The 134,439-nt window shown below is 62.0% G+C and overlaps 7 protein-coding genes across 11 annotated transcripts in view; 2 read left to right on the top strand and 5 right to left on the bottom strand.

The window, feature by feature from the left end:
- Positions 1–3,184, bottom strand: part of DPH1 (diphthamide biosynthesis 1) — a 23,146-nt gene extending 19,962 nt beyond the window's left edge. The window contains exons 1-2 of one of the 2 annotated variants that reach the window (XM_053275605.1): positions 3,001–3,184; positions 859–1,011 (exon numbers count right to left, since the gene is read on the bottom strand). In XM_053275605.1, the coding sequence (XP_053131580.1) occupies positions 859–1,011; positions 3,001–3,073 (226 nt within the window). In that variant the 5' untranslated portion in view covers positions 3,074–3,184. The remainder of the gene's footprint in view (positions 1–858; positions 1,012–3,000) is intronic. The other variant, XM_053275606.1, reaches the window with a different exon arrangement.
- An 8,947-nt stretch (positions 3,185–12,131) lies between these two features.
- RTN4RL1 (reticulon 4 receptor like 1) lies at positions 12,132–38,997 on the top strand. The gene is made up of 2 exons (XM_053274506.1): positions 12,132–12,544; positions 37,110–38,997. The coding sequence occupies exons 1-2, from the start codon at positions 12,532–12,534 to the stop codon at positions 38,405–38,407; spliced, it is 1,311 nt and encodes a 436-aa protein (XP_053130481.1). The 5' UTR covers positions 12,132–12,531; the 3' UTR covers positions 38,408–38,997.
- Positions 38,998–56,807: 17,810 nt separating this feature from the next.
- Positions 56,808–86,492, bottom strand: RPA1 (replication protein A1). The gene is made up of 17 exons (XM_053274564.1): positions 86,340–86,492; positions 83,611–83,658; positions 83,407–83,485; positions 81,819–81,927; positions 81,329–81,417; positions 78,215–78,319; positions 76,530–76,659; positions 75,817–75,919; positions 73,371–73,439; positions 72,415–72,607; positions 70,830–70,969; positions 69,242–69,390; positions 65,564–65,696; positions 63,664–63,840; positions 61,315–61,422; positions 58,460–58,546; positions 56,808–57,860 (listed from the first exon to the last, which is right to left on the bottom strand). Exons 1-17 carry the CDS (start codon positions 86,370–86,372, stop codon positions 57,750–57,752), a joined length of 1,863 nt encoding a protein of 620 aa, XP_053130539.1. The 5' UTR covers positions 86,373–86,492; the 3' UTR covers positions 56,808–57,749.
- On the top strand, positions 86,414–96,870 carry SMYD4 (SET and MYND domain containing 4). 2 transcript variants are annotated; one of them, XM_053274561.1, is made up of 11 exons: positions 86,414–86,552; positions 89,573–89,712; positions 89,796–89,940; positions 90,290–90,379; positions 90,691–91,810; positions 92,477–92,659; positions 93,136–93,308; positions 94,327–94,459; positions 94,879–94,995; positions 95,364–95,487; positions 96,560–96,870. In XM_053274561.1, the coding sequence occupies exons 2-11, from the start codon at positions 89,579–89,581 to the stop codon at positions 96,741–96,743; spliced, it is 2,403 nt and encodes an 800-aa protein (XP_053130536.1). In that variant the 5' UTR covers positions 86,414–86,552; positions 89,573–89,578; the 3' UTR covers positions 96,744–96,870. The 2 variants fall into 2 exon arrangements, with proteins under 2 accessions (XP_053130536.1, XP_053130535.1); XM_053274560.1 differs by lacking the exon at positions 86,414–86,552 and adding an exon at positions 86,597–86,960.
- Positions 96,871–97,394: 524 nt separating this feature from the next.
- On the bottom strand, positions 97,395–106,983 carry SERPINF1 (serpin family F member 1). The gene is made up of 8 exons (XM_053274566.1): positions 106,838–106,983; positions 103,188–103,284; positions 101,576–101,774; positions 101,331–101,486; positions 99,918–100,118; positions 99,470–99,612; positions 98,681–98,891; positions 97,395–97,790 (listed from the first exon to the last, which is right to left on the bottom strand). Exons 2-8 carry the CDS (start codon positions 103,272–103,274, stop codon positions 97,534–97,536), a joined length of 1,254 nt encoding a protein of 417 aa, XP_053130541.1. The 5' UTR covers positions 103,275–103,284; positions 106,838–106,983; the 3' UTR covers positions 97,395–97,533.
- A 1,204-nt stretch (positions 106,984–108,187) lies between these two features.
- Positions 108,188–119,228, bottom strand: SERPINF2 (serpin family F member 2). 2 transcript variants are annotated; one of them, XM_053274562.1, is made up of 9 exons: positions 118,136–119,199; positions 117,093–117,183; positions 116,042–116,113; positions 115,012–115,453; positions 113,963–114,106; positions 112,677–112,880; positions 111,825–111,967; positions 110,885–111,089; positions 108,188–109,657 (listed from the first exon to the last, which is right to left on the bottom strand). In XM_053274562.1, the coding sequence occupies exons 1-9, from the start codon at positions 118,618–118,620 to the stop codon at positions 109,332–109,334; spliced, it is 2,112 nt and encodes a 703-aa protein (XP_053130537.1). In that variant the 5' UTR covers positions 118,621–119,199; the 3' UTR covers positions 108,188–109,331. The 2 variants fall into 2 exon arrangements, with proteins under 2 accessions (XP_053130537.1, XP_053130538.1); XM_053274563.1 differs by lacking the exon at positions 110,885–111,089 and having other exon boundaries at positions 109,380–109,657; positions 118,136–119,228.
- Positions 119,229–119,258: 30 nt separating this feature from the next.
- Positions 119,259–134,096, bottom strand: WDR81 (WD repeat domain 81). 2 transcript variants are annotated; one of them, XM_053274558.1, is made up of 11 exons: positions 133,983–134,090; positions 129,291–132,849; positions 128,371–128,478; positions 126,219–126,409; positions 124,822–125,012; positions 124,086–124,248; positions 123,634–123,748; positions 122,546–123,244; positions 122,194–122,339; positions 121,912–122,091; positions 119,259–120,212 (listed from the first exon to the last, which is right to left on the bottom strand). In XM_053274558.1, exons 1-11 carry the CDS (start codon positions 134,043–134,045, stop codon positions 119,892–119,894), a joined length of 5,736 nt encoding a protein of 1,911 aa, XP_053130533.1. In that variant the 5' UTR covers positions 134,046–134,090; the 3' UTR covers positions 119,259–119,891. The 2 variants fall into 2 exon arrangements, with proteins under 2 accessions (XP_053130533.1, XP_053130534.1); XM_053274559.1 differs by having other exon boundaries at positions 119,261–120,212; positions 129,291–132,108; positions 133,983–134,096.
- Positions 134,097–134,439: the final 343 nt, after the last annotated feature.

The following is a 134,439-nucleotide window of genomic DNA, read 5'->3' as shown; positions in this document are numbered from 1 at the left end:
GCTAGACAGACCAAGGGCCTGACTCAGTATATGGCAGCTTCCTAGGTTCCAGATGTGGAAACCAAGCTGGGCCCTGCCACAACTGCCAGCATCCCCAGCGGCCATGGCCTTGGGTTGGGGGGTGATGGGAGTTGTAGTCCGCAACACCTGGGGATCCCCCTGGCAGGGGACCTCCCCCTCCAGCGTTCTGAGGAGGCTCTCTGAGCCCCACACCCCGATTCCCACACGGGGGTTCAACTTGAGGCTGGGGACGTTCCGGGTGCCCATAAGCATGTGAAGAGTGCCTACTGACTCACCCAGCACTTCTGCCAAGTGGAGCCCCCCCCCCCGATTCTGTCTCCATAGGAACCAAGGAAGCTGCGTCCTACTCTGACTGGCAGCAGTGCTTCCAAGGCTTCAGCGGGGAGTCTCTCCCAGCCCTTCCTGGAGATGCTGCCGCCAAGGAGCGTGGCCACGCAGGGGCAGAGCGACAGCCCACCCCCTTCTTCCCCGGCTCCCAGGTCCAACCCCTGGCCTGGGAGAGACGCCTGCCTGGAACCTCGGAGGAGACGCTGCCAGTCAGTGCAGGGAACCCTGAGCTGGGCGGGCCCAGGGCCGGACTCCGTCAACGGCAGCTTCCTGGGCTCAGCTAAGGAGCGGGGAGGCGTCTCAACGCCTCTGTATGCCCCATGCAGTCAGTGCCCAACGCCCTCTTCTTGCTCCCTAGAAAGCGGGGGGGGGGACGGACAAGGGGCATCCTGCCACTTTGCAACAGCCCCCCCCCCCCCACAAATCCACCACCTTGTCCACTGCCACGCCTCGCCCCACGGAAGACCCCCACCCCTACACACACACACACAATGGGGCCAAGGGACTCACCTCGCTTCGCCTGGGCCTGCCGTAGCCGCCAGACCGTCTTGTGGATCTCAAAGTTGTAGTTGGGCGGGAGGGACCCCACGGCCGCCTGGAGCTCCGGGTCCGACAGGATCTCGTGGGGGATCTGGTGAGCCACTCGGCGGTGGGGCCGGCCCCCTACGCGAGAAGGAGGCGCGAGCGAGTCAAGGCGGGGCTGGGGTCTCTCTCTCTCCCTTCCCCGCTCATTCCAAGGCCGGCCGCAGTTGCTGGGGCGGGAGGCACTCTGCATACGGCCAGAGGCGCCCTTTTCATCACTGTTCCACAATGGAAATGGAAACAGAGCCCAGCACCCAAGAAGAAACGGTCTGTGAAGCAGGCCACCATTTTGAGGAGGGGGGCGGAGGCTCCGCCTGGCAGGCAGAAGGGCCCCCGGTTCAGTCCCTGGCAGCAGGTGGGGCTTCCGGGAAAAAGCCCTGCCTGCAGCCCTGGAGAGCTGCTGCCAGCCAGTGCTGGGCAATGCTGGGCCAGACAGAGCAAGGGCCTCGCTCAGCCCAAAGCAGCTTCAAAGCAGCCTTGTGGCTCCTCTTGAGGTTGCTTTGGGATACGGACACAGCTGGCTGAGAGAGCCTCTGCTTAGCGTGCAGAAGGGCCCCGGTTCACGCCCTGGCGGCAGAAGCCACTCCAGGTAGGAGAGCTGCTGCCAGCCAGTGCAGACAATGGTCGGACCAGTTTCCCATGTTCCTATTCCAGCGTCAGAGGCAACGCGCCCCTTGGGGGGGGGGAGCACCCCCTTCCAACTCCAATTCTGAAAGCAGCACGGGGCAGTGGGGCAGGGGGCAGTGGGGCGGGGGGCAGGAGGGGAGGTCGCCGGCAGCCCCCCTCATGTTTCAGGCAAAGGCTGCAAAGGACTCCTTGCCACAGTCCGCGAGGGTCAGAGCGGCCCTCCCGGGGTGCCAGAGATCTGCCCACCAACCATGGCAGCCTGCCCCACAGAAGGAGCCTTCAACCCCCCCCCCGCCCGCAACAAGAAGGGGGCTTCCCCCAGACTCCACCCACCCTTGGGGCTGGCAGTCCCACAGACAAACACCCGCGGCCGGGAAGCCTCCATCTCACTGCTCTGGAAAGACAGCCCCAGGAGCTGCCATCTACTGAGTCAGACCACTGGTCTATCTAGCTCAGTGTTGTCTTCACAGACTGGCAGCGGCTTCTCCCAGGTTGCAGGCAGGAGTCTCTCTCTCCCAGCCCCCTGTCTTGGAGATGCTGCTGCCAGGGAGGGGACTGGGAACCTTCTGCAGGCAAGCAGGCAGGTGGGGGCTCTTCCCAGAGGTGGTGGACTACAACTCCCAGAATCCCCAGCTGTGACAGCCTTTGCTTGGGGGGTGATGGGGGTTGTAGTCAACAGCATCCGGGCATCCCTGTGCCAGGGAACACACCGGCCCCCTCCCCCAAGGGGAACATCTGGCCGTGCTCACACACGCCGCCTCCCATCCAAATGCAAACCAGGGCAGGCCCTGCTTAGCAAAGGGGGCCGTTCATGCTCGCTGCCACAAGACCAGCTCTCCTTCCACGATCAACAACAGCAGCAGCAACAACAAATATTGATATGCCGCTTTCCAACAGAAGTTTTCAAAACAGCAGTTGACCCAGAGCAATAGCAAATAAACAAACACAAGCGGGGCTCCCTGTCCCCCCCGAAGGGCTCACCCTCTAAAAGGAAGCATAAGGCAGACCCCAGCCACAGCCTCGGGGGGGGGGGTGCTGTGCTGGGGACAGAGAGGGCCAGCTGCTCTCCGCCTGCTCCACACAAGAGAATCAACCACCCACCACGGCCAGTCTGGCCCGCAACGAGGCAGCTTGCGGTGACCGGCAAGACCCAAAGGGCCTGGCTGGTGGGTGGGCTTGTTTATTTGGGGAGGGGGCCGCATCTGCTTGGCCGGCAGAGGGTCCTCCCCGGTCCAGCCCAGATCTCTCCTCTACAGGCCTGCGGCAGCCCCAGCACGGAGGCGACGGGCCAGAAAGTGGAACCACCTGGGTCGAGCCCCCCTAGCCAGTAGCAGCCTAGCCGGAAATCTCTTCCTCCGAAGAAGATACCCGAAGGGAGCTCAGCTGCCCCGAGTACCAGCGCGGAGGGGTGGGGTAGGCCGCCCCGCAGCCCCGCCAATTCACCTGCAACCGGGGCGGGAGCGGAGGAAGAGCCGGAGCTGGAGGAACCACCGCCCGCGTCTGCGGGAGCCGCCATTGCTGCCGAACCCACGTGGAGGCCAGAAAGGCAGAGCCAATGGAGCGCCGATCGCGAGAGCCAGGCAGGAGCAAGCCCTCGACCGAGCGCACCGAGCGAGGGCGGCGCGCATGCGTGCAAGGCTTTAGGCGCTCAGCTGCTGCTGCTGCCTGCCTTATATCGAGTCAGGCCCGCCTAGCCCAGGGCGGCCTCTACTCTGGCTGGCAGCAGCTCCCCAAGGCTTCAAGCAGGCGTTTCTCCCAGGCCTACCTGCAGTAGATGCCGCCAGGGATTGACGCTGGGACCCCCTGCAGGCCAAGCAAAGGCTCTACCCCTGAGCTAGGGATATAGGGAGCTGCCTCATACCGAGTCAGACCCTTGGTCTGCCTAGCTTAGTGTTGCCAGCACGGACTGGCAGCAGCTCTCCAAGGCTTCGAGCAGGCGTCTCTCCCAGCCCTACCTGCAGCAGATGCTGCCAGGGATTGAAGCCCGGACCTCCTGCAGGCAAAGCTCTGCCCCTGGAGGCTGCCGTAGACTGAGTCAGACCCTTGGCCTATCTCGCTCAGTATTGTCTGCACAGACTGGCAGCAGCGGCTTCTCCAAGGCGGCAGGCAGGAGTCTCTCTCCCAGCCCTGTCCCCACACCTGTTCTGGGAATCCACCAGTGTCCCCTCTTAAGGGAAAGGCCACCACGGAAGGAAAAGTCAGCCCCCCGCCGTGATCTGCTTCCTTTGCCCGAAAGATGCCCTGGCCTCTTCTACCGCCTGGCTGGACAAAGAGCTTCTGAAGTTGCCTGGATTTAATCTGTATTTTTAAAGGGGGGTCCTCTTAAATTCAGAGCCCTCTTCGGTCTGGGTCAACACGGGGTGCTCAGGAACCAAATATATACAACGAGGGGGGAAAGGAAGGATGGATCCCAGCCCCTAAACCAACCATTACAAAAAGGTGACAGGGTCAGTCCCAGGATCCAGACCTGTCCCCGCCAAATGCAGGCATACCTGGGATCTGTGAGCTCCCTGCAGTAGCCAGCGGCTTCGAAGAGACGGGGGGGGGAGCCGGGGGGCAGCATAACGCCCTCCCCACTAGCACCCTCCGAGAACAGCCGCTCTCTGCACTGCAAAGGGGCTTCAGCCTGCACGGAGGAGCCCACGGTGGTCCACGCAGCAAATCCCAGCAGCTGCTTCGCTGGTTTTCAGCCGCTCCCACTTTGCTCTAGATATTCCTGGAACTGTGCGCACTCATTTCCCCCTCTCCTCCTCCTTGTGCTGCTAATTTGGTCAACTTGGCTGCTGTCTACCCTTCGGCCCTGTTGTTTAAGAGGACGCCTTCTCCCCTTCTTCGCTATGAACCCCACCGCCCCTTGAGATCGTCCGGAGAGGTCCGTCTGCAGTTGCCACCGGCTCGTCTGGTGGCTACTCAGGGACGGGCCTTCTCCGTCGCTGCCCCGAGGCTGAAATCAGAGCCTCCCCATCTCTGACAACTTTTGAAAGGGCAGTCAAGACACCTTTGTCCACTCCGGCTTTTCATTAGATACTGTTTTAATTGTGTTTGTCATAGTTTTCAAGTTTTGAATTGTTGTCATGTCGCCAGCTTTGTATGTGTTGTCCTTATTTGGTTGGGAACCGCCCAGAGACCTGCGTTCGGGGCGGTATCCACGTGTGCTCAATCCCAGAGACGAAACCGCTTTGTCCCCCTCCTGGCTGCACACGCACAGGCTGGGGATGATGCCCTCTGGGAATTCACGTGGCCTTTCCTTTCCGGAGGAGGAGGAGAAGGGGCAAAGAGAAGGGGGGTGGTGGTGGTGGGGCAGGGTGTGAAGTGGGGTGTGGAGCATTGCAAGAAGAACGGGAACGGCCGCCCACTCGCAGGCCTTCCTGCCGGCCTCTGACCCCAGGAGGGAGGCAGGGATTACTCAGGCGCTGCGTCAGCTGTTCGGAGAAGGGGGCCGAGCAGCTGCCTCTCCGCCTGTGTGGAGGAGGGTCTAATTTAATTAGCGTGTAATCAAATGTCAGGGAAGAGGCATCCAAGTGTGGGGAGCGACCGATCCCTGGCTGCCGTGCCAAAGCCGCTGGGGGCAGGGAGCTTGGCCTGAAGAAGACGAGGGAGACCCTCTCTGCCCTCCGAGGTTGGGGGGGTGGGGGGGTGGGGGGAGACCAGCCGGAGTGCCTGAGACGGGGACCGAGGAAGCCGCCCGGTTCGAATGAGTCAGGCTCTTGGCCCGCGTGGCCCGGAATGTCCGCACTGACTGGTGGGAACACAGTGGACAGAAAGTGGGCCGGCTGCCCAGACCAACACAGGGCAGATCTCTCTCGGGCTGGCTCTGGGGGTGGGGTGGAGCCTCCGCTCGGCACGCATGCTGCCGGCCAGAGCGGACCATCCTGAGCTAGACGGACCAAGGGTCAGACTCAGTGGACAGCCGCTTCCTAAACCCAAAACCAAAACCCTTTATTACGGTCGCAGGCCACTACGCAGGAAGACAGACGGACAGACAGAAGAGGCAGCTCCCGAGGTAACCTAAAGGGAAAGTGTGCTGCCGAGTCAGTGTCGACGCCTGGCGCCCCCAGGAAAGCCCTGTGGTTGTCTTGGGTAGGATACAGGAGGGGTTGGCCATGGCCTCCTCCGGCACAGTATGAGATGACGATGCCTTTCAGCCTCTCCCTCGATCGCTGCTGCCCGATAGAGGAGTTTCCCCTCGTCTGGGAAACAGAGCAGCGGGGATTCGAACCGGCAGCCTCTTGCTCCCTAAGCAAGCCATTTCCCCTACGGCTCCGCAACGTGGGAGAGCCCGAGCTGGTTATTATCAAGGCCCCCCATCTCCAGGTAGGCCTGGGAGAGACTCGTGTCTGAGAGCTGCTGCCTGTCAGAGCAGACAGCCCTGAGCTAGGTGGAGGACCAAGGCTCGGACTCCGGAGAAAGCGGCAGCTCCCTGGACACTCTTTGAAGCAGTGGCCACAACAGGCAGATGACTTGGGCCTGGGCCTCACCCATCGGGCCGGGGGTGGGTGGGCTACCCGTTGCTTGGCGGGTGGGCTGTGCTGCCGGCGGGGCTGGCCAGAGAAGGGGGGGCCTGGGGCGCTCTGTCTGTGCGGAGGGCGGGAGCGAGCGGCACACAGCCCAGCTCTGCAGCAGCAGCAGCAGGCATATGTCGGCAGCCGGGTACCATGGCAAAGGGCTCCCCGGGGTAAGGCGGGCTGAACAACACACCGAGCCGGTTTCTGGGCCAACCCGCCATCCCAGGCGGAGGGCCCCCCCCCCGGGGGGGACTGATCCAGCCGCGCGTGCATCCGGGGCCTCCCGGGCGACGAGAGAGGTGCTGCCGGCCAGGGATGCTTGCTGGGTTCGTGGGCCTCTCTGCGCCCGGAGGGGGCCTCACAAAGGCGCTTGGCCGCCCAAGACCCTCCCCGCCGCTGCTGCTGCAGTGACCCCCCCTGCGGAGTAAATACAGGGCGGTTGTGGGGTGGGGGGGTGGAGAGCCGGTCTGGCGGCAGCAAGCAGCAATGGCCTCCTTTTGCTAAGCAGGGCCTGCCTTGGTTTGCGTTTGGATGGGGGAGCCCTCCATGGGAGGGCCGTGAGGTGGGAGACCCCTTCCAGCCGGGGACGGGACGGCCACCTGGGCTCTCCAGCTGTGGTGGGAACGACAGCTCCCAGGCTCCTCCCCAGCCACAAGGCATTGTGGGAGTGGTCATCCGGCGGCGGCAGCTGCGGGGCCAGGTTTGCCCGGAGCCCTGCAGAGCCGCTGCCCGTCCGGGCGGACACGACTCCGCGAGAGGGACCCGAGGGTCAGACTCTGCGTAAGGCCGCAGCTTCCTAGGTCCCTGGATGTTTAGGGAGGTCTGCTTGGCGTGCCGAAGGCCTCAGGTCCGGTCCCTGGCGGCAGCATCTGGCTGGGGAAGACGCCTGCCTGGGACCCCGGGAGAGCCAGGGATGTCACCAGGCAGCGGGGAGGAGCCAGTCTGTGGGGGAAACAGCCTGTGCTCGTCAGCGCAATCTGCTTGGCCCAAACCCCACCAGCGAACAGAAGGCCCGATTCGTCATGTCCCCGCAGGAAGAGGGAGGGGTCGTCGGGCCATCGGGGGCCCCTCCTTCCTCAGAAGCCGCCGTTGTTGTCACGCCGCGCTTGCCGTGCCCGCGAGGCTGCTGCCCAGTGGCACAGGGCGGTCCCTGCCCCAAAGAGCATACAGTCGGCCCTGGGACTCGGGAGGGACGGCAACCGAGGAAAGAGGCCGTAGTGCGGGGTGGGGAGCCGCAGGCAGGTGGCTGTCTGCGGGGAAAGGACGGTCCGACCCCTTCCCCGCCACATCTCTGCAGGCGGCGGTGCTCAGCACCCTCCGGTCTGGATGACAGGCCAGTGGGGAAAGGGAGAGTCTGGATGACAGGCCAGTGGGGAAAGGGAGAGTCCAGGCAGGAACCTCTGTGCGGCTAGGGGCCCCCATCTCCTCCCTGCCACGGGGCTTCTCAGCAGGGCCCCCCCACCCTCCTCGAGATGCCCCTGCCTGCCAGAGCCCAGTGTCAGAACTCGAAGTGCTGTTGCCAAAGTTTCCTCCCAGGGCCGGCAAAGCAGACACTCCAAAGAGCAGCTCATCAACCAACAGGGAGAGAGATCTCCCCCCCCCCCCCTGCCCACCGCCGCTTTTCAGGCTAAAATGGCAAACATTCCGTCCGGCGCAAAGCTCCGAAGGATCAGCACCTAAATCCAAGTGTAAACACCATCCACTCCAATCTATCATCCCTCCAGAAGCTCTGCCTCTCTCCAACCACCTGTCAAGAGCAACCCAGTGGCATCCGGGCATGAATCACGGGGGAGAGAGAGGCCAAGGGACACACAACGGCCCGCTGAGCACCCAGCCTGCTGAGAGGGGCAAGCCGAGGCCGGTCAGAGACATGCCCAGAGTGGCAAACGTTTTTCTCTGAAGCCAAACCTCTTTCTGACCTGGAAACTGTATAGGAGGAGCTGTGCGGGGAGGCACTCTGCACACGCTCAGAGCCGCTCTTGAGGCGCAGGCCTAGTTCACACAATGGTTCATATCAAGGAGCGGCGGCAGCTGCCATATACTGAGTCAGACCATGGGTCTATCTAGCTCAATATTGTCTTCACAGACGGGCAGCGGCTTCTCCGAGGTGGCAGGCAGGAGTCTCTCTCTCAGCCCGATCTTGGAGATGCTGCCAGGGAGGGAACCTGGAGCCTTCTGCAGGCAAGCAGGTAAGGGCCCTTCCCAGGGCAGCTCCACCTCCTCTGGGGAATACCGGACAGTGTGCACACGTGTAGTCTCCCATCCAAATGCAAACCAGGGCGAACCCTGCTTAGCCACGGAGACGATTCATGCTTGCCACCCCCAGGCCACCTCTCTGCTCCTTCAGGCTTCACTTCCTCCCAGGCTCCATGTGGGTCACCGACACGGCCGTGAGCGAGCGTGGCCGCCCCAAGCCGAGGCAGACATCGCCGATTCATCCGTGGCCGCCAACCCCCCTGCTGTGGCTTCGCGGCCATCCTTTGGTCGCGGTGGACGGCTGGTTGAAAGGGTCGACTCGGTGCGCGGCGGCAGCTGTGAAAAAGGCCAATGCCGTGCTAGGGATCACCGGGAAGGGGGTTGGAAAGGACACGCCGGTCTCCTGCTGCCCTGATGCAACCCCAGGGGGCAGCCCACATCTGGAGCACTGCCTGCAGTTCTGGGAAAGGTGGAGAAGAGGGCCCGGCCAAGCGGGCAGAGGCCGGGAGCGCCTCTCTGGGGCCTGTTGGTTTGGAAAAGAGGGGCCTGAGGGGGAGACAGGATGGCGGTGATGACGACAACAACACGGCGTGGCGTGGCGCGGCGTGGCCTTCCCTCCCTCCCTCTCCCACAACACCAGGACCGGGGACCAGGCCCCGAAGCAGACGGCCAGGAAAGGTCGGGCCGGCAACAGGCAGGACTTGTTCACGCAGGCAGCGCGGAGTTCGGCGCGGGGATTCTCTGCCACAGGAGGCTGTGGGGATGGCCACCAGCTTGGAGGGCTTTCCAAGGAGCTTGGAAACACTCGGCAGGACCATCATCCGCGGCTACTAGTCTGGGGGCTAGAGGTGGCCACCAGCCTCAGAGGCCCGGTGCCTCTACCTCCCCTCCTGCCTGTGGGCTCCTCAGAGGCATGGTGGGGGGGGGGGGCACTGTGGGGAACAGGGCCCTCTGGGGCCTGACCCAGCAGGGCTCTTCTTGAGGCTGAGGTGGGCACTGGGGCAACAGGGGACATATATGGGGTGGGGACGCCCCGCCTGTGATTCAATTCCACGCCTAGCGCAACCCGGCGTGGGGCAGCGGGCCGGCCCCTTCCAGACGCGCAGGCTTCTGTGGAGCGCGACGTGTCCTCCTCGGGGAAGCTTCGAGGGAGACGGCCCTGAGAGGCGGGCAGAGAAGAAGAGGACACCAGATGGCAAGAAAACTCCAAGGCAGGAGAGTGACCGGCTGGGGGGCTCTACCCAGAGAACCTTCCGCCTGACTTTGGGGCTTAGAATCCCAATAAATGGACCGGCTGCCCATGAAAACCCAGAGGGCGGTGTCAACCGAACCTCTGGTTTGTTCCAAAGCAAACAAGATCGTTGGACCTGACACTCCAAGCCGTTGAAATAACCCAAGAACAATGGCGAAAGCTGGGAGTTGGGGAGCAGAGCCGGTCTTGCGGGAGTGAGTGTGGATCGTCCCCTCTGCTAAGCAGGGTCTGCCCTGATTTGCACTTGGATGGGACACTATAGGAAACTAGAAGTGTGAGGCGTTCCCCTGAGGGGACGGGGCTGTGGGTCAGCGGAAGAGCGCCGGCCTGCTTGCAAGCAGAAGGTCCCCGGTTCAGTTCCCGGCAGCATCTCTAGGTAGGGCTGGGAGACGCGACCGTGGAGAGCTGCTGCCAGTCAGTGTTGACAAGACTGAGCTAGATGGACCCAGGGCCTGGCTCTGTAGAGGGCAGCGTCCTATGTGTCTAGAAAGCCAAGAGGACGAGAGAGTTTCCCACTAGGCGAAAAGCTTCCTGAAAGGACAGGGTGTCTTCCGTCTGCCTTGGAAGATGGCGGAGGAGGGACTCAGCCAACCTCCCTAGAGAGGGATGCTGTCCCCCCAGAGTGGGGCCACCACAAAGAAGGCCCTTTCTTTGGGAGGCACCAACTGGACATCCCGCAGCGGGAGCGCCTGGCAAGCGTTTGGTGTGGACGTGACCTGTCCGTGGGCCGCTGAAGCCAGAGTCTCTCTCTCCCCCTCTCTCTCCCCACGGCAGCAGGGGCAAGACGGTGGCCTCCCGCAAGCTGCCGCTGCTCCCGGGCTCGATGGAACAAGCCAGATACGCATTCGCTCCCTGTCGAGGCCGAGGAGAGGCGAGCGGGTCTTGCGGCAGCCGGCGTGAATGCCCCCCTTTGCTAAGCAGGGTCTGCCCTGGTTTGCATTGGGGTGGGTGACTCCGTGCGAGCGCCACAAGGGGATGAGGCCGGAGCTCAGAGGAGCCTGGCACCAGCTGCTGCACTGAACCAGATGGGCCCAGCATCCGGATTAGCAGGCAGCCGCTTCCTCGGGAATGGGGCCATCTTCTCTGCATGGAGGAGGCCCCCCAGGTGACGCCTGCCTGCAACTTTGGCGGGCCGCTGCTGCCCGTCAGTGCAGACAACACCCTGCTAGGGGGACCAAGGCTCGGACTCAGTATGTGGCAGCCTCCTGTGTTCCTGGAGGGGCCCTTTGGACCAGCCACGCTGCAGGGCCCCACACTGAGGATCTGCCGCCCCCGCCCCCTAAGGAGTGGGGGGCAGCTGGCTTGCCCCCTGGCCTGCCTCCTGGCCTGGCCTCTGCAAACATCTGCACAGCAGTCAGGGGGGAGGGTGTGGCCCGTTCTCCCTGTCCTCGGTGGGGAGGGGGAGAGGGGAGGAGGGAGGGAGGGAGGGAGGGGAGGAAGGAGGGTCCAGCCACTCCAGGGTTGGTTTCCATGGCAATAAGAGGGAGAGGGGCTGCTGTCGTGTTGCCATGGCTACCGCAACTGTCTATCAAGGCGGGCCCTTCCCATCCTTTCTCCGGCCTGCCCAGACCCCAGGTGGTGGTGGGGAGACGGGGCCTCCAGCAGGGGCGTGGCAAAGGGGGGGGGCGCGGCAGGGACAAACACTTAAGGTGGGCCCCTGACCTGCTCCTTGGGAGGGGGGGGAAGTGAAGAGCAAGCTCTTGCCCAGCCCGGAGACCCCCACCCCCAATCCGGGACCTCCCAGGGTGGGACACTTCATCTCCCGCCCCATCAGTGATAGCTGAGAGCTAAGCCCCCTGGTGGTGGCCAGTCTAAAGGTTCTGCCCCCCCACCACAAAAAAAAGTGGGGGTGGGCAGATGGGCTTGAGCAATTGCGAAGTAGAGAGGGGAGCGGCCCAGCCCGGGACCCCCCCCCCTCACAGAGGAAGCTGCCTGCTACTGAGTCACACCCTTGGCCCACCTCGTGGTGGATGGACACTGGCCGGCGGCAGCAGCAGCAGCTCTCCGGGGGTCTGAGGCGGGGCCGGGGTCTCTCCATCATGGAGATGCGGTTGCCAGGAGGATCCCACCCACCTGGGACCTTCTGCCCACAGGCTAAGCCCCTGGCTCGTCCCAGTCCAGCCTCTCCGAGGTCCCGCCGGGCTCCTGGCCCTCCGCGGGCGGGGGGGTGGTTGGGGGGTGGGCCTGCAGTGCACCCCGCGGCGTCCCGTCCCCCCAAGTCCCAGAGAAGACAAGCAGCCCAGCGCCAGGCGGCCCGCCGCCCCGTCCGGGGCTGCGGCACTCTTGCTTGGGGTCCCAGGTGGGCGGGATGGGCGGGGGGGGGGAATCTGCCTCCCCCTCCTCCCCTCCTCTGCCGGCCCCGAGGGGGGGTCCAGCGGATCACGCAGGCAGGCTCCTTCCGAGGAGCCCCCGCAGCCGCCTGCCTCGCCCGCCCCACCGGGAGCCGTCGGGAGGGGCGCTCCGAGTCGCTCCAGAAACACTTTCATAAATGTTCGATGGGAAGCGGGCGGGGGGGGGTAGCAGGGAGGGAGGAGGGAGCAGGGAGGGAGGAGGCGCGCCCGTGTGTGTGGCGGAGGGAGGGAGGAGGGAGGGAGGGAGGGGGGACCTGGCCCAGCCCCGCCCCGCCCGGCCCCGCCCTGCCGTCGCCGCTGCCGCTGCGGGGAGAAGAAGAAGAAGAGGAGGAGGAGGAGGAGGAGACGAGAGCCGGGGCGCAGCGAGAGACGCCCTTTCCAGGCAGCGCAGCAGCCCGAGGGGGTGGAGGGGGCGAGCCGGCAGCGCGGCCGGCCGGGAGGGGGCGGCTCCCCCCCCTAAAAGCGCCGCCGAGCCCGGCCGGGAGCCGACGGAGCAGCCCAGCGAGCGCCAGGCAGGAGCCAGCCCGGGCAGGCAAGCCTCCGCGATGCGGCTGCCCGCAGCTCTGGCCAGCCCGTCTCGGATTAGCCGCCGCCGCCGCCGCCGCCGCTGCCGGCTCTGAGTGCCGCTGCCGCCGCCGCCGGGCGCCCCCCCCGACGAGGCTCCGCCAAGATGCCCCGCCAAGGTGAGTCCGCAGCGCGTGGCGCGCCGAGCAGGGAGTCGTCGCCAAAGTTTGCGCGCTGCTGTCCAGGGGGGCCCTCGGAGTGGCTGCGGCGGCTGGCGGGCCGGGGGAGCGGGCGGGGGGGGGGGCGTCGTCGGAGCCCGGCGAACTTCCCTGGCCCCCCTTGCAGCCCGTGCGCGGCGGGCGGGGGGCAGGCTCCGTGGTGGGGCGGCCCCCGGGGGTCCCAGAGCGGCTCCCTCGTGGCTGGAGAGACGGAGAGCGCGCGCGCGCGGGTGGCTCTCCAAACTGCCCAGCGGGGGACCTGGGCGAGGGAGGGAGGGGGCGCCTCTGGGGGGCGAGCAGGGGGAGCCGGGGCATCGCGCTCCGGAGGAGCCCGAGGCGCGGCGCTGTCATTCACGCTGGCGGAGCGGGGGGGGGGCGCGCGCTCGGAGCCGAGCGGCAGTTTCTCCCCAGAGGTCGGGGATGCTCCTGCTGGGCTCTGGCCGGCAGGCGGCACTCGGGGCTGGGAGGGAGGGAAGCGCTCTGGGGAAGTGGGGCGCGCGGGGGGCGGCGGCGCTGGAGTGTCTGCGGTGCTGCGCGTCCCCACCTGGGCTTGGGGGGCGCTGCAGGGACACCGCCCGGAGGAGCGCGCAGCCCGGGAAGAAGGAGGAGGAGGAGTCCTGTGAGTCGCCGCCGCCGCCGGTCCTCCTCCTCCTCCCTTCGGGGTGCGGGCACTTGCGGGGTGGCGGGGAGGGAGGGAGGGAGCGCGCGCCGGGGGGGGGGGGCAACACGCAGCCCCCCCCGCCGCCGCCGCCGCCGCCGCCCCGCGATTCTCCCTCTCTGTCGCTCCGTGGAAGAGCATCTCCTTCCTCGGCATGGAGGGAGAAGGTTCAGGGTTCAGCCGGGCGGTCTCTGAGCTCAACGGAGGGACGGAGCCAGGATCTGACACGGGACCCAGCCGCTTCCTCTCTGTCTGTGTTGACTCCCAGGAAAGGGCTGCCGCTCCGGGCCGGACCCCTGCCGCTGCTGCCGGCCAGAGCAGGCAGTCCTCCTGAGCTATGACTGACCGATGGTCTGACTCCGTAGAAGGCAGCATCTTTGGTCCCTGCGGGGCTGAATGTGCCCCTGCCCCTCTGGGTGGCCAGGGGCAAAGCTGCTGCCCGCCCGCCCCAGGCCTTCCCCGATGTGTCCAGCATTCTGCAGGTTGGCACCCGCTGCCCAGCTGTGCCAGGCATCTCCCTGAGCCGGGTGGGGCGTGCGCTCACCCTCACCCATCAGGAAAGCCGCACTGAAGGCTGGTGACAGGGGAGGGGTCTCTCCCTTGGGCTTGCTGGATGTGTGGTGGGTGCCTGGGGGGTTCTGCTGCAGCCTCAGCCGGGGTGTGTGTGTGTTTCCTTTTCTATAGGGTCAGTGGGGCTGAGCAGGTCCACAGCTAACTTTGGAGGGGCAGCAACAAGGTGGCGGGGGGGCAGCTTATCTGGTCCCCTCATTCATTTGGGTTTTTTAAAAAAATGGAGGGGGGGGCAGAGAAAAAAGGGGAGGGGGCAGGCCTGCCCTAGGCCCCCTGGTTTATGGGTCTGTGTGGGGGCTTGTTCCATGGGACAGTCTGGACGTTGGCATCTTTGGGACTTGGGGGCATGGGGGTTTCCTGTGGAGGGGTCTCGGAACTGATGGGGCACAGATATTTGGGACGCAGAAGGGCCCCCCGGTTCAGTCCCTGGCGGCAGCCTCTCCAGGGAGGGCTGGGGAAAACGCCTGCCTGCAACCTGCCAGTCAGAGTAGACAACGCTGAGCAAAGGTCAGACCCTGGCCCAATAGAAGGCGGCTTCCTGTGTTCATCTGAGAGCCAGCGTGGCGTAGTGGTTAGAGTGTTGGACTAGGGCGGGGGAGACCCGAGTTCAAATCCCTGCTCAGCCATGAAACTCACTGGGTGACTCCAGGCCGGGCCCTTCTCTCTCAGCCTAGCCTGCCTCGCAGGGCTGTTGTGAGGATCAGCGTAACCATGTGCCCTGTTCTGGGCTCCTTGGAAGAAGAGCAGGATAGAAACCCAAGTATAAAATACTTCGAAGAAGTGGATAAATTGGCCTGCTGGCCCCTCTGTCAGCCTCACCACCTCTTTCTGGGACTGGGGCATGTGCAGAGTGATTCTGCTTTCCTGCTAGCCGCAGGCACCCCATCCTATCTGGGTCCGGCTTTCCCTATGAGGAGGAGGCGGCCTCTAGGTCACACTGGCTACAGCAGCCTTTCCGGGAAGGCTCCGAGCCCAACAATGAGATGCAAATCACGAGGGCCTGAAAGTTTTCTGGTCTCGTTAAGCAAGGCAAGTGCGCGCGCCAAACCGGCTTTGTTAAGTGGCACCTTGATTAATTATTGAAACTCTTGTAGCTGTCTTTCATTAGAATTTATCTGTACATCAACCGCAAAAAAAATCAGCCCTGCACACTCCCTCCGAAGTTAATGCCAGGCCTGAATAATTCAGCAGCGGCTCTCTTAAGGCCTGCCTGCCTGCCAGACGCACCCCCCACCTTCTACCGGAGACCCTCTACCGGAGCCAGGCCAGGGCGGCGGGAAGGGGGTGGTCGAGGGACCATCCCCAGGGTTGCTTCAGCCCTGGATTGCGCTGGCAGCCGCTGCTTGGGGAAGGAAGCCTCCATCCGTAGCCAAGGAAGGCACGGAAGAGGCCAGATCTAGAAGCACTTCTGGGCATCACCGCTCCGTGGTAGAGCGCTTGCGTGGAAAGGAAGGAAGGCCCCAGCGCCTTAGACCGAGAGCGAGACCGTTGGTCCGCCTAGCTCAGTATTGTCTGCTCTGACCGGCAGCCACTTTTCAGGGCTCCAGGCAGGGGTCTGTCCCAGGCCGAGCTAGAGATGCTGCCCGGGGTTGGACCTGGGACCTTCTGCCCGCCACGCAGAGGCTGGGCCAGCGAACTGCTAGTTCAAAGGGGGGAAAATTCCATCTTTTGCCAAGTGTGGGACATGTCTCCGGTTCAATCCCAGGCGGCAGCATCTCCAGGTAGGGCTGGGAAAGACCCCTTCCTGAAACCTCGGAGTGCTGCTGCCAGTCAGTGTGGACAACCCTGAACCCATTATGGGCCAAGGTGTGGTAGAAGGCAGCTCCCTATGTCCCTCTGCTCCTACGGCTGCGGGTTCAATCCCGGGCAGCATCTCCAGGTAGGGCTGGGAAGCCGGTAGGGCTGGCAGCCTCTCCAGGTAGGCCTGGAGAGCCGCTGCCAGTCCGTGCCGGCAAGACTGAGCAAGGAGGACCCCCGCTCTGACTCCGGAGCAGGCCGCTGCCTCTGTCCCTGGAGGGCCGGTGTGCCAAATAATCGCCCGCCTCCCAAGCCAAGGACAGCTAGTTAACCGCTGCCTTTAATGCAGATTAACGGGTTCACAAATCAAGAGCAAGTTTCGAGTCAGGAGATGTCTGCCGGATGTGTAATCCTGTTCACATGCGCGCTAATCCAGATTAACTCCTCGGTGCGGAGATGGGCCACTTATCTCCGCCTGGCTGATGGCAGCCTAGTTGGCGAAACTTGGCGGGGGGGGGGACGGCGGCGGCGTCAGCGGCGTGAGAGGGGGGCCCTTCTCCCCCTTCGCTGCCGTGGGAGGAGGGGGAGCACTGCCCCCCAGCCCCTCCCCACGGAGAGTGCCGTTGAGGAAGCTGGATGAGCTCCAGCGGGAAGAAGCAAGCTGGAGGCTGCAGGAAGGTGGCTTCAAGGTCAAGGAGGCTGGAGCCGCGCGGAGGATGATGGCCGGGCGTCTGGGGGCCGCCGGGGCGAGCGGGGAGGCCATGGGGTGGGGGGGGTGTATGGGGGGCTGCTCCTCTGGGCAGCAACCGAAAGGAAGTTGGTTTCACTGAGCTGCTCAGTGGATGCAGAGGGGGCCGGAGGGGGGAGGCTGGGGAGGGGTCTGCCTGGGCTGCTGGCAACCCCCCCCCACAAGGCCTTCCCCCCCCCAGGCTGCCAAGGGCTTGCCGTGGGGCAGGCGGAAGCCGCTGTGACCTGGACCACCCAGCAGAAAGGAGCGTGGCCCGAAGGGGAGACTTCCCTCCTGAGCAGGGGAGGTGTTATTGTTATTGTTATTTTGACATTGACATTATTTTGACATTGACATTTGACCCGCTCTCCCTCCAAGGAGCCCAGAGCGGTGTACTACAGACTTGGGTTTCTCTTTCACAACAACCCTGCGAAGTAGGCTAGGCGGAGAGAGAAGTGACTGGCCCAGGGTCACCCAGCTAGTTTCATGGCTGAAGGGGGATTTGAACTCGGGTCTCCCCGGTCCTAGTCTAGCACGCTGGCTCTCTGGTGTGTGTGTGTGGGGGGGGGAGGGCTGCGAAAGGACTCCCGCCTGGAACCTTTGGAGAAGCCGCTGCCAGTCAGAGCAGGTAATGCTGAGCTAGAGGGACCGAAGGCCTGTCTTGGTAGAAAGCAGCTTCCTATGCAAGCCTTGCTTTAAGGCATTTTCAGGTGGCCTCTGGGAAGGCCCAACCCCCCCCCCCCACAGGCCAGAGGGGAGGGCAGGCCCCCTCTCCTGCCGCTGCCCCCCTGCAACTGGGATTTGGAGGCATCTTGCCCCTGAGGCTGGAGGTGGCCCGTAGCCATCAAGGCCAGTAGCCACTGACAGACCCGTCCTCCGTGAACTGGTCTTGAGCCCCCTTTAAAGCCATCCAAGCGAGTGGCCGTCCTGTGGCAGAGAATTCCACAGACTAATGGTATGGTGCGGCGTGAAAAGGGACTTTCTTGGGTTGGTTCTGAATTTCCCAGCCTTCCGTTTCATGGTTCCGGTGTGGGGAGAGAGAGTGGGGCGGGGGAGATTTCTCTGGGTCCGCTCTCTCTGTCGTGTCTGCCTGTAGGATGCCAGACCAGATGGGCCTTTGACCTCGCCCGGCAGCCCTGGCAGGGAGGGGAGAGACTCCTGCCTGGAATCGCGAAGTGCTGCTGCCGGTCAGTGTAGGCAACGCTGAGCCAGATGGAGCAGCGGTCGGACTCTGTCAGGCAGCTTCCTCCGATGCGGCGGGAAATGAGAGGCAGAGAAGCCCCCCTCTGTGAGCATGATTTCCGCCTGCCTCCTGGCCGTGGGGCTGTGTGTGTGTGGGGGGGGTGCAGCTTCCCCTCCACCCCGCCTGGCAGGCCTCCCCCCTGCGCTCTGCTGGGTTGCTGAGCAGGCTTTGATGCCTATTAATGAGACGGCGTCTTAACTGGGCTTCACTCTGGTGTGAATTTAATGCGGATCCAATTTGCTGACAGCAGCGGAAACCGAGGGGGCCGGAAACACGCAGCGGGGGGGGAGGGACCGAGTCCAATCGGGGGGCAGAGCAGAAAGGCCCCCCCCTGGGGGGCAAGGCCCAGAGAGGAGGAGGAGGGCACCGGCAGGCCCAAGCAAGGAGGGGCCGTCTGCTCCCTCGGAGGGCCGGTGGATCCGGGGATTGGCCCGAAGCCCCTCCGTGGGAGACACTTCTTCTGCTCTGCACCGCAGGGGCTCCCCGGTTCAACCCCTGGCGGCAGCATCTCCAGGGAGGGCTGCGGAAGACTCCTGCCTGGGACCGGGGAAAGCTGCTGCCGGTCAGTGCTGGCAATACCAAGCCAGGTGGGCCAAAGGGTCTGACTCGGTCTAAGGCGGCTTTTTGGGGTTGCTGGCGCGGGGGAGGAGCCTGTCTGGCGGCTGCCTTGCATTGTTGTCCCTGTTGCTAAGCAGGGCTTGCCTGGGTTGGCATGGAGATGGGTGCCGTTTAAGACGTTCCGTCCCTTCGAGGGTGGAGCCGTCACTCTACGTGGCGGAGCATCCGCTTGGCACGCGGAAGGTCTCGGGGTTCAATCCCGGGAAGCATCTCCAGACGCGGAGGGGAGAGACCCTTGCCGGAAACCCCCGGAGCGCCGCTGCCGGTCAGAGCAGGCAGTGCTGCGCTAGACCGGCCAGTGGTGGCGAACGGACGGCCTTTTCATCTGGTCCCTGGGCCGAGGAGCTGCTCCTTGCTCTTGCTCAGAGGTCTGGCTGTGTTTTGCATCCTCTTCCCGAGTCTCCCGAGTGGTTCCTGTCTTGCTGTGAACCGCCCGGGGGCGGGGGGGGGGGGGTCGTGGCGGTAGCAGGCAGGCGCTGCCAGTTGGGGTTGTCTCTCAGCTCCGTGAGCGGGGCCTGCTTGTATACCTCGGCAAGGTCCTCCCTCCCTTCCTCCCTCCCTCTCTGTCAGGGGCTGTTTGCCTGTTTATTATGGTTTCCTCGGGCGACGTTTCAGTTCGTAATAAACAGCAAACTCTCCTTTAAAGTGGGCTTTCCTGTCCAATTACTTCTCGAGCACGAGCGATTTCTCTGCAACGGGGGTGCCCCCGCCCATTGCTAAGCAGGGCCTGCCCTGGTTTGCAATTGAATGGGCGACTCCGTGTGAGCACTGTCCAGTATTTCCCCCCCCCCTTAGGCTCTGGGATGGACCCCTGCCTGCTTGCCTGCAGGAGGCTCCAAGTCCCCTCCCTGCCTGGCAGCAGCATCTCCAAGAGAGGCTTGAGAGAGACTCCTGCCTGCAACCTGGGAGAAGCCGCTGCCCGTCTGGGTAGACAGCCCTGAGCTGGATGGACCCAGGGTCTGACTCAGTATATGGCAGCTTCCTATGTTCCTATCAGGAGAGCTGGTCTTGTGGTAGCAAGCATGACTCGTCCTCTTTGCTAAGCAGGGTCTGCCCTGGTATGTATTTGAATGGGAGACCACCTGTGTCAGCACGGGAAGAGATTCCCCTTAGGGGATGGAGCCCCTCTGGAAAGAGCATCTAGGTTCCTGCTTTCCCTCCCTGGCAGCATCTCCAACGAGATAGGGCTGAGAGAGACTCCTGCCTGCAGCCTTGGAGAAGCCGCTGCCCGTCTGGGTAGACAGCCCTGAGCTGGATGGACCAAGGGTCTGACTCAGTATACGGCAGTTTCCTCGGTTCCTATGGGCTTCCTTGGGCCTGGTCCGGCGGGGCTCTCCTGATGTTCTTAGCCCCCTGCTAACTGAGCCAAGAGGCACCATTTCAAGGTGGTGATTCTATATTTCACAGGGGGAGAGCACCTGGCCCTCTCCATCCCCAGCACAGCACCCCCTCCGGTGGCTGTGGCCGATCTTAGGTTTCTTTTTCCGGTTGTGGGGCCCTTTGGGGACGGGGAGGGGGGCCAGCTCTTCGCATGATTTAATTTCCCATGTAAACCGCTTTGGGGGCTTGGGTCGAAACGCGGGATAGAGGTCTCCGTCAGATAGAAGTATCGCCCCCAGGGGCTGCCACCCGGTGTCTGTGCCAGGGCCTAGGCAGGGCTGTGCGCTCGCTCGCTCCCTCCAACAATTGAGGGTAATAAATATGTATTCCCTTCCTGCCTCCTTCCACCCTCTGCAGCTTGTCAGCTCCACACGCCTCTCCTCTGATCAGGCCGCATCTTCCTTGAGCGAAAGGACGGGGCGGGGGGGGGAATCCTTTAAGCAAAAAGGATTAAAGCTGGAAAGTAGGTCTTTGGCTGAGAGTTGATTCTCTCCTCCTGCAAAGAGCCACCCTCTTCAGTGGACGGGGCCGGAGGGTGGGGGGCCCAAGGCCAGAGAGGGAGGGAGGGGGCAGAGAGGACACCGGGGGGGGGGCACGGATCCTGGCTCTCTCTTTCCCCCACCGGACTAGCGGGTTGGGAGGGGGGAGCAACGATGGTGTCACTCTCATTGTGTGCAAAAAAAAAACCCCCGTTTCTCCCCCCCCCATGGCTGCTTTTTCTGAGGATGGGAAAGAGGGAGAGCCCCTGCTTGGCAGGCAGAACCCCGGGAGGGGGCCGCCTCTGCAGGTAGGGCTGGGAGAGAGCCGCTGCCAGTCAGTGCAGAGCATCCCCAGGGAGCTCCTCGAGGTACCGGACTCAGCAGGCAGCCGCCCCCTGCTCCTCCTCACCAGTCCCCTGCCCCTCTGGGTAGGTAGATGGGGGCGGGCGGGCGGGCGGGCGGGGGGGAGAGCTGGCTATTTTTGGCTCCTTCCCCTCTCCCCAGTCAAGCTCCACTGGAAATAGAAGCAGGGAGTCTGGTTTGGGGGAGCAAAAGGGCAGCAAAAGCTCTTCTTAGGGGAGCGAGGGTTTTGCTGTAGATTAAATATGGCTTGATGTCCGGCGATTCATGCTGTCGGTTTGTTTGCCCTGTCTGGACATAAGAAGCTGCCAGGTACTGAGTCAGACCCTTGGTCCATCCAGCTCAGTATTGCACACCCAGGCTGGCAGCAACTTCTCCCAGGTTGCAGGCAGGAGTCTTTCTCCCAGCCCTATCTCGTTGGAGATGCTGCCGCCAGGGAGGGGACTGGGAGCCTTCGGCATGCAAGCGGGCAGGGGCTCCTCCCAGAGTGGATTCCCCACCCCCTAAGGGGGAATATCTTAAAATGCTCACACTTTGTCTCCCATTCAAATACATGCCAGGGCAGACCCTGCTTAGCAAAGAGGACAAGTCATGCTTGCTACCACAAGACCAGCTCTTCTGATAGGAACATAGGAAGCTGCCATATACTGAGTCAGACCCTGGGTCCATCCAGCTCAGGGCTGTCTACCCAGACTGGCAGCAGAGGCTTCTCCAAGGTCGCAGGCAGGAGTCTCTCTCCCAGCTCTATCTTGGAGATGCTGCCGCCAGGGAGGGGACTGGGAGCCTTCGGCATGCAAGCGGGCAGGGGCTCCTCCCAGAGCGGATTCCCCACCCCCTAAGGGGGAATATCTTAAAATGCTCACACTGCGTCTCCCATTCAAATGCAAACCAGGGCGGACCCTGCTTAGCAAAGGTGACGATCCATGCTTGCTCCCACAAGACCCGCCCTCCTCCCAGTTAATGAAGCTGGCTGGATATTTTTAGACTTCCTCAGGAAATGGGCCAGATTCTTTGTAAAACACACTCAGGTCCTCCACACCATCGAAAACTGTGTTCTACCCAGGTTGGGGAACTCTGTGCGTGCTCCCAGTTCTCAGTCGCGTGGAAGCAAGGGAGGAGGAGGAAAAGCCGCCCGGGTTGTCTTCCTCCCTCCCTCCCTCCCACACCGTCACTTGCACCCAGGGATCCCCCCTACTTTGCTCCCACACCACTGAAAACCAGAAGCACACGCCAACCCGGGTAGAACACGGTTTAGGGTTGTGTGGATGACTTCATAGTCCTCTGGATCGAGGTTTAATGTGGGCTACCCACACTGAAGGGGCGGTGTGAAGCCACAGCAAGGTGGCTGATGGCCCGAGCGTCCCACCTTGCCATGGGGTTCACACAGCCACCCGGATGCTGGTAACCCACACGCAGCCTCGATTCAAAACGATTGTGGGGACAGGTCTCCTGTCGGGTTGAACGGGGCTTTCCAGGCCAATGAGCGTGGGTGGGGTGGGGTGGGGGGGCTGTGTGAAGGTGCCCCCACCCCCGGAGAGCCCTGCTTCCTCCGGCAGGCTGTGCCCCAAACTTGCCCCCCCCCCGCCGCCGCCAGCTGCCTTGCTTCTCTGCTCCCCGCCCTGCTCCCAGCCAGCCCTCTCGGCTCTGATCGATGGAGCAGGGAAGCCACATTGCACAACAAGGTGAATATTTCATGGGCTCCAGGGCGTGCTGCTCTCCCGCCCGCCCCACCCGCCCGCCCGCCCCGGTCTCCTGCACCAGCTGCCGCACAGAGACGGGATGCAGCTCTCCCCGGGGGGGGGGGCCTGGGGGGAAGAAGGCACTCCTGCCGCCTCTGCAGAGGGCTGCCTCGGCCCTCCCCGGATGGAGACCAGGGCTGGGGCCCCGGGTGGGCATGCAGAAGGGCCCCGGGCAGCCCTCCCGGGGAAGCCGGGCGGGCAGAGACCCCCGCCTGCTGGGAGCAGCTCTCTGGGGGACTCCGGTGCGAGGCCCGGCCCTTGAGATGGGGCTGCTCGGGGGGGGGAGGACTCACGCCCAGTCCCTGGCAGTGGGGAGGGCCGGGGGGGGGGATTCCTGGCTGAGGCTGGAGAGCTGGGCTTGCAGCCGAGAGCGCGGAGGGCCCCCTTGGCGAAGCAGGCTTCGCCTCGGTTGACGTCTGGATGGGTGGGTGCAGCCAGCGCCGCCGGCTCCGGGATATCTGACCTCTGGACATAGGACTGGGAGAGAGACTCCTGCCTGCCACCTGGGAGAAGCCGCTGCCAGTCTGGGAAGACATTCCCCTGAGGCGGTGGGGCCTCCAATCCATCACCCTTCTGCCCCCCCCCCAAATCCTCTGTCCTGGGTCTGGGTGTGGCCGCCCAGCGGAGCACAAGGGTGCCTCACTGGCAGGGGAGGGGGGCCTCGGAGAGCCGCTGCCCGTCCGTGTCGTCGGTACAGAGAGAGAGAGAGAGGCGGAGGAAAGGGCGGGCTCAGAAGGAGGCAGCTTCCGACGACGTACGCTCAGGAAAGCAGGCCACCCTTTCGGCTCCTCCGTGGCGGGACTTCGGCAAGCCGGGAGGTCCTGGGTCCACTCTCCCAAGTCGGGCAGGGAAGGACCCTTGAGCCTGGAAGCTTGGAGAGCGGCTGCCAGTCAGAGCGGGCACCTCGGCGCGAGACGGAGGGAGGGTCTGACTCGGGAGGAGGCCGCTTCCGGTGTTCCTGGCCGCTCTGTCCTTGGTGTGAGGGGGCGGCTGGGCCGTGGGACCTCTCGCTGCTGGAGAGTTGGATCTCCGTGGGGCCGGCAGAGAAGGGGGTCTCTTGCTCCCCCACCCCCCATTTCTTGAGAGATCAGTGGGGCGGGGGGCGTCGTCGGGGGCGTCTGGGGCCCAGGAATCCGCCTGGCAGCTGCAGCCTGCCGTGGTGGAAGTTTTTGCATCTGCAGTAGGGTGGTGGTTGGGGGGGGGGAGAGAAAACTGTTGACATGTTTTTTGAAACAATTTCAGATCTGATATCTTCGCCAGATTGAGTTTGTAACCAGCTTTATTGTTTAAGCCTGCTGGGATTTCATCAAAGGCGTCTGCTGTTTACCCAGAGCCGTTTCAGGGGAGAAAACAGCAAACAGACCTGCCTTCGATCTGATTTCACGTTTTCCTCCTTTCCTCGGGAATTTAAGTGCCTGCGAAATGTGGGGCTGATAAGGCCCGAGCAGCCTGGCCGGGGGTCTCCGTGGGGACCTCCAGCTCCATTAATGGGCTGCTTCCGAGGGGGGCTTCGGGGAGGGGAGGGGAGGGGAGGGGAGGGGTGAAGAGCCTCTGGCCATGCTTGCGATTCGGGACCGAGGAGGCTGCCTTGCGCGCGGAGTCAGGCCCTGGGTCCACCCGGCTCAGGCTGGTCTACTCTGACCGGCAGCAGCGCTCCGGGGTTTCAGGTGGGAGCCTTTCCCCGCCTGCTTCACAGCCGCTTTCCCCTCACGCACACACGGACGTCTTCAGCAGAGGTGGAGGGGAAAGTGTGCCGTCCTGTCGGGTCCGACCCCTGGCGCCCCCCCAGGAAAGCCCCGGGGTTGTCTTGGGTCGAATCCAGGAGGGGCTGGCCGCGGCCCTCTCCTCCCGCGCAGCCTGAGAGGAGGAGGAGGAGGAGGATGCCTTTCGGCACCTTCCTCCATCGCTGCTGCCCGATAGAGGAGCTTCCCGTCGTCTGGGGAACAGAGCAGCGGGGATTCGAACCCGCAGCCTGTGGCTCGTTCGCCAGGGCATTTCCCCACCGCGCCGCTTAAGGGGGCCGAAGCAGACGTCACTCCAGCGACAGACGGCTTCATGTCCCCCTCCCCTGACTCTCTAAAGGGTCCCCTAACCCGCCCCCTGCCCCCCAGACAGATGATGCCTGGGCAGAGGAGCACACCAGCCCGACCGGGAGAGGCTGCCGCCAAGGAGGGGCCCCGGCATGAGTCGGGCCATGGGTCGGTCTAGCTCAGGACGGTCTACCCAGACTGGCAGCGGCGGCTGCTCCAAGGTGGCAGGCTCAGGGGTCTCTCCCGGCCCTACCTTCTGACCTTAGGGTCACAAGCATGACGTGCCCCCTTAGCTAAGCAGGGTCCGCCCTGGTTGCCTATGGAAGGGAGGCTTGATGCGTGAGCCCTGGAAGGTCTTCCGCTCTTAGGGGGTGATGGGGCCACTCTGGGAAGAGTAGCTAGGCTCCAAGTCTCCTCTCTGGCAGCATCTCCAACGAGATAGGGCTGAGAGAGACTCCTGCCTGCGACCTTGGAGAAGCCGCTGCCAGTCTGGGTAGACAGCCCTGAGCTGGATGGACCCAGGGTCTGACTCAGTATATGGCAGCTTCCTCTGTTCCTATCAGGAGAGCTGGTCTTGTGGTAGCAAGCGTGACTTGTCCTCTTTGCTAAGCAGGGTCTGCCCTGGTATGTATTTGAATGGGAGATTACCTGAATGAGCACGGGAAGAGATTCCCCTTAGGGGATGGAGCCCGTCTGGAAAGAGCATCTAGGTTCCTGCTTTCCCTCCCTGGCAGCATCTCCAGCGAGATAGGGCTGGGAGAGAGACTCCTGCCTGCCACCTGGGAGAAGCCGCTGCCAGTCTGGGTAGACAATACTGAGCTAGATAGACCAAGGGTCTGACTCAGTATATGGCAGCTTCCTGTGTTCCCAACAGCCTGGCAGAGCTCTGTGGCACCTTCAAGGCTCGCACGTCCATTCCGGCAGCAGCAGCAGCAGCAGCAGCAGCAGCTTTCGTGGGCTATTCAGCCTCTGCTGAATGCCGCTCAGGGTGAAATAAATGTGTCCGTCTTTCAGCTCCAACAAGTTGTTTGGGTTGCCGGAGCCGAGGGCGCCCGCGCGAGCGAGGAAGGCCCGGGGCGGGATTGCTCCCTGCAGAAGGGTGCAGTGTGAGCGCCCGGGCTGGCATCTCGCTCGCTCCCCCAAGGCGAGCAGGGAAAGCGGCGCAGGGGTCCGATGCCCTCCGAGGGGCTGGCAGAGGTCCTCCGGACAGCCCCGGAAGGTAGCCGGGCGGCCTGCAGCTGCCAGGGAGAGAGGTCTTCCCCGGAGAGGAGGGGGCCCCAGCTCAACCCCTGGCGGCGTCTCCAGCAGGGAGCGACCCCCGAACCTGGGACTGTGCCAGTGAGGGGCCGGCAGGAGCCACGGGGGGGGGCCCTCACCCCCCCGCCCCCCTGTTGCTGTGCCTTGGGCCCTCTCGGTCTGCCGGGGCACCTGGGCCCTCCAGATCTGGCTTCCGGGAGCCCCCTCCGCCTGCCCCTCTTTCGGGGCTCGAACCCGGGGCCCCCCAACCCCTGCTCCAAGGAGCCCCCCCCCTTCGCGGCTGCGCAGCGCCCGGCCTGGCTTGTCTCGTCCATCTATCACACCTGCGCGGTGACAATGTAATTTTTATCTCTGGTTGTTTATTTCTCAGATGGAACTACTTGTAAATTCCAAGAAGAATATATCTCTCGGCATGTGACAGAAGCGGCACAAGGCGATTAATCTGCCCTTTTAAGAGGGGGGCGCAGGCAGGCGGTGATCGGGGGGGAGGGAGCCGAGGGGAGGGCCCGGGGGGGGGAGAGCAGTCCTAAGTGCCAGTGTGAGGCACAGTGGGGCTAGCCCCAGAGGCCCCTGTCCCTGAGGGCGGGACAGGCCTCCGCCCGAGTCCCCGGTTTGCATTTGCGCGGCGAGATCTCCCGGGGAAACGGGGCTGCTCGGGGAAGGAGAGCTGGGCAGCGGTGCTTCTGTCCTCACGACGGCCCTGCGAGGTAGCGCAGGCGGAGAGCCTGGCTAGCCCCAGGTCACGGAGGGCGGGTCTATCCCAGGCCGGCCGGCCTGCTGGCATCTCTAGGCGGAGCCTCCAGGTGGAGGGGCAGGCTACCCCGGAATCCAAGCCGCCAGAGAGGGGGGCCTGCCTTGCTCTCCTGGAAGCTCCTTGGGAATGTCAGGGTGGAGAAGGCTCCTGTGCCGCTCGGAGGCCCGGCACCTCCAGCACGGGGGACTCCTCTCCGTCCGGGCCCACCCCAGCCCTCCGGCGTGTGCATGCAGAGCTGGTGCGGCCGCCTCCGGCCCCCCACAGAGATCTGCCTGGCTGTGGCTGCCGCAGCAGCATCCTCACATGCGCTTGCTGGGGAGGGTTATGCAAATGAGGGCCGGGGGGGGGGAGAGTGTCTTTTTTGCCGCGGCGGCTCCTGGCCTGCCTTGGCCCAGATACGGCGGCGAGAAAATGCTGAGGAGACACTTGTGTGGGGCCGGTGCCTTGGTCACGCCAGCCATCTGGGCCGCGGAGGGGCAGGAATCAGAGCGGAAAGAAGAAGCCAGGAGGAGGCGCCGGGAGGAGGAGGAGGAGGCCCGGCCTGCCCCCCCCCGCCCGCTTGGGGTTGCATATGGAATTCTCTGCCACAGGCTGCAGGGCTTTGCAAGGGGCCGGGCTGCCCCCGCCCTCCCCTCCAGCGTGCACGGGCCGGGTCCGGCCACATCCTGCCCTTTTCCTCACTGAATTTCACCCTGTCACTTCCCCCCCCCCTCCATCATGCTCTCCGGCGCACGGCATCTGAGTCATCTTTGCCGGCCCCGGGTGTCAAAGTTCAGTGAGTTCCACTGGCTAGCTCCACCCCGCGGCCAGCAGCGCCACTGCTGCCGGCCCGGGATTGCTGGGCGCACCCCTCCCCTCCCGGGCACCCGCAAAAGGCCGGGGTGGTGGCGGCGGGAGCGGATCTCGGCTGGCACAAGCCTGCTACTCCGGGAACAGCCTGTTTCTGGGGAAAAACAAGCCCAGGGAAAACAGCCCCAGCCCTCCTGCTGCTCTCCTGTCTGTGCCCAATTCAGGAAGAGGGGAAGGAGAGCCCCATTCAGTCGGCAGTCCAGGCAGCCTGCAAGAAGCAGGCGGCTGTGGCACCCCTCATGCCCGCCCGCCGCCCCCCCCCCCCCCGGCCATCCAGCTCGGCCTGCAATCCTCCGATGCAGCCGCCTGTGTCTGCCTTGATTGTCTCTCCCGCTGGAAGCGCAGTCTATCATCGAGGACCAAATGAGAGGCCGTCTCCTCCGTACCTGGGAGAAAGAGCGGGCGGGCGGGAGGGGAAATCATCTGTTGTTTTTAAGAAAGGCATTCGGGGCCGGCGCGCTGAATAGCGCGGGGAAATTGCCTTCCAGGCCGGTGGGGACGGGGCCTGGGAACCGAATGGCGCATTTGCACGGCCCCTCTTTTGATTTCTCCCCAGCCTCGGAGGTGGGCTTTGCAGGCTGCCCCTGCTCCGTAATGGGCCGCTTTACCCTTGAGAGGGGCCAGGTCCCCGATTGGTGCCTGGCTTAAGAAGCCAGAGACGAAGCAGCGTGGGAGGGGGCCGGCGGCGTGCCTGCACCTGGCCAGAACGGGGCGGGGAGGAGCCCCAAAGAAGGGGGCAAGTGAGCTGGCACCACCCATCCAGAGGGCAAGCAAAATCCAGGCCTTGGGAAATGATCTGTTTGGAAAAGGGGCAGAGGAACGTGGCCGGCGGGGGGCGGGGGTAAGCTGGCCCACACTAGCCGCCCCCCACCCCTGCTGAACTTCTCCCCGCAGAAAGGGGAGGGAAGGAGCCACTTCGGGGCAACCTGGATTCTCAAGAACCTGGCCAGGATGAATGGATTGCCTGATCTGTGGGCAAAGCAGCCCTCTAGGCGGGGGCAGTGTCCTTTCCTGAGGCCCGGTGAGGCGGTGACTTCAGGCGGCTGGTCCCTAGGGTGGCAATCGACCCCGGCTGCTTCTGCCCCTGGAACCACACTGGGGAGCCACGTTTGGAGAAGCCCCCGGGGAGGAGAGGAGGCTCTGCTGGCCGCCTGACCGAGGAGCAGAGGGAGCTGTCTTCCCTCGAGAGAGATCTTGGTCCATCTGGGTCACTCTCGCCTGCACTGACTGGTAGCGGCTCTCCCAGGCAAGCGTCTTCCACATCCCTACCTGGAGATGCTGCCAGGGAGTGAACTCGAGACCCCGATGCTCCACCAAGGAGCTACGGCCCCGTCCTCTAAAGGGCAATCGCTTACAGCGCTGGCTCACACGTGTCGTCTCCCGTCCAAATGCAAACCAAGGCAGGCCCCGCTTAGCAAAGGGGGCCATTCGCACTTGCTTCCACAAGGGCAGACCTCCTCCCTCAGACTTAATTGGCGTAATTGACACGGAGTCGATGATCGTGCTTCTCTTCTTGTTTTTAGTTGTGTTTTATGGTTGGTTTTGAATGTTTTTCTGAATGTGTTTTTAATTGTCTGTTTTGTTCTGTCACTGTTTTGTTGTTTTGCTTTGCGAATCGCCCAGAGAACAACTGTTAGGAAATGGCTCTATAAACAAAGTTATCTTACCTTTATCTTATGTTTATGTTATCTTATGTCTGTGTTGCTGTTAATGCCACCCTGCTCATTTTTTGCAAGTGCTTCCAAGGAGGAACACGCTAGTCTGGATGGGTATATGGAACCTCCAGGCTTAGGGGAAATCTACCTCTGAATCACAGTTTCAGGGGAACAGCAGCAGCAGCAGCAGAGGGGGCCTGCCTTCCTCTCCTGCCTGAGGGCTTCCCAGAGGCATCTGGTGGGGGGGCCGTCATGGGAAACAGGGTGCTGGACCAGATAGCCCTTGGGCCTGATCCAGCAAAGCTCTTCTTGGGTTCCAGTCCAGTGCCTGTCTGTCATTCGTACTTGCCAGCACTGAGAGACAATGCCGAGTGTGAGAAGGTAGACCCTCCATCTGTTTTAGCGCGGAGCCTTCGGTATTCCTGGCTTGCTCAGACTTCTCTGGCTCTTTCTTCGCACTGTCATGTGGCGGTGAGTTCCGCAAGACGGGAGCTGGGTCCCCTTGCAAACAGCCGTTGGGAAGCGGAGCGGGTGCCCCAGCCGAGCAGACGCAGGCCTTTCTTTCTTGCCGCCAACGCTTTGATGTGAGATGCCTGTGCGCCTCTTGTTTCAGAGGGGAATGGTTTGTAACCTCCGCCCCATTGGGGAAAGGGCTCTGGGCCTCTCTGGGCCTCTGAGGTTTTGCTTTCCGCGGCAGCCTGGACTCTGCCTTCAAGGGAACTTGCCAGGGTAGGTTGAGGAGCAAACAGTCTTTGCTTTCGACTTAGAGGGACGTCAAAAGGCAGGACAGCCGGTGGGGGGGGGGGCTCTCTTTGCACCTCCGGGCTGAGTCACAGGTGGGGCCCAGCCCCACGCTTGCTTGCTTGCTTGCTTGCTTGCTTGCTTGCCACCACCCCCTTCCCGGCACCTCGCCGTCACGCCACGTGGGCGTGAAACGCCACCATCTGCGCGCACCAGTGGCAACGCCAGCGTGGTGAGTGTGCCTGGCACAGATCGCCCGATTCCCACGGGAGAGGGGGGGGCGCGGCGTGATGAGCAGGGACAGAAGGGCGGGTTTTGCCAGCACGGGCGGGAAGGGGCTGCCCGGAGTCTGGCCGGACGGAGTGGAAGCGGGACGCAAACTGGGCAGACCAAGCGGCGGTGGCGGCGGCGGCGGCGGCGGCGGGGTTGGGGACCCTTGGCATGGCTCTCTTTCTCTCCCCCGTAGGTCGATGGAGCTGAAGGGCCCTCGGAGGCCCGGGAAGGAACAGGGGCCGAGGAAGCTGCTGCCCGCCGAGCCAGACCGCTGGCCCATCCCGGCTCGGGGTTGGCCGCACTGACTGGCAGCGGCTTCTCCAAGGCGGCAGGCAGGGGTCTCTCCCCGCCCTGCCCAGAGAGGCCGCCGGCCAGGGACGGAACCCCGGGGCCCGTCTGCCTGCCAGGCAGATGTGCGCCGTCACGCGGCCGCCCGTCCAAACCCAAACCAGGGCCAACCCTGCTTAGCAAAAAGGGGGCCGCTGGTGCTGGCTGGGGCAGCTTCTCCTCCCGCTCGCTTCCTGCCCGAGGCTGGGCCCGCGACACCCCCCGCGGGCCTGATCCTGGGGCTAGCCAGCCTCCCTCCTCTTGCTCCCTTGCAGGGGTGGCGCGGGGCCCCGCCGGGTGCCACCCCCCTCCTCCCCAGCTGGCCACGGCTCTTCGCGTTGGGCTTTGATCTCGTGCAATTAGTAAAGTGATCACAGGGCTGAAGCTGCTCAGTGGGAAGAGAGAAGCGCTAAATGGGGACTGAAAGGTGGGGCCAATAAGCAGCAGCAGGAATCAGGGCCCCCCCCCCTGCCTTCCCGGGAGGAGAAACTTGCTGGCTGAGACGTGATGTGGGGAGGAGCGGGGGGGGGCAGGCAGGCAGGCAGGCTGGAAGGCAAGACCCACCGCGTTTCTGCCAGAAGGGGGAAGGAAGCTGCCGCCGACTGAGTCAGGCCCGGGGTCCATCTAGCGGAGGATTGCCTGCACTGACCGGCAGCAGGCTCTCTCTCAGCCCTCCCTGGAGATGCTGCCGCCAGGGACTGAACCTGAGGCTCCCCCTACTCTAAGCCACTAATGGCTGCCCTGGAGTTGTGGGCAGGTCGGGGTGGAGGGAGACCCCCCCCCGCCGTGGCCCCCTTCCCCACAGCCCCTCTTCCTCCCCGGGAGACCTTGCTCCTCCATGGCACGTCCCAATGGGCTGGAGACACTCATGGCTGCCCAACCGGAGTCCTGGGGGAGATTCATCGCGAGGGTCTTCGCCCAATCTTGTAAGTGGCGGTGAGTGCATCGGAACAGCCCGGCTGCTGGGTCAGGCCCAAGAGGGGCCATCTAGACCAGCCCCCCATCTCCCACGGGGGCCCCCCACCAGATGCCCCCTCTGGGGAGCAGCCCACCAGCTGGAGAGGAAGGCTGGGCCCCCCTCCTGCTGTTGCTCCCCTGTCGCCACGGAGAGCCATGGGTCCCAGCCCCTTTTAAAGCCATCCAAGCTGGTGGCCCTCACCCCATCCCGTGGCAGGGCGTTCCACAGATTCTGCGTGGTGTGGAGGGAGGGGGGCTTCCTTTTGTGCCGGCCCTCAATGCCTTGGCAGTCAGTGTCCTGGGATGACCTCTGGCCCTTGCAGTCCATTTCACGTATACACAACCGTGTCGGAAGCTGCCGTATCCCGAGTTGGATCGGTTCCCTCCGGCTCAGCGTGGGCTGCACTGACTGGCAGCGTCTCTCCAGGGTTCCAGGCAGCCCTGCCTGGAGATGCTGCCGCCACGGCCAGGGATTGTACCGGTGGGGGGGGGGCCTCCGGCAGGCAGAGCAGAGACTTCGAACTGGGTCTGGGCTGGTTCCCCCGCCTCGGGGCCAGACGCCTCGTCCAGATGTTGCTGGACTACAACTCCCATCACCCCCCAGCTACCCCTGACCATGGCGGGGGAGCGGCAGCTCTACAACAGCTGGGGGGTCCGCCTCCGCCTCCCCTTCGACTGCTCGCCACTCATAGGGACTAGGCACTTGAGCGGCCAGGGGCTTTCTTTGCGAAGAGAGCCGGAGACTCCCCGGCCGCCTCCTGGGCCCCCTCAGCGCCCTGCTTGCGCCCCGCCCTCCCGCGGCCTGTCTACGCCGCGCTCGGCAGCAGAACCGTCTGCGCTGGTCAAAGGAGGCCCTTGAAAGGCGGCGGCACAATGCCCGCCAGGAGGACCAATATGCGGTCAGCCGCCATCAGGTGGAGAGATGGGGAGCTGGCCGGCCCCTCTTCGAAGCCGCGCCGTCTGGCGGGGTGAAAGGCTGGCTTGACCGGGGGCCTTCCAAAGGCTCGCGCGCACCTCTGGCGCGCCGCCTGGACGGCAGGGCGTAGCGGCCGCCCCCTCGGCCCGGAACGGGCGCCCCCGCCTGCCCGCCTCGCCCTCTCCGCCTCGCTTTCTTCCCCACCCTTTGAAATCTCCTCTCGCTTCTTCGGCCAACGGTGTCCTGGCGCCCTGGGAGTCGGGAAGTGGTCACGGGCGGAGAGGAATTCCTCCCCACACTGGCAGGACCCAGCGCCGGGGATTCGGAGCGTGAGGAGGGATTGGCCCATGACTGGGCCGTGGCGCCTCCGCGGTGGTCAAGGTGGGTCACCTCAATGACAGGTGTGAGGGTGCCACGGAGTTCTCCGTGGGGCTCCGTGGGAAGCCACATCGCCGTTGTCCTTCTGGGGAATCGGGCATGGGGCCGGTTTTTCAGCGACGATGAAAGCAAAGTTGTGCCGCCGAGTGGGTGCCGACTCCTGGCGCCCCCGGAAAAGCCCCGTGGTTGTCTTGGGTAGGATCCAGGAGGGGTTGGCCATGGCCTCTTCCCGCACAGGATGAGATGATGATGCTGCCTTTCCGCCTCTTCCTCCATCGCTGCTGCCCAATAGAGGAGTTTCCTGTAGTCTGGGGAACAGACCAGCGGGGGATTCGAACCGGCAACCCCTTGCTTGCCAGGCAAGGCATTTCCCCGCTGCGCCATTAGGTGGCCACAACCAAGTTTTCAAGCGGGGATTATATCTACCCACTTGCCGGGTCTGAAACGTGCCGAGGTTTGTACAAGGGCATGGCCCCGTTGGCAGCGGGATTTCCGGTCCCTCCCACCAGGACCCCTAGCCGGCCGCCAACGGGGCCGACGTTCTCCGTGGACTGCCCCCCCCCACGGTCCTTGCCCTGGCCGGCCACGGTGCTTAGGACCACGTTGCACGGACTGGCGCTCAACTGCCGTGGCCCTTTTCAAGGCTCAGGGCCGGGGAAGGATCATCCTGGCGTTCTTTGCAGGCCGTTTTTTGGGGGGCTCTGCCACCCTGAATCGTTCGGTCCTCTGCTGTTGCTCAAGGTTCCCAATCTGCATCGCTAGACCGGAGTCCGGCGGGCCCCACACGTGCCCCGTTCCGGGGAAATCAAGCTTGGGGGGGGGGGACGACCGCTGGGCTGCTGCCTGACCCACACCCAGCCCTCCCCCTCGCGCCCCGTCTCCCCTCCTAAGGCCTGGCTCTTTTTGGCTCCTGCAAGACCCGGGACTAAATCTCCCCCCCCAGATGCTCGTGAAAGCGGCTGCGTTTCCGTGTCCATCTCGTTCTGGAGGTTTATTGCAGGGAGCGATGAGCAGAGCCCACCCCTTAGCCGCCCCACACACACAACACACAACACAACACACACACACACACACACACACACACACACACAGACGCTGGCCAAGGGCCTGGCCGCCTACCTGGCTTGCTCCGTCTGTCTGCTCCAGGAGAAAGAGCCCCGCGGGGAGGTCCAAGGCCCGGCTGCAAGGGAAGATAAAACTCGGGCTGCTGTCTGCGCTATTGATTTTCCCTATTATTACAGTACACAATTTATAGCCGGCTTTAAGGCCACAATAAGTGGCAAGTGGGAAGGGAGGGGGGGGCGGGGGCAAGCCTTCCAGATGACCTTGGAAACGCTGCTCCCCCCACCTCACCCCCTTCATGATGGAGCAGCAGCAGTGGGGCGGGGGGGCCCACAGAAGGGGGGTCGTGGCCCCCCGCCCCGGTTTGCCTTTGGATGGGGGGCGGCCGTGTGTGAGGGCGGCCAGTGCGGGGCTTGTAGCTGGGGGTGGGGGCAGCGTGTGGGCTGGGCTTCCGTGGCCTCCTCTGGCCGGCTTCTCGGCCCGGGTCTCACTGGGGGAGCCGCCGTGTGGGACCCGGGGGGCCCCCTCTCCCGAACCGTCCACGCTCAGGCGGGGCTGGTCACCTGGGCCGAAGGGGCTACTATTTTCCGCGCCGCGGTGAGCCTTGGTGTGGGGAGGGCAAAGCTCGAGAGCAGAAGGTGTGGGTGGGCTGCCGAAAGCGGACCCTTGGATGGCCAGCCCAGGCCGGCAGCCGCCCTCCCGTCCCGGGCTCCAGGCTCCGGAGTCTCTCCCAGCCCTACCTGGAGACGCTGCCGCCAGGGAGGGAATCTGGGGTCTCCCGCGGGCAGAGCGTGGCCCTTGGGTGACTTCCGGCAACTGGCTCCCGGTTGCCACCTCATAAGGACGCAAGAACAGCCCTGCCGCCGGATCAGGCCCAAGGAAGCCCCGTCTAGGCCAGCACCCTGCTTCCCACAGTGCCCCCCCCCGATGCCGCTGGGACACCCACAGAGAAGAAGGTGTCTCCCCCCACCACCACCACTGGTATTCGGAGGCCTCCTTCCTCTGAGCCTGCAGTCCTCAAGGCTAGTAGCCACTGAGAGCCCCTGCCCTCCACGAACCGGCCTAAAGCCACCCAAGCCGGTGGCCACGACCCCCATCCAGTGGCAGGGAGTTCCACAGATGTGGTCGTGGGCTTCCCTCGGCCAGTCCTCAAGGTCTGGGGGGGGGGTTAGGGTGCTCAGGGCCCAGCGGCAGGAAGGCGTCTCAGCAGGGCTGACATGGCCACCCCCCCCCTTCCGCCAGCAAGAGGCTGGTGGCCCCCCACGGCCCGCCCCTCCGCCTTCCAGGGTGTCATTAAGCCCCAGCCGGCCTCGCCAAATTATGCAAAGATGGAATGATCTCTCGTGGTTTTTATGTGCCAGAACCGCCGGGGCGATGGCTGCGGGATTGCAAGCAGCTGCCACGCCATCAGAAACAATCATTCTAAACAGCTGGGAGCTGCCAGTTATTTATGACGCAGCGCCCGAGCGAGGGGAGGCAGGGTGGCGCCTCTGTCACGGCAGCAGAGCCCAGCCCTGGGCGGAGACCGGCACCGGGAGCGGCGGCTGCTGCTGCTGCCGACGGAGTCGGGCACTGGTCCCAGGCCTAGCTCAGCGTTCGCTACACTGGCTGCCGCTGCCAGTCAGAGTAGGCAATCCTGAGCGGGATGGACCCAGGCTCTGGCCTGGCAGCCTCCTTGGTTCCTGGCCAACAGTTTCGAGGAGGGGGACGAGCATCCGCTGTGCGTGCAGAAGGACCCCGGCTCCCTCACACTGACAGCTTCTTCTAGGGCGGGGAACAAACCACCCCTGCCTCAGACCTTGGAGAGCTGCTGCCAGTCAGTGCAGACAGTCCTGAGCTGGATGGACCAAGGGCCTGACTCAGTCGAGGGCAGCCTCTGATCTTAAGCAGAGAGCCCCCTGCTTCCCAGGTCGAAGGTTCCCGGTTCCATGCCTGGCAGCATTTTCAGACCGGACCAGGAGAGACATCCCCACCCGCAGCCTTGGAGAGCTGCTGCCAGTCAGTGTAGGCGACCCTGAGCCAGGCAGACCACGGGTCTGACTCAGTAGGCAGCAGCTCCTTATGTCTCTGTGCTGGCGGCGGGGGGGGGGGGCGGGGGGGAACGCTGCAGTTGGCAGAGGCCGCTCCCCGAGCTTTCTCAGCCTTCTCTCAGCCTGCTTGTTGTGCTCCTTCTCCGACAAGCCTCGCGCGGTCCTGCGGGACTCCCCGCCGCCGGAGCGGAGCTGTAAACAATGCAGGGCGGCCTGCAGGGGCCAAGCCCCGCCGAGAGACCAGGAGCAGAGACTCCGGGAGGGAGGCGTGGCGTCTCCAAGGCCGCTGGCAACCCGGCGGCGGCGGAGACGGCTCCTTGGCCGGGCAGCGAGCCCGTCTTGCAGGAGAGCCAGGCTCCGCTCTGGCCGCGGCTGCTGCCTCCCCGTTAATGCCTCCCCGGGGCGCCCGGGAAGAGGAGCAGCTAATGAAGGCCATTTATAACCGCCTTGCTGCTGCTGCCTAATGGCCGGGGAGGCTGCCGGCCGGGCCCAGCCGGGGAGGAGGGATGCTTGCCCGCCTCCATTCGGCAATGCCTAATTAGAGCCCAATTAGAAGAGCCAGCGCCCTTCCCTTCCGGACACAGGCCTGTGAGCAGGCGGAGAAGGGCAGGCAGGAAAAGGCCACCAGGCTGGTGGGCCTGGGGGAGGGGCCCAGGGAGCTGCTGCCTGCTGAGTCCGGCCCTTGGTCCGTCCAGGGCAGGACTGTCTGCTCTGGCCGGCAGCGGCCCTCTAAGGTTTCGGGCTGGAGGTCCTGCCAGGGACTGAACCGGGGACTTTCTGCACGCCAAGGCAGAGGCAGTCCTGCAGGGTGGTGGCCCCAGCCCGGCTGAAAGCGAGGAAGCCGCCTCCTTCGACCGACTGGTCTGTCTAGCGGAGGAATGTCTACTCCAGGTCTGCTCAACTTTGCCCCCACCCCACCCCCAGCTGATTTTGGACTACAACCCCCATAATCCCCAGCCACAGTAGAAGAGGGGCTCTGTGGCTCGGAGGTGGACTGCCCCTGGCTCTGGAGGCTCTGCCTTGGGCTCCTTGCAGCCTGAGAGGGAGGGAGCGGAGGGAGAGGCCACTCTGGTCTCTGCCGAATGGGCTGTCCCTGGACAGACGACGACGGGCCCGGAGCCAATTCCGCCGGCCTGGGCAGGCAGCAGGCGCTGGTGGGCAGGGGCGTCCTTAGGGGGTGGCCTGTGGGGGGGAGAAGAGCTGGCCCGGGGGGGGGAGCAGCCGGCAGGCACTCAGCGTCCCCTTGGCTAAGCAGGGTCCTCCCTGGTTTGCACTGGAATGGGAGGCTGCCTGGGAGCCCTGCAAGGCGGGCCTGCTGGGTCTGGAGGGGGGCCCGGGCCATGTCCACCCCCCCCAGCTCCCCCCAAATTGCCAATTACAGCAGCCCAGCGCCAGGCCACGGTTAGCCGCTCCCCAAGTGGGCTGCTTGCTTGGAAGAGGGGGGGGTCCAGGGGAAGGGGGGGCCCAGCAGGCAGCTGCCCCGGCCGAGAAAGCAAAGAGGCTGCCCGGCGAGTCAGACCTCTGGCCCAGCGAGCTCCGTGCACTGACCGGCAGCAGTTCTCCCAGGTCGGAGACGGGGCTCGTTCCCAGGTGGCCCCGGGAGATGCCGGGCCAGGGGCCCCCAGGCGGGGGTCTGCTTCGCACGGGGGGTCCTCCAGACGAGGAAGCTGCCGCCTGCTGAGCCAGGCCCTCGGCCCAGGTGGCTGTGTCCTGTCCACACTGACCGGCAGCAGCTCTCTTGACGTCCTCCCTCCCTCCCCTCTCTCTCTCTCTCTCGCACATGCAGGCAGATGCTGGGAGCTGCTGCTGCTGCTGCTGCTGGGGCTAGAGGTCCGCAGCCTGTGGGGCTGCCCCGTGGACTGCGTCTGCTACCCGGCGCCCATGACGGTCAGCTGCCAGTCGCACCACTTCTCCGCCCTCCCGGAGGGCATCCCCCGGGACAGCGAGCGCCTCTTCCTGCAGAACAACCGCATCTCCCGGCTGCCGCGCGGCCACCTCAGCCCCGGCCTGGTCACCCTCTGGGTCTACTCCAACAACCTCACCTTCGTCGACCCCCAGGCCTTCCGGGGCTTGGCCCAGCTGGAGGAGCTGGACCTGGGCGACAACCGCCACCTGCGGGAGCTGGCCCCCGAGACCTTCCGCGGCCTGGCCCGCCTCCACGCGCTGCACCTGTACCAGTGCGGCCTGCGCGCCCTGCCCGCCGGCCTCTTCGGCGGCCTGCACAGCCTGCAGTACCTCTACCTGCAGGACAACCAGCTGGAGGCCCTGCCGGAGGACCTCTTCGCCGACCTGGCCAACCTCAGCCACCTCTTCCTGCACGGCAACCGCCTGGCCGCCCTCCCGCCCCACGCCTTCCGCGGCCTGCCCCAGCTGGACCGCCTGCTGCTGCACCAGAACCGGCTGCAGAGCGTCCACCGCAGGGCCTTCCAGGGCCTGGCCCGCCTGACCCTCCTCTTCCTCTTCAACAACAGCCTGGCCCAGCTGCCCGGGGAGGCCCTGGCCCCGCTGGCTGCCCTGGAGTACCTCCGCCTGAACGGCAACCCCTGGGACTGCGGCTGCCGGGCCCACTCCCTCTGGGACTGGCTGCGCCGCTTCCGGGGCTCCAGCTCCGGCGTGCCCTGCGGCGACCCCGCCGGCCTGCGGGGCCAGGACCTCAAGGAGCTGCCGGCCGCCCTCTTCCGGCCCTGCCTGGCCTCGTCCGAGTCGCGGCCCCAGAGCCACGGGCCCCCCCGGGACCACCCCCGCCCGCCGCCGCCGCCCCGCGCCGCCTCCTCCGCCGAGAAGGGCCCGCGCCCGGGCTACCGCAAGCCCGGCAAGAACTGTACCAAGAGCCGCCACCGGACCACCCAGCCGGCCTCGCTGGGGCCCTGGAAAGGCGGCCCGGAGATGCGGGACTTTGAGCACAAGGCCGGCCTGGGCCTGCTGCCCAAGCCCAAGGGCAAGTGCCCGCAGCGGACCGCCCTGCTGCCGCCCAGCGGCGTGCAGCAGGCCGCCGGCGGGATCCTCAGCGCCGGGGCCCGGGGGGTGGGGGCCGGCGCGGCCCTGCTGGCCGCCCTGGTGGCGCTGGCGGTGATCGTCCGCTGAGCCGGCCGGCCGGCCAGCCCGCCCGCCCGCCCGCCCCCGAGGGGGGTCTTGCTTCTGGTTCGGTCTGTGGAGGAGGGGGCCTCCCGGAGGCGGGGACACGGGCGCAGGGCCTTCTTGGTGGTGGTGGTGGTGGTGGTGGCCCCCTCCACGGCCGGCCAGGAAGGGCATTACAAGCAATAGCGGCACCCAGGCTTCCGACGGAGAGCACCCCCCCACACACACACCCCTTGACCCGGGCGACCGGAGCGCCCCCCCGCCCCCGTTTGGTGACTGGATGGACCTCCGCAGACCCCCGGGGTTGAGGAGGGGGGAGCACGGAGCGGCCACCGAGGAAGCCGACGCTCAGGGCTCCAGGCCACGGACCGGGCGTGGGCCAGGCCCTCCCACTCCTCCCAGCCAAGGCAGGCTGGCCTTCCCTTGGACGACCGTCCCCCCGGTGCCCCCCAGGGCCGAGCCGGGGCAGCCCAAAGGCAAGAGGAGGAGCTGGACCTGGGCTGCGGGGGGGGGGAGGCAGAGACCTTCCGCCGGCCCCACTTTTTGTAACTCGGTGTTCACAGACCCAATAAAGCCAATGCACAGGTTGTCCCCCCCCCGCCCCGGCCCCTCCGTGGGGCCCCGTCTTGTGTCCGGCCTGCGGAGAACTTCTGGACGACGGGCCGAAATGGGGAGCCGCTTGGGGAGGGGGTGGGGGGGCGCCGAGGCCGAGGTGTGGGGCACGCCTGCTCGCCAGGGGCTGCGTGGGCAGGAGGGCACCCAGGGAGCAATCTACACACACACACACACACTCTTTGGGGGTGCAATGGTCTGCAGAGCCAGCAACCCCTTCCCCACGCTGGATTCTCAGCATCAGTTGGCGGGGGGCTCATTCGGGATGTCCAGAGTCTTTTCGGCATCATCCAAGGCTGCAGAGCTTGGGCATTCCAGCTGCGGGTTGGACTACAACTCCCCGCATCCCCTGCTGCAGGGGGGTGATGGGAGTTGCAGTCCAACATCTGCAGGAGGGCCGGAGGTGTGCGGCCCTGGTATAATCCATATCCTGTGTGGGGCGGGCGGTGGGGGGGGAAGGAGGGGGATTCCCCAGCCCCGGGGAGTTTCTCAAACGTGGGTCCCGAGATTATATGTGGGGCTATCCCCGCCTTGTGGCTGGGGGGGGGGGTGACCGGAGCTGAGGTCCGCCGACACCCGGGGCCCTCTGTCCGAGCAGGGTTAGCCTGGCCAAGGGCCTGGAGAGCTGGCCGGAGGGTCAGGCCAGGGGTTGTGGGTTCGAGTCCTCCGGTGCAAGGGGGCCGGCCCCCAGAGCCTGGGTTGAGGGCAGGGCTGCTGCACAACCCTGGGGGGGGGCAGTTGGGAGCCCAAGAGCTGGAGGGCTGGCGTGCCTCAGCCTGGAGGAGGAGGAGGACCCCTCCCATCCGCCCCCCACTTGTGTCCCTCATCCTGCAAGGAAAGGTTGCTCAGCCCAGCCAGACCCCTTTCAGAGACCGGGGGGGGGGGGGATTTCGGCAGGCCTGGTTTGTCGCCCAGAGGACGGAGAAGCGGCACCTGCTAAAATTCACCCCCCCCCCCCCGCCGCCTGCTGTGCATGTCTGGCCGTCCCGGCCAAATCCCGGATGGTGGCCCAGCCAGAGAGAAAGAGAGAGAGAAGAGGCTTTCTGGCAGGAGTTGGGGGGGGTGGTGGGGGGCTTCCTGCCCATCACCTCCCCCACGCCCCAGGCAGGGAGGGCAGCTTGGCACACTCGAGGGGAGGAGGAGGAGGAGGAGGAGGGATGTGCCAGCCGGCAGCCCTGCCCGTCCCTCTGGGCAGCGTCCCTGGCCGGGTCGGGCGAGGCTGCGCTGACCCACCCTGCCTCCCCGGGGCCAGCAGCCCCACACACACCCCGCCGCCCCCCCCCCGGCCGACACGTGCACGCGCCCACGTGCCCCCCTCCGGCCTCCCAGCAGCCAGGCCGGCCCCTTCGCTTCTGGGCGGGACCATTGTGGGGGGGGGAGAGTGGGGGGAGGATGCAGAATAACCCCCCCCCCTGCAGCTTGCAGCCGGCCTCTCCATTGCTCCCCTTCACTCCCGCAAAACAAGCGGCGGCAGCAGCAGCAGCAGCAAATATTTACATGCCGCTTTGCAACAAATGTTTCCAAAGCGGCTTCCGCGAGGAAGTGATCAATCAATCCGATTGTCCCAAGGGGAGGAAACTCCGCCTGGGGCTGTTCGGAGGCATTTCCCCCGGAAGCAGAGCCGCTGCTGCCCACCGGGGAGAGGGGGCCCTCCTGGCAGGGGTGGGGGGCCCAGCGCCCGCAGCAGCCGGCCGCAACGCCAGCAAGGGGATCCTCCTGCAGGCAGAGAGGGACGCGGGGAGCCGCGCTGCCTCCGGCTGAGTCAGGCCCTCGGCCCACCTGGCGCAGGGCTGTCCCTGCACTGACTGGCAGCAGCTCTCCCTCTCCTCCCACCCTGACCTGGGACCTTGGGGTGAGAGGCAGGACTGCCTACCCACCCGGACTGGCAGCAGCCGCTCCGGCCCGGAGTCTACCCCAGCCCGACCTGGAGGTGCTGCTGCCAGCCGGGGACCTCCTGCAGGCAGAGGCGGGCCCCTGAGTTGGGGCCCGGCAGGCCTGCAGCGGCCTGCCAGCCCGAGAGGAGACGGAGTGGGGCAGGGGGGCTCGCTGGAGGGGCCAGGGAGCCCCCCCACTCTGCTCGCTGGGCTCCTGGTGCTGGGCGCGGGCGGGGGGGAGCTCGCTTGAGTGGAAGAGGCCCTTAATCCCACCCACGTGCTGCTGCCTGCCAGGGCGGGGCGGCGTGGGGCGGGGGAACCAGCCAGCCAGCCAGCGAGCAGAGGAGCCGTGACCTACTTTTCGGGCGGCTGCGGGGAGGGCAGGAGCCACCCAGCCGGAAGGAAGAAGGGAGGGAGGGAGGGAGGAGGAAACCGGGGTGGGGGAGGACAGCGCTGGCTCTCTGCAGGGCCCTGCCGGGGTCGAGAGGCTGGGCCAGCAAAGGGGGGCCGTGGGGGGGGGCGAAGACGGAGAGTGCCGGGCAGAGGGGGCAGCCAGGTCCTTGGGGAGCCTGGACCTAGAGAGCCCCCCCCCTGCTGCAAGTTAAGCATCACCCCCACACACACACACAGACAGTATTTGTTTTTAATCACGTGGGCTCTTGTGGGCCCCCAGAGGGGCTCTTCTCCCTGGACTTTGGGGCAGCATCTCTCCAAAGCTGCAGGGCAGGAGTCTTTCTCAGACTGACCCGGAGATGCTGCTGCTGCTGCCAGGGAGTGAACCCGGGACCTTCTGCGTGCCAACCTGAGGTCCTACCACTGAGTAGTATCCTAAGGAAGGATAATCCTAGGCGACATTGGAAGCGGCTGTCTACCGAGTCAGACCCTTGCTCGTTCTATCTCAGTCGTGCCTGCTCTGGCTGGCAGCAGCTCTCCGAGGTTCCAGGCAGGAGTCCTTCTCGGCCCGACGCGGAGATGCTGCCAGGGGCTGAACCGGGGACCTTCCGTGTGCAAAGCAGGAGCTGCACCAGGGAGCGACAACCACACCCCTTCAGGGGACTAGCTTACAGCAGAACAGTGCTCACACACGTGGTCACCCATCCAAATGCAAACCAAGGCAAACCTTGCTTAGCCAAGGGGATAGTTCCAGCTCGCTACCGCCAGGCGCTGCATCCAGCAAGAATGAACTCAGCACTTCCGGCCAGCATTAAAGACGGTCTACCTCACACGGACCATGCGTCACACGCTCCGTTCCAGCCTGAGGGTGGGTGTCCTCTCCTGCCCGCCGCGTTGAGAAAGTGCTTCTCCAGTCACTCGCCCTCCATAACGGACAAAAACGCACACCCTGGGAGGGGGGGGGGAAACAGCACCAATAAAGCACATTGCTCATAGGAGCCAAACTAAATTATTAGGGCAAATTCAGTCCCCAAAAGGACTTGGAGGAAAATATAAATAGGTTGTGGCAACTGGCTGGTGTGTGTGTGGGGGGAAACCCACACATCCATTAGTCCATGGGCCGGCAGGGGTGGGGGCTCATTACCACCTGGGGGGGGCAAAGTCTCCGCTCTTTACCACCAGGGCAGATGGCCGAGGCAATCGTGTCGAGGTAGCACAGGCCACAGAGGAAGCCACCGTAGCCCGAGTCAGACCCTTGGTCCATCTAGCTCAGGACTGTCCGACTCTGACTGGCAGCCGCTCTTCGGGTTAAACGCTTTGAAAAGTTCTTCGAAACACAGGCAGAAACTCCCTTGAAATTTTAGTGTGGTCAGAAGGCAGGCCGGTCCCCCGGAGAGGACTCCAGGGAGAGAGGACAGCCCTTTGCTCAGGGCGACCCTGACCCTCTCCTCTGTGCCAAGAGGAAAGCTGGTCTTGGGGTCGCAGGCATGGCCGGTCCCCTTTGCTAAGCAGGGTCCGCCCTGGTTGCATATGAAAGGGAGACTTGATGTGTGAGCAGCACCGGAAGAGATTCCCCTCTTAGGGGATAATGGGGCCACTCTGGGAAGAGCATCTAGGTTCCCAGTTCCCTCCCTGGCAGCAGCATCTCCAAGAAAGGGCTGAGAGAGAGATTCCTGCCTGCAACCCTGGAGAAGCCGCTGCCAGTCTGTGAAGACAATCCTGAGCTGGATGGACCCAGGGTCTGACTCAGTATATGGCAGCTTCCTCTGTTCCGGTGGCTGCGGAGGGGCAACCATCCCCTCTTCCCCAGCTCTAGGTGGGGAGACGCCCATCGAAACTCACTATGAGCCTTCTTCGTCCCCCGAGATGCTCCTGATGGCCCAAATTTGTGGGCCTGGCCCACGGACTCCTAGGAGCTGCAAAACATCCTTATGGCAAATTAAGTCTCCCAAGGACCGGGAGGGAAAGGTATAGGGTTTCTCGGTTGCCATGGCAACCGGCTAGGAAAGCCCGCCCTGCCCGGCTCCACAAAAAAGTCTGGGAGGAACTTGCGTCGGCTGCATCTGGGCCTTAATTCCTCGAGCGGGTCATAAAATGCAGCTTATCCTACTATCCTCAGCGTCCGGGCCTTCCGCCGCTAATGAGAAAATATATCTGCTCAAGACCTTCTTACTGTTAAAATATCCCTGCCCATATCCCCCAAATACGATTTATCAATTTATTTTATTTCTTACACCTTGCATTATGCCGTGGGTTGTTGTTTTTTTCCCCCTGGCACCCTATTAACATGATAAATAGTCCTGGGGGGGGGGAGAAAGGAGGCGATTAGGAGCATCGTAATGGGACACGGGGTTGGAATAAAATAAACCCTGGGCAGGCAGGCAGGCGAGGGCTGGGTGTGAGGGAGGGGGCCAGCCAGGTCCCCCCCGCCCCGCTTCTTCATCGGGCTGCATTAAGGGGACCGAGTGTCAGTTGACTTCGGAGGCCATCCAATTCCCATTAAACTTGGTTCGGAGATTGCATCAAAGCCACTCACATGTTTTAATCTGAGGCAAGGGCTGCTGCTGTAGTTGGGGTTTGTGCCTTGGGGCACCCTCTGTGCACCAAAGCAGACACTGTGCATAATGAACTATTTTTATGTTATCGGGATCACGGAAGAGATAGCAAGAGAGAGAGAGAGAGAGAGGAGTTTGGGGTTTTTCTTCCTCCCAGTTTAGGGAGTGGTTTCTTATCCCGACACCACCACCTGCTGGCCACAGGGGGAATGCCAGCCACTGCGGGTGGTGGTGGTGGTGCGGGCAAGGGGCCTTCCACCGCTTGCTTCAGATCTTGGGGACCCAGGACTGCCTCCTGCTTAGTATCGACACCCTCCAGGGGCTCCGGGCTCCTCGGGGGTCTCTCCTCCCCAGCCCTGCCAGGGAGGGAACCGGGGGCCTTCGGCGTGCCAAGCTAGGGGCTCTTCCGCTGAGCGGAAGAAGTCGCTCTCGGGGGAATTCCTGCCCTGCAGACAGAGGAAGCTGCCTTCTCCCCGAGTCAGACCTTTGCTCCATCTAGCGAGTGCTGTCTGCTCTGGCCGGCAGTGGCGCTCCAGGGTTCCAGGCCAGAGTCTCTCCCAGGCCGCCTCAGGGAGGCTGCCAGGGGTTGAACTCGGGGCCTTCGTGCTCTGGCACCCGAAAGGGAAAGGGAAAGTGTGACGCCGAGTCGGTGTCGACTCCTGGCGCCCACAGAAAAGCCCTGCGGCTGTTTTGGGTAGAATCCAGGAGGGGTCGGCCATGGCCTCTTCCCTCGCAGTATGAGATGATGATGAGGCCTTCCAGCATCTTCCCTAGATCGCTGCTGCCCAATATAATGCCAGAGGGGATTCGAACCGGCCACCTTCTGCTGGCGAGCCGAGCGTTTCCCCGCTGCGCCACTTCAGGGGGCTCCCATCCCCAGAAGAGCACCCTCCAAATTGGGTCTGTGTCACAGAAGATGACCTAGGAAGCCACCTTAGACTGAGTCAGACCCCTGGGCCCCTCTAGCTCAGGATTTCCTGCTCTGACTGGCAGCAGCCCTTTGGGGTATGCGACGGGGGCCCTTCTCAGCCCTACCCGGAGAGGCGGCCGTGGAGTCACCTTGGGATTTTCTGCATTCAAAGCAGATGCTCTGCCACTGAGCATCTACAGCCTCATCACCCAAGAACTCCAGCCAACATGGACATTCTGGGTCGCAGAGGAGGGGAATAAACCCGCTTGCACGGTCCTCGGCGGATGCACCAGGAGAGGAAAGTGATCGCTGCATCAAAGCACATCTCCTGCACGCTTGGACACATACCACGTGTCCCCCTTGTTTTCATTGTGAGATTAATTTTCCGTCTGCAATTAGGCAGTTTCCTTTGACTTCTGTGCACTGCCTTAGCAGCAGCAGCAGCTGAAAAGCTGTTCGGAAATCTTGCAAACCGACCGACCAACCTCATCCTGGAAGGTGTGTGTGTGTGGGGGGGGGAACCTCCAGCTCTTTTATTTCATTTCCACGCCCTGCCTGCAGCGGCTGAAAAGATGCTTGGAAATCCTGCCAGCCCACTTCATGGGGGGTGGAAAAGGGGGGGATTCTTCCCCTAGGCTAGAGAGGCAGCAGGCGGTGATAGGGTACTGGCTACCATCTGGGTAGGATGCTGTATTCAGCACTGTCGCCAGGAGGGAGGAAAGGTATACCCTACGCCATCCCACCCGGATTGCGGCAGACACACCATCACTTCCCCTCCTCCCACCTCGATCCGACAGTTTCTCGGGAAGAAGCCACACGAGGCTGGGAGCCCGGCTGGATGCTGCCGATGGTCAGAACCGGCCCCACGAGGCCCTGCTTTTAAGAGAGGAGGGCGTTCTCACGGTCCCTCCCCGCTTTGCTTATCTTATTTTAGCACACACACAACTCCCTTGGGAAACATCCCAGACAAGCCCTGCGCTGGAGCTGGCAAGCCGACAGCCCATACGGCTCGGGGCCAAACGCCGTCTCGCTCTTCTGGTGAGGAGCACAGGAAGCTGCTGCATACCGAGTCAGGCCCTGGGTCCATCTAGCTCAGTGTTGTCAGCACTGACCGGCAGCGGCTTCTCCAAAGTTTCAGGCAGGAGTCTGTCCCAGTCCGACCTGGAGATGCTGCCAGGGAGGGAACTGGGGACGTTTTGCACGCAGAACGTATTGATTCATTGATTAAGTGCTGTCAAGTCAATGTCGACTCTTAGTGACCCCAGAGTTCAATTCTCTCCAGGATGACCTGTCTTCAGCTTGGCCTGTAAGGTCTCTCCATGGTGCCTTCATGGCTGTCGTGATTGAGTCCATCCACCTTGCTGCTGGTCGTCCTTTTCTTCTCTTCCCTTCCACTTTCCCCAGCATGATGGACTTCTCCAGGGAGCTGGGTCTTCTTCGCACAATGTGTCCAAAGTATTGATAGTTTCAGCCTGGTCGTTGGTGCCTCGAGTGAAAATTCAGGATTGATTTGTTCTATGATCCACTGGTTTGTTTTCCTGGCTGTCCGTGGTCTCCTCAAAAGTCTTCTCCAGCCCCCAAGTTCAAAAGCCTCAATGCTTTCCCTCTCTTGCTTCTTCCAAATCCAGCTTTCCCATTCATAGAGCGCCACGGGAAAAGCCATGGTCCGGACGATTCTAGTCTTTGTGGGTGTAGACACGTCACGGCATCATCTCCATAGCCGTTCCAAGGCCTTCGTTGCTTGCAACCCTCTCAAGTGCTAGTCTGCAGCGTATTTCTGGAGTGCTGGATCCTTTACGGTTCATGGCCGATCTGAATCGTTCTCTAGCCTGACAATACGTGGATGCAAGAAGCTGCCCGTGACGGAGACAGACCATTGATTCAGATGCGGCTGTCTTAATTACCATCGTTGATCTTATACAAATGCACACAATGGCAATGCTACAGCGGCTGAAAACGGGTCCATTAGCTCAGTCTTGTCTGCACCGACTGGCAGCAGCTTCTCCAAGGTTGCAGGCAGGAGTCTCTCTCAGCCCTATGTGGTTGGAGATGCTGCCAGGGAGGGAAAGCAGGAACCTAGATGCTCTTTGCAGAGGGGCTCCATCCCCTAAGGGGAATCTCCTCCCGTGCTCACACAGGTAGTCTCCCATTCAAATACATACCAGGGCAGACCCTGCTTAGCATGCTTGCTAGCACAAGACCAGCTTGCTAGCACAAGACCAGCTCTCCTGATAGGAACAGAGGAAGCTGCCATATACTGAGTCAGACCCTGGGTCCATCCAGCTCAGGGCTGTCTACCCAGACTGGCGGCAGAGGCTTCTCCAAGGTTGCAGGCAGGAGTCTCTCTCAGCCCCATCTTGGAGATGCTGCTGGGGATTGAACCCGGGACTTTTGGTTTGCAAAGCAGAGGCTCCAACATGGAGCAATTCCTATTAATTTTATGAGTGGCCTATTACACCTGTTCTTATGGATGTGATGAGCCCCTCCCCAGCAGCAATACATTGGGGGAGCAGGGGATATATGGTTTAAATAAGCAACATCTCTATTATTATGCTCAAAGATTATACGTGATCCACTTGTGGAACTCTCTGCCACAGGATGTGGTGACGGCCAACCACCTGGATGGCTTGAAGAGGGGTTTGGATGACTTCATGGAGGAGAGGTCTATCAAGGGCTACTAGTCAGAGGGCTGTGGGCCACCTCCAGCCTCAAGGGCAGGATGCCTGTGAATACCAGTTGCGGGGGAGTAACAGCAGGAGAGAGGGCAGGCCCTCAACTCCTGCCTGTGGCTTCCAGCGGCATCTGGTGGGCCACTGTGCGAAACAGGATGCTGGACTAGATGGGCCTCCTTGGGCCCGATCCAGCAGGGCTGTTCTGATGTTCGTATGTAAAGACACGGCAGGGCTTGTGGGTCTACTTGTATGCCAAGCACTGGCTCTGGTGGTGAGCATGTTTGTGTGGCAGGAGCCCGGCCGTGGGGTGCTCCCCAAGGGACCCTCATCACACGCAGAGCTCGTCCTCTCTGCCACTCTGGTCCAGGGCTGCTCGGTCTGTCCCTTGATGCGCCGCCTTTGAAGTGACATCAAGGCGGAAATAAAAAGGCTCTCCCGATACGTTTCCCCTGGCGCCTGTGGGTTTAATCTTGGAATCCCAGAAGCGCCAACTGTTTTCAACCGGTGGGTAGCCTGGGAGTCGGTTCTCTCTCTTTCCAAGCAGCCCTGACACGTTCACATTGGTTAGGCCGGCCAACATTTGGCGGAACGGAACGTAGGACGAACCCGACTTGGTCGTGCCCAGGTGGCGGAGAGGGGAAAGCTTTTGCTCCATTTCTTAATGTGTCTCTCCCGCTCTTCCTCCAGGGAGCCCAGAGTTCGGGACGTGGTTTGTCTTCACACCCACCCTGTGAGGTAGGTTAAGGGGGGAGAGAGACATGCCTGGCCCGGAGTCCCCCCAGCGACTTGCAGGGCAGAACAAGGACCCCAATGTGGGTGTCTCCGGTCCTCGTCCCACGCTCTAACCACCGCACTAACACTGGAAAGAAGAGCCGGTCTTGTGTTAGCAAGCACGGATCGTCCCCTTTGCTAAGCATCGGCTGCCCTGGTTTGCATTTGGATGGGTGACAATGTAGGAGTGCTTTTAAGATATGCCCCTCAGGGGATGGAGGCTCTGCTTGGCAGGCAGAAGGCCCCAGGTTCCCTCCCTGGCGGCAGCAGCAGCATCACCAGGTCGGGCTGGGAGAGACCCCTGAGCCTGGAACCCGGGAGAAGCCGCCGCTGCCAGTCAGTGCAGGAAGAACTGTTCCTTCCCTGCTTCGGTTGCTGTCAGCCTCCTCCTGATCTGGTGTGAGGAAGCGTCTGTCTCTTGGCAGAATCTGAAGACTTGGGCACACATTCGGGGATTGTTCTTGAACAAAGGAGTCCAAGAATAGTTTTTATTTCCTGCTTCTGAATTCCCTCCACTTTCCTCATGGTTTCCATGGCGGTCGGTCTCCGGATCAGGGACAAATGAGATCTAATGGGCCTGCCTGTCAAGAGCCGAATCGGTCCTCGGGGATGTGCACATTCATAAACCGAGAGTGCCTCGCTGCACGGAACTGCCAGCACGAGACCAGGTTTTCTTCCTCACGTGCTTTCCCGTCTGGACAGACATTCCCACCACCAGCTCACTGGGCTGAGGAACGGGAGCTTGCTGGGGAGGAGGAGAGCTGGCCTGGTGGGTTAGGGTTAGGGTTAGGGTTAGGGTTAGGGTTAGGGTTAGGCAGGGTCTGCCTTGGCTTGCCTTTGGACGGGAGACTCCAGGTGGGAGCGCTGTCAGAGACTCCCCTCTTAGGGGATGATGGGGCCGCTCTGGGAAGAGCACCGAGGCTCCAAGTCCCCTCCCTGGCAGCAGCATCTCCAAGATCGGGCTGCTGGGAGAGATTCCTGCCGGCGACCTGGGAGAAGCCGCTGCCAGTCTGGGTCGACAATCCTGAGCTGAGTGTGTGTGTGTGTGTGAACTCCAAGAGAGTTTGCGGGGAGCTCCAAAAGGATCTCTCCAAACCGGGGGAGCGGGCGACCGAGTGTCCAGCGCGGCTCAGTGTCAAGTGGTGCCTATGACGGGGGCCAGAGAAACCCCCAGCCTCACCTCTGCGCGGACAGGGTCCGAGCTGCCCCTGGCGGGATTAGAGGGGCCTTGGGCTGCTGTCCCTGGCGGCAGCATCTCCTGGCTGGGGAAGACCCCTGCCGGAGACCCTGGAGAGACCAGCGACGCCCAGCCTGTGGCACTCTGGATCTTGCTAGACCCACAACTCCCATCACCCTCAGCCCCCATAAGGAGTGGCTGGGGATGATGGGAGTTGTAGTCCACCCACAGCCCGAGCACCCACCCCTGGTGCAGCGGCGCCCTCTCCTCGGCGGTCCCAACGCACCCTCCTCCGCCAGCAGGGAACACGCCCTGCCTTGGCAAACCCTGCCTCTTCTGCAGCACCGGCTGCTGCGTCCCGATTAACCCGGGGCGCTGCCTCCAGACGTCCTGCCCCCCTGTCCGTCCCCAGATGACCTCTGGGGCTTTGCGGGCTGGACCACAGCTCAGGGCCGGAGCCGCTGCTGCTGCCGCTGGGGTGGAGAAGGCCGCTGGGTCCAGCCCCAGCTAGGAGGGCCCAACAGGCAGCGTTGGCAGAGCGGCCAAGGCTGGAGAGATGGGAGAGCTGGCCGGGTGGGAGCAAGCAGGCCCGGCCCCCCGAGCTCAGCAGGGCCTGCCCTGGTTGCTGCAGGTGAAGGGGAGACTAGAAGGGTCAGCAGCCCTGGAAGAGAGACCCTTCTTAGGGGCCTGACCCACCAAAGGTCACTCTTGGGCTTGCGTGAGGCAGGATGCTGGACTGGGTGGGGAGGGGCATTCTTAGACGACAAATGAGGATTAAAAAACAAGGCTCCCTGTTTGTCCCCAAAGGGCTCACCACCTCAAAAAGAAAGATCAGCTCGACCCCAGCCACTGGAGGGGTGCTGTGCTGGGGGCGGAGAGGGCCGGTTGCTCTCCCCCTGCTCCATCCAGAGAATCGCCACTCTTTAAAAGGCTCAGAGCAGACTCTGGAAGGCTCTCCCGGCGGCTCCTCGGTCTCCATCGCAGTTTTTTAGAAAGTGTGTTGAATTGGGGCTGTTTACTTAGCCAGGCTTTTATATGATGGTCTCTCCTGCTGCCTCTTTGCATTTCGTACCGTTCTGATGCTTGTGTTTTAAATCTTTTCGGTCAGATTTGTTTTATAGTGTCGCTTAATATTTTAACTGTGTCACTTTTATAGTCCCGTTTTGAATTTCTGTGTGAACCGCCTTGGGATTGTTTTGATGAAAGGTGGTCCGCATACTTAACAATAAAAACCAGTAACGGGTAAGGTCCCTCCCGGCTCTTCTTCCGGCAGGGGTCCGGTTTGCGTTCCCAGCTGGAGGTCCTGCAGATGGGTGGCTGAGCTGCAACTCCCCTCCCCTCCAGCCACAACTTCTTGGGGAATCCCGGCTCTCCTCTAGACCTCCAGTGCCTGGATTAAAAGCCCCCGCGTGTGGATTCTTGGAGAGCAGAGAAGGCAGCAGACTTCCCCCTTTCTTCGAGGCTGCGTTCTAGCAGCACCCCAAATATCCCGCACGAACTTCACTGGGGAGGCCGGAGACCAGGCGGCTGGCTACCCAAGGAGGCGGCCAGCTGCCCATGACCTTGCCCCGGAGATCAGCTCCCAGCTTCCCGGACACAAGACCCGAATCTATGCATCTCGGCGGCAAGGACCCGAGTTCTCCTCTCAGTGAGTCAACGGGAGGACAAGTTAGCCTCCGGGTGCTAAGTATACTCCAACCCAGTGGCAGGAGCCAGCCATGGCTGCTGTTCTGAGGATGGCGGGGGGGCAGCACAGGGGCTCACAGCATTTAGCTGCGCAGTCCTGGAGCATTTGCCTTGCTAGAAAGCGAGCCCCCGCAAAAACACACACACACACCCCCCCATTTGTCATCTTCCGCCCACTGAAGCTGTCCTGCGAGAGCCATCTGGCAGAGGAGAGGGATGGTCGGGGTCCAAGCAGGAAGCCCGCGAGGACCCTTGCCTGGAACCTGCAGCCCCCGCTCTGCCGTGGGGGGGGGCCAGGGATGGAGGTGGCGTGCCGAGCGCCCGGAGGGGGGGGCGCCTACGTGCAAGAGCTGCTCCTACCAAAGGCGTGCCGGGGAATGAAGGCCCTAAATAAAGGCCCCCTCTGTGATTCTGATGTCCTGCTGGGCTGGGGCGCAGGGGCGTAACTACCGTTAGGCAAGGGGAGGCAGCTGTCTTGGGGCCCCCCAGAGGCACATGACATGACTCCCCACCCGCCCATGTTGCACCCCCTAAGAATGATGTTGAGTCTCTTGGAGATTGGCAGGAGCAGAGAGTAAAGAAACTAGATGCCATGTGAACTAGATTTTCACCCTATTCATAATGGGGATGTGAGTGTGAGTGCACGATCTATTGTGAGGTGCGTTTGTGTGCATCAGCGAGGGGCCCATTTAAAAATCTTGCCTCTGGGCCCCCTCCAACCCTGCTACGCCCCTGCTGGGGTGGCTCTAACGGGGAGCAAGCGGGCTCTGACCCGACTTTGGAGCCGGGGGCGGGCAAGGAGGGTGAGGAGGGGGGAGGAAAGCCCATTGCGCCAGGTCCTGGGGCCACCTGCATCCCACCTGGGGCAGGCCTGCACACCAGGCGCCCTAGTGAGGCAAGGCAGCCCAGGGAGCGATCGGGGACTAGGGGTGGAGCACCTTCGATGCCCGAGGCGGAGGGAGTGGCTAGGGAGAGGCTTCTCCCTCTCTCCCAGCCCTGGCGGCGGGGCTCGTCCCCGGAAACAGATGGCCAGGGCACCGAGGACCGATGGAAGGAAGGAAGGAAGGAAGGAAGGAAGGATTTCCCCCCCAACAGAGCAGAGCTGAGCTGTGGACGACTCTCTGCCACGGTGGGATGTGGGGAGGGCCACCCGCTGGGGGGGGCTTAGACAGACTCATGGAGGGCAGGGCTGCCGGTGGGATGGCCACGAGTCCCGACACTTCCAAGCCCAGAGGAGGAAGCCTGGGAACTAGATAGATGTTGAGGCCTGATCCAGCAGGGACGGTCTCGTGTCTTTACATACGGGGCCAGACCCTCGGTCCATCCAGCTCGGGAGCGTCTGCACGGGCTGGCAGCGGTGGCTCTCCCGGGTTTCGGGCAGGAATCTCTCCCAGCCTGACCCGGGGATGCTGCCCAGGACTGACCCGGAGCCCTCCTGCTCCCAAGCAGAGGCCGCTGTGCTCTTACCCATGAGCGACAGCCCTACGTCCCCGACGGGGGTGACCTTACACACAGGTGGCCTCCCATCCAAACGCAAACCAGGGCGGAGTCTGCTTAGCCAAGGGGGCAATCCACGCTGGCGGCCACAGCCTGAGCTCTGCTGCCCCCCAGAGCTATCGTTTCCCTTGGAAGGAGGCGAGTGGGGAGACGGATGGACGGGGCCCATGAAGCCCGGGGCGGGGAGGGCAACAACGCCTCTCCACCTTCCCGCGAGCACCACACACTTGAGGGCCCGAAGCTCCTCGCCAGGGCCCTGCTCGCGGAGGACGGCCTTCACCGGCTGCTTCCGAGTCTTCAAGGGTGGCCCCGGCGAAGCTGTGCGTGGAATGGGGCAGGGAGCCGAACGCGTTCCTCCAGGGGCAGGAAAAAGGCAGCCCAGGAGACGGCTGCCTGAGCCGCCGCAGCAGCAGCAAGAACCCCCTCCTCTTGCCGGGGAGGGACCGTAGGCTCAGCGGCCGAGGCTCTGCTTGGCATGCCGACGGCCCCGGGTTCCAAAGGAGAGGAGAGCTGGTCTGGTGGCAGCAAGCCTGACTTGTCCCCAGAGCTAAGCAGGGTCTGCCCCGCTTGCATCGGAATGGGAGACTTGATGTGTGAGCCCTGCAAGAGATTCCCCTCTCAGGGGATGGAGCCGCTCTGGGAAGAGCAGGAGGTTCCCAAGTTCCCTCCCTGGCTTCTGCAAGAGAGATTCCTGCCTGCAACCTTGGAGAAGATGCTGCCAGTCTGTGAAGACAATACTGAGCTAGATGGAGCAAGGCTCTGACTCCGTATATGGCAGTTTCCTTTGTTCCTATCCCTGGTGGCAGCAGTATCTCCGGGTCAGGCTGGGAGAGACCCCTGCCTGGGATCTTGGAGAGCGGCTGCCAGCCCGTGCAGAGCAGACAGGGTCCCTCTGACTCAGCAAGCAGCAGCTCCCGATATTCCTAGGAGGACTCGGCCATGCTTGGAGAGAAGGCTCCGACATCTCTCAAAATGAGTAGCAATTGAGGCCTCTGCACACAGCACCCCATTTCCCTGGGTAATGAGTGGCTGATGGGTGGAAGACGTCCAGACGCAGAGGGGGAAACAGGCTGTGTGCCACAGAGTGACTCACTTATGGGGCAGCCCCGGAAGACTTCCGTGTGAGCACATTGGCCAAGCTGGCAAAGAGGCAGAGGAGGGCTCCCTTGTTTGTTCCTTTCATGGAAGATGGTTTTTAAAAAAAAAAAACCCACCCTGGTGGCATCTCCAAGAGAGGGCTGAGAGAGAGACTCCTGCCTGCAACCTGGGAGAAGCTGCTGCTGCCAGTCTGGGTAGACGATACTAAACTAGATGGACCAAGGGTCTGACTCAGTAGATGGCAGCTCCCTATGGTCCTATGACTGGATCTTCCTTTGAGCCTGCAGAAAAGGCCAAGTGGTTTAGGAGAGAGGGGAGAATCCGGGTTATCGGCCGGCAAACCATTTCAATGGGTGAGTGGCCAGAGTCCCTGAACATTGGCCCTGCAGTGGCCACCTGGGCTAGGGTGTTTGTGAAGCTTTTGAACCACGCAAGGACCACGGCAAAAATGCGATCAATGTCAGAGGAATGGAAATGAGAACCTCCACGGAGAGACCACCTCACCATTTCCTCCAGGCACACCTGACGGCCACTTTACCCTTATCGTTTGGGGGGTAGGAATTAAAAAAAGGGGCGAGAACAGAGAGAACGGAAAATCTGGCAATGCGATCGTCTCTCTTCCATCTCTAGGGGGACAGATGTTGCCCAAAGCTACCAGAAGCCTCTGTTCACGGAGGTGGCACTGATGGGGCATGGCTTCGAGGGCCCGGGAATCGTCTCCCAGGCCCGGCCGCCCTATACGGACGGCAGAAATCCCAAAGAACGGTTGCTGCTAGAAACTGGCCGGCCACCCAGGCCGAGGGCCTCGCCCCGTCTCCAGCCCCATAGCCTTTGCCACAGGAGTTCTGAACAGAGAGCCTGGAGTGGGGACTCCGAGAGAAGCCGCCGCGGAGCGAAGCGGAGCCATCGGGAGTTAAATATAGGTTATGCGCACGGCTTTTTACCAGTGCCGGGTAGGAATATTATCCAGAGAAAGCTGTCATTTTTAATGACAGCGCAAGCTCCAATTACCAGAAAGCCAAATGCACTTGGGAGTTGGCGGCTTTATCGCGCCCCCACCCCACCCCACCCAATTGCTTGAAATTAGCCGGGGGGGGGGGGAGGGAAGGCGTCACTGTAGCGGCTTCAGAATCCGGCGGAAAGAGCTTCACCTGCTCTTAAGACAGGCAGCCATTGCACCGAGTGCGCCAGCCGTGGAGGCTCCTTTATGCAATGCCCCCAAACGTCACCTAATTGAGGAGGAGGCTGGCGTTCCGACTGGCGGCAGCGGCGAGGACGAGGGAGGGAAGAGCAGCGACGGCCTGGCCAGCTGCGGGGAGCAATCTTGGCGTCCCAGACCAGAGCGCCACCGGTTCCCGAGCCACCCTGGCTGCAGCAGAGGAGCCCACAAGCGAGAGCGGCAGGGCACGGGCCCCTCTTCTGAGGACGACGCGGGCACGATTCGGCTGGAAACACCGAATCGGAGCAGCCGTCTCCTCCCGAGTTAGGCCTCAAAGCTCGAGCTGGGCTCTGCTGGCTGGGCCTCGACAGAGTCCCCGAGAGGAAGATGTGCCAGGCCCGCGAGCGGAAAGGCTTCCTAACCTGTGGATGAGGCCCAAAGCCGCCTCTCCAGCCCGGCACCCTCACGCTCAGAGTCAGGCCATGGGCCCCTCTAGCCGAGCTCCATCTGCACTGACTGGCAGCGGCTTCTCCCAGGTTCCAGGCAGGGACCTCTCCCGGCCCTCTTCGGAGATGCTGCCGCCAGGGAGCGCACTGGGCCCTTCTGCAGGCGCTCAGCCACTGAGCCGAACTCGGGAGATGCTCCCAGGGGCCGATCCCGAGGCCCCAGAAGCAGGCGGGCTGGGCTTCCCGCAAGCAGCAACCGGCGGCCTTGTCAGGAAGAGCAGGAAGGCTGCCCCACAGGCCGGGACGCAAGCGGGAAAGCCGTGCCGAGCATCCCGATAACGCAGCCACGGACCGACACACTCACTCCCGTGCGCACAGGCGGGGTGGCGGCGGCTTGGTGCTAAGGAGCAGCAGAGTGGGCGGAAAACCTCAACGCTGAGACTGCCTCGCCCCTCCATGGAGCCCTTCAGTGGCAGCTCCAGCCAGAGGGCCTGAGTCACTCCCCTCCACACAAACCGGCGCTCTGCCCGAACGGCCCCTGTGGATGCGCATCCCTCCCTCCCTCTCCCTCCGCGCGGCCCAACTTCTCTTGTAGGGAGTGTATTAATTACCCCGTCAATATCTGTCTGTTTCATTAGTGTGTTAAATACCCCAATCGATGAGATTTCTACTGTTCAGAGACAGTCTTAAGGGAGGGGGGGCGCGAGGGAGAGCGCGCACAGAATTGTGGGTATTGGGGACCTGCCAGGGCCTTAATGGGAAGCCTAAAGCCCTGGGAAGAGGCAGGAATCGGAGAGGCTTGCTGGAGAGGCTCTCTCCGCCCCTGAGAGGGACCCACGCCCTCAGGGGATGGAGACTCTGCTTGGCATGCAGAAGGCCCCAGGTTCGATCCCTGGCAGCATCTCCAAGAGAGGGCTGTGAAAGACACCTGCCTGCAACCTCGGAGAAGCCGCTGCCAGTCTGTGGAGACAACGCTGAGCTCGACGGACCAAGGGCCTGACTCTATCAGGCAGCTTCCTATGTTCCTAGGTAAAGCTTTAGAAGGTAACTGGGCTGAAGGGGCACACTTGTTGGCAAAGGCTGGGGACTCCCGAGGGAGAAAAGGCACCCCGATCTAGCACCCCAGGCCAACGGCAAGGCTGCTCAGCTGCTAGGGCTTGGCTGCAGAATGCATCACCGAGGCAACAGGAAGCACGCCCGATTCACCTGCTCTGCTCAGAGGGAAAGCCTCGCGGTGCAATTCCAGCCCCCACCGGCAGCAGTTCATCGTCTGTGAGCAGATCTCCAAGCCGGGTGTGCTTCGGCATGCCGTGTCCACCTTCCTCAAAACCCTCCCGTGCCCGCAAATCCGCCTCCCCCGGAATACGACTGCACACCAGCGCTTGAGACGGCAGGCTGAGATCTCTCCGCTCCTCCACCTGGCTGGTTTCCGCACTGATACTAATGAGGTAATGCCCCCCCCCCCAGTGAAAACCGATTATGGGAACTAATTAATTGCTTTCTAGTAATGAGAAACTGCTGGTGTTGGCAGAAAGCACAAACCCCACCAAAAAAAAAAAACAAGAACTAAACACTCTTTATTGAGACAAGCGGGTGGGGCAGTTGAGGGGGAGAAGAGGCATTCCGGCCTGAACGCAAACCTCCCTCTTCTTCCGTGGCTCTTCCAAACAAATCCCAGAAGGAAATCCGTCCACAGACAAGCACAAGAAATAGGGACAGGTCGAGAGACCCCCATGCCATCGGCTGCCCCCCGCCCCCCAAAATGCACTATTATTAATTGAAGTGAAAAACTAACGCAGGGCTTTGTAGTTGTGCCTAGATTTCCCAGGGGTGTGTGTGTGTGTGTGTGTGTAGAGTCAACGCTTATCAGCCTGCCTCAGAAGAGACCATTTTGATGAATATCAGGCCCATCTGACTCAGTCTATTAAACCCTGAAGGAAGGATATGCTTCCGATAGAAGAGATGCGCCTTTGATTAATAATTCCCACCCTATTGCCAATTCCAGGCACTCACAACTGCTCGGCACCTGTGCAAGGCGGAGAGGCTTTGAAGGGGGAGGAAGACGCGGGCAGGCGAGCCCCAGCGGCGCCAACAGGGCGCTCCTCGGCACAGCGGCCGGCGGGGAAGCGGACCCACGGATCCTGCCCCCCGCCCGCCACTGGAGGCCAAGGGTGGCCAGCCAAAGGGTGGGGGGGAGAGAGAGAGAGAGAGAGAGAGAGAGAGAAATCCCGCTTCTGGAGCTCGGCTTTGCAAGGAGGAAGTGAGCCTGATGGCGGGGGGCAGGTGTGGGGCAGCCGCCCGGCCCTCCGGCTCGGTCTAGGAGGCACTACTCAGAGGGGGCTGCGACTCCGGGACCCTCCCCTTCTCTCTCCCCACCCCCCAAACCCCCCAGGCCCACAGTAGCATCCAGAGAACCGAGGAGAGCCTCGGGAGGGAGAAACCCATCGGGACACCTTGGTCTTCTTCAGAGACGCCGCTGCGGGCGGAGGCGGAGGGGCTCACCCCAGCTGGGCGGCGTTCTTGCGGATGCGCGCGATCAGCCTCCTGCTGTGCTCCTTGTGGCCGACGGGCTTCACCTCCATGGCGGTGGCCTTCAGGCGAGACTCGTCCTGGGGAGAAGGGAAGCGCCAGGCGAGGACAGAGTGTCTCCAGGGCTGAACTGGGGCGCAGAGGCCGGATCGCTGAACCCCGCCGCCTCGTGGGCACAGGAGAGCCATCGGGAGGAGACCAGATGCTGGGGGACCCCCAGGGCCCCCGAATCGGCCGCCTGCTGAGCAAGGGCCCTGGGCCCACGGGGCTACATACCAAGAGCATACGAAGAGGACCGACTAAGCTAGATGGACCCAGGGCGGTGGCTCAGTATAAGGCGGCGCCCGAGGAGCCTCCAAGCCAGGAGGCCGACGAGGCTCCCGTCCCAGGCTCTAGCTCCACATATCGACTACAAGCCACCAACGGGGGCGGCCTCTTGGCCACTTCGAGGCAATTCGAGAGGGGCCAGCCGGTGCTGTGGGGCTCCAGTCGGGCAAACCTCCGACGATTCGAGGGCGACGTGAAGGCTGAGCTGCTCCCCATCCCGAATCCTCGCCCCGCCTCAGAACGGCCCAGAAGAGCCCCACAAGGAGGCCAGGCACTCCGGGAACAAGAAGCCACGGGTTTCCCGGCCTGCCGGGACCGCCTGGAGGAGAGAGAGCCGGCCCCTCCCACTTACATTGAACGTCTCCAACTTGATCCGGATCCGGAACTCAAAGGTGGTGAAGTTGGCTTTCTGGATCACCTCATCAAAAGCTGGCTCGTTCTGTGGGGAGGGAAACGGGAGAGAAGCCCGGCTGCGTCACCAGCCGGGGAAAGAAGCCGACCTCCTCGGCCCCCGTGGGCGCCCCCTGGCACCGGGTGTTTGGGGGCATGCCCCCTCGGATCCCCACAGAAACATCCAGCTAGCCAAGCTGAGAGCCGCTGGTTGCCCAAACCGCCTTCCAAACGCATCTGGAGGGGTGGCCATCAACAGATCCGGTGGGGTGGACTCCGCAGTGTGACTCTAAGTCAAGTCAAGGAGTCCTTCCGCCTGTCCCGAATCCCCCCGCCGGCATTTCGCTTCAACAGAGGACCCCCGTTCGAATGGGAGAGGACAGAGGGCGGAAAGCTCTCTCCCCGCCGGAGCCACGCGTTGGCTTGAACGGACAAAGGGCGGCCGCTGTGGCCGTCCCCCGGACCAGGGAACAAGAAGGAGCGTTCCTGGCCAACGCAGCCAGCCTCAGGCCTCCCCTGCGGGGTTTATGAGCTCCCTCAGCAGGGAGTGCGGCATTCCCAACTCAAGTCCAACCATCTCTTCCCAGGCTAGCCTTGCAACTAAACTCCCAACGTTGACTCCTCTTTTCGAAATCATCATTTGCCCGCTTTTGCTGGTGGCATGGAGGGGGTGATATTGCTGGTGCCTTTCTGCAGTCACACCTCGGGGACCGGGCCGTAGCTCAGTCGAGCAGGGATCAGAGCATCTGCCTTGGCGCTGCAAGTTTGACGTCCCCAGGGGCCAGTGCCTGCTGGTCACCTCCCTCCGCCCACCCTCCGAAGGACGCGCCAGGAAGTGAGCCTACCTCAGGCTGTGGGGTTGCTGCTTCCGGGCGCCTTCTAGAGGGGGCCAAAATGGCAGCCAGCAGCATCCAGCGGCCAGGAACGTATGAGCAAGCCCTGCTGAAGTCACTGCTGCCCACAGAGGCAACCAGAGTTCGCCCTCTCCAATGCCACTCGCCCCCCAAGAAATGCCAGGTCGCCACTGGCGAGCTGGCAAGCGGTTACAGACACGGCTGCCACAGGGACAGCTGGACGGGGACCCTCCTGGCAGCAGGCGCCAGGTCCCCCCACTGAGATTTGACACGGGCGCTTAGCTCTGAGCCCAGTTCAAACGCAAACACGGGCAGCCCTTCCGTTGCCAGGAGCCTTATCAGTGGCAGTCAGCTTCCCTGCTTATCGCACAGGCTACATCCTGAACATTTGCGGGCGGGGGGGGGGGGCGCTCTTGGGATCCATTACGCTGAACAGGGAAGCTGCACAGGCTTCGGTGCTGACGGAGGAGCAAGGAACTGGCATCGGGAACAGCGAGGACTTGGGCCCAGAACAGAGTCGGGCATCCGCCCCTCAAGCACTCCGGCTCCGTATTGATCCTGCCCCGGAGCTAGAGTCAAGTCAGTCCCCGGGAGTCCCAGCCTGAAGTGCTGAATAACGGCGACTTGAGCCAGCTGGGGGCCCCGGTGCCCCCTGGGAGCCCAAGTCGGAGGAAAAGGTCCCCAAGGTGCCCCCGCCCACACACACACACCCCTTGCTTGCACACAACCCCAAACTGGGAGCACACACAGCCCTCTGGTGAGCAGGACACCCAGGACCACACAGATCTCCTCCCCCCGCAGAGGTCTCCTTCCCGCGGCCATATCTGAGCCGGTAAAAGACAGCAAGAACCCTTCCTGAGCCGCCCAAGAGGGCTCCCACACCATCTCCCCCTCTCCCTCTCCCAGTGCAAGGGACAGAAGGCCGACTTCTCTCCTTGCGTGCCAGAAAAGGGGGTTTCTGGGGGGAGAGAGAGGTGGCGACCTCAAATCATGGCTGGCTAGTGAGCTAAGACCAGGTCTGTGGATCCCTGCCACAAGGTGTTGATGGGCACCATCTTCCCGGGGGGGGGGGGATTGTACTCCTGCAGCCATAAAGAGCCACAGCAGGCATGCTCCCAGATTATTCCTGGAGGGCCCCCCCCAATTCCTGACTTCACTAGGCACAGACCAGCGGGGCTGGACGGGGACTCCCAAGGCCCCTTCCCGTTCTGAATACAGTGGTCCCTCTACTTACGAAATTAATCCGTTCCGAATGCACATTTGTAAGTCGAAAAGTTCATAAGTCGAAAAGCGGTTTCCCATAGGAATGCATTGGAAAGAAATGCAGAAGAAAAAAGACCCAGACCCCCAGTAGGGCTTGCAAACTGCACAGGAACATTTCTTTTCAAGAATAAACAGGCAGTAAACAGGCAGGCAAGTCAAGGAAACCGCTTGTAAAATTCGTAAGTCGAGGAAACCCCATCTAAAAATTTGTCAGTCGAAAAAACCGCATCTAAAACCGCATCTAAAACTGCCGTTTGTAACTCGAAAAATACTTATGTCGAGTAGTTCGTAAGTCGAGGGACCACTGTACTAGGATGCTCTTCGGTCCCGGATACCCAAGAGGTATCCATCTGGGACAACCCTAGGCACAATTCGCACGCCACACACAAGCTCCGCTCCCCGACCAAGTGACTCAAGAGTTTCAGAGACGTCTCTCCAGGCGGGAGTCTCGGCACGGGGAGGCGACCTGCGGAGCGCCTCCGTGGCAAGCGCCTGTTCTTGCCGCTCACCACACCACCGGCTTGGCCACCCCGAGCGGCCCTGAATGCCACCAGGTACTCCCACGGCCAGCGCCCAGCTCCGCCTGCCGAGGGGGTCGGTTCTTGCCTGGCTACCCCAGGGGCCCGGGCAAAGCCCGCAAGGCGGCGGAGACACGGCCGGCGGCCTCTGGCCCTCGGGGGGTGGCTCTCGTCTGACTGACCTTCTCCTTCAGTTCTCCCAGGTAAGCCGCGTTCTGCCCCAGAAGGACTTCTGCCGACTCCTGGAAGCAAGTGACCCACTGGTTGTCTTGGAAGTCGGCGATGTTCACCTTGGGGAGCAGGAGGGAAAATGCCACGGTCACACGGCAGCCACAGAAAGCGGCCTTCTCCCGGGCCTGGCCCTTCACCCATCTAGCGCTGTTCCCTCTCCACGGTCTCAGGGCAGGAGCCTTCCCCGGTCCGACCTGCCGCCAGGAATGCCACCGGGGGCCTTCTGCATGCCAAGCAGGTGGGCTAGAAGAGTCTAGGAAAGGATGGGCTGGTTGCGGGCAGCCCTGGGGCTGGCCTGAGCTAGGCGCCGTCTCCAAAGAGCAACCAGCCGATCCAGGAGGCTGAGCCGGGGAGACCCCTGAAAGGATTCCCGGTGGGGGAGAAGTGCGCCCAGCGACTAGCGGCCACCTCTGGACCCAAAACGATTCACCGCAGTAAACAGGGCGATGGACCAGGGTTCGGACTCTATGGTGGCGGGGTGGGGTGGGGAGTTCAAACCCCCCCCCACCCAGCCATGACACTGGCAGGGGGGCTCTGGGCCAGTCCCGTCTCTCGCAGCCGAGCTACCTCACAGGGTCGTTGCGAGGGCCGACGTCAGCACGGACACCGCCCTGCGCCCCTGGAAGCAAGAGCAGGGTCTCAAGGCAGGAAACCCACCGCCGCTACAGGGAGGCCAGCAAGGAAGTGGGGAGGCGACGGAAGACGCTGAGCCCCCCGCCCAGGCCTGCCCACGCGGGCCTCTCTGGAAAAGGCCCCCCCCTCCCCGCCACCGCCACCCGAGCGTCTCGGGCCAAGCGTGTGGTCCTGACTCGCCTGCCTCCCACTGGACGGGGCAGAAGAGAGCCCAGCTTCTCCCAACCCAGAGACCCCGCCTGCCTGCCCCGCCGCCAAGCATCAAAGCGCTAGCCGAGGACATCCATGGCCCCCTTGTGGGGATGGGGCCGTCGCTCAGTGGCAGAGCACCTGCCTGGCAGGCCGGAGGGTCCAGGTTCAACCCCGAAATCCCGGAGAGCCGCTGCCAGTCCAAGCAGACAACCCGGGGCGAGAGGGACCCAGGGCCTGGCTCCGCTTACCTGTGTGTGCAGGGAGCCCTCGGAGCCGAAGAGCAGCTCCCGCCGCTTTGGATCTGCTCACCCGTGAGCGGGGAGAGACCCACCGCGCCCCTGGGCGTCCCAGCCCCACAACAGCCCGTGGCATTGCCCTCCCCACTGGGGCGGGCTGGGGGCGGGGATCGAAGGGCTCCCGTCCGCACGGGGCGAAAGCTCTTGCCAGCAGAGAGAGGCAGCACGGCCAGGCACGCGGGAGAAGGGTTTGGAGTGGCCCATAATTCCTAAGCACTCCGCTCTCCGCACAATCAATCTCTCCCCCGGGGGGACCGTTTCCAGACTCTCGAATGTGCTAAGCAGGTGAGGCCGCCTCTTTGGAGAGCCCTGCCGCCTCCGTGGAGTGGCTCGATTAGCCGGAGCCAGACCGCCCCCTCGCAGCCCTCCTGCGCGGCGGCTTCTAAAGCCCAGAGGCCGGCCCCCTAATTGGGGGGCACTTTCGCGAGCCGGAGGACGGGCGGGGAGCGGCCGCGGGCGGGGCAGCCCCCAGGCAAACGGCGCCCGAGCCGGCTCCGCTCAGGCAGGAGACACAGAACATTACAGGGAGCGGCTGAACGGGGGCAATTACCGCTCTCCGGAAAGGCCAGGCCGCAGGAGCCGAGCTTCCGAACAAAGAGACGCCAGCCAGGCAGGCTTCCGCCCCAGCCGAGGGGCTCCGCCGGCTGGAGCGAGCCGCGCTGGCCAGACGGAAGCGCGCTCTGGGCGGAAGGCGGAGCCCCCAATTCCGCGGGGGCGGCGGCGGCGGCACAGGGCAGGGCTCTTCACTGGGAGGGGACCCCCACCCACCAGCCCCCTGGCCCATCCGTCAGCCGGCCTGCGGCCACAGCAGAAGACCCTGCACAGTCCCCCTGGCACCGTGCGGAGGGGAGGCGGGCGGCCGTGCCCGGCGGCAGGGGGCTCTTGGGAGGCCTGCATGGGGGGCTGGGATGTGCAGCCCCCTTCCCAGCGCTCTCCCCACAGAGCTTCTGCCCGGCCCGAAGGAAAACACACTCCTCAGCCCGGCAGGAAAGGGCTCTCCCCTAGAAGGCCAAAGCCAAGAAAAGAAAGAGCAAAGGCCGCCACCGAGGCAGAGCCAGCTCAGCCCGCGACTCCCCCCAGCCTGTGTGTGGCAGGCAAAAGCTCGGATGCCCTGCAGAGCCGAGACCCCGGTGGGCGGGGGGCTGGCACGTGACCCCCACCCTCACCCCCCGGACTTACCGAGAGGATCATGCGGTACTTGAAGTTGGGGAACTCCCGGTCGCACTTCTCGCAGCGGTAGAGGCCGTTGTGCTCGTCGACCACCTTCTTGTTGCAGTCCGGAGAGGGGCAGGCCTGGTACATGCAGCCCTCCTTCCGCAGGTATACCACCGTGCCCACGCAGCTGAAGTAGTCGGCCTAGAGGGAAGAGGGGGCAAGGAGAGGCTTCAGCTGGGCCTGCTGCTCGGGCCGTCCCTCCCGGCTGCAGAGGCGAGGGTCTCCGCCACCGGGCCAGGGTCAGGGGGCCTCGGGGGCGGCCTTCTGCGGAGTCAGAGCCTTGCTCCATCCAGCTCTCGTCTGTCTGCACGGGCAGGCAGGCAGGCAGGCAGGCAGGCGACTCACCAAGGCTCCCGGCGGGGGTCTTTCCCAGGCCGCCCTGGAGATGCCGCCAGGGACTCAAGCGGAGACCTTCTGTACGGCCAAGCAGGGGCTCCATCATCACACAGCTATGAGTCCACGCATCCGTTGGCCCGCGAGCCAGACCCCTGGCCCATCGAGCTCAGGATTGTCTGCACTGACCGGCAGCAGCTCTCCAGGGTCCGAGGGAGCGTCTTCCCCGGCTCGACTTGGGGAGGCTGCCGGGGAACGAACCTGGGACCACAGGCAGGCAGGCAAGGCAGGCGCTCTGCCTCTGAGCTCTGGCCCCCTCCTCTAACCTCAAGTCCCAGGGCCACCCATCTCGGAAACTCTCGTCCGCTGCAGCTACACGTTGACTCTGGGCCAAGAGGCACCTTTTTAACGTGGCGATTCTCTTTATTGAGCAGGAGGGAGAGTAACTGGCCCTCTCCACCCCCAGCACAGCATCCCTCCCGTGGCTGGGGCTGGGGTCTATCTTGTGTCTTTTTTTAGACTGTGAGCCCTTTGGGGACAGGGAGCCCTCTTATTTATTTATTATTTCTCTGTGTAAACCGCCCTGAGCCATTTTGGAAGGGCAGTATAGAAATCAAATCATTATTATTATTGTTATTATTGTTACTATGTGAAACTGAGCTCCACCCGCAAATAGTTCTCAATCAGCACTTGGAGACACTCGATGTCTCGCTTCCTGTTCACAAGCAGAAGGTTTGTTCCTCGACACAGCTGAACCAAGTCCCAAGAGCAAGCCAAATGATGTGTCTATATTATTTAGGAGCCGAGATAAAGAACTGCATTCATTAAATACCTTCAGCACATTACCTGAATTGAGATACTGGAGGAAGAGAGAGAGAGAGAGAGAGAGAGCGTGCACGCACACACACACACTAATTTGGCTGATTAATAGATCATCAATTAAGAGAACAAGCCAACGGAGCTGGCTGAGGCGTCTGACGGGCACTGGCCTAGACAGCCCTCTCCACGACAAGGCAGGCCCCTCGAACAACTGGCCATGGAGCCAACCAGAGAGAAGGCGACCGTGGGCTTAATCCGGAGTGACACCCAGGACCTGGCTGCCTGATGTCAGTATCAGTATCGCGGACCCTTTAGGGCCTTTTTGTCTCAAATTTGAGGGTTTTTTTGCAGCCTCCAAGGCAGGATGCCTCTGAGTCCCAGTTGCCGGGGAGTCCCAGCGGGAGGGGAGAGGGCCGGCCCCTTTCCGCTCCTGCCTGTGGGCTCCCTAAAGGCATGTGGTGGGCCACTGTGTGTGAAACAGGATGCTGGACTAGATGGGCCGCCTTGGGCCTGGTCCGGCAGCAGGGCTGTCCCGATGTCCTTAGGACCCTGCTTAGCGAAAGGGCGGCGCATGTCCGCTGGCGCGAGACCAGCTCTCCTCCGCGGCGGCTTCTTTTCCAGCACCGGAAAAGAATCCCCCAAGAGGATGCGCAGCACAGCGGATCTCCCCCCTCCAACACAGGAGACCCTTCAGAGAGGCCGCGCGTCTCACCTTGTCTCCTTGGCCCAGATTCTCGGACTTGGCCTCATGCAGCGTCTTCCAGCTGCTATTCCCCCCCGCGGGCCCCCCGCCCCGGGTGCTGGAGATGGAGGTGGATTCCAGGAGCTGCCCCTCCGCGTCAAACCTGGAAGCAAAAAAAAAAAAGGAAAGGGAAGAGTCCTCCCAGTTCCAGGGAAGAAGGAGAAGCACACGGGGGCTTTATTTTTAGCCTCCCGAGCTGGATGCAGAGAGGGGTGTTTTTTGTTTTTGTTTTATCAATGGCTCGCACAGGAAACCATTACAGTAACTTGTGTCTATTACTCACAAAAATAGCATTTCAGGATAAGCTAATACTCCATTTTAATTAGCGCCATATTTTACAATCCGGGGGTGGGGGTGGGGGAAGAGAATGGGGACAGGCTCCGCTGGGCTACCACGCCAGCTAGTGGCCACGGCCGGGGAGTGCAGCCGTTCTGGAGGATGCACGGGGGGGGGGAGAGTTAAATGGCAAGCAGGCTGTTATCTTAGCAGAAGCCTGGAAAGCGACCCAGACCAAGCTGAACAGATCTCGGAAGCAGCAGCCGGCCGGCCCCAGCCAGCCAGCCTCCCGGGATAAGCCGGCCCAGCCACTGCTGCACCAAAGCAGACCGCGGCAATTTCACGTCTTCAAGTAAACTGCGGGCTCCGTCCTCGTCAGGCGCAGCTAAGAAGCCCAAAGGATGCGGCTCAGCGGCGGCGTGTCTGGGCGGCCGCGGGAGGAGCCGCAGCCGAGGCTGGTGGGGCGGGGAGGAGCAGGGCTCTCTTCGGAAGCTTCCTCCCCACACCGGGCGGGCGCCAGAGCAGAGCCCTCCGCTGGGGCTGAAGCTTCACGCAGGCTGCGGCTTGATCCCGGGCCCGACAAGCAAGCACCCAGCTGCCGGCTGGGCTGCGTTGCTACGGGGTCCCAAGGGAGGACCGGCTTCCCTACAAGAACATTTCTCCCCATAGCGAAAACTAGAGGGTTGGAGGGGGGGGAGGGAAAGAGCCTCGCCTGCCTCCCAGCACCCAGCGGTCTGTGTGGAGGGAGGGGTTTCCTGCAGGGACGAGACGAGCACTCCTTCGGAAGCCGCAGTGCTCAGGCAAAGGGCCGGGCGACAAAAGCGGGCCCCAGAGGGCCTTTTCGGAACCACGGGGACCCAGGAAGCGGCCCGATGCCGAGTCAGACCCTGGGTCCCTCCAGCTCAGGAGTGTCTACCCAGGCGGGCAGCGGCTTCTCTGCAGTGGCAGGCAGGAGTCTTGGAGAGGTGGCTGCCAGGGAGGGGACCTGGGACTTTCTGCAGGCCAGAACGGATGCCCCAGCTCTGGAAAAGGGGGATCCTTTGCAGGGCTCACTCCGGTGGTCTCCCCTTCCAATGCCCACCAGGGCGGGCCCTGCTTCGCCAAGGGGAGACAAGCCATGGTGGCTCCCACAAGACCCCGCTCTCCGACCCGCGGCAGAAGCATCTGGGGCCACCCACCCCCCGACTGCACCATCCCAGGCTTCTGGTTCAACCATGGGGGGACCCTTCGGCACGCGAGGCCCGGCAGGGCGCTCTACTAAATCAGGACTCTTCCCCAGGCGGCCGGGCTTGGTCCCTCCGCAGCCTCGACCGCGCTGCCCCTCCCGCCCACGGCCTTCCTCTTCTCCGGTCCTTCACCGACCCTCTCGCCGAGCAGCAGAGGCAGACCGCCTTTCAACCAACCCCGCGGCAAGCCCAACTCCTGCGGGGCCCGTGAACGCAGCCCACCAGCACTCCAAGCAGGCGGGGCGGGAGACGCCCCTCTCTGCCCCCCCACCCCACAAATCCCTCCGCGGTTTTTCAGGCAGGCCATTCAAACCGGGAGGGGAAATTCGGGGGTGTGGGAGCTGCCTCTCCTGTGCCTGGCACAGCCTTGAGTGTGCTGAGAGCACTTAAGAGGAACAATCCAGCAAAGGGAAGCGAGTGCATTAAAGCGCCTCCGCTGCTAATGGGTTCTCGTCCGCAGCAGCACGCCAGGCAGAGGAGCGGGGTGTGTGTGTGTGTTGGGGGGGGGCATCTCTGAACCTGGGGGGCTGGGGCCCAGAGACGAGCCAGGGCACGGAGGCACCTCTGGGCTGGGCGGCTCTGGAATCCCAGCGGGGCACAGCCAGTCACTAGGTGTCCCCCGCCTTGGGTACCGTGCCCGAGTGGGCCGACCCCTTCCCCGAAGCCCTGGGCACGTGGAGCCCTGCAGCGGAGATGGGAGGACCGACACCGGCCAGCCCCACACAGCTTGGCCCACGAGGTGGCAAGTCCAAACAAATACTCTCCCCACTCAACCCGCGGGGGGCGGGCGGTGGGAGCCCCCCGGTAATTCTGCCACGACTCCTATGGATATTTAAATATCGCCTCTCAACCCAAGTGGATCAGGCCCTGGGCTGCCTCTCTAGGCCAGCCTCCTGCTCCCCACAGCGCCCCCCCCCACCAGATGCTGCCTCTGGGGAGCAGCCCACAGGTGCCAGAGGGGAGAGGGCAGGCCCCCTCCCTGGCTGCCCTCCCCTGCAACCGGGGGGGCTGGTTCGGAGGCATCTGGGGCCTCTGAGCCTGGAGCGAGTTCCTAGCCACCCACAGACCTGTCCTCCATGCACGGATCGGTGCAGCCTCTTGTAAAGCCATCCGAACCGGGGGCCACCACCCCATCCCGTGGCGGAGAACCCCACAGGCTGAGCCTGCGCCGTGCGAAGAAGCACTTCCTCCTCCCTCTCCTCAACTTCCCGGCATCCAGTTTCAAGGGATGACCCTGGAGTCCAGGGTGGCGAGAGAGAGAGAAGGAGGGAGAGGGAGAACCACCTCTCCGCCCGCTGCCTCTGCACCAGGCCTAACTTCAGAAACCTCTACCGTGTCTCCCGTTGTAGGAACCTTGACTCTAAACTAGAGAGCCCCGGGTGCTGTAGCCTCGTCTCATCAAGCAGGCACCCAAAGCCGTTTACATGGGGTGGGGGACACCAATAAGATGGCTCCCTGTCCGCAAAAGGCTGCCATCGGAAAGGAGACAGAAGGCAGGCCCCTCCAGCAGCCAGTTGCTCTCCCTCGGCTAAAGATAAGACAGTCTCCGCCGGGAAAGGTGCCTCTTCGTTCCGCCCTAACGTCCAAACAGGGCCCACACAAGAGGACTGCGCCAAGTTCTCGGGGGGTCGCGCTGGGGGTCAGGTCTGTCTCCTCGCCTGCTGCCTCCGAGGGCTCTCAAAACCTTGCTCCACCGAGCTTAGGGCTGCCTGCTCGGGCTGGCAGCAGCTCTCCAAGGTTTCAAGCTCAGGGGTCTCTCGACCTGGAGATGCTGCCAGGGTGTAAATCTGGGACCTTCTGCATGCCAAGCGGATGCGCTAGCACGGAGCTACTCTTCCTTTTACACGCTGTCTGGCTGAGGAAGAGAGGAAGCTGCCTCATCCCGTGTCAGACCCTTGGTCCGTCGAGCTGAGCCCCGATTACACGGACTAGCAGCCACTCTCCCAGGTCCCAGGCAGGAGTCTTTCCCAGCCTGACTTGGAGATGCTGCCAAGGATTGAACCTGGGGCCGTCTGCATGCCAAGCAGAGGCTCTTCCGCTGAGCTGGGCTAACCCAGATGGGGAGAGAGAAAGAGGGAGAGAGCTTAACGCCCCCGTGACATAAGCAACCGGCGTCCGCCCTCCGAACTCACAGGAGCCAACCTACCATCCCCGCAGCTTGAAGGACTCCGGGCTATCCGGGTTGACGACCACAGTGCTCGAGGTAATGACGGAGAGACTCCGGCCACCGAAGTCTGAGACTCTGGCTCCTTTGATGGCCACCACGGGCTGCTGGGAACCATCGAAACTCTCCGCCTGCAAAGACAGAGAGACTCGCTCCGTGACGATGCCGAGGGGGGAGGACTCGGCGCCTTCCAGGGCGTCCAGGAAACAAGCCCTGCGGGGTCAGGGCCATCTCCGCTCAGCCGCCCGGCGTTTCGGCGCACAACGGCCGCCCCCTGGGCTGCTCCTCACCCGGCAGCTTGCCAGGGGGACGTGCCCCCAGCCCCACGCAGCTCTCCCCCCCCCCACCCCAGAAGTCCCGCTTCCCCTGCCCTTTGGGAGAGCAACAGCGGGGCTCCTTCCGAAGCAGCGGGAGGGGGCGGCCGCCACGGATCTGAGGGGAGAGGCGGGCGGGTGGCCACCCCAAGCGTGGCTGGCGAGCCGGCTTTTCTCCCTCCCGTGCTCAAAGGCGGCAAGCAAGGGGTGGGGAGGAGGCCGCCGTCCTGCCCTGCCCCTCCTCGCACACACTGCCCCTCACTCCTCACTCTCCGACCAACTTGCTCTCACACAACGGCACATCGACCACCACCAATATTTACAGACGGCTTTTCAGCAAACATTTCCGAAGCGGTTTACACAGAGAAAGAACACACAAACAAACAAAACAAGCTGGCTCACCATCGAACAAGAAACATCAGACAGACCCCAGCCACAGTCCCTGGAAGGACGTTGTGCTGGGGATGGAGAGGGCCAGTTGCTCTCCCCCTGCTAAATATTAAGAGAATCACCACTTTTAAAAGGTGCCTCTCTGCCTAGCTAGCTGGGCTCACCAGCAGGGCATCCAGCTCGCTGCAGGCAGGGCGTTCGCCCGACCCAGAGTCCGGCTGCGTGGCCAACTCCGGTCTCGCCCCGAAGGTGAGTGCACCCTAATCCTCGCTGCTGCAGCAGTCGAGGGCAGCGTTCCCCCCTTGGCAGACTCCTGCCTCTGTGTGTGCATGTGCGTGTGTTTATTTTATTTACTTATTCGATGGATACACCGCCCTTCCAAAACGGCTCAGGGCGGTTCACAACAGAAGCAAACCCAATTAAAACCAATGACCAATTAAAATCAAAACGATTGATTTTATAAAAAACAGAATAAAACCAATCAAACACCCAAACAGCTAAAAAAACCTGGAAGACCAGGGCAAACCTTTAAAACAGTTTAAAACCGTTTGCAGCAGCCGTTCAAAAACCCCGGAAGGCCAGGCCAAACAGAGAGGTCTTAAGGGCTCTCCGGAAAGACAGGAATGAACTCAGACGGTGGGTTCCTGCCGGGAGTCGGGCACTCCACAGCCCGGGAGCAGCGACAGAGAAGGCCTGCCTCGGAGTCGCCACCAGACGCACCGGTGGTAACTGGAGACGGACCTCCTCGGATGGCTTTGACGTGCGGTGGGGACCATGCAGAAGACATGACTGTCTGTGCGTTGGCACACACAGACCAGACGAGGCCGTGGCCAGAGGGCTGAGCCCACCGAACCCGGGGAACTCACCTCGAAGCCCCACAGAGTAACAGCCACCATCTTCCCGGACATGTCCATCAGGTACACGTCCCTCTTGGAGACTTCCCGGTTGCAAGACTTCACTGTGATTTTCGTGACGTCCTCAAAGCTCTTGCAGATCCCGATGACATCTGGAAGGCAAGGGAGGAAGGAGCTGGGCATCGCCCAAGGAAAGCCCTGCGGGGCCAGGCAAAAGCCCGCCTAGTTCAGCATCCAGCTCCATGCAGCGGCCAGCCAGATGCACTCGGGGGACCCACAAGTGGGGGGGGGGGGGCGGAGAGGGCAGCCATCGCCTCTGCCTCGGGGCTCCCTAGCACCAGGGGGTCCCCTTTCTGATCCTGATGGGAATAGAGAGTTATCCAGGCTAGTAGCCGCTGATAGCCCTATCCGCCATAGATCTGTTTAATCCCCCGTCTAGACTGGTGGCCATCACCGCATCCAGTGCCAGTGAGTTCCATAGTTTAACAAGACGTCACGTCAAGAAGTACTGCCTTTGATCTATCCTGAATCTCTCAGCAGTCAGCTTTACCCAATGACCCCGGGCTCTAATGACTGATAGAGAGATAGAGAGAGAGAGAGAGAGAGAAGCCTCTCCCTCTCTCGATCCGCGCTGTGCACAATTCCAGCCACGTTCCCACCACGACCCCCCGAGTCCTTTCCCTGGCCCATCAACAAGGACTGCCAAGGCGGCGCTCCAGGCCTCCGGCAGCCCCCTCCCTGTGATAAATAAAGGGCTCCCAAAAGACAGGTGAAGCTGCTGGCAAAACGAGGTACAACGAAGCATTCATTACCACAGCTCTTTCATTATTAACGAGGTCTGTAGCTTGCCCAATCCCGGAGGCACAAGGCAAGCAACAACATGAAAGCAACCAGAGAAAACAATCCCCAGCTATCATAAAACAGACACCACGCAGCTAGGACTCGTGCGGGCTGCAATTTCAACTCAAGACACTCCCCGGTTTTCCCTCCCCAAATGCCGGACATCAGAGCAGCACAGAAAAGCCCTCATGGGCTGCTGCCGCCGGCCTTTTGGGCCCAAGAAACACAAAACACAACCCCAACCACGGGATGCTCCAGCAAATCCAGGTATGAGGCTTGGCTAACCATCCGTTTGAGAAAACTGGTCTGCTCAAAAACAAATCTGCGGCTGATGTGTAGCACAGACGCAGGGCACTGGGTGAGCTTTCTTTCCTGTGCCTTTGCGGCCAGATCCAAAAAACCAACCTCTGAACAGCAAATCTGAACACGGTTCCAGAAGGGAAGTGCTTAAAGAAGCCCATCCGTGGCTCTCAGCCTGTGTGGCTGGGCTTTGAAACTCACCAAGCCTTAAAGCTCTAAAGCAGATAACCTCCCAAGAGTGTTTCTGGGGTAGCAATAGCAATAGCAATAGCACTTACATTTATATACCGCTCTATAGCCGGAGCTCTCTAAGCGGTTTACAATGATTTAGCATATTGCCCCCCAACATTCTGGGTACTCATTAGGTGGGTAGTGCATTTGGGTGGGAGAGAGCGAGGGCAGACGCACCCACGCGGCGTGGCGGGCGTCCCCGTGGAGCCCCCCTCGCCCAACTCACCCACAATGGCGTCTTTGCTGATGCCCTCCAAGTCGCCGATGGAGACGAAGTCGAACTGGACCGAGGGGAGGTGCCGCCCGTCCTCACAGGGGATGACCGCGGTGTCGTTGGTGAAGGTGATCTCGTAGTCGTTCTTCACGGAGGAGTACTGCTTGTTGGCCGTCTTCAGGTTGCCCTTGGAGAAGTAGTAGACCTGGGGGGGCGCAGAGGGAGGGAGGTGAGCCAGGGGGCGCGGCCGCCCCCGCACGGCCCGCCCGCCCTCGCCAATGGCTCCGGGAAGGGAGGAGGCCACCAAGTAGGGCAGCCCCGTCTCCCGGGACGTGGGGAGGTCGCAGGGGCCGGCACACAGCCTTGTGGCAGCAAGCCTGGCTGGTCGCCCTTGCTAAGCAGGGTCCGCCCTGGTTGCACCTGAATGGGAGGCCACAGGCGCGAGCCCTGCAGGGTGTTCCTTTGGGGGGACGAGGGGGCCTCCGCTCTGGGAAGAGCCCCTCCCTGCCTGCCTGCCTGCGGTGCTGAGTCCCCTCCCTGGCAGCAAGAGAGACTCCCTGCCGCTCTGTGCACAGACAACGCTGAGCTAGACGGACCCAGGGCCTGACTCAGTGTGTATGGCCGCTTCCTCTGCCCCGGAGCCTCTCGCGTCATCCCAGCCCCACCAGGCGGGCCCTTCCCCAGCTCACGGGCAGACTGCCCCCCTTTATTAGGGGAGGGGATCCCAGCCGGCCAGCCAGCCAGCGCGGGCAACGCTGGGGCAGGTGGGCCCAGGGCCTGACTCGGTCTACGGCTCCCTCACGCCCACGAGGGGCAAGGCTAGAAAACGCTCCAGGCGGCACGGATCAGCATCCTCTACATGGGGCAAGCCTGGCACAGAGGGAGGTTTCTCCGCGCGACAGCCGTGAGCGAGATCCTGGACGCTGCCCCTCTGGGCCTCACCGGCCACACCGACGGCTGCTCCCTACCTTGTTCAGATCAATGAGGGGGAAATACTTGTCCACTTGGTCGTTGAAGGCCGTCGCCCTGATCTCGCCCTGAAGGGAGCAAGCGGGGCACAGGGAGGACCATCAGAAACCCCAAGGCCTTTCCGGGCGGCAGCCACGCCGGCTCCACCCCGCCCACCTCCCTGCTTGCTCCCAGTCTCCCTCCCCATGGCCCTCGAGGCCCCCAATCCACCGCCTGGTCAGCCTGCTGTCCAGAGAAATAGAGGCTTCCCCAAGTCCCAGCTGAAACTCCAGGTCAGAGCTGAGCCCCCCCCCCCCCCGGGCCTCCAGCTTTTTGGGACTCCAGCTCCCATGATCCACCGCCACAGCGGTCCCTCGTAGGAAAAGACGGGCGCTGCAGTCCAAAATCTGCAGGAGGGCCCAAGTTACGTGGCCTTCCTCTCGACAGATCCATTCCAGAGCGGCAAGTTTCAACGGGGAGATCAATCAGTTCGCTAAGCATGTGTGAAGTGATCCGTGGAGGCCAATTTTAGACCCAGGGAGCTAATCACTAAGCAACCCCCTTCGTTTCCAAGGCTCGCTTAGTGCAGGGAGGCTGTTGTGATGGAAAACGAAACGCATTAACCGTAGCCTCGCTTCCTAAACCATGAGTGGCAGCTATTCATCTGCAGATCAGAATGTCTTCCGTACCCCAAAGAATTTCGGTAATATTCGCATTTAAATCAATCAATTTAAATTCATCTCTTCAGAGACCAGACAGTTAATCAATTTCAAATCATTAATGGATTGACAACCCTAACGACGCCCCCTGAGCCATTCCTCCCCACCCCAGACACGCGGGCTGCATGCTTTCCTACACTTCCCTGGAGGAAACCTCCCTGCATAGTAAAAGGCAGATATATATTGAAATCAACTGATGAATCGATTCAAGGAGGAGAGCTGGTCTGGCAGTAAGGTCAAGGTCAAGGGTGCCGTCAAGTCGATTTCGACTCCGGGCGCCCACAGAAAAGCCCTGGGGTGGTCTTGGGTAGAAGACAGGAGGGGTTAGCGAGCAAGCAGGGTCTAACCGGGCTGAGTGGCCGGCTACGCTTCTCTGGAGGATACTCTAGAGAGGGCCCGACGTAGCAACGAGCACCTCCTGCCCTCACCTAACTCGGGACCGCCAGCCGGAGCCTGGCTTGCTCATCCCTGCCGCCAGCGCCACAAATTAGCGGGTGACATCACACACAGAGCAGCAGCAACAAGAGCACCTGGAGTGCTGTGACAGCCCCTTCCCAAAGTGATAATTAGAAGTGGAGCTCGGGCACCACCATCTAAGGTGTCTGGGCAACAGCAGCATTCAAGTTGTAATAAAAACAGTCAGTCGCAAAGGCTGACAGGGTGGGAGAAAGGAGCAGCTGACGGAGGAGGTGCCCGGAGTGTCAGAACCACACCTCGGCCCTCCCCAAAACATTGCCCCACGCTGATAAGGGGCAGGCCACCACACCTCCGACAGCTGTTATTTGATCAAGGGGTTTGAACGACGAGACCAAGCCGGCTTCACTCCCCGCCAGCATACAGGAGGGCAGACGTTTCCTTCCAGTTACGTGTCCGTTTTCTAATGAAAAAAGACGCTTCTACTTGGAGAGGCTCTTCATTTATGTTCCACATCTCCCTCCTTCCACGGGGGAATTCACAATCCGCCGGGTGACAGAGCCAGATTTTTCTCAGTAAAGAGGTACGGAGCAGAAAGCAGGCGGGCGAGTCTCTCTTTGGAAGCCCACCCGATTCTGGTGGGTCGCGCTGGCATCAAGAACCGACAGGGGCCTCGGTTCGGGCTCCAGCCTAAATTCAAGGAGAAACGCCAGACACAAGCAAAGAAGCCTGCCGGCAGTGGAGGGAGCTCAGGGGGATTTGCCGAGGAACGGGCTGGTTCCCCTCCTGCTTGTCAGAGCCAAAGGCATCGGGGTGCCGAGTCCCCATACGGGGATGTGCATCCTAGATGCACCGCAGGAGAAGCCTGCCCCACACAGCAGGCGCCTGCCAGGATATTTCCTACCAGCGCCAGCACTCACTTCTTAGGCAGGAAAGCCTTGACAGATTGTCTTTGGATTTGGGGGCCAGCCCAAAGATTTAGGAGCCAGACAATGGACACCTGCTAAAATTACTGGGCTTAGTGGAAGTTATTGTGGAGGAGGAGGAGGAGGGTAAACGGGCTTCTCTCTCTCTCCTCGAAAAGAAACAGGGCTGTCCAAGACAAAGACGGTCCTAAGTAACTCCACCTCTGGACATCCTAGGCTAGGCACCAGGGCTCCCTGGTGCCTGGGATTTGTCAAGTACTGCAGTAAAGAGTATGTTCACTCCAGGATCTTGACCACGGGTTAAGAGCGCTTTGCTGACCGCCCCACTGTTTCCTCCTAGGACTCTGCGGGTGCTGTATGCACCCCAAGCACAATTCGATCACCGACCCATTCATCACAAGACTTACGCTTTCGTCCACTAGCTCTATGGAGAACAGCTTCCCTTCCCCGCGCGAGTTGCTCCATGTGCGGACCTGGCCTTTCTGGGTCACCCGGGCACAGATGGTCCACCTGGAATCACACAGCAAGGATCGGAACCACACCAACCCCTCCAGCCAACGGCGTCTCTTCCCATTCTTCCCATTTTTTAAAAAAAGCTGTTGGGAGATGGGGAGGCTCTTATTTCGACAGGGGGCACATTCCAAGGCTTCGGGGCGGCAACAGAGAAGGCCCGTCCCTGAGTAGCCACCCTACAAACGGGTGGCAACTGCAGATCGGCCCCTCCGGATGATCTCAGTGGGCCGTGGGGTTCAGAGCCAAGATGACAGTCTCCAGGCAGTGCACGTTGTTTTTTTAAAAAATACAGCACACACAAGCAACAAGAACCAGTTTTAAAACTGCCGGGGCACCTTAAGGGCTCTTTTAAGGCCGGCAGAGATGGAGACGCTCTTACTGGGACACTGAGCACCTTCTGAAGTCCAGGAAGCAGGTCTTAGCAGGCGTGTCGGCAGGTGTGGGACTGAGCCCAGAGCCCAGCCTGTTCATCCCACCGCGCAAGAAGAGGAAGACGGAGCAGGCGGCGAGGGCCAAGAGCCATGGTTCTGGCCGGGCCTGCTTGCCAAAGGCAGCGCCTTCCGACACACACACACACAGACGCAGGTGCTCAGGCGCGGCCACTTACTTGGACTGGTAGGGATTCAAGCTAGTGATGGGCACCACTTTTGTCTGAGAGCCCCCAGGAGTGCTCACAAAGCTGGAGCCCCCCGCTTTGCCAAACGTCTTCGCTGGGCCGCTGTATTTCGCGGCAGCTCCTAAGAGGGGAGAGAGAGAGAGAGAGAGAGCCGGGTTTCAGCCTGGCAGAACTCAGCCACTTGAGAGAGACCAGCACTTCCTCCCTGCACGGACCAAAAACCCGAGCAGGCTGGTCTGGCTCCACTCGGCCCTGATTCCAGACACAGGGAATCCATGCACGGCTGCCACCACAACTGCAGACTCGTGCTTGAAGCCTCACTGGCATTTAGCCTTGGTGGCCAATACACGGATCCGCCCAATCGCTGGCGTTCTCTCGACGCCAGGAGAACTTTGCATGCTTCTGCGGTGCATGTGTTGTGCGCGCGCGCGCACACACACGCACACCAGCGCTGCCCTCAACAATAAAACGAAGTACTGCACACTGCTGGGGGCTGGGGGAGAGCGCAACCAGACGCCCCCGGCCCCGGCTTGCAGAAAGGCCCGTTAATGGGTAACCATGACCATGTTTCCCCACGAAACCTAGGACGCTGCCTAATCCCGAGCCAGCCCCTTGGTCCGCGGAGCCCAGAACGGTCTACACCAGGGCTGCTCAGCTTCAGCCCCCCTGCAGAGGCCGGCCCACAATTCCCACCGCCCCGGCTACTCGCCCTGCGGCTGGAGATTATGGGGGTTGTAGTCCAAAAACCGCTGGCGGCGGGGGGTTGAGCAGGCCTGCCTTGATTCCGGTCCGCTCTGCAGTGGGGCACTGAAAGGCAAGGCAGCCGATGAGATGGGGCTGCTGCTGATTCTGAGTCTGGGAGCTGGGGGGTCTCCAAGAGAGGGAAGCAGCTGGAGGCCGCAGGCCAGGAGGACGAGCCAGGCGACCAACCGGCCTCCTCCCCGGGCTGTTCCCGAGGCGGACCTTTTCTGTGCTGGCCATTGCAGAGTTCCAGGAGGGCCAAGAGCCCACCTCGCCCCCTGGGAGCCTGGCAGGCGCCTCACTGAAGCAACAGCTGGGGTGTGCGCCTGTGAGAATTTCCGCCGGCTACACCAATGACTGGGTCTCTCATTATTAATAACCGCCACAACCTGACGGCCCACAAATTATTTTTCAGTTTCGATTTCCAGGTCAGCTCCCTTTTCCGGTTGGCTTCTCCAAGACGCCTGGCTGGCAAGACTGCTCTTCCCCGCTTGGAAACAGAAGGCACTTTAATTATAAGCTTGTATTGCCAAGAAGCCAGGACCCAAACAAAAAGCATCCAGAGACGCCTTCAAGCAGAGTCAGGAGAAACTTGGCGCAATCCGCCACGTCTGCTCCGCTGCCATCACTTTGTGCGCTGACATTCTCTGCCGCCGATCACACTTTCTGCCTCGCGATCGAGAGTCCAGGAGAGCAATCCTCCAAGATGTCCCTCGGGCTGGATCGGCCACAACGGCCCTCCCTTTCCAAGGGGTTTCCACAGGAGAAGCCCCTGCAGGGCTGGGCCCTGAGACAGACGGGTCTCTGCCCACCCGGGCTGCTCGACTGGGCCTGGAGCTCCACGGCTGAGCCCCTGCTTCGCGCGGCTGCTGGGGGCGCCAGCCGTCCTCCTCCTGCCCCCCATGCCTTCCCCTCTCAGGGCCAAGGCTCCTTACCTGCTGCTGGACTCCCCATCGGAGGGGCTGGCTTGCTGGGCGCTCGGCTGGTGGCCAAAGCAGAGGCCTGCTGCTGCTGCTGCGGCGGCCCCCTCGGTCCCGTTCCTGGCAAGCCAAGGGAGAAAGGCCATTTCAGTGCCGTCAGCTGGCCGCGAAGGCCCTTCGAGCCCAGCTCGCCGTGTCACGCTCTTGCGGCAGGGAGCATGAACTGCCCCCTTGGCTGAGCAGCCTCCAGCTGGGCTTGCATTAGGGGATGGGGCTGGAGCTCAGGGGTGGAGCCTCCGCTCGGCATGCAGCCCTCCAGGAAAGAGAACCCAGGAGAGCTGCTGCCAGCCAGGGAGGACAACACTGAGCCACGGGGACCAAGGGTCGGACTGGGCATAAGGCGGCTTCCTAGGGAAAGCAGACCACCGTTACGAGGAGGGCGCTGCAGTTCGGCGGTCATGCAGAAGGCCCCTGCTTCTGTCCCCGGCAGCACCTCCGGGTAACATAGGGAGCTGCCATAGACTGAGTCAGACCATTGGTGCATCTAGCTCAGTATTGTCTTCACAGACTGGCAGCGGCTCCTCCAAGGTTGCAGGCAGGAGTCTCTCTCAGGCCTCTCTTGGAGATGCTGCCAGGGAGGGGACTTGGGACCTCAGATGCTCTTCCCAGAGCGGCTCCATCCCCTGAGGGGAACCTCTGACAGTGCTCACACATGTCGTCTCCCTTTCATATGCAACCAGGGCAGACCCTGCTTAGCTAAGGAGACAAGTCATGCTGGCTCATGCTCAGCCCCATTTCAGACCCAAGTCTAACAAGGATAAAAGAAAAGCCCATTCATTTCCCCTCCCTCTCCACAATGATCCTCATCAGCAAGTCTGGTAATTTTGTCACGAGGTCCCTCTCCTGCTCTCCCAGAGGTTTGGGCTAGTTCCTGGATTGGAAGGAAGTTGGTCAAGGCCTGCATGACTGGATTTCAACCAGCTCTGCTTAGGGGGCTTCCCCCAGTGATCTATCCATCATTGGGCAGAGACACACAAAGTCCTGCGGTCAGTGTTAAGAAATGCAGCTAGGTTTTGAAGCAAGAGCAAGGTGGCTCTAAACGGGTCTTGCAAGACAGAGTTCTCAGCACAAGGAGCTTTTTTTTTTAAAAAAAAATTTAAATCAAAACGTTTATTATATCCCATCCTTTGTGCCCAGAAGGCAGTGTGCAACAAACGGGTAAACACATAATCAATGAGCAACAAAGTTTCCAAAAAGCAAACACACAAGAGCAAAACAAAGGCGATCAGGAAATTAACAATCCCAAGACAGAGAAACCACAAATGCCAGCAAACAAAATCACCCACTAAAAAGAGAATGAAAGAAGCCTTATGACACAATCTTAATGCAAGGTTAAACACACACACACAGCGCACCACATTCCAGTGCTGACATGGGTCAACCTATCGAAACTCCGAATAAGCACCTGTCTACCCAAAGAAGTACAAAGCTGTAAGAATACTATGCCCGAAACCCACACTTATAGCTTGTTCCCTATTATCAGAGGAGGTTTTTGTTTTCATTAACCTGCTGCCTTCCTTGACATCCGTTCAAGGCAGCTCAGGAAATCAGGGCAAACATTAACCAGACACAGTTGCGCAGTCGGGTCAGCTTTCTGGCCCGGCACCTCTTTGGTGGGTGAAAGTTCACCACCACCACGCCTGGAAATCCTATGGAAAGTGCCCCGAATTCCATTATGGGAGAAAGGCAAAGAGGACTGCAGCAAAACCAATCTCAAGTGCCGATTCCATCTGAAGACACACTACGAACAGGCCATCACATGAATCACGGACCCCCAAGCCCCTTTGGTGCATAACCAGCTATGAGCATATACACGTTTAGGGTATATACGGCTACAAAGAACCACCCTGAAATGCACGAACAAGGAATATATGTCTCCTGCGCAGCGTTAAAGGGATATCAGCTCTCCCCAGTTTGAACTGCCCGTTTAAAAACATACATTTAAATATATGAATATTAATGTGCATCCCGTGTCAGGTAGATGTGCAATATTAGATGTGCGTTGCTCTTCGCATCCGTATGTCTCTCACAACACGCTCCTTTGGGACAGGAGCCAACTGTCCTGCGCTTTGAAAAGGTCAGCGCCTCTATAGCAACCAAACCAACCGCCCGAAACGATGGCGTTCAGCCACAACGTTACTAACTCACGAAGCCTCACTTTTTAAAAAATCTATGCTGCCCCACCAGCACTTCAGAGAAGCCAAGCCAAGCAGGCTTTTAGTGCTATCAAAATCCAGACTGCCGTGTTATTCCTCCAGTCCAGAAAATAGGAAGCTGCCATAGACTGAGTCAGACCCTTGGCCCATCTAGCTCAGTATGGTCTACACTGACTGGCAGCAGCTTCTCCAAGGATTGCAGGCAGGAGTCCCTCCCAGCCCCGTCTTGGAGCTGCTGCCAGGGAGGGAACCGGGAGCCTAGACACTCTTCCCAGAAGGGCCCCATCCCCTGAGGGGAATCTCTTACAGGGCTCACACGTGTCTCACTAAAAGGCAAACCAGGGCATTTTAACCCTAAATGCAAACCAGGGCAGACTCTGCTAAGCAGAAGTGAAAGTAGTGGGTTTTTTGGACCCGGGCGCCCTCTTTTAACCAATGCTACCTACAGGTTTGTTGAATCATATTTGTGCAACACATGCTGACTGGAGCCAGCTCGGGAACTTGCACTCTCAAAAATGCAATTTGCATGTTGTCCGAACTATAGGAAGGGGTGAAGAACGGGTCTGGCGGGAGCAAGCACGAATGGTCCCCCTTGCTAAGCAGGGTGTGCCTGTGGAAAGGTGACGACGTTGTGAGCCCTGGAAGGTCTTCTCCTTAAGCGGCTGGGTCGCAGCTCAGTCAGTGGAAGAGCCGCTGCAAGCCTGACTTGCAGAACGTCCCCGGCACAAGGTGCAGAAGGGGTGTCCGTCTAGGAAGCGGTTCCGGACGGCCTGGGATGCCGAGGGAGTTAAAAGCCGTGGATCCGGACACAAAACACAAAACCCCCATTCCTCGCCAAAGGGGAAAACACGTGGCTGGAGAGGCAGCACCGCAGCGAAGGAGCCGTGGCAGCTCGTGGCGGGAAGCTCCTTACCCTCGCTGTATTGCACGGGATTGCCGATTTTCCCCGTCAGCCCGTCAGCCGTTTTCACGACGTCCAGATCCATCAAGATCACCACTCTCCTGCCAAGAGAAAAGGAAGAAGCATCGACTCTGAGCGCCGGCTGGCTTGCAACGACCCCCACAAGCTGGAAGTGCAGGCAGGAGGCAAGGAATGGGGTCCTATCCAGTTGGGTGCCCAGGGGGCAACCAAACTGGCAAGGCCTGGGGGCCCTCCAGATGTTGTTGAACTACAACTCCCATCATCTCCAGCCACGATTGTAGCTGGGGATGATGGGAGCTGTAGTTGAGAAACATCTGGAGGGCCCCCAGGTTGGGAACCACGGCTCCCATGAAAGGCTTTGCATGCCAGGAATACATCTTAATGTGGAGTCAGAATCCTTAGAATTGAGAACGGTTCAATTCCGTCATCTTTATCACAAAGAGATCCAGACAGCTACAATGGACGCAGGGCAAACAATTACCTTCCATCCTTCAGGGTATTGACAATGAACTTGTTAATCTGGCAGACGGCGTTTTCACTCAAGTGCTTATCGTCAACCAGAGAGTTCAGCTGAGTCGCCAACATGAAAGCTACGAAACCAAAAACAAAGAGCGGGGGGGGAGAGAGCTACTCAGAATGTCCACAGGAGCTCAAAAGGCCAGCATGTTTTTGAATGTTTTTAGACTAATGCCACAGATTTTTGCTCAGAGATCTATTTATTTCTCATGTTTATATACCACCTTCTCTCACCCCCCCCCCGGAGGTTTGCGTAACATTCAAACACACACCAAAACCAAACACAGCAAAGACAATTCAATATGTTTAACTAAAAGCCTGATAAAAACAGATATGTCTTACTTAAGAGGTTTCTTTCTTTCTCTCTTTCCTTTCTTTTTTAAAGGCAGTCAGAGATGGGGAAGCTCTTATTCTGACAGAACTTGAATATGGGTCTCCCCAGTCTGAAGACAAATCTCTGCCTGCTTGACTGCACCGGTTTCTGAACCCAGAGCCCGACTGCCAGATAGTTTTGAGTGAATGACTCGTCTGTGCTGCTCCCACCTTCCACCGCACCCAGGCGGATGAAGCCACATTAAATCACACGGCCATTATTCTCGTCCGAAGGATTCCCAGATGTTGCTGACTACAACTCCCAGCATCCCCAGCGGCAATGGCCTTTGGCTGGGAATTATAGTTGGCAACATCTGGCAATCCCTCTGACGGGGAACACTGCACATGACCCCACTGAAGAGCGCTTCTGCTTCACCACCTACTTGTTAGCTGCCCCATAACAAATTGTTCTCTGGGCGGCTTACAACAAACACAGCATTAAAACATCAAGTAAAAAAACACCACGCAGGAAACCACAGAGCTTGTGTGAAGAGCACTCGGAGGTCTAGCCCCCGGCCTCAGGAAGGCCACCTAGAGGGATCAACCGGCTGACTCGGTATGAGCCAGCTTAGTAGGACCCAGGGAGGCTTCTACGACTTCTGACCCAAGGAAGTCTAGCTTCTCCCGCTGATGGGAGTGCAACTGAAAAGTCTTTCATTCCCTCTTCTCGACCAGCCTCCATGCAGTCACCCAGGGAGGTAGACAAAAGACAAGCCACATGAACTTCCCTGGGATATGGCCAACTCCCACGCAGTCCTTAACACTGCTGCTGCACTTTGCTGCAGACTAAATGTGCATGGGCACGGAGCAGCAGGGACATATAAAGCTCCTTTCCAGAGGCCTATCTAGCTCAGGACTGCTAACTCTAGCTGGCAGCAGTCTTTCCCCGCTCTGCTGACCGACCAACCGATCAAGGGCCGTCAAGTGGGTGTCGACTCTTACAGGCCACAGAGAGAGAGTCTCTGCAGGATGGCCTGGCCTTGAAGGTGGTCTCTCAGGGGTGCATTCTGCTCCCCAAGATAAAAAGGACCGTGGGTTCTCAGAAGACGCCAGGCCTGGAATTGGGACTTTCCGCCTGAAAAGCAGGCGCCCGGCCACTGAGCGACCTCCCCTCCCCTATCAGTGTCGATGTCCAGAGACAGGATCCCTATGGCTGAGCCCCACCGTGCATTCATGCTTACAGGAAAGCGTGTTCAGGCCATCGCTCAACAGCATCCGGTAACGGGGTACACTGTTCCCAGTGGTAATCGGGCGGATGTTCTGGGGAGAAAAGAGAGAGTCTTCATTCGGGTTCTCCAGGAACAGCTCGTCGAGTCCTGCCCAGGAAGGACAGCCGACCGAAGACGGACACCAGAGCAGAAGCGGAGCCATTGCGGAATACTCACCAGGAGCTGCAAGACAGGGGCTCGGACATCCTCGCCTTGAATCATAGACTGGGGAGGGAGAGAGAGGACATGAATGCCTCTGAGCAGAGGAGGTCAGGCAGGTCACAACAGGAGGCTTCCCGGGACCGCACGGCAACCTATCACTCATGCTCTAACATCCAGCGACATTGTCCTTTAGGGCCCAAAGGAGACCATTCGAGCTCGCCCAGCCTGACAAAAGCACAGGCCCAGAAGACGGAAAGGCAGGCTCTGCCCTGGAACCTTAAGAAAGGGTGTCCCACACAAGCGGAGGCGCATCGCCACTTAATACACTGTGCTTCCCTCATACAGCACCAAAGGCTCTATTTTTAGCATTACCCACCCGCAGAGAAGCCCACCCCGCTGTTTCTCCGCACGAGAGACACTGATCTCTGTGTTCTTCATGAGTGGAAGGAAAGAAGCTGGTCTTGTGGGGGCAAGCATGAATTGACCCCTTTGCTAAGCAGGCTCTGCCTGGGTTTTCATTTGAATGGGAGACTGTATGTGTGAGCACTGCAAGAGAAGCCCCTTAAGGGATGGGGCCGCTCTGGGAAGAGCCCCCTGCCTGCTTCTTCTTATTTATTATTTTATTTACTAATTCGATTTCTAGACCGCCCTTCCAGAAATGACTCAGGGCGGTTTACACAGAGAAATAACCAATAAATAAGACATTCTGCTTGCAGGCAGAACGTCCCAAATTCCCTCCCTGGCAGCATCTCCAAGACAGGGCTGAGAGAGGCTCCTGCCTGCAACTTTGGAGAAGCCGCTGCCAGTCGGTGAAGACAAGACGGAGCTAGATGGACCAAGGGTCTGGCTCAGGATATGGCAGCTTCCTGTGTCCCTAAGCGTCTGGACTGTTTTCATTACCAGCCTTGAAAGACGGACTCCCTCTCTCCTTCCTGGTTTGAGCCATCACCCACTGAAGAGAATGATGAAAGGCGCTGCAATCTCTCTCCCCAGCTTTGCCTGCCCAATTTCTGCTCCCGTGAACAGCTCAGGAGCAAGGCCGCTTAAAAAAAGAAGACGTCGGCCCTGCTTTTGCCTGGACTCTTGGTGTCCACACCTTGGTTCCTAGAAAAAAAGGGTTCCCCAACACGTGGTCCTACCCGATGCTGCTACTACAACTCCCATTATCCCCAGCCACAATAAACTCTCTAGCTGAGGGTGATGGGGATTGCGGTTCAGCAACGTCTGGAGTGCCACAGGCTGCCCTAAAGCTCCTTGACTACCAGTTTGCCTCCACAGCAGCATTTGTGAGAGGAGAGCTGGTCTTTTTTTTTAAATTTAATTTTTTATTAATTTTAACAATATCTAGACATTCATAACACCTTAAACAAATATGGGCTTCCTGCTCACACCTCCTCGTGAATCGCCAACTATAGAATTAACCGAGAGGAGGGCTGGTCTTGGGGTAGCCGGCATGAATGGACCCCCTTGGCTAAGCAGGGTCTGCCCTGGGTTGCATAGGAATGGGAGACTTGATGGGTGAGTCCTGTAAGATTTCCCTCCTTTGGGGATGTTGGAGCCGCTCTGGGAAGAGCATCCGAGGTTGTTCCCAGTTCCCTTCCCCGGCAGCATCGCCCAGAAAGCGGAGCTGAGAGGAGACTCCTGCGGCCTGCAACCTGGGAGAAGCCGCCGCTGCCAGTCTGGGTAGGCAACCCCGAGCGAGACGGACCAAGGTCCTGACTCAGTATGTGGCAGCTCCCTGTGCAGTCACCCACTCCCCACCGCCCCCGTTCCTCCTGACTTAGTAGCAGTTATTAATTATTATTATTATTATTTTAATTTAGTCATTGTTATTGCTGTTATTATTATTATTACTACTACATTTATATCCCGCTCTTCCTCCAAGGAGCCCAGAGCCCAGTACTACAGACTTGAGTTCCTCCTTCACAACAACCCTGCAAGGTATTTATTATTATTGTTATTATTTTAATTTAGTCATTGTTATTGTTGTTGTTAATTATTATTGTTGTTAATTTATTGTTATTATTGTTATTGTTACATTTACATCCCACGTCTTCCTCCAAGGAGCCCAGAGCCCAGTACTACAGACTTGAGTTCCTCCTTCACAACAACCCTGCAAGGTATTAATTATTATTATTATTATTTTAATTTAGTCATTGTTATTGTTGTTAATTATTATTGCTATTAATTTATTGTTATTATTACATTTACATCCCACGTCTTCCTCCAAGGAGCCCAGTACTACAGACTTGAGTTCCTCCTTCACAACAACCCTGCAAGGTATTTATTATTATTGTTATTATTTTAATTTAGTCATTGTTATTGTTGTTGTTAATTATTATTGTTGTTAATTTATTGTTATTATTGTTACTGTCACATTTACATCCCACGTCTTCCTCCAAGGAGCCCAGAGCCCAGTACTACAGACTTGAGTTCCTCCTTCACAACAACCCTGTGAGGTAGGCGAGGCTGAGAGGGCAGTGACCGGCCCAGAGCCGCCCAGCCAGTCTCATGAGGCCGAATGGGGGGGGGGGATTTGAACCCGGGTCTCCACCACGCGGGGCTTCGGCCTAGTTCCCACAGATGCCCCCTGGGAAGATCTTCTGGCCGGGGTTGGTGGGTGGGAGGGAGCCAGCCCGGCCGAGGGCCCGACTCGGGCCGGCAGCCTCCCCACGGGGTGGGGGGGAGAGTGAGGGCGGGCGCCGCCGCCCGGGAGCCCCCCCCCCCCCCAGCCCTGGGCTCACCGCGATGGCGCCCTCGCTCAGCCGGACCGCCATGGCGACGAGGAGGAAGAGGAGGAAGAAGAAGCTCGCTTCCCGCGCGACGCCGCTGCCGCCCCCTGCGGCACGTGACGCGGCCCGGGCGGCGCCATTGGCCGAGCGCCGCCGCCGGCGGAGGAGGAGGCGGGACTCCGGCAGCCAGCTGGCTCCGCCCCTTCCGGCCTAGGCGCGCCTGAGGTAAAACGGGCCTTTCCCGCGCTTTTTTCTCTCTTCTTTCATCATTTTGGCGGGAGGGCGGGCGGCGGCGGCACGGAGTGGGGGGGCCGGGGCGGCCATGAGGGGGGCCCCCCTTCCTCAATGTGGGGGGCGCGGCTCTCTCAGCGAGGGGGCAGAGTGTCCCGAGTTCCCTCCTCCTTCTCCTCCTCCTCCTCGGTGCCTAGTCCGGCTCAGGGCTGTCTGCACGGGCTGGCAGCGGCTGCTCCTTCTCCAGGCACAGGCCGGCAGCAGGGGCCTCTCCCGGCCCTCCCTTGAAGCCGCCTCAGAGCACAGCAGGCGGAGCGATAGGAAGCTGCCCCTGAATACTGAGTCGGGCCCCGGGTCTGCCCAGCTAGGGTGGTCGGCACTGACTGGCAGCCGCTCTCCAAGGTTAGTTAGTTAGTTGTTTGATTTCTAGACCGCCCTTCCAAAAATGGCTCAGGGTGGGTCACGTAATAAATAAAAATAAGAGGGCTCCCTGTCCCCAAAGGGCTCACGGTCTAAAAAGGAACATGAGACAGAGACCAGCGACAGCCACTGGAGGGGGTACCGTGCTGGGGACGGAGAGGGCCAGCTGCTCTCCCCCTGCTGAATGAAAAGAAGCACCGTGTGTCAAAAGGTAGCTCGTTGCCCAGTGAGCAGGTTCCAGGCAGGGCGAGGGATCCGGTGAGGCCCCAGCAGCCTGGAGATGCTGCCGGTTGGGGCTGGGCTCTTCCGCCTGCAAAGCCCAGGCTCCGCCGCCACTGACGGAGCTGCCGCCCCTCAGAAATCCTGCCCTTAATACAGAGGAAGCGGCTGTCTGCTGAGTCAGGCCCTTGGTCCATCCCACTCAGTATCGTCTTCACAGACTGGCAGCAGCTTAGGAACCTAGGAAGCTGCCATATACTGAGCCAGACCCTTGGTCTATCTAGCTCAGTATCGTCTTCACAGACTGGCAGCAGCTTAGGAACCTAGGAAGCTGCCATATACTGAGCCAGACCCTTGGTCTATCTAGCTCAGTATCGTCTTCACAGACTGGCAGCAGCTTAGGAACCTAGGAAGCTGCCATATACTGAGCCAGACCCTTGGTCTATCTAGCTCAGTATCGTCTTCACAGACTGGCAGCAGCTTAGGAACCTAGGAAGCTGCCATATACTGAGCCAGACCCTTGGTCTATCTAGCTCAGTATCGTCTTCACAGACTGGCAGCAGCTTAGGAACATAGGAAGCTGCCATATACTGAGCCAGACCCTTGGTCTATCTAGCTCAGTATTGTCTTCACAGACTGGCAGCAGCTTAGGAACATAGGAAGCTGCCATATACTGAGCCAAACCATTGGTCTATCTAGCTCAGTATTGTCTTCACAGACTGGCAGCAGCTTAGGAACATAGGAAGCTGCCATATACTGAGCCAGACCCTTAGTCTATCTAGCTCAGTATTGTCTTCACAGACTGGCAGCAGCTTAGGAACATAGGAAGCTGCCATATACTGAGCCAGACCCTTGGTCTATCTAGCTCAGTATTGTCTTCACAGACTGGCAGCAGCTTAGGAACATAGGAAGCTGCCATATACTGAGCCAAACCATTGGTCTATCTAGCTCAGTATTGTCTTCACAGACTGGCAGCAGCTTAGGAACCTAGGAAGCTGCCATATACTGAGCCAGACCCTTGGTCTATCTAGCTCAGTATCGTCTTCACAGACTGGCAGCAGCTTAGGAACATAGGAAGCTGCCATATACTGAACCTGACCCTTGGTCTATCTAGCTCATTATTGTCTACCCAGACTGGCAGCGGCTTCTCCAAGGTTGCAGGCAGGAATCTCTCTCAGCCCTGTCTTGGAGAAGCCAGGGAGGACATTTGAAACCTTCTGCTCTTCCCAGAGCAGCTTCATCCCCTGAGGGGAATCTCTCACAGTGCTCACACTTCTAGTCTCCCTTTCATATGCAAACCAGGGCAGACCCTGCTTAGCTATGGGGACAAGTCATGCTTGCTGCCACCAGACCAGCTCTCCTCTCCAGGTTGCAGGCAGGAGTCTCTCTCAGCCCTGTCTTGGAGATGCTGCTGCCAGGGAGGGAACTGGGGCGGCTTAGATGGAGCGTGGCTCCATCCCCTAAGAGGGGAATGTGACCTTGCAGTGCTCATACATCTAGTCCCCTATGCCTAAGCAACCAGGGCAGACCCTGCTCAGCAGAGGGGACAATTCACAGCCACAACCACCAGGCCACCGGTCCTCCTCCCAGCTGACTGAGCAGGGGGAGAGAGCAAGAAGTGAAGCCCACCCTCCTATTCAGCTATTCCGTTCAAGGTGCTAAAACCGCCACCAAACCCCAGCCAGGTTTAAAACTGGATAGATTGGCTCAGCTGACTCTGCTCTGGTTTGCCTTTGGTTGGGGGACTCCACATCAGCTCCGTAATCTGGGGAGGAGAGCTGGTCTTCTGGCAGCGAGCGTGACTGGTCCCCTCTGCGAAGCAGGATCTGTCTTGGTGTGCATTTGGATGAGAGACTATGTGAGCACATAAGAGAGCCAGCGTGGTGTAGTGGTTAGAGTGCTGGAGTAGGACCGGGGAGACCCGAGTTCAAATCCCCATTCAGCCATAAAACTAGCTGGATGATTCTGGGCCAGTCACTTCTCTCTCAGCCTCGCCTACTTCACAGGGTTGTTGTGAAAGAGAAACTCAAGTCTGTAGTACACCGCTCTGGGCTCCTTGGAGGAAGAGCGGGATATAAAATGTAATAATAATATATATTCCCCTCGGGGTAGGGCTGCATGGCTTCGGCCCTCCTGCAGATGTTAGACTACAACTCCCATCATCTCAGGCCACCTTAGCTGGGGATGATGGGAGTTGTAGTTCAAACACAGCTGGCGTTGTGCAGCCCTGCCGGTGAGGCCACAGCTCCCTGTCTGTCTTGGGGCAAATCGAACTTTGGTGGTGGATTGCTCCTGCCTAACTTTTGCTGGTGGGTGACCGGAAGAAAGTTAGACGGACGGACTCCTGCCTAACAATACTTGCCTTTCCTCCCTAGCTGATCATGGACCTGCCTGTGGAAAAATGGAAGGCTTACGTTAGCCAGAAATGGGCTTCGCTGGAGCCGTCCCTGAAGAAGCAGCTGTGTGATACGGTATCGCTCAGGGACATCATCTTTCTCTCCTTCACTCTCTTCCGGTAAGTCATCTCCCCTGTGCAGCTGGTGTGTGTAGATATTGCCCCAGGCTCACAGCTCTCTCTTGTGCCGTTCTGCTCCACAGTCCTGAAGATGAAGAGTATTTGCAGAGCCTGTCCGAATACTACCACGTGCAGAAAGAGCCTCAGAGGGTGCCGTCCTACAAGGAGAGGGGGAATGAGCGATTCCAGAAAAAGGATTACGCTGCAGCCTTAGTACTGTATTCCACGGTAAAGACGAGGGGTTACTAATGGGGGCTCCAGACAAAATCTGGACCCTGGGTCCATCTAGCTCTGTACCGTCTACCCTGAATCTGGCAGCGGCTCTCCGAGGTTTCAGGCAGGAGTCTTTCCCGGCCCCAGCGGGAGACGCTGCCGCCAGGGACTGAACCGGGGACCTTCTGCATGCCAAGCACAGGCGCTCTCCACTGAGCTACGGGCCCCATCCCCTCAGGGGAACAGCTTACAGCAGACAGTGTGCTCACCTGTAGGTCCCCCAACCCAATGCAAAGCTGCTTAGCGGAAGGAGGCCGTTCGCTGCTGCAAGGCGGCCTCTGCATCACCTTTCTGACCTTTGCAGGCATTGTCTCACTCGGAGGCCGGCAGTCCGGAAGCGGCCGTGTGTTATGCCAACCGCTCTGCAGCTCTCTTTCACCTGGGCCAGCTGGAGGTGAGTCTGAGTGGAAGGTGGCCTGTTGCAAGGCAGGAGCAAAAGCCGTTCCACTTTGGCTGGCATTGGTAGCTGGGCTGGAATTGGTGGTTGCCCGGACCCTGCCTGCCCCTTCCGTTTGCTGGGATCGGTCACGCTGGGTTCCCGGAGGCTGGGTTCCTGGTCGGTGTCTGTAGGATTGTCTCGCTTTTAGCTCTACGCCTTGACTGAACCTGGGACTCTACAGTGTTCAGGCTGCAAAGCAAGGTGGGGGGGAGGAATACGACAGCCAGTCTGACCGATATTTATAGACTTTTCTGTCCTCTTCGCAGCTTTGTTTGGAAGACATCGCCAGAGCGCAGGCAGAGGGCTACCCGGACAGGCTCTGCCCCAAGATTTTGCTGCGGAAAGCGGAATGCCTTCTTTCTCTGGGGAAGCTGCAAGAGGCAAGCGACACCCTCGGCCATCTGGAGACGAAAATGTCGGCGGATCCGGGTTCGAATGCTACCAGCCACCAGACCCTGCTCCATAAGTTCCGTCAGCTGAAAGTCGGAGTCGGTCGAGAGAGGCCCAGCTCGGCCTGCCAGCCCACCGCCCGTGACGGGACCCAGGAGGATGCGAGCCACTGGGAGGAGAACAGCAAGGTTTCCCACGCCTCTCCATCCGTGAGCCTGAGGTTTTCCACCGGCAAAGGGCGCCATTTGATTGCTGCCGAGGATATTCCTCCTGGCCAACTCTTAGTCAGGGAAGAGGCGTTTGTCAGCGTGCTGCGTCCAGGAGAAAGCTTCTTGCTCCGAGGCTGTGCTGAGCCCACGTCGGACAAGCCACTGGAGACGGAAGATCTTCACTGCCACCGTTGCCTGAGTCCACTTCTGGCTTCTGTGCCCTGCCGGGGGTGCAGCTACGCCCGGTACTGCAGCCGCACGTGTGCAGAGACGGCGTGGACGAGCTACCACCGGCGCGAGTGCTCCCTTGGGGGTCTGCTTCTCACGCTGGGGGTTTTCTGCCACGTGGCCTTCCGAGCCGTTCTGGTGGCGGGGGTGGCCGAGGTCAGCTCTTTGGTCAAGCCGCCGGGTGGGAGGGACGTGGAAGAGCCTGCCACTGGACCACGAGCTGACGAGGCCGAGGGGGACTCCGCCCCCATCCCCGGCTGCGACGCTGACGGACGGTATCGCGGTTCCTACCGAGCGGTCTTCAGTCTTCTGCCACACACCGAGAAACACAGTCCTGAAGCCCGGTTCCTCGGTGGCTTGACCGCGGCGGCCTTGTGCAGAGGCCTGGGAGACGCCGGCCGATCCGCTTTGCTTCCCGGGGAGAGGACGCCTGAGAGCCAGGAAGAACCCAGCGCTGCTGAGACCTCTCCCGGCTTGATGGTCTTCGGGGAGGCCGTGCTGAGGCACATGCTGCAACTGCAGAGCAACTCGCAGGCCATCACGGCACTTCGCGAGTCAGGTTAGGCTTGGTCTTGCTCCCACTTGATCCGCTAGAGAGACCGCGGGAGGGGAGCTGGTCTCGTGGCAAAGGGAAAATGTGCCGTCCAATCGGTGTCGGCTCCTGGCGCCCACAGAGCCCCGGGGCTGTCTTGGGTCGAATCCAGGAGGGGTTGATGGTTGATGGTCAGATGGTCTGACTCAGCGGAAGGCAGCTTCCTGTGTCGGTGGGGCTGCAGGCTGTGCTACAAAAAGAGAGAGTTTATGATGAATGCAGCTGGTCAGTTCCTGGAAGCTTTGAAACAAATATATATATATGCCAACAAACAAATATATACAAGCAAATATATACAAACAATGAATATTTATATACTGCTTTTCAGCAAACATTCCCAAAGCAGTTGACACAGAGAAAACAATCGTCAAGTAATAAGAGGGATCCCTGTCCCCAAAGGGCTCACCGTCTACAAAGAAAGAGAAGACAGACACCGGCGACAGCCACTAGAGGGGTGCTGTGCTGGGGCTGGAGAGGGCCAGTTGCTCTCCTCCTGATAAATAGACGAATATCACCACTTTTAAAAGGTGCCTCTTTGCTCAGTTAACAGGGGACGGCGGTTTGAAGACCTCCCTTGGAAGACCTCCCTTGTATGGATCTCTGTCCCTCAGATCTTTTGTCGTTTTCACCCAGGTTCTGGGGGCGGACCAGTCACGAGCCGTGAGCAGGTGCGCCTGGCTGCAGCTCTCTTCCCCGTGCTCAGTCTCCTGAACCATTCCTGCGACCCTAACACCAGCGTGACGTTCAGCAGCACCACTGCGGAGGTCAGGGCTTTGCAGCCCATCCCCAGAGGGCAGGAGATTCTCCACTGCTACGGTGAGTCACTTCTCTCCCCTGGCCCAGAAGGAAAAGCCGTTGGCCTGACACACAGAAGTTCTGTCTGGTCAAGATGAGCCCAGATATAGTCAAATGATTGGTCTTTGGCCAGGCTGAACTCCATGAAAACTGGATTTAGCAGCGGAATCCCGCTGTGCACAGCACTGATTGGCTGGCAACCATGCCAGCCGCAACCTCACTTCCCTGGAGCAGATTGGCAACCTCTGTACGGCTCCTTGCACCTATCGGTCTGTTTCTTAAGGCAATGAATGAGGATTAAATCGTGCTTTTAAAAATGGTTTTTTCCAAAAGACTGGCAGCCCACTGTAGTCCCGGAGAGCGAAGCCAGCCACCCGGGAAGCCCTGGAGCCTGCCCAGCCAAACCAAGACATGAGCCCTGTGGTTGCGGTGTGGCATGTGCCCAGAAGCCCCCCTTGGCTCTGCGTCCTCTGACCTCCTTGGTCCTCTCCTGGCAGGGCCTCACCGCAGCCGCATGGGGGCTGCCGAAAGGCGCGAGCGGCTCCTGGCTCAGTATTTCTTTGAGTGCCGGTGCCAGCCCTGCTTGGATGAACTCCGCCCCAGCTCCAGGGAGAGGGCAGCCCGCCAGCGCAGCGGCTTCTGCTGCCCTGCCTGCCGCATGCCCATGCAGGTAAGGGGCTAGTCGGATCCGTCTGGAAACCTTTTGTTTGTCTCCTGGGCAGGGCGTCGGTGAGGGAGGGCCTCCAGTTAATGGACAGACGGGAAGCTGCCTTATACTGAATCCCTGGGTCCCTCTCGCTCAGGATTGCCGACCCAGACTGGCAGCGGCTTCTCCCAGGAGGCAGGCAGGTGTCTCTCTCAGCCTTATCTTGGAGAGGCTGCTGCCAGGGAGGGGACTTGGGACCTCCTTCTGCAGGTCTCAAGAGCCAGCGTGGCGTAGTGGTTGGAGTCCTGGACTAGGACCGGGGAGACCCGAGTTCAAATCCCACTTCAGCCTCATGAGACTGGCTGGATGTGACTCTGGGCCAGCCACTTTTCTCTGAGCCTAACCTACTTCACAGGGTTGTTGTGAGAAAGAAACCTAAGTCTGTAGGACCCCGCTCTGGGCTCCTTGGAGGGAGAGCGGGATATAAAATATATATAAAGTCGGGGCAATGTGGCATTTTTTAATCTTATGAGGATTTGGCCAAAGGATTGAGAGCCAGTGTGGTGTAGCGGTTAGAGTGCTGGACTAGGACTGGGGAGACCCGAGTTCAAATCCCCCTTCAGCCATGAGACTAGCTGGATGTGACTCTGGGCCGGTCAGTTCTCTCTCAGCCTCGCCTACTTCACAGGGTTGTTGTGAGAAGAAACCTAAGTCTGTAGGACACCGCTCTGGGCTCCTTGGAGGAAGAGCGGGATATAAAATGTTTAAGAAAAGGGGGGGGGAAAGCAGGTAGGGGCTCTTCCCGGAGCGGATCCCCCACCATCCCCAAAGGGGAATCCCTGACAGCTCACCCATGTCTCATCCAAGTGCCAGCCAGGGCAAAACCCCGCTTAGCAATTTGCGCCGGCTACCCCAGGACTCGCTTTTGTGGTCGGGTCCCTCGTGTGTCACAGCACCACGTGTTGGGGAAGGCGTGTGTGGGGTAGGAGGGCTGGGAGTCGCTCTGTCGGAAGCCGCCGCGATGAGCCTGTGGCCTTTGCAGGGGGAGGGCCTGCTCCGTTGCTCCAGCGGCGCCTGCGAGGGCCCGGTCCCGGAGGATGGCTTCCTGCGTCGGCTGCGGGGACTTCAGCTGCGGACCGAGGCCGCCTTGGAACGCCTTGGGCAGGGCCAGTCCGGTAAGAGCCTTCCCCCCCGTCGCCTGCACCCACAAGGTGGTCAGAGAAGATGAATCCCTGGCAAGGAAGCCTAGTCCGTGGCCACCACGGGGTGGCAGCATCGCCCTGCCCAGACGGTGTGGTGGCCCGGCTGGTCCTCTCTCAGAACTCAGTCCTGCTGTGGTGGTGGTGGTGGTGCTGCTCCTCCTTCTCTCTCAGGGGCAGAGGGCAGGGCCTTGGCCATTCACCCAGTCCGTCCTCCTTTCAGCAGGGCTGTCTCTCTGGCTCTCTCCCCCTCCTCCTCCTCCAACCCGCTCTCTTCCCTCTCCGGAAATCCCTTCCCCGTAGCCCCCCTGAGAGCTTGCTTGTTCCACTCCTCCTCTTGTGAGCGCATCCCCACCTGATGCTCGGGTTGAGGCCTGTTCCCTCTGAATCTGCAGGTCAGTCGGTGGAGCTCTTGCTGAAATGCAGGCTGGATGCGGAAAGATTCCTCTCTCCGGACCACTTGATGGTGGGCGAGATTGAGGACCACCTGGCACGGGCCTATGTCACCCTGGGTGAGTGGTCCGCGGAATTTTCCTGTCATTTCCCTTTCCCCCCCCTCACTGGCACCCGCTTATCTCCATGGAAGAATGCATGGTGGTCTGTTTGCACGGGCTGTGTTAAATCTGCACGGATGCTTTTCCTTACCAGGTTCAGGCATCTCTAAAAATCAAAGATGCATTTGAAGGTTGATGACGAAGGTGTGAGTGGCGGTGAGGCAGCTTCCTCTGTTCCACCAATATGAAGAAATTGGCGTTAAAATAAAGTGCTAAGCAGTCGCGGTGGTGGTGGTGGGGGGGAGGAGAGCAAAGCGCTTCATCCCCCACAGGACGCTTCACCATCCCTGCTTCTTCTTCTTCTTCCCCCCATCCCGCTTTCCCAGGGAAGTGGGCGGAGGCCGCAGAGCACCTGTCCAGCAGCATCCAGGTTGTCGAAGCCCGTTATGGCCCCTCCAGCATAGAAGCCGGGCAGGAACTCTTCAAGTTGGCTCAGGTCCTCTTTAACGGGTAAGCCTGAGGATCCTTGGGCTACGAGTTTCAAAATGAGGCTCAAACTGGGCCCCAAGGATGAGCCAGGAATCCACGGGGCTCTCCCCGCCTGGGTTCGAATCCTGTCCACTCTGGCCAGAGGATCTTTTCAGGGGAGGAGAGCATGAATGGTCCCCTTTGCTGAGCAGGGTCTGCCCTGGTTCCCATTTGGAGGGGGGACTCCAGGAGAGCACTGCCAGATATTCCCCCTTCGGGGAGGGGGCTGAGGCTCAGTGGCCAAGCATCCGCTTTGCACGCAGAAGGGCCCGGGTCCCACCCCTGCCGGCAGCAGCATCTCCAGGGAGGGCTGGGAGACACTCCGGCCTGGAACCCGGGAGGAGAAGCCGCTGCCAGTCTGTGAAGACAATCCTGAGCTAAACGGACCAAGGGTCAGACTCATTCTGGTTCTGACCAGCATCTAGGCTCCAAGTTCTTCCTCTGGCCGCATCTCCAAGATTAGGCTGAGAGAGACTCCTGCCTGCCACCTTGGAGACGCCGCTGCCGGTCAGTGTAGGCCAGGCCTACTCAACTTTGCCCCACCCACCCCCAGCTGTTTGCAGACTACAACTCCCACGACCCCCAGCCACGGCGGCCGATAGCCAGGGATTACGGGAGTTGTAGGGCGACGTCTGCAGGAGGGCCGGCGTTGAGCAGCCCCGGTGTAGACAGTTTTGCGCTAGGTAGGATCATAAGGCAGCTTCCTGTGTCTCTTAAGATGCAGGTGTAGAGTGTCAGGTGCTGGATCCTTTTTGGGAAAGTGTGTTTCAGGGTTGGCTTAGAGACGAAGGCCTAGGGGGGAATGGAAGGACACCCGGGGGGCGTTTTGGGTTAGGGTTTCTTCTGGGGGAAACGGTCCCGTCCCCATTTTCCTCCACATCTCGTAAGGTTGGCCTGGGAAAAGCCCCTGTCATCGTCTCCCTAATCATGCCCTGAAAAATGCCTGCAGGATGCCGGTGTCTGGAGGGTGGCGGAGGGTGTGTTCAGCGCCGCCTGCAGAGGGGGGCCCCTTTAGCCCCGGAAGGTCCCCGACGCCCCTCTTTTTTGTGGCTAGGTGTGCGGTGCCGGAATCCCTGGGCGCCATCCGGAAGGCCGAGGCGGTCTTGTCCACCCACTGGGGCGCCCAGAGCCCTCCGGTCCGGGAGCTGCACGCCATGAGAGCCTGCCTGCAGGAGCGGCTTGGAGGCCACGCCGCGGCCACGGCCAGGACGCCGACGGGCCCCCAGCCCCAGCGGTGAGGCCGCTGCTCCACCCTGCCTGGGAGTGGGGCCTGGAGGGAGGAATCTTGTGCCTCTGAGAGCGGGAAAGGAGGGCCGTGTGAGGCTGCAGCTGCTGCGCGTCATTAAAACCGCCAGGAGATAGTCATTCTCTCTCTCACACTCATGTTGCAGCCAGGGCTGAAGCGAGCCCTGCAGGTCAAGGGCTCTCCAGCTGTGCTTGGACGGCAGCCCCCTTCGCTCCCAGGCACTTGCGGCTGGGGGGTGATGGGAGTTGGCGTTCGACCCCCGCTGGGGCCTAGACTGGGGTCCAGCAAAAGCCCCTAGTGTGCTCCCAGCGCGCCCTGCACCTGCAGATGGGTTGAGGGGCCCCCTCAGGCAGCAGGGCATCTTCTGGGAAGGCCCCGTGGCCGCAAGCCCAGGCTGGCCCCCACCAGCACTCGGCATGTGCCCAGAACCTTCTCGGGCTTCCCTCCCAGAGGGAGAGGGGCCCTTGGGTGCAGTTCTGGCTAGACGGGGGGGAGCCCATGGCCTCACGGCCACCAGATCCTAGAAGTTGGGGGGGAACCAAGTCGGCTTTTCTTCCTTTTGCCGCCGCCGCCACTGCCGCCCTTCCTCTCCCGGCAATAAGACACTAGGCTCGCCGAAGGAGCACTGTCCTTGGGACGCGTGTGAGGCAGAAGCTCTTTTTTTAATTTCAGCACGGAAGCATCACACTGGCGGGACGGGGCCGAGCCTCCGGGCCTCCCCGCACCCCACTCCCACCCCCCAGGGGACTGCGGGCTGCTCTGGGGGGGGGGGGGGGCGTGACTCAAGGGCTCCGAGGGTCCAGGATTTTCCCAATCATGAGGAGAGCCCCCGTCTCATTGTCCCGGAGCACAAACAAGAAGGGCCGGTCCAGGCGGTACTCGATGGGGAAGTTCAGGCGGGCGGCCTCTATGGCGGGGGCGGACGCACCGGCGCCGTCTTCGTTCAGGTCCAGGACCACCTTGTGCTGCACGTGGGTGAGCTTGATGGGCTTGGCCGCGATCTTGCTGAAGTCCGGGGTGCCAAAGAGCGCCTGGAGCCCTGTGGGGGGGGGGGATGGAGGGCATCGTGTCAGTTGGGGAGGGCAGCCAGGCGGCGGCAGCAGCAGCAGCCGCCACTGTGGTCACCCTCTCGTTTATATCCCGCGTCTCAGCAAGGGGAGTTCTCAAAGCAGAAAAGGAGCAACGAGGAGGAAATGGCCCCCTGTCCCACCCACTGCCGCCACTGCCAAAGGGCTCGGTCTAAAACGAAACTCGAGGGAGACCCTAGCAACAGCCACTGGGGCTCCCTCCCGCCTGCCGCCTCAGAGAAGCCGCTGCCCGTCTGGGGAGACCACACAGGCGGACCGAGGGTCGGACTCGGTAGACGGCAGCTTCCTACGCTCCTATCGTGTGCCAGGCTTCTCCTCTTGACCTCTTTGGATATTGGGGTACAGCTGCTGGGTAGGACGGAGCTCACACACGGCCGCGGCCTGGGCCTCCCACCAAGCTTCTCGTGAGCGCGCTGGTCGGGAAACCGAAGCGCGCGCCGCTCCCACACCTGGGTAGGGTGCTCGTCCTACCCAGTTCTTGGAGTCTACGTTGGAGCCTGTTCTGCCCCTTGTGCCGACGCCTGTCTCTGGGCACCGGTTCTTGGCTCAGGCCAGAGGAGCAGGATGGCCCTGCGAGCTGAGCCAAGAAGCCCCCCTTTTTTAAAGGGGCAGTTCTCTGATGCTGGGCTGGGGGGGCGCGACTGGACCTGTCCGGCCCCAGCACCGCATCCCTCCCCCTTCCACCTCCTTAACGCCAGTGAGCCCCTTCCGGGGCAGGGAGCCATCGCCTGGATTCCTTCTTGACTTTTCTACGTGGACCGCTGAGAGGAAACGGGAACAAAGGGGGGGTCAGTGTTTGCAGTGGGAGGGCGCCCTCCTCTGAGCCGGGCCCAGTACATACGCATGTCCCGGAGCGTGCCCGCCAGCGCCGTGTCGGAGGCCAGCCGGAGCCGGGGGACGCTCAGGGTCGCGTGGACGGCCTTCAGCTGCTTGTCGATGTCGTGGACGAACTCGGCGGTCAGGCTCTCCTCGATCAGGGTCATGTTCTGCGTCACGCTTTGGGGCAGGAAGAACATGGCGCTGACGCCCCCTGTCAGGGGCAGCTGGGCGATCTGGAGCAGGAGTCAGAGGAAGCCGGGAGGTGAGGCGTGGGGGGCTCCCCCCCGAGGGCGGCGGCGGCGGCTGTGGCCTGCCCCCCTCCCGCCCCCCCAGACCCCTCCCGCCTGTGAGCCAAGCGTGGGGGAAAGGCTGGTCCCGGGGGGGGTGGGTGTGCCGAGTCAGACCCTTGGCCCACCCAGCTTTGAATTGCCGGCACTGGCTGGCAGCGGCCCTCCAGACCTTTCAGGCTCGGGGGTCTCTCCCAGCCCTCCCTGGGGATGGAGCCGGTGGGACCTCCTGCAGGCCAGGCACGTGCCTTTTTCCTGCGGAGCCGTGGCTCCCTCCCTTAAGCTCTAGCCCGTGTGGGGAAGACTGGCCAAGGCCCACGGAAAGCCGTGCTCGGGCTGCAGCTGCTGCACCTTCTCCTCCTCCTCGGCAGGAATACTGATTGCGTGGAGAGACCCCGAAGGGGGGAGGAGGACTCAAAGGCTTGCAGCTGTGCCCCCAAAGTGTGTGCTGTGACCCCCGGCGAGCTGGCAGGCAGGTGGGCAGGCGGGCGTCTCCGCCCAGGGGGCCAGCCCCTCTCACTGACCTTGCAGTCGAGCTCGGAGTCAAAGCCGTATCTCAGGATGGCCTGCGGGTCGGACATCACGGGCACCCTCACCGCCCTGCCTTCGTCCAGGTGGAAGTCCTGCTGGCCGGTCAGCCGGGGGTTGAACTTGGTCGCCCATTGCCCTGCCGTGGGGGGGGGGAGGAGGAGGGGCAAAGCTGAGTCCCTCCCTCTGGACGTAGCGAGGCTGCTGGGGCCGGGGAAGGGGTCTCTCCCCCCACGGGGCTCAGGGCGAGCCTTGAAGCCCCCCCTGCACACGCCGGGGGGCCAAGAAACCTCCGCCGTGCGTCGACACAAAGGGGGGTCTCTCTCCGCTTGCCGGGGAATACGGCAAGGGGGGTTTCTGGTGCCCAGGGGCGTCTTCGTGGAGCTCGGGCTTTCTGACCCTTGCTTGCCCCGAACTGCCCGCTGGTGCCGAGCCTCCCCTTACCTTTGAAATAGGCGGCCCCCAGCAGCAGGATGCTGACCCCGCTGGGCATCTCGCTCAGGAACCGGGCGACCTTCCCGCCCGTCTGCTTCTGCACCCAGCTGTTCATCTCCTGCAGATCCTGGCGGTTTCCCAGCAGCACGCGGGGCCGGTTCCCGTAGGAGGCGTCGAGCTCGTTCACAAACCCGATTTTCAGCCTCAGCCCTGGAGGAGGGTGTGAGCGAGCCGCCAGTGGGTGGAGCTGGCCCGAGCATAGAGCCAGAGGGACCTCCCGGGAGGCTGCCTGCGGTCTACCGAGTCAGACCCTTGGCCTGTCGAGCCCAGGACGGTCTTCCCGGACCGGCAGCAGCAGCTCTGCGGGCCAAACGGCCGCTCTACCACTGTGCCACAGCCTGGCCCTCGGGAGATGCTGTCGACTGAGTCAGGCCCTTGGCCTCAACTTCAGCCCTCCTGCAGAGGTGGGCCGGCAACTCCCGTAGCCCCTGGCCGTGGTCTGGGGATGAGGGGAATTGCAGTCCAGAAACGGCTGGGAGGGGCAGGGCAGCGGCTGCCCAGGTTTCAGGCAGGGGTCTTCCCCACCCTCCCCTGGAGATGCTTTTCACACAACGCGGGATCCACTTGTGGAACTCTCTGCCGCAGGATGTGGTGACAGCCAGCCACCTGGATGGCTTGAAGAGGGGTTTGGATATAACTCCATGGGGGAGAGGTCTATCGAGGGCTACTAGTCGGAGGACTACAGGCCACCTCCAGCCTCAAGGGTGGGGTGCCTCTGAGTCCCAGTTGCAGGGGAGCAACAGCAGGAGAGAGGGCAGGCCCCTTTCAGCTCCTGCCTGTGGCTTCCAGCGGCATCTGGTGGGGGCCACTGTGCGAAACAGGATGCTGGACTAGACGGGCCTCCTTGGGCCTGACCCAGCAGGGCTCTTCTGGTGTTCTTATGCTGAACCTGGGACCCAGACGCTCTCCCACTAGACTGACCATGGCCCCATCCCCTGAGGGGAAGCCGCCTGACGGCCCTCCCCGCTAGGATGACGGATCTTTATCTACCGCTCTTGAACGTCGTCAAAGCCGCTTGCCGAGAAAAATAAACACCACTGACATCAGATGGCTCCCTGTCCCCAAAGGGCTCACCATCTAAAAAGGAAACCTAAGGCAGACACCAGCTGCGGTCACTGGAGGGGGTGCTGTGCTGGGGCCGGATAGGGCCAGTTGCTCCCCCCCCCCGCTACGTGTAAGAGAATCGCCACTTTTAAAAGGGGTCTCTCGGCTCGGTGAGCGAGGGCAACTAAGCCACCCCAATGCCAGCCAGGGCAGACCCTGCTGAGCCAAGGGGGCCCTCCCGGCTCACTGCTGCGAGGCCAGCCCCTCCCCTCCCCTCCACGCCCCAGCGGTGGCTCGGGCCGGCACAGGCGGACTCACGTCTCTCCAGGACGAGGCGGGAGGCGCTCTTCAGGCCCTTGGCGGGCGCCGCGAGGCCGGCCAGCAGCTGCTTGTAGGTGCCGTGGACCTCGGCGGGCTCGAGCGTGTCGTAGTAGAGCGCCCGGGAGATGAGGCCCTCCGTCCGTGGCCCGGCGCCTGCCAAGCGCAGAGAGAGCTGTGCTGCTTTGGCTGCTCCCCACACGGGCCGTGCCGGAGCAGGACAGAGAGGGGCAGGGGCGGCTTACCCAGGGAAAGGCCGGAGAGCGCCGTGGCCACGCTGAAAGGCGACAGCAGCACGTTGGCGTCCGGCGTCCGGCTGGACTGCTGGCGGTACAGGTTGTAGCCAAAGTTGGAGACGGCGGCGGCCAGCTGGTTGACCGGTACCTTGTAAAAGGGGTCCTCCTCTTCCTCCGCGGCGGCGCCGGCATCCGGACCGGCAGGGTCCTTGCGGGGGGAGAGAAAGAGAGAGCACGGACCCGGGGTCAGCAGGGGCAAGGAGAGGCCGTTCCTCGCTCAGGCCCTTCACCCCAGTCCGTGCGCCGCGCCCACAGATTTTGGCCGTCGGGAGAGGAACCGCCTCGGAGACGGATGCTCCTAGAGGTCCTGTCTTGTTGACAGAAGAGGGGTGGGCGGCATTCTGGTCCTTCCAGCGCTCTCTGGGTCCCTCCCTAGCCCACCCCACAAACAACTGGGATGGGGAGCGGGTCTTGCGGTAGCAAGCCTGGCCATTGCTAAGCAGGGCCTGCCCTGGTTTGCCTTTGAGTGGGAGACTCCGTGTGTGAGCAGCCCTGCCAGATAGTCCCCTCTTAGGGGATGGAGCTGCCGCTCTGGGAAGCGCAGGAGGTTCCCAGGTCCCTCCCTGGCAGCATCTCCAAGCTGAGGCTTCCTGCTTGTAACCTTGGAGAAGCCGCTGCCAGTCTGGGTGGACAGCCCTGAGCTGGATGGAGCCAGGGTCTGACTCAGTATATGGCAGCTTCCTCTGTTCCTATCAGGAGAGCTGGTCTTGTGGTAGCAAGCATGACTCGTCCTCTTTGCTAAGCAGGGTCTGCCCTGGTATGTATTTGAATGGGAGACTCCCTGTGTGAGCACGGGAAGAGATTCCCCTTAGGGGATGGAGCCCCTCTGGAAAGAGCATCTAGGTTCCTGCTTTCCCTCCCTGGCAGCATCTCCAACGAGATAGGGCTGAGAGAGACTCCTGCCTGCAACCTTGGAGAAGCCGCTGCCAGTCTGGGTTGACAGCCCTGAGCTGGATGGACCCAGGGTCTGACTCAGTATATGGCAGCTTCCTCTGTTCCTATCAGGAGAGCTGGTCTTGTGGTAGCAAGCATGACTCGTCCTCTTTGCTAAGCAGGGTCTGCCCTGGTATGTATTTGAATGGGAGACTCCCTGTGTGAGCACGGGAAGAGATTCCCCTTAGGGGATGGAGCCCCTCTGGAAAGAGCATCTAGGTTCCTGCTTTCCCTCCCTGGCAGCATCTCCAAAGAGATAGGGCTGGGAGAGAGACTCCTGCCTGCACCCTTGGAGAAGCCGCTGCCAGTCTGGGTTGACAATCCTGAGCTGGATGGACCAAGGGTCTGACTCAGTATAGGGCAGCTGCCTACGTTCCTATGATTCGAGTAAACCTGTCGTCATTTTTGCACAGGGGAAAGAGTGAAAGGGACAATGCACTAATCGTTGTCCTCTTCTCTGCGGAGCAATCGGTGGAGGACATTCCTGCCAAGCTTTTTCTCCATCCCTCTGACGACATCAGCACAGTTTTGTCGTCCTTTTTGTGTGCTTTAAAAACACCACTGCATGATGGCCAGGGCAGGAAAAGCACAAGAACCCGCTGGAGGTTTCCGGATCTCCAGGACTGACCTGTCCTCCTCCAGCAGCCGAGTCCTCCTGGCTTCGGCAGGAGATCGCGAGGAGTCCCAGCCACAGAAGAACCCACCGGCTCTGCATCTCGTGGGGCCTGAAAGGGGGAGAGCGGAGAACCGTGAGCGGCGTCCCCTTTTTTCTCTCTCTTTCTGATCCATCCCAGCCTCCTTCTGAAGTCTGAGCATTCCCTTGGCGCGCGGACCCTTCACACCTACCCCTGGAGCTAGCGGGCACGGACAGAAACCCAGGTTTGCCACTTTCCTTGTAAAAAAAAACCCAGGGAAGGCACAACCAAAGAAGGACAAACCAAAATCCATCCAGCACAGGCATGGCTTCAAAATCCAGACCCAGGCTGAGCTAAAATTAGCCCAGCCTACAATTAAGAACAAAACCCACGTGCTTTGAACTTCTTTCCCATAGACTCACTGGGCAAAGTGGCACCTTTTGAAGTAGCAATTCTGAGAGCTGGTCTGGTGGCGGCAAGCAGGACTTGTCCCCATAGCTAAGCAGGGTCCGCCCTGGTTGCATATGAAAGGGAGACTAGAAGTGTGAGCCCTGGAAGAGATTTCCCCCTTAGGGGATAATGGGGCCGCTCTGGGAAGAGCAACTAGGCTCCAAGTTCCCTCCCTGGCAGCATCTCCAACGAGATTGGGCTGGGAGAGACTCCTGCCTGCAACCTTGGAGAAGCCGCTGCCAGTCTGTGAAGACAATACTGAGCTAGATAGACCTATGGTCTGACTCAGTATATGGCAGTTTCCTATGTTCCCCAAGCCCACCCCAGCACAGCATCCCTTCAGTGGCTGTTGCCAGGATCTACCCTCTGTGTGTGCGCGCGCATGCATGTGCTTTTAGACCGTGAGACAGCCAACCATGGAGTGGCGAGCTGGTCTCTTGTGGCAGCCAGCAGGAATTGTCCCCTTTCCTCAGCAGGACCTGCCTTGTTTGCATTTGGACGGGAGGCTGCATGTGTGCGCACGATCAGAGATTCCCCTTCGGGGCCGGGGCCACTGCTGCGTGGAAGAGCCTCTGTGCCCCTGATTCACTCCCTGGCAGCATCTCCTGGGAGGGCTGGGAAGAGACTTCTGCCTCTCTAGACAGCTGCTGCCAGTCAGTGTAGAAGACCAATGGTGGTCTGACTCGGTTTGAAGCCGCTTTCCGTGCCCCCATGCGGGTGAATTGTTCAAGGGATGCACAAATGCGTCCCCGCCTCAGGGATGCACCTTTTCCCTGCCTCCGGGTCCTAAATGGACAGATGAATGCGGACGGGGCCCCTCGGAGGCAGAAAGCAGGCTGGCTGTTTTGCAGCGCTCCGGCTTGAGTCCCTCTCTTCGGTTTGCGCAGGAGGAGGACCTGGCCTCACCCCGTCTCCAGTCCAAAGGGTAGCCTGCAACCCCCGCAGACTCAAGCTGGCGCCGCGAGGGCTGTGTGGAAACAGTGTTTATATATTTAAAACCTGCAATTAAAGGGAAGGCCACGCTAGGGGCTGGAGCAGCGAAATCGGCAAGCTGGCACCGGCGCTTCAGAGCAGATGTGACTGGTGTGAACGGGACCGAATCACAAAGCTTTATGGGGCAGAGAAGCCCCCCACAGATTAAAGCCCTGTTCTGGCTGATCACCTGAATCAGAAAGGGCTGTTTTCCCTGAAGCCTTTGGCCTCTAATGCCTGGGGAGGAGAGCTGGCCTTGAGGCAGCCAGCATGGAGGGTCCCCTTTGCTAAGCAGGGCCTGCCTTGGTTTGCATTTGGACGGGGAACTGCAGGTGCGTGCCGTGAGATATTCCCCTTGGGGGGGGGATGCTGCAGCCGTCACTCAGTGGCAGAGAGGCCTCGGCTTGGCCCACGCAGAAGGTCCCAGGTTCACTCCCTGGCTGGCAGCATCTCCAGGTCGGGCTGGGAGAGACTTCTGCCTGGAAGGGCTGCCCGTCAAGTGTCGACAATCCTGAGCAAGATGGGAGTCAGTATCTTGCTCCTGCGTTCCTTGCTCCTAGCTGTGTGTCTTCACCCCGTCACCCCGGCCATGGCAGTCCCTTTTCTCATTGAGCCAAGAGTCAGTGTTGGAATAACCACGGACAAATTGTCCTCCTCTCTGGGGGACGTCCCTGCGTGGAATTTCGTGGTCGCTTCTGTGTGTTTCACATTTCCAAACCACCCTTGCAAACTGGGCCAGCTGCAGGCCTGACAGGACCACAGAAGCCCGAGAGCAGCCTGAAAGCTGAAAACCTGGCCGTGCCTTCACCTCTAGGGATGCCGGCCTTGTCAGAAGACCAGCCCTGCTGAGCTCAAGCGAGCCAAGACATCTGGCTCCCATTAGCACAGCTCTGAATCCCGGCCAGAAGAGGAAGGACCTTCGTCGTGGCCGGCGTTGGGTGGGTCCTGCGGTGGTGTTTTTCTCTGCCTTGTTCCCGGGGAAGGGAAAGGTGGCGGCACACTTATATGAAGGGGGGGAGACGTGTGAGGAAAAGGCTTGCCCGGAGCCAGGACGGAAAAGGAGCCCGAGAGCAAAGCTTCCCTGCAGGTTTCGGCCAGAAAGATGAACCGCGGCTCCGTCCCGCGGCTGCCACAGGCCCTGATCTTTGCCCCGAGGCCAGATTATGACCCCGAAACTACATGCGCTTAGGGAGAGGACGACCCCACTGCCCCTAAGATGACGAGGCTCGGAGCGGTGTCCAGCTTACAAAGCCCCGCAGCCATGAAAACACCATGATTATCCTACCGAAAAGGACCATGAAAAGGGAAACCATCCCGCTTTATTTGTATTTGGCCAGAGTGCCACGATCAGACGAATCACTCGACAAAAAGGGTCCGTGTGCCAGGCACCTCTTTGGGTTAGAAGTGGCTTGAAAGGAACGTGGGTGGTGTGGGAGCCCAGAGGGTGGGCAAACCTGGCCCTCCGGCTGTGGTTGAACTACACCTCCCATCATCCGCAGCCTGCCCTGCTCAGCTGGGGCTTGCTTCGCTTGGGACTCCACCAGACACGGAGTGGCCCCCAGATGCCGCCCGAGGAGGAGGGTGGCCTGTTCCCAAAAGCTCACAGCAGGGACCTCCTCCGAGTAGGAGATATCCCGTGGCTGGCAGGACGGAGTCAACGTGGCTGTGACGAGCCACGGAGCCACGGGTCTCCTCTAAACAGCCAGGGGAGCTGCTGGGGCTCCAAGACTGACCCTCCCGGGGTGCTCCCTGTTTCTTTTCTGTTACAAAGACCGTCTGGGCTAACTCGGGAACAAGTTTCCAGTTGGGGAACAAGCCACGACCGCCGCCTGCGTCCGACCTCTCGAGGAGAAGAGGCACAGTTCTGTCACCTCCGCATTTTCCTCATGGGGAGCCTCCCCCATCCTCTGGGTCTGCCTCAGCACCGGGGAGGAGAGCTGGCCTCACGGCAATAAGCACGGATTGCCCCCTTGGCTAAGCAGGGGCTGCGCTGGCTTGCATTTGGATGGGGGGCTGCGTCTGAGCCACCCGGAGGAGGGATGCCTCTCCGGGGAGGCATCCCAGGGGCATTGCCTGGGCTTGGCACGCAGAAGGGCCCCCCCCTCCCCACGCTGCGCCCAATGCCTCCCTGCCCGCATCTCCCAAGAGGGCCGGCCCAGAGCCACTGCCGGTCAGTGCTGGCCGTCCTGAGCGAGAGCAGGAGGAGCGCCCCCCCCCTTACCTCAGGCTCTTGTCCTCTCCTCCTCTGCCGTCCTCCTTGCTGAGCCGCCTGTGTGGTGGGAGAGCGCAAGGGAGGCCTGGCGCTTATAACGGGCCCAGGGATCTGCTTGCGGCAGCCAGCCCGCCAGCCCCCAGGCTAGCCCAGCCCAGCAGCCATCCCATCCTCCTCAGGCTTCGGATTACAGCATCCTTCCCAGGGCCCCCTCGAAGCGACCTCCTCCTCCGCTCCAGCTCTTGGTTAACCTCTTCCTGAGCAAAGCCCAGGCTCCGGGGCTCCTCGTTTGCGAGGGTGGCTCTCTTCTCCAGAGGAATCAGCTGGGGGATGCCCCAGCATGAGGGACTTCCGACAGCTGGAGTCCAGCTCTCTTGGGGTAGCTTGCACTGACCGGCAGCCGCTCTCTTGGGTCCCAGGCCGGCGTCTCCTTTCCCAGCCCTCCCGGGAGATGCTGCCGCCCGAGACCTGCAGGCCCAGCAGAGCGTGGGGGGCCCCTGCCTCCATTAGCCACCTTCAGGAGAATCCCAGGGCACCTCGGAAGCGGCAGCTGCCACCTCGCTCAGTATGGCCCTGCTCTGGCTGGCAGTAGCGCTCCGGCTTCCTTCCGGGCAGGGGTCTTTCCCGGCCCTGCCTGGCGATGCGGTTTGCCCTTGTGAGCACCTGCAGGAAAGCGGCTGAAGTTGGCTCCAATCTCGAGGCCCTCGCCTCGAGTCCCGTCTCCGGCTTCCGACAGGGGACAGCCGGGTCCCTTTGAGGAGGGCACACCGGCCCAGCTGGGAGGCCAGAGCTCTGCCCCAGTCCTTAGCCCCAGCCTCCGGTCAGGGGCGTCATGCTGGCGGTGAGCCACAGAGCTTCCTTGAACTCCTGGGGCTGCTCAGTTCGTAGGCAAACCTCGACATGGAGCTGGCCCGCGGTCCTGTCGCTTGGGGCCAAATTCTGACCTCCCCACACCCCTGCGGGGGGCAGCCCCTTTCAAAACTGACCCTCGCCAGCTTGGGGAGGGAGGTGGGCTGGGCAGAGAGCAGGGAAGGCGGCGTGGCCCCTGCGGTGTCCAACGTGCAAAGCCGCTTCCAGAAGTCTTAGAAACCCACGGAAACCACGGAGCCACTTCGTGGCTGTTGCCAGAGGAGCAGAAAGGAGGAGGGTTGGGAATGTGACTCCACGGAGAGGGGACCTCCCTCCGTCCCGGATGACCCCCCCCAACCCTCTCCTCTGGGGAGAAAGGGCTGCCCTTTTCCCCACTCTGGGATGGGGGTCGGGATAACGAGAGGGGGGCCGTGCGGAGGCCTCTCTGTGCCATCTCTGGGAGGGCTCATTGGAGGGCTTTGCTGGAGAGACCCATCACGGAAACGCCGGTGGTTGGTGTCGCGCTTTTATTTCTGATCTCTTTAAACACAATGTGTGGGGGTCATAAAGACAGACGGCCGGCCGGAAGGAGAGCCTGTGGAATCCAACCTTGCTCCAAGCTCTCCAGGGCCTGGCTATTATTATTTTATTATTATTTAGGGGACCTTCCCGCCCCCTTGTCCTTCAGCGGTTTGGGCAGATGCGTTTTCCAGGAGAGACCCGGCTGGTGGACTACAACTCCCGTCATCCCCAGCTGCAGTGGCCAGAGGGGATGGTGGGAGCTGGAGTCGCCCAGCATCACCTGGAGAGTCACGGCTCAGACTCCCTGGGAGGGCAGGACCCAAGGGGTCAGTGGAGGGCGCGCTTCATGCCACTGTGCGGTTCTTCTGCACGCACACACACACACACCCAAGGTTAGGGGTCTAGGTGGGGGGCAGGCAGAGTCCTAACACTAGCTGGGAGCTGGAGAACATCTGGGGAGAATGAGGAGCAGGCGAGAATTGAAAGCAAATCCTGCACATTTAGCAGGGTGTGTGTCTGTGTTTGTGTGTGTGTGTGTGTGTTGGGTCAGGCCCGAGAAGGCCCCTCTAGTCCAGCCTCCTGTTCCCCCCCAGTGGGGGCCCCCCCCCGGATGCCACAGGGAGCCTACAGGCCGGCGTGGCGGGGCAGAGCGTCTGCTACCCCTGCAGAAGGGCCCGGGCTCAAGCCCTGGCAGCTTCTCCAGGTGGGGCTGGGAAAGACCCCCGCCTGAAACCCTGGAGGGCTGCTGCCAGTCAGTGTGGACAATGCTAAGCTAAATGGACCAAATGGGGCTGACTCCGTTTGGCAGTGTCACCTGTTCATAAGGAACACCCATCGCACACAGTGCCTGCCGAAGAGCCTTGTTTCGATCCCTGGCAGCAATCTGCAGGTGGGGCGGGGAAAGACTCCTCCTGCCTGAAGCCCTGGAGAGCCGCTGCCAGTCAGAGCAGGCAAAGCTGCGCTAGACGGACCCAGGGCCTGACTGGGTAGAAAAGCCGCTTCCTGCACTCGAGGGTCTTTTCGGGGGGCTGCCTAGGACTAACAGCGACGACGATGAAAAAGGGAGAAACACCCACACAACACACCCTACCCCTGGACCGCACTGCTCACCCCACCCTCTCCCCGAATCTCCCTATTTAGGAAAGAGGGTGCCGGGTTCCTGGGCCCCGTCCGGGGAGTCCTGCTGTTCCTGCCTCCGCCGCGGAGCGGTGGCGTCCGGGTTCTGGATGCTGGCCACGAAGAGCGGGGTCCGGGTGGCGTCGTCCAGGATGATGGCAAGGAAAGGGCGGTCGAGGTAGAAGGTGGACAGCGAGCGGGACATCACCACGCTGGTGGCCGCCGACGCCTCCACCCCGGCCTCCGCCAGCTCCAGGGCGGACTGGTGCTCCACGCTGGAGACAAAGAGGGGTCCCTCGGCAAGGCCGCTGAAGTTGGGGGCAGAAAACAGCTCCCCCAGGCCTGGAGGGAAAGAGAGAGAGAGGGGCAGGCGTGTGAAGGCAGCGTCAAGCCGGAGCCAACTCAGGAGCACAGCTGCTCTCCGGGGCCACGCCCACCCCGGTGGCCACGCCCTCCACGCCCCACTGAGACAGATTGCTATAGGCGTGGGAGGGGGCGGGTGTTTCCGCTACAAGACGTCCAGGAGAGTTTCCGGCGCGCCTCCTACAGCGCTTGAAACCCGTTTGGACCGTCGGCCACGAAGGCAGGAGCCACGCCTCGTTTCAAGAGGGAACAGCGCGAACCGGACCCGTGGCGGCCTGAGACCCAGTGAGGGCACCTGCTCCTAGACCAGCGTCTTGTTCCCATCGGGGGAAAGTACAGGGCTTTGCTTGCCTGCTGAGACCCTGGAAGAGGAGGAAGGGGACCAGGAAATGCAGGACCCACGGAAGGAAGGAAGAAAAAGGGCTGCACAGAATCAGCCTGCGGAATTCCCTGCCAAGGGAGGCAGTGTGAGCTTGGAGGACTTTAGGCAGCGCTTAGACGAATTCATGGCGGTCTGTCACGGCCTGCCCGTCTTGACGGCAAGAGGCTGCACCCCCAGATCCTGAGGCCAGGTCTAGGGAAGTATGCTCAGTGCTGGAGCAGCCGCTGGGCACGCAGGGGGGTCCCGGATTCTGTCCCTGGCAGCATCTCCGAGCAGGGCTGGGAGAGACGCCTGCCTGCAACCCTAGGGATTCGCTGCTGCCAGCCCGGGCAGGCAATCCTGAGCGAGATGGACCAAGGGTCTGAGGCAGCTTCCTATGTACCACGTTATGGCGGCATTTTGAGTTTCCCTAATGTGGGTCCTGTGGTAGCAAACATGAATGGTCCCCCTTTGCTAAGCAGGGTCCAGCCTGGTTTGCATTTGGACGGGAGACCACCCGTGTGAGCCCCGTGAGAGATTGCGGAGGGGGGCCGCTCTGGGAAGAGGACTCCTGCCTGCTTGCCTGCAGAAGGGTCCAAGTCCCCTCCCTGGCAGCAGCAGCAGCATCTCCAGATCGCCTTGGGGAAGACGCTGCCAGCCTGGGTCGGCCATCCTGAGCTAGGGGGGACCCCGGATCTGACTCCGTGCGCAGCAGCTCCCCGAGCTCCTCGGGCACCGCCTCCGAATGGATTGGCATCTACCGCCGAGGGCGACCCCAAAGGCAATTCCACGGAGACCTCCCTGGCCGAACGGGCCGCTGGCCCCTCTCCCCTCCGGCCTCTCACCTAGCCGGCCGAGGGCCTGGTTGAGCTGGAGGTGGTGCTGGAGGCGCAGGCTGGGCATCTTCACCACGGTGGGCCTCTCCTTGGGGAAGCGGCCCTGGAGGCTGGCCTGGCTGAGCTCCGTCAGCAGCTGGGAGACGTTCTTCTCGAAGTGGTTCGGGACGACGGCCACCAGGCTGGTATTGCCCTTGAAGGGGAACCTGGCCACCTGGGAGAGGCAAGCGAGTGGCGAGGATGAGCCGTCCCGCCCACGGAGCCTGAGACCAGGGGGGCGCTTGAAGGCCTCCCGTATTCCCCGGAGCAGGAAAAGGCCTCCCGTGTTTTAGCGACCAAGGGGAGACAAGATCATAAAGAGGGACCGAATTACGTGTGGCTTGGAGAGGGGAGACTTCTTCTCCCTCTCGTCCAACACTCATGGCCGCCCCATGAAACTGATTGTCGGGAAACTTAGGGCCGAGGAAAGGAAGCACTGCTTCACACAGCACGGGGCTGATCTGTGGGATTCTCTGCCACCAGATGTGGTGGTGGTGGCGGCGGCGGCTACCATCTTGGCTGGCTTCAAAAGGGGGCTCAGACGTATTCAACATTAGGACTAGTCCATGGCTACTCGTCCTCATGGCGATACTATGGGGATGCCTCCGAATCCCGGCCACAGAGCGGCAGGGGCAGGAGAGGGGGGCCCTGCCTTCATCTCCCAGAGTCCCCCGGTGGGCCATTGTGGGAAGGAGGCTGCTGGGATAAATGGGGCTGGGGCCTGACCCAACAGGGCTCTTCTTCTGTCCTCTGAATCAATATCACGGCAAAAAAAACACCAGCGGTGGGTGGGTGGTGTTTTTTTTGCAGTGATATTGATTCAGAGGACAGAAGAAGAGCCCTGTTGGGTCAGGCCCCAGACCCATTTATCCCAGCAGCCTCCTTCCTTCTGTGGTCCCTGATGAAGTACCTGGACATCCAGAGACTCCAGATTAAACCAGCTGAGGGGATATTTCAGAGCCTTCATCATATTCACCGAGACGACAAACTCCTCGTCCAAGTGGAAAGTGCCCGGCGCCGTCAGGGCCGGGTCGAACTTGTTCCTCCAAAACCCTGCCCAGAAAGAGGGGAGCCATTAGCCAAGGAGGGAAAGCCCACTCAGACAGAGCGCTGGCCCAGGGAGACCACCACCGGGCCACCACCGCCTCTCCGTTCCAGCCAAGTCCTCCGGGGCGTGGAAAGGGTCTCCCCAGACAGGGTCTCCCCTTGCCAGTTGATTGACTGATTGACCAAGCGCCGTCCAGTCGGCTCTTAGCGCGGGGTCTCCTGCTTGCCAGAGGGCTCCGGACACCGGCCACTTGGATCTGTAGAGGCCTGCCCCCCTAATGAGGTTGCCTTTTCAGTCTTGCGGTCTTCTAGCCAAGCCCGTTTCCTGGCCAGATCCTTGCTGGTCAACTGAGACCTCAATTCACACGGACCCTTGTGCTACGCCCTTAAGCTCTCTAATCCCCATGGCTCTCACAAATATCACAAATATCGCCTTCTGCGAAGCCAAAGCACACAGACACACACGGAGGCCGGAGCTGCTCAAAGCCATGAGTCTGGCCTGGGACACGGTCGCAATTCCAGCATCCCCTAGTATGGACACACACACAGACACACACACACAGGGGGTAGGGAGGCATCCTGCCCCCTCGCAGACGCCCCAGCCCTCTGCCGCCTAAGGCCACCGTCTCACTCTGCCTCCGGCGTGGGCCGCCCGGGCCCTAGAGGGCACCTCCGTCCTCTCCGGGGGGCGGGAAGGACACACCCCGGAGCTCACCTTTGAAATGCACCGCGTTCAGCAAGACCATCACGGCGCTGGCCGGCAGGGAGGACAGGATGGTGGAGATCTGCCCCTGGGTGGTTTCTTTCACCCAGTCGTTGATGGCTGCCAGGTCGGCGTCGTTTTGCCCGGAGAGGGTGACCGGCTTGGCGCCATAGAACCTCTCGGAGTCTTCCAGGAACTTCTCTCTCACCTGGAATCCTGGGGAGAGCCCGGCGGGAGAAAGTCAGAGCTTCGCAAGGCCCACCGGGCCAGAGAGGACGCAGGCAGCCCCTGGGAGCTGCTGGGGGCGAGCTGGTTCTCCGGGCAAAGCTTTTGAGTCTTTGATGGGTAAACTGGTCATTCCCACTTCCTTGACCGGTCGTCTTAATGGTGGTTTCATAGCCTGGAGCTCTTCCCAGACAGGGAACCTTCACTGCAGGTTTGCTGCGAGGCTTTTCTGTGCGTTCAAAGGCGCCCCTCCAAAACGGACACGGAAATACGGAATGGTTTGGACCCAGATATAAATCGGGTTACACTTTGATGCACAATTAAAAAAAACCCAAACTGTGTGTGAAGTGCTCCCAGATAGCTCACAGGGGACTTGGGGGTAAGTTTGGCTGAGACCCTGTTTCCCCGAAAGTAAGACCTACCCCGAAAGTAAGACTTAGCAGTAATTTCTGATGTGCGGCTAATTGCCCTAGTGCATTTTGGGGGGCTAAAATTAATATAAGACCCTGTCTTATTTTCGGGGAAACACGGTATGTGAACACACATCTCCATTCCAGAGGAAAAAGCCAGGTGTGGAAAACTTCCATGTCTTCTGATTTTAAAAAATTTCTAATTCTTATTTTATTCTCTATGGTTTCTCAGCGTGTGGGTCCCCAGATGTTATTGGACTTCAACTCCCATAATCCTCAGCCCCAGTGGCCTTTGGTTGGGAATTATGGGAGTTGAAGTCCAATTACATCTGGGGACCCACACGTTGAGAATCCCTGCTCGATTTTATGCAGCAGGGAAGTCACTTGCCTAGAGAGCAAGAGGTTGCTGGTTCAAATCCCCACTGGTCTGTTTCCCAGACTAGGGGAAACGCCTCTACTGGGCAGCGTGCCGAAACCACAAATATTTATAGACTGCTTTCCCACAAAAGTTGCCAAAGCGGTTGATATAGAGAAACGACAAACAAACAAGATGGGTCCCTGTCCCCGGAGGGCTCACCGTCTCCAAAGGGCTCGTCTCAGACTGCGCGGGAGGGAGATGGCCACGTGGGCAACCCCCCTCCTGGATTCACCCCCACTTCTCACCTTTCCGCAGGTAAAGACGCGCAGCCACGTTGAGCAGAGGGTTGTCCAGCTGCCGGGAAAGCGCCTGCAGCGTCTGGTGGAGGCAGGGCACCGACTCCATGTGCAGGGCCTCGAGGAGGTGCTTCTCCGTCTGGTTGGCCGCTCCTGGAAAAAAGAGCCGGGCTGCGGTGTGAGCGGACGCTCGTGGACGCAGCAGCCTCCGTTGCAGACTTTTATTTATGCTTCGGTACCGATTGCTATATTATTGTTATTTATGTTTTGGTACCGATTGCTACTGAAATAACCTCAAGAAGGTGAAAGTGACCTCTTAGGGACACAGAAAGCTGCCCTTGTATACCGAGTCTGACCCTTGGTCCAACTAGCTCAGGGCTGTCTACCCAGGCTGGCAGCGGCCGGTTTCTCCAAGGTTGCAGGCAGGAATCTCTCTCCCAGCCCTATCTCGTTGGAGATGCTGCCAGGGAGGGAACCTGGGACCTTCTGCATGCAGGGAAGATGCTCTTCCATTGAGCCAAGGCCCCCATCCCTAAATAAACTGAGTTAGGCTTTTTGACATAGACAATAGGAAGCTGCCTTCGACTGAGTCAGACCCTCTCGCTCAGCATTATCCGCACTGACGGGCAGCCGCTTCTCCCAGGTTCCAGGCAGGGGTCTCTCCCAGCCCTCTCCGGGAGATGCTGCCGCCCGGGACGGAAGCTGGGACCTTCTGCGGGCCCAACAGCCGTCCTGCCTCAATCCCCAGCTGCTCTCGTTATAGGAACACAGGAAGGTGCCTTGTACCGGCTCAGGACTGCCGGGCGCACCTCTGCACGAGTCTCTGTTCTGCAGTCCCTTCCTCTGGCAGGGCACCCCAAAGCAGCCCCCCTCCCCCCAAAAAACCCCAGAGGAGCAGACATCCCCCCTCCTGCCCCGAGAGCAGCTCCGAAGGTGAACCTGGCAACCACGGCAGTGCAGAGCGTCTCCGAGGGGCCATTCGGTTAAAGAGGGTGCCCGCCTGGGAGCTGCGGGCGGAGGAGCCCCCCCCCGCCCCCCCGTGACCCAGCCACACTGACCTAAGGCCAGGTGGGCCAGCGCCAGGCTGATGCTGAGCGGGGAGAAGCAGAGGTTGCCGCCCGGGTCCTCCCGCTCCAGGACTCTCAGGAGGTCCGCCGTGAACTGCATCATGGCCTCCGCGACCCGGTGCATCTTCTGGGGCGGGACGTCCCCCTCGCAGCCTGGCTGCCCCCCCTCGGCCTCCTCCGACCCGCTTCCTGCTGCGGTGGGGCCTGGCTGCTCTTCTAGCGCCCCAGCGGCCCCGTTGCCCCCCGGGTGGGGCAGGTCCTCCTGGGCAGAGGGCGGCGCGGTGGCGGCGGTGGCGGGGAGGTCCTCCTGGGTGCCGGCTGCTGAGCCTGCCGCCTCCGTGGGGTGGGCCAGGGACGACTCGGCCTCCGGCCAAGGGGGGCCATCTGGGCCAGGCTGGGGGACGCCCTCTGAGGATCCGTTGCCTCCGTGGGCCTGCAAGGAAGGGAAGGCGCGGTGAGTGCCCCACGCAGTCGAGCCCCCCTGCCTCTCTCGGTGGGTCAGGCCAGGCGCCAAGGGGACACGGCAGGAACCAGCCCCACCCGCTTCGTGGCGGCCAGAGGACGCCCCATGGAACAGCCAGCACCCCTAAGCCACAGAATGAATCCTCAGAGGATCTTGGACTAGGAGGAGGAGGCGTCGATTCGGTCGCCCTTGAGGTCAAGGCTGGAACCCACGGGGTGGACATGACAAGGACGCAGATTTCGGCTAGCCTTCAGGAGGCGTTTCCCCGGCTGCAAGAGCCGTTGGCCAGTGGAACAGCCTGCCTCATGAACTGGTGGGCTCTCCCCGCTCTAGAGGTTTCCCAACAGAGTTTGGCTGCCCATCATCTGCCAGGGATGCCATCGCAGTGTTTCCTGCCCTGGGACCAGAAGACCTCTCAAGATCCCTTCGGATGTCGGCGTCCCAGGATCCCACGCCTGCGGTGCTTCATTCGCACAACCCCAAACAGCGTCCGCCTTTTATTTCTTGATCGCAACTTTAAAGCAGCAAGACCAGGCCGTGGAGGCCAGTTGCTCTTACTGGGAGGATCCGTCCATGTACAGCTTCATCCTGTGCAGAGGTCTCCGACTCCAAGGCACACACAGTAGGCCCCTGGAAATAAGCAAATACCAGAGTGAGCAGGCTGAGGGTGCAGCTTTTCTGTATTTGTCCCTCTTTGGCTCCAAATCATGTCTTGGCCACATCTGTCAGGCTAGAGAGGAAACTCCCCATTCAACGCCAACCTTCACACACCCTGGTTACTTTTCTGTAGGAGGCGGCAGCAGCACAGCCAGCCCTCACAAGAGGCAACTCTGGGGTCGCGTGGCACAGCTTCACCCCGGAACTCCCTGCCACTAGATATATCCCAGAGACCGGATCGGCGACATGGGAGCCGTGCTCACCTCGCTGTGGTTTGCCTGCCTGAAACGGCACATGTCCGCAAACTATGATTCATCTCAGCCCAACCACAGCCTGGACCCATGATCTGAAGTGGGTGGTTTTGCACATCTGCCATGATGTGCCTGCCAGCCGTGGTGGCTTCATCTCGGTTCTGTCGCTCTGCCCTTCCGGGGCTCTCCGGAAGAGAGAGGCTGGTTTGGAGGGTGGTAAAAGTGGTATATGGTTCCGGGCTTGCTTATCTCCATGGGAGGCACCCGAAGAAACTAGCCTAGGGCAAATGTTCTGATTGGTTCAGCAAACCTTAGTTAGAATAAGCCACGGTTCCATGCGATGCCTGATCTTTGGCAGGAGTGCCGGCCATGAGTCTGACTCCGTAGGAAGCAGCTTCTTGCAATACAGCACGGGCGCCGTTTGGGGGAGGATGGGGCCCAGCGCTCAGCGGTGGAGCCTCTGCTGGGCATGCGGAAGGTCCCAAGTCCCCTCCCTGACAGCAGCATCCCCAGTTAGGGCTGGGAAAGACTCCAGCCTGCAGCCTTGGAGAGCTGCTGCCAGTCAGTGTTGACCATACCGAGCTCGAGGGACCAAGGGCCTGACTCGGGAGAAGGCAGCTCCCCTCTGCTCTTTCCCGGGCCTCCAGGCCGGAGTTGCCCCCCCTGCAAATGCCGCAGTCCAAGGCACGCCGGCCACTTACCCCTGCAGACAGGCAGAGCAGCAGCAGCAGCAGAATCCCCGGCAGAGGCGCCATCTTGCTTTCTCGGGAAAAGCAGGGCAGGAAGGGGAGGCTGGGGAGAAAGCAGGCGGCCCATTCAGGGGAAGTGGGTGGGAGTTGGGGCGGGGGGCTCAGGCAAGCAAGGGGGTCCGGGGCTGCTCCGCTCTGCAGGCAGAAGGCTGCCCCCCAGGCCCAATCCCTGGCTCCAATCCCTGGCTCCCCCAGGCAGGGCTCCCAAACCTCGGAGAGCCGCTGCCCGTCCGAGCAGACCGTGCAGAGCTGGAGGGACTAAGGGCCTGGCTCGGTTTGGTAGCTTCCGAACATCCGTTGTCCAGGAGCAGCACCTCTGCTTTGCACACAGGCGGGCAGCAAATTCCTGCCTGCTGACGGAGTGTGGGCTGGACGGACCCAAAGACTGACGCCCACGCAGGCAGCTTGCCATGTGCAACCCCGCCACACACACACAGACACACACTTTAGTGGCCTTTGGCACGGCTGCCAAGAGGGGGACCCCACTAGCCCATCCCACGGGGGTGGGGGGGAGGTGGCCACTGGCTCCACAAAGGCGGCCAGCAGAACTGGGGCCCTCCGGCCAAGCCCTCGCCAGCCACCCCAAAGAGGAAGGCTTTCAAAACCCAGCGCTTGGCTTGCGGGGCAGGGAAGGGGGTTGCCCCGCCCGCTGGCCCTCGGAGCTGGCCAGGGCAGGGCCCCTCAGGTTGCCGCGGGTCTCCTTGGCCGCGTTTCGAAGGTGTGTGGGTTGGCGGCGCGGGAGGAAGCCGATCCCCGAGGCTTCCAGCTGGGCTCCAGGAGCAGAGAGGTGGGCCCTGAAGCAGGGAGCCCCGGCTCTGCCCCACCACCCGCCCAGGAGGGTGCCTTCATCCCAATACCATCCCACTGCCCCCCCCAGCACCCTGGCGCCTGCGGCCAAGCCAAGCCCCTCTCTCAGCCCCCGCCGAGGCCAGCCGGGAGGGCAGGGGAGGCCTCGCCCCAGGTCTTCTGCCCCCTCTCCCAGCGGCCGCCCTCACCTCGGTCCTCCAAGGATCGCTTCCCTCCGGCGGCGGCGGGGGCTGCTCCTCTGCGGTGGCGGCTGCCTAGCCCCTGGCTCCATGGGCGGAAGGGGGCTCCTAGCCCCAAACCCTCCGTAGCCGCAACGCCCATTGGTGCCTCTCTGGCCGGTGTGCAAATATTGACTTGCGGCAGCAGTTAAACATTTATTGCCTGGGGACTGTGTGGGCGCAGCCGGAGGCCCAGCAAGCCTCCCCTTCCCCTTCCCCAGGACCCCTGCCCCGTAGGGGGCTCTTGGGTTGCCAGAGTTTGGGCACGTGTGGCCGGGCGGGGGGGGGGGCGACCTCCTGGGCCTTTGTTTGATCCGTCGCCCCATAGAAAGTCTCCAGGCAGTCTGCAATCCAACTACTAGCTGGCGGAAATTAAGCCCCACTGAAATCCAGGGGGCACGTTGGTCCTGAGGGGCAGAAGGTCCCTGGCTCATGGTTTCACCCCATCTGTCCATTGCACGAATGCAGCCGGCTCGCCAAGTCAAGAAAAACGACCGGCCCAAATACGTTTACGCTTTGGGAAAGATTCCTGCCTGAAGCTCTGGAGCGGGGCTGCCGGTCCGAGTGGACCGCGCTGAGCTCAGTGGACGGGGGTCTCCTAGGGCATGGCGGGGCCGGAGCATCTGCTTGGCATGCAGAAGGTCCCCACGGAGAGGAGGAAGAGACTGGGGGCCGTGTCCACCTTGCCACCCATTCCTCCCCAAATCTGCCACACAATCCTTATGCAGCACGGCCACCCCGTCTGGAGTGCACGGATAGCGGCCCGCAATCTGCCACACAATCCTTATGCAGCACGGCCACCCTGTCTAGAGTGCACGGATAGCGGCCCGCAATCCCCCGGCTCCAGCGGCCTCCCCGCCTGCCCCAAGCCCCGCAAGGGTCTGTTCAGCACCCAGAGAGAGAGAGAGAGAGAGAGGCCACGCCTTCATGAGCTCCCCAGTGTTTATTAGCAGGTCCACCTATCCCTATTGCAATGGCTGCTCCCGCAACGAGAGATTCCGTCCCCCCCCCCCAGTCCCAGTGCTGACACGGCGGCCCCACCTCCCGGGTGAAGCCCGAGGCCGAGATCTCCCCAGAAGCGGCTCCCCCTCCACCCCCCAGCCCTCCATGAAAAACGCCCCCCCTGTCAAGGGAGAGGAGCAGAGCCCGACCCCGGCCCTTCCGAACAACGGGGCCGTCTGAATTGGACCACAAAGTGCGCCGGGCAAAACCAAGTCCTGCCGGGGGGTGCACCCACACCTCAGGCGCTGGGCAGGTCCCGGAGGGCGGATGCAGCCTGGGGCCCCTAGATACTGCTGGACGACAACTCCCATCATCCCGTGAGGGCAGAGGATGATGGGAGTTGTGGTCCAGCAACCGTGGGGGAAGCCCTGGATGAAAGGACAGGAATGCCACATGCTGGGGGAAGGGGAGGAGGAGGAGGGTGCTTTGGGCCCCTCAGCAGGGGGGTCCCTGTGGGAAAGACCCCCCCCCGGGGTCCCCAAGAGAGTCAGGCACATGAGGTGACAAGAGGAGTCGGACCACAGGCTGCCCAGCAGCCAACTTCACGGCAGGGAAGGCTCCTCCGCTCTTTATGGCTGCGGGGCGTGGAGGTGGAGGGTTGGGCCACGCCCCCGCCCCCTGGCCACACCCACTCCCCCCACACACACAAGGGGGCTGCCGGCCACTGGCTGGGCTGCCCTCCCCAAAAAGGGAGCACACGCCACACGCGGGCAGGGGCCAGCCGCTACGCCAGCAGCCGGACGACGCCATTGTCCGAGCCGAGGAGCAGGTGGCATTTCGTCGGGAGGACGGCCAGGCTGGTCAAGGTGCCCCGGAAGTTCTCCGAGCTCAGCTTGGTGACGCTGGGCGGCAGCGACTCCTGCAGCGAGTAGAGCCCGATCTTGTTGGCCACGGTGCCCGCCACCACTTCGTGGCCGTAGAGGTCGAAGGCGTGGACCGGCTCCGAGACGGACTTGTAGCTGTGCAGGGCCTTCTGCTCCAGCTCCTTCCAGACGGTCAGCGAGTGGTCGGAGGAGGAGCTGATCAGCACGTTGTTCTCGGTGGCCTGGGTGGGGGAGCAGCCAAGGAGGCGGTCCGTGGGCAAAAGGGGACTCCCCGCCACCGCCGCCCAGCCCACCGAAGCCGCACCCAGGGAGGCAGCCATTTCTTTTTTGACACACAAGATGCCGGGAGCAGCTGAGAACAGACACCCCACCTGGAGAAGAGACACCCCGCCAGGCCCAGTGATTTGGCAACACCAGGAAGGCACTCTGCACATGCACCAAGGCACTCTTGAGATGCCCCAGGACTGAACCTAAAACGCTGAGTACACGTTTCGGGGAGGAATCCTAGCGCCTATCAAGTCCGGAGAGCAGCCGGGGACTGGAGCACTTCCCTTCACACAACGCATGAAGATGCGAGCGTATCACAGCAGGGTGCCACGAGGCCCGTTTCCGATTCAACACCTCTCCCTAGCAGGGAAAGGTAAGGCAAAACTAGCAGAGATAAATCCCCATATTGCCTTGGGGGGCGGGGGGGGGAGAGAGAGAGAAAGTGTGTGTGTGTGTGTGTGTACACACATATACACACTAGGGATGTGCAAAAAATTTCGGGCACAGAACGTTCTGTGCCCGAAACGAACAATTTCGGGTGATTCGGGGCCGAACCGAATCACCCCCGATGTCCCCCGATATTTTTCGGGCACGAGCCGAATCACCCGAAAACCCGAATTGCACACCCCTAATACACACACACAGAGACACACACTTCTATATGGAGAGAGATGTAGATCCATTCGTCGTGGGAAGCCCCCACTATCGCCACAGAGGCGGGGTGGGCAACTCGCCCCAGCGAACTGGGCCAAGCGGCACCTCCCTTGTTTCCAGCAGGGGGAGGACGACTATCCCAGTGGCGGCTGCTCTGTCTAGATTGGGAGCCCCTTGGGGCAGGGAATCCTCTCCGCCGGGCTTTTGCTCTGAGAGCCTTTCTGTGGAAAGGGCAAGTGGCCAGCTGCCCCCCCCCAAGTGATCCGTGAGCAGCCCCCGCAGGGAAAGGCAGCCATCTCCCAGACCGGGCGGGGAGAGAGAGACTCCTGCCTGCCACCCTGGAGAAGCTGCTGCCCGCCTGTGAAGACAGTCCTGAGCTGGACGGACCAAAGGTCTGACTCGGTATACGGCAGCTCCCTCCGTCCCTAAGAAAGGGCCCCTTTTCAAAAGGGCAGCTCTTTCATCTTTAGCCGGGGTGTGCGGAAGCAACCGTCCCTCTCCAACTCCAACGGCAGCTGCTGCTGCTGCCGCCGCCTCCGCTGTGCCTGGTGGTTCCGCTTCGTTTGAGATATTGAGCCTTTGGGGTCAAAGCCGCGCCGGTTTTGACCCCTGGGGTGGCCCAAGCCCCTTGGCTGGGTTGGAGAGCAAGAGGTCAATTCTCTCTCTTTTTCTTTTTAAGTAGTTAATCATAAGCCGCCCGCCCTGGCCCGCCCAGCGCCTGGGTGTGGGTGGCGCCTGCAAGCGGGGAAAGCGGGCCTTTGCTCCACGCTTGTGTTTGACTGGCGCTGGGTGAAGGCCACGGGGAGCCCAGCAGGCAAACAGAAGCAAGGGTGACTCGCTTGCATGGGGCGCGGAGGGCGGCGCGGCGCGGCGCGGCGCGGCGCGGGGCGGGGCGGGAGACACAGACTGACCGCATGGCCCACGCGGCCCCCCGCCCCCTCACCTTTGCCCTTCTCCCCACAGACGGCCCCGATCCTCGCTGCTCACCCACTCGCTTACCTTGACCTGCAGGATGTCCCCTTCGTGGGCCGGCCACCCCCTCAGGATGAGCCCCGTCCGGGTGTCGAGCAGGACCATGAAGCCGGAGGAGAAGCCTGCCACGATGCTCCGCCCGCTGGGGCTGACCGCCAGGCAACGGATGAGGCCGGCATTTGCCCCGCTGGCCAGCCGGAACTCGTGCTGCGGAGGGAGGGAGGCGGAAGACGGACCTTGCAGCCGCCGCCAGAGGAGAGTGAGAGGCCCGTGGCGGGCCGTGCGCCCCAGCGCCCCTCCGGTCGGTACCTGCAATCCCGGCTTCCGGTAGTCGACGAAGCGCAGGACGGAGTCGGCGCTGGCCACGCCGATGCTGCTGTACGGAGGCGGCATGGCGCTCACCGCCGTGATGGGCGCCTTGCTGTCTGGGGCGTCGAACGTGCGGAGGAGTTTGCCTGCAAGAGAGACCGGGGCGCTGGGGGGCCTTCCTTGCCAGGGGCGGGACCTGGCAAGCGGCCTGCTACCGAGTCAGACCCTCCTGGCTCAGGACGGCCTGCACCGACCGGCAGCAGCTCCTCCAAGGCTCCAGGCAGGAGTCTCTCTCCCAGCCCTTCCCGGAGGCGCTGCCCCCCCACACACCGCCCCCCGCCGCCAGCCTCACCCGTGAAGGGGTCCCAGGTGTGGACGGTGCCGTCGCAGCTGACCACCTGCTGGGGCACCTCCAGGGTGCCGACGTAGAAGACGGACTTGCGGTGCTGGGCGTAGGCCAGGCGGGCCTGGGTCTCGTGGGTGCCGTCCCCCCGGTTGTAGAGGGGCCAGAGCCGGACCGTCTTGTCCTTGCCGCCGCTCAGGAAGAAGTCCTCGCCGCCGAAGGGGGCCAGGCACTTGACCGCCCCCAGGTGGCCCACGAAGCTCTGCAGCCGGATCTGGTGGAAGTGGAAGCGGCTCTCCTGCTGGCTGACCCCGATCTCGTACTGCCAGTAGGCCAGCCAGTTCCCGCAGAGCAGGCGGGCCGTGCGGGGCAGCTCCTGCCTCAGGGCGTGCTCCGCCCCCGCCCCCGGCGGGGGGCGGAGGGCGCCGCCGGGGCTGCCGGCGGCGGCGGCGGTCTCCGGTGGGGCCTCCGGGGGCACCTGGATGCGGTTGCCCACCAGCACGCCCCCGAAGGTGCCCGAGTGGGGGTCCTCGCAGGGGCCGCAGGAAGGGTCCGGCTGCTCCGGGGCGCCGGGCTCCGAGGAGGGGCCCCCCAGCACGGGCCCCTGTCCGCGGGGGGCCGGGCTCTGGGGGCTCACGCTCTCCAGGTAGACACTGGCCAGCTGGCCCACCAAGGCGTGGTTCGGGACGACGGTGTGGATCACGTCACCTGCAGGCGAGGAGGAGGAGGAGGAGGAGGAGGAAGCACGCTCAGGACGGAGCTGCCCCAAGCAGCCAAGCCCACAGGGGCAGACGCCTGATGCTGCTGTCCGCAGAGTCAGGCCCTGGGTCGATCAGCCTCAGGGCTGTCAACACTGACGGGCAGCGTCCCAGGCTCAGGGGTCTTTCCCAGCCCGGCCTGGAGATTCCCCCCTAGGAATCGCACCTAGGACCTTTGGCACGCCCAGCCGAGGCTCTGCCACCGAGCTGCAGCCCCCTCCTCGGCCCTTCTCCCGAGCCCCAGGGGCACCCCCTCCGCCCTGCTTCCCCGCAGGGCAAACGTCTCCCGTTCTTGGGCGGGAACTGGGCGCCATGAGAGCAGAGGGGCCGGTGGCCTACCTAGCAGGCAGGAGAAGGGCACGAAGGTGGTGTACGCCATCTCTGGGCCGAAGACCTTCCGCAGCTCCCCTTGGGCGGACGGGTCCGAGGGCGGGGAGGGCTCTGGCGCCGGGCCCTGGGGAGAAGCCAGCCGGTCAGAGAGGGGCCTCTGCCCTGCCGGGACGCGGGGGGTCAACTGAGAGCCGCTAGCCCCCATCTTGGGGGCTCCCACGCCTTCGGGGGGGGGACAAACAAGAGCCGCGGCCACCGCGCTGGGCCCCTTGGCGGAAGAGCGGGGCAGACACGCAGAACCACCAGCCAGAGGAAGAGCATCTCTCGGTGGGCCGGGCTGACCGCACGCCTGCTGCCGGGCAGAGGGAAGCAGCCCAGCCCCGGAGCGGAGGAGCCCCAGCGCTCCCACCGCCTGGAGGAAAGGAGGAGAGCAGCCCCCCGGCCCCGGCCGGCTGACTCACCGGCTCCGGCAGGGGCGGCAGCGAGAAGGCCTCAAAGAAGACCCGGAGGGGGCCGCTCAGATGCTGCTGCACCATCTCGGACCCGATCCGCAAGCACACCAGGGCCACGAGGCTGGCGGTCTTGAGGCACAAGATGGTCCGGGCCTGGACGCCGTTGGGGAAACTGGAGACGGGGGGAGAGAGGGGAGAGGAGGGGAGATCAGCGGCTGGCCTGCCCCACAGGGATGGCCTGCCCCCTCAGCCCCGCCTCCGCCGATGCCCCCTGCAATCCCAATGGCCTTGAAAGAGGATGGGGGAGGCAAGCCGGCGGCATCCCTGTCCTGCTTCTCCGGCGGCGGCTTCCGGACTGTCAGGCAGGGCTGAACCACTTCGGCCCTCCTACCACACCCACCACACCCGACTCTCGGCCACCGCACCCGATGGGAGGAGTCCAAGCACAGCAGCCCTACGGCGAGGGGCCGTTGGCCAGTGGAACCGCCTGCCTCATGAACCTCCTTCGCTGGAGTTCTCAGACGGAGGCTGGACGGCAGCATCTGCCAGGGCTGCAACGACAACTGCCCACCTCCCCCAAGCTGAGCAATACACTGTGCTCCTCTGGGCCGGTCACACCTCTCTCTGCCTAACCCACCTCGCAGGGTTGCGGCGAGGATAAAGAGAACCACGGTAGAGGAGAGCGATGTAAAAAAACCGAAAGAGGCGGGAGTCCGAAGGCAGGACCCCCTGGCCCAAGAGTCACCTGACGGCCGCAGAGGTGAGGAAGCTCAGGACCGGCAAAAGGACCTCCTGGCTGATTTTGGGGAGGATGTCCATCAGGGTGGTGTCCGAGAGGTAGACGACGATCTTCTGGGTCAGGGTCACGGCGGCCAGGAGGCCGGCTTCCTTGCGGCTGTTCAGCCGGCCGGCTCCAACCCCACTGCCAGGGGCCACCTGCGGCAGAGAGAGGGGGGGGATTTCCTGACCGTGGACGCTATCGGGCAGTGGAACAGCCCGCCTCACGACGTGGTGGGCGCGGGAGGTTTTCAAGGAGCGGCTGGTCGGGGATCTGTCAAGGAGGCCACAGCGGTCTCTCGCCCCGGGAGGACAAGAAGAAGACCTCGAGGGTCCCCTCGGGGCCTGATGTCCTCGGATACCTCCCCTTAACGTCCCAGGAGCCGCCGGGAAGAGACGCTGGTGGGGCGTGCAAGCCGAGCAGAAGGCTGGCAGCCACTCTCACCGCCGAGGGCTTCCGGCGGTGCGCCACACGTGCGCATGAGTCAGTTTCCCCTTCGGCCAGAGCTGCCTCGAGGCAGGAGGAGGAGGAAGTTGGACGTCTCCTCGCTCGCTCCAGCTCCCCAACTTGCCCTCCTGGCTCTGCTCAGGCGGCAGCGGCCAGCTCCCTCTTCTTCCTACCCAGCCAGCAGGGCCTGTGGGCTCCTTGGCCACAGCGGGAGGGCAATCCCTGGCCACTCAGGGGACGGGGACGGCGCCCAGGGGCAGAGCCTCTGCTGGGCATGCAGAAGGGCCCCGCTCCAAGCCCTGCCGGCAGCAGCATCTCCCGGCAGGGCTGGGGGAAACCCCGCCTGAAGCCTTGGAGAGCCGCTGCCAGCCAGAGCAGTCCACGTTGAGCGGGTTGGACCACGGATCAGTAGAAGGCAGCTTCCCAGGGGAGGGTCCGTAGCCTCTTGTAGCAGCGCCCCTGCTTGGCGGGCAGGAGGGCCCGGTTCCATCCCTGGCGGCGGCAGAAGCAGCGTCTCCGGGTAGGGCTGGGAGACCCCTGAGCCTGGAACCCGGGAGAAGCCGCTGCCAGTCCGTGTCGACGACCCTGAGCTCGACGGACCAAGGGTCTGCCTCGGTATAAGGCAGCTGCCTGGGTTTCTCTCCGGGTCCCGGAGACCCTGGAGGGCCGTCAAGACCGTGTGCTTCAAACCTATTTCCAAGAAGTGCCCCAGCTTGGAATGCTGAGCCAGGAGAAGCCAAATCCTAGTTTTGGGGTTTTTTAAAACTTGCTGCAGCAGAGGGCTGCAGGCAGAAGGCCCCGAAGTAGGGCCTACTGAGAGGGCCAAAAAGAGGGAGGGCCGCCCCCTCAAAACTCCCGGCAGGTCGCCCTGACTCTGCTCCCCCACCCAAGGGCAGGCGGGCCGATGAGGGACTGACCAGGTAGCTGATGTAGGGCAGGTACAAGTAGGTGAGGACAGGCTCCCCATACAGGTGGGCGATGTGCAGGAGGCAGGCCAGCACCGGCTTGGAGACCACGTCCCCCAGCACCAGCCGCCTCTGGTAGATGCTCCCGGAACTCAGCGGGCTGCTTTCTTCCGTGCCGGACGCAAACTGCAGCCGGCTGGGACCTGCCGAGGCAAAAGGCACCATTCGGGGGAGAGGCGGAGGCAACCCTTCCAGCCCCCAGCGCTCTCTGTTCCTGGGGGGGGAGGTGGCAATTCCAAGGGTAACGGAATCAGACGCGTGACCCCTGCTCCCATGGCTACAGCCATAAGCAGATTTTAAGGCTGGTATTCTATCCATCTACCACCTGGCAAGATAGCATCTTAAACATTATAGACAGTGTCTGAAACGTGCCCCAAAAGTATCAGTAACGGAATCAGACGCGTGACCCCTGCTCCCACGGCTACAGCCATAAGCAGATTTTAAGGCTGGTATTCTATCCATCTACCACCTGGCAAGATAGCATCTTAAACATTATAGACAGTGTCTGAAACGTGCCCCCAAAGTATCAGTAACGGAATCAGACACGTGACCCCCTGCTCCCACGGCTACAGCCATAAGCAGATTTTAAGGCTGGTATTCTATCCATCTACCAACTGGCAAGATAGCATCTTAAACATTATAGACAGTGTCTGAAACGTGCCCCCAAAGTATCAGTAACGGAATCAGACACGTGACCCCCTGCTCCCACGGCTACAGCCATAAGCAGATTTTAAGGCTGGTATTCTATCCATCTACCAACTGGCAAGATAGCATCTTAAACATTATAGACAGTGTCTGAAACGTGCCCCCAAAGTATCAGTAACGGAATCAGACGCGTGACCCCCTGCTCCCACGGCTACAGCCATAAGCAGATTTTAAGGCTGGTATTCTATCCATCTACCACCTGGCAAGATAGCATCTTAAACATTATAGACAGTGTCTGAAACGTGCCCCCAAAGTATCAGTAACGGAATCAGACACGTGACCCCCTGCTCCCACGGCTACAGCCATAAGCAGATTTTAAGGCTGGTATTCTATCCATCTACCAACTGGCAAGATAGCATCTTAAACATTATAGACAGTGTCTGAAACGTGCCCCCAAAGTATCAGTAACGGAATCAGACACGTGACCCCCTGCTCCCACGGCTACAGCCATAAGCAGATTTTAAGGCTGGTATTCTATCCATCTACCAACTGGCAAGATAGCATCTTAAACATTATAGACAGTGTCTGAAATGTGCCCCAAAAGTATCAGTAACGGAATCAGACACGTGACCCCTGCTCCCACGGCTACAGCCATAAGCAGATTTTAAGGCTGGTATTCTATCCATCTACCACCTGGCAAGATAGCATCTCCTACTCGAAGGCCGTATTTTACAGAACACTTAAACGTTATAGACAGTGTCTGAAACGTGCCCCAAACGTATCAGTAACGGAATCAGAATTATTATGGGGGGGCCCGCGCCTGCCACTGCTGATTCCGTTACAGATGTGTTTTGCACGTTTCAGAGGCAATCTACGTTTATTGAGGGTTTTGCAAAAATATGGTATTATAGCCTACAGAGGTCCACAAATTTAGACATAGCTCACGAGGAAGCCTTTATCTGTGGTTGTCCCCAATCCTCTCTCTTTCCTCAGATCCTTTTCTGGCACACAGACAAGAGTGTTGAGGAGAGCAGCCAGTCCTCTGTCATTTGCACGGAGAGGCGGAGAGGGCAAGAAACAGGAGGAGACCCCCTCTGCTGCTGCGGCTGCTCCGAAAGGGATTCCTACTATTTCTTACCTGCTTAGAAACCGCAGTAGAAAAGAGATCTTTGGGGAGGAGATGTGTGTGGGGCTGGGTGTCGCTGCTGGCGAGCTGGCAAGTGGGTTTGTAGAGGCACAGGAGGAGAGGCTCTCTTACCAGGGGGTATATGATGTAATATTGATTTGGAAAACCCGCTTTATGGCGACAGTCACAGAAAGAGTGGCAGCATGCCTGATTCCGTTACCCCCTGGGAACTGCCCTGTGCACCACAGGAGGCCCGGCCCAGCCTGCCCCCCTGCAGCCGGGGTGGCTGGTTCCTCCCAGAACACTCCTCCCAAAGAGAAAAACGGGCATTACCAACGTAGCAAGAGGTGAGCAGCCGGAGAAGGTTCCTGGCGACGTAGCGGGAGGTGGTCGTGGGGCCCAGCTTGGCAGACAGCCACTTCACCATCCTGCAGGCCGTGTCTGGGAGGCAAGGGAGGCACAAGGGACGATAAGCCAGCCCTGCTGCAGCCACACCCCAGAGGAAAGCTGCCTTCCGGGCCTTATCTGCCCACTGCCAGGGCCACCACTTCCCTCCTTGCGGCTAGGATGAGGAGCAAGGAGGGATACCCTGGCTGTGGGGTGCAAACGGCCTGACACCCCACCACCGCCGCCGCCCCAAACTTCATCCAGACTTTCTCCGCAGCTGCTTCCTGTGGCAAGGAGTTCCACAGACTAAGGGGAAACCCAGCACCTTTAGATGGGTGTTGTTGTTGTTGTTTTAAAACTGAAATACAACCTTAAAATGCAGGTGACCGTCCTGACCGTGAGATAAATTACTGGGGAGAAGCAGAAAGTGCCCGTGGCCTCACGCAGGCGACACCCTGCACACTGGGCTGAGGGGCCTAAAGGTAGGGGTCCTCAAAACTGGCTAGCCATCTGGTCCCCCCCCCCAACAAGCCATGGTGGCAGTCGTAGCCCAACCCCATCTGGCCCCCCCCCTGTGAGTAGCCTTGGCCTAAGGCAAGGCCTGCCCAGGTCCGGCCCTCCCACCGGCTCACCGCCACCCCACAAGGGCTGCCCTGCATGGCTAGCGGGCCACGACCCGTGGGAGGCGGGGGGCAGATCAACACCGAGCAGCTGCATTTTGGGGGGGGGGGACCGGCAAGCCTTCCTTAGCCTGGCCAAAGGCCCCCTCCCCATCCAGACGTGTGGACGGGCATCGCAACACCCCTCTGGGCCAAGTCTGGGGTCCTCACGCCTGGCAAACTCCCACGGGGGTGGGGGCAGCTTACCCAACAAGACGGTCTGCTCCTTGTCTCCGTCGGGGTCAGCCAGGTCCTGCTCCGGCCCCTCGACCACCTCCTCCTCTTCCTCCTCCTCCTCCTCCTCGCTGTCGGCCAGGCCCGCCTCCGCAGGGGCCCCAACCCCCACATCGGGCTCTTCCTCCCCCACCGCCCTCAGACCCCCCTCCTCCTCCTCCTCTTCCTCTTCCTCCTCCTCTTCCTCCTCCTCCTCCTCTTCCTCGCGGCGTTTCCGCTGCCGAGTGCCGTCCTCGGCCTTGGAGCCGCCTCTCTCCTTCGGGGCCTCCTCGGCTTCGCTGGCGCTGCTCCTGTCGCTCAGGCGTCCCACGCTCAGCACCTCGGGCTCCGGCAGGCCCTCGGCCACGTAGAGGCCGTTCTGGAAGTCCTCGCTCTCCGACAGGTAGGCCTGGTCGTGCAAACTGATGCCGGACATGTAGTCGGGCAGCTCCAGGGACGCCGAGCAGCCGCGGTCCGCCTCGGCCGGGATCTCCCCCCCGAACGAGCGGGAGACGGGGCTGCCTCCTCCTGCCGCCGCCGCCGCCTCCTCCTCCTCCTCGGCGGGGCCCAGCAGCAGGCCCTTGCTCTCCTCCGGGGCGGGCCGCTCCAGCCCCACCAAGACCTGCAGGATGTGGGGCAGGAGGTTGGCCAGGAAGAGGGGCAGGCCGAGCCGCACCATCAGCTGGGCCACGAAGCAGTCGGTGTACAGGTAGAAGCGGCCGTGCAGGCCGCGGGGCTGCTCGTAGGCGGCCACCAGGAGCTTCAGCAGGTACTTGTTGGAGTTCTTGGGGCCCAGGGCCCTGGCCACGGGCTCGAAGAAGTACCAGGCGGCGTGGACGGCCGTCCGCTCGGCCGACATCAGCGCCAGGACGAAGGGCAGCAGGATCTCCAGGCCCTCGGGGGTGATGGCGCTCAGCACCCCCTCCAGCTGCTGCCACAGCTGGAAGACCAGCTCCCGCCCCTGGCGCTCGCCCCCGGCCTCCCAGGGCAGAGAGCTGCAGGCGAACCGCAGCAGGGCCGGGAAGTAGGGCGGCAGGGGCAGGACGGTGCTGAAGGGGCTGAGCAGCTGGGCCGGGCTGGGCGGCGGCAGGCCCTGCCAGACGGGCTCGAAGGCGAAGAGCCGGCCCCCGCCCGGGCCCTCCGGCGGGGGCGGGAGCGCCTCCGCCGGGACCCTCAGCTGCAGCAGCGTCTCCAGGAGGTGCCCCAGCGGGGCCGGGATCTCCTTGCCGTGCGTCTGGCACAGCCGCCGGGCGGCCCGGAAGCGCTCCTGCAGGCCGGCGCCCGGGGCCAGGGTGCGCAGCCGGGGGGCGAAGACGATCTCCGCCACCAGGACCCCCAGCGCCTGCATGTCCCGCTGGAAGAGCTCCGCCAGCCCCCAGGGCCGGGCTTGCCGCGGGGGCCGCTCCGGCCGGGCCCCGTCGCCCTGCAGCCCCTTCAGCAGGAAGGTCTCCAGCTTCTCCAGCTCCTCCAAGGCCTGCAGCAGCTGGCAGCCCTCCGGGAGGGCAATCTTGGCCTCGCCGCCTTCCGCCGGGGCGGCCTTGGCCCTCCGGCCCAGCGGCTTGCCGTCGGCGGGCGGCCCGGGCCCCGGCGCCTCCGCCCCTCGGGGGCCCGCGCTGGCCGCGATGGACTCCAAGGCCTCCGCGCCCTGCTCCACCTCCTCTTCCACGCCGACGCCGACGCCGCCACCCCCCAGCCTGGCCGCAGCCCAGCCACCTTCGCACGACGCGGCCTCCAAGGGCACCCCTCCGGGGCCGTCGGCCAGCGGGCCCTCCGTCTCCTCCAGGGCCCTCGTCTCCTCGACGGCGGCGGCGGGGGCGCGGCGCCCGGGCGCCAGGGGCGCCTCGGCCGGCAGGAGGGCGGGCCCGGCCCGGCGCCGGGGGTGCGGCTGGTCGAAGAGCGGCACCACGCCGTAGCTGGCCAGGTGGGTGTGGCCGTCCACCAGGGGCAGGCAGACGTTCTTCTCCCGGACGGCCTCCTTGCCCAGCAGCTTGCAGCCGAAGGTCAGGTCGATCCAGTGGTGGAGCTCCTGGGAGACCTCCGGGCTCTCCAGCAGGGCCCGGTGGGCCGCCACGAACTCCTCGCCGGAGGCGCACCAGGCTGGCACCTCCAGGTCCGGCATGTCCGGGTGGACGGAGCGGAAGATGGCGGGCTCGGCGTAGAACTCGGGGATGCACTCGTCCGGCGTCCAGGCCTGCATGCGCTCCATGTTGGCCGGGTACTCGTGGGGCTCCCACTGGGCCCGCACGTGGGAGCAGAGCACGGCCCTGGGGGTCCGCCGGGCCGTGTAGACGTAGTAGGTGATGTCGGAGAGGACGTCGGAGACGTGGTGGGGCACGTGGGGCTGCTCCCCGCCCGCCCCGCCGGCCACGAAGGCCTGCTGGGTCATGGCGTAGGTGAAGTCCAGCTGCTTGTCGCCCTTGTTGAGCCGGAACTTGGACTTGCGCAGGTCCCGGAAGCGCCCGCGGCGGGCCGTGAAGTCCACCACCCAGGGCAGGACCGGGTGGGAGTTGGGGTCCCCCGGCCGCCGCCCGGCCAAGCGGTTCAGGTGCAGGAGGTAGTCGAAGTTGCTGAGCCGCCCGTCCACCCAGTCCAGCACCAGGCCCCGCAGGTCCCCGCCCTGGGGCGCCCCCCTGGGCCCTTCCTCCGCCGCCGCCGCCGCCGCGGGTCCCCCCGCCTCCGCCGGCCTCTGCTCGTAGTCTCCCAGGCGCAGGCGCAGCTGGGCGCACAGCTTTTCGTCCACGGCCACCTCGCGCAGGGAGACGGCGCCGCAGGCCACGCCGGCCCCGTGGCAAGCCCGCAGGGCCCGCAGCACCTGGAAGAGGACGAAGAGCAGCTTGGCGTGGCTGTTGGCCAGCTTGGCCGGGCTGAAGGCGACGACGTCGTGCAGGCAGTGCTGGACGTAGGGGAAGAGGACGTAGAGCATCTCGGCCGACTCCAGCAGCGCCTCCGCGGGGAGGAGGCCGGCGCAGCCCCGCCCGGAGGCGGCGGCGGCCCCCTCCTCCGTGGCCGGAGAGGGGCAGGGGGAGGCGCCCCGGCCCAGGGGCACCAGGGGGCAGCCGTAGAGCCTCTGCAGGCCGCTGCGCAGCACCTCCAGGGCCGGGCGGGTGGGCGGGGCGGGGGCGGGGCAGTAGGGCTGGACCCACAGGCGGTGCGCCCGGCCCCACAGGTTCCGGTAGTTCTGGGCGGCCACGCCCTGCATGAAGCCGTGCAGCGTCTCCGGCGCTTCCCGGGGGCCGCCGGGGGCCCCAGCCAGCGGGTAGCCCAGCCGCGCTTTCCTCAGGCCGTGGACCTCCACCCGCGTCCAGCCGGCCGGCAGCTTCTGCACCGAGCGCTGGAGGTAGGTGCGCAGCTCCACCTCGCTCAGGCCCTCGGGCCGCGGGCACGGGCCGGGCAGCAGCGCCCGCTCCTTCAGGCTGGCCAGCCACTTGGCGGGCAGGAAGGCGATGACGTGGCAGCCCTCCGCCGCTGGGCTCAGCTGGCAGCGGTCGACGCCCAGGTCTCTCTCCACGCAGTGCAGGAGGGAATCCATTTCGGCAGGGGCGCCCGCCATGCCCTGCGGGGGGCAGAAAGGGCCGCTGAGCGCCCGGGGCGGATTCGGAGCAGAAAGCACACGCGGACACCAAGGCACGGCACCCGGGAAGCGGGGTGCTGCCGACACGGAGCCTGCCCCACTGAGCCGAGTGCGGTCAGCACTGGCTGGTGGTGGCAATCCCAGGTTCCAGGCAGGGCTCCCACGCGGCCACCCATCCAAATGCAAACCAGGGCAGCACCTGCTTAGCCCAGGGGGGTCATTCCTGCCCCCCCACTCCCCTCCGCACGGTGACCGCGCAGGGTCCTCCGCTTGGGCCGGCTGATGAATGAGCCGGAGGCTGGACTCTGGGGGGTGACGGGGGGGGCGGGTTGGTTGCCCCTGGCCTCACCACGAAGGTCTCCCTCAAACCCCCCCCTCCCTGCGCGGTAGGCCATCTGTTTCGGAGGGGAAGCTATGCTTCCTCAGGGCTCCGCAGGCAGCTTCCAGGCAAGAGGGACTTCCCGTTCTGCAAACCCTTGTGGCCCACGCAGCGGGGTGGGGGGGCACTCAGAAGCCAGCGAAGCAACCGAGTCAGCCATGGGGGCCCCCCCCATGGGGGAGAGGAAGCCCAGTGCCCGGCCCAGGAGCAGGGAAGGGGGCACAAAGGGGGCACTATCTCCAGAGCTGCGACCCTTCCCTGGCTCCAGCAGCCTTGGTGGGGCAGGGGGGGAGGCAAGCACAGAGCGGCAGCAGGATTTGAACCTGGAGCCCGAGGGCGGGGAGGACCCCCTCCCCGCTTTGCTGAGCTCTTCCCCCCCCCCAAGCGAGCAACCCGCCACTCCCTCCCCAAAGCCTCTCCCTGCCAGCCAGCAAGCCTGATCTCCACCACCACCACCACCGGAAAGCACTCTGCACATGCGCTGCAACTCTCCCTCCGCTAGGACTGAAGGCAAGCCCCGGGGCTCAGCCCAGGCCAAATCCTGCTCCTGGGGCGGGTGTTGGGGTTATGCAGGGGGCCGGAGTCTCCCCAGGCAGAGCCCCACCCTCCGCAGAGCCGGGCAGGCATCAGACTCGGGGCACGGAAGCCACACTCTGCCCATGCTCAGAGGCGCGGCCGGGGGCTGAGCCCGGCCTGCAGCGGAGCCCCCCTCCGGGGCGGGGAGGGGCAGCCTCACCTGGGGGTCGCGGGGCGGGAGGGGGGCGCGCTCAGCCCCAGCGGCGGCTCCGTCCCCGGCCATGATGGGTCAGCTGACGCGGAGGTCACGTGCCGCCGCCGCCGCCGCCTTCCCGGGAAAGACACAAACTCCACGTGGCCGCCCAGGGAGGGGGCGGGGCTTAGGGGCGGGGCTTAGGCCCCTCCTCCTCCTCCCTCCCATCCTCCCTGCGCCAGCGCTCGGAAAGCGCTCTGCATGCGCTCAGGGGCTCCCGGCCGCCCCAATATTGGAAGCAACGGGAGCTCCCCCCCCCACCCCCCGAATAACCCAGGCATGGCGGCGCGGTAGAAAGGCGCCAGGCTCTTGACGCCAGACACACACGTCTTTTGTGTGTGTGTGTGTGTGTGTGTGTGTGTGCTTCTCAGTGCCTAGTTGCAGGGGAGGAGCAGAGTGAGGAAGAGAGTGCCTCTGAGCAGCT

The sequence above is a fragment of the Hemicordylus capensis genome, chromosome 12, assembly GCF_027244095.1.
Source record: "Hemicordylus capensis ecotype Gifberg chromosome 12, rHemCap1.1.pri, whole genome shotgun sequence".
Lineage (NCBI taxonomy): Eukaryota > Metazoa > Chordata > Lepidosauria > Squamata > Cordylidae > Hemicordylus > Hemicordylus capensis.
This window is presented reverse-complemented; position numbering and strand designations above follow the sequence as displayed.

Bases quoted from the DNA above. Each gene is read 5' to 3' on its own strand.
- RPA1 (XM_053274564.1), bottom strand. From the start codon at position 86,372: ATGGCGGTCCGGCTGAGCGAGGGCGCCATCGCG. The intron at 83,659-86,339 runs GTGAGCCCAGGG...CTCCCTCCCCAG, and splicing joins TGAGCGAGGGCGCCATCGCG to TCTATGATTCAAGGCGAGGA. The intron at 81,928-83,406 runs GTAAGCATGAAT...TTGGTTTCGTAG, and splicing joins TGGCCTGAACACGCTTTCCT to CTTTCATGTTGGCGACTCAG.
- SMYD4 (XM_053274561.1), top strand. From the start codon at position 89,579: ATGGACCTGCCTGTGGAAAAATGGAAGGCTTACGTTAGCCAGAAATGG. The intron at 89,941-90,289 runs GTAAAGACGAGG...TGACCTTTGCAG, and splicing joins CCTTAGTACTGTATTCCACG to GCATTGTCTCACTCGGAGGC. The intron at 94,996-95,363 runs GTGAGTGGTCCG...CCGCTTTCCCAG, and splicing joins ACGGGCCTATGTCACCCTGG to GGAAGTGGGCGGAGGCCGCA.
- SERPINF1 (XM_053274566.1), bottom strand. From the start codon at position 103,274: ATGCAGAGCCGGTGGGTTCTTCTGTGGCTGGGACTCCTCGCGATCTCC. The intron at 99,613-99,917 runs GTAAGGGGAGGC...CCCCCACGGCAG, and splicing joins GGGGGCCGCCTATTTCAAAG to GGCAATGGGCGACCAAGTTC. The intron at 98,892-99,469 runs GTCAGTGAGAGG...CTCCTGCTCCAG, and splicing joins ACTCCGAGCTCGACTGCAAG to ATCGCCCAGCTGCCCCTGAC.
- SERPINF2 (XM_053274562.1), bottom strand. From the start codon at position 118,620: ATGGACAGATGGGGTGAAACCATGAGCCAGGGACCTTCTGCCCCTCAG. The intron at 112,881-113,962 runs GTGAGAAGTGGG...GGCTCTCCCCAG, and splicing joins GCGTCTTTACCTGCGGAAAG to GATTCCAGGTGAGAGAGAAG. The intron at 111,090-111,824 runs GTACTTCATCAG...TGCCTCTCCCAG, and splicing joins TGGAGTCTCTGGATGTCCAG to GTGGCCAGGTTCCCCTTCAA.
- WDR81 (XM_053274558.1), bottom strand. From the start codon at position 134,045: ATGGCCGGGGACGGAGCCGCCGCTGGGGCTGAGCGCGCCCCCCTCCCG. The intron at 125,013-126,218 runs GTCAGTCCCTCA...TCTCTGCCGCAG, and splicing joins TGCCCTACATCAGCTACCTG to GTGGCCCCTGGCAGTGGGGT. The intron at 122,340-122,545 runs GTGAGGCTGGCG...TCTCTCTTGCAG, and splicing joins CACCTGGGACCCCTTCACGG to GCAAACTCCTCCGCACGTTC.